The 137,786-nt window shown below is 48.3% G+C and overlaps 8 protein-coding genes, 2 long non-coding RNA genes and 3 other non-coding genes across 31 annotated transcripts; 3 read left to right on the top strand and 10 right to left on the bottom strand.

Moving 5' to 3' along the window:
* Positions 1-13,508: 13,508 nt before the first annotated feature.
* On the bottom strand, positions 13,509-22,239 carry CHRD (chordin). Its single transcript, XM_077117768.1, has 23 exons — positions 22,092-22,239; positions 21,781-21,884; positions 21,174-21,303; positions 20,903-21,031; positions 20,711-20,810; positions 20,500-20,587; positions 19,991-20,132; positions 19,735-19,875; positions 19,567-19,658; positions 19,342-19,489; positions 19,097-19,203; positions 18,866-18,985; positions 18,104-18,260; positions 17,551-17,771; positions 16,933-17,046; positions 16,385-16,654; positions 16,202-16,295; positions 16,021-16,077; positions 15,656-15,759; positions 15,083-15,185; positions 14,597-14,751; positions 14,290-14,467; positions 13,509-13,948 (listed from the first exon to the last, which is right to left on the bottom strand). The coding sequence occupies exons 1-23, from the start codon at positions 22,237-22,239 to the stop codon at positions 13,896-13,898; spliced, it is 2,955 nt and encodes a 984-aa protein (XP_076973883.1). The 3' UTR covers positions 13,509-13,895.
* Positions 22,240-24,303: 2,064 nt separating this feature from the next.
* On the top strand, positions 24,304-31,739 carry THPO (thrombopoietin). 5 transcript variants are annotated; one of them, XM_077117765.1, is made up of 8 exons: positions 24,304-24,493; positions 25,527-25,648; positions 25,738-25,901; positions 26,135-26,262; positions 26,605-26,691; positions 28,148-28,315; positions 28,556-28,636; positions 28,742-31,739. In XM_077117765.1, exons 3-8 carry the CDS (start codon positions 25,889-25,891, stop codon positions 29,228-29,230), a joined length of 966 nt encoding a protein of 321 aa, XP_076973880.1. In that variant the 5' UTR covers positions 24,304-24,493; positions 25,527-25,648; positions 25,738-25,888; the 3' UTR covers positions 29,231-31,739. The 5 variants fall into 5 exon arrangements, with proteins under 5 accessions (XP_076973880.1, XP_076973877.1, XP_076973878.1 ...); XM_077117762.1 differs by having other exon boundaries at positions 28,556-31,739; XM_077117766.1 differs by lacking the exon at positions 24,304-24,493 and having other exon boundaries at positions 24,687-25,648; positions 28,753-29,211.
* Positions 26,490-31,009, bottom strand: LOC143648154 (uncharacterized). Its single transcript, XR_013158418.1, has 3 exons — positions 30,525-31,009; positions 29,284-29,352; positions 26,490-28,382 (listed from the first exon to the last, which is right to left on the bottom strand). It is a non-coding gene; the product is annotated as an uncharacterized LOC143648154 (long non-coding RNA).
* Positions 31,740-32,714: 975 nt separating the features above from the next.
* Positions 32,715-36,901, bottom strand: POLR2H (RNA polymerase II, I and III subunit H). The gene is made up of 5 exons (XM_077117761.1): positions 36,427-36,901; positions 34,858-34,941; positions 34,681-34,774; positions 34,051-34,134; positions 32,715-33,146 (listed from the first exon to the last, which is right to left on the bottom strand). Exons 1-5 carry the CDS (start codon positions 36,497-36,499, stop codon positions 33,029-33,031), a joined length of 453 nt encoding a protein of 150 aa, XP_076973876.1. The 5' UTR covers positions 36,500-36,901; the 3' UTR covers positions 32,715-33,028.
* Positions 36,902-38,214: 1,313 nt separating this feature from the next.
* On the top strand, positions 38,215-52,336 carry CLCN2 (chloride voltage-gated channel 2). 2 transcript variants are annotated; one of them, XM_077117750.1, is made up of 24 exons: positions 38,215-38,451; positions 40,623-40,779; positions 40,929-41,060; positions 41,421-41,549; positions 41,635-41,768; positions 41,871-41,948; positions 42,033-42,111; positions 42,192-42,317; positions 42,436-42,520; positions 42,597-42,698; positions 43,596-43,680; positions 43,844-43,999; positions 44,362-44,431; positions 44,616-44,720; positions 44,906-45,119; positions 45,438-45,571; positions 45,794-45,966; positions 46,064-46,178; positions 46,419-46,492; positions 46,719-46,778; positions 46,909-46,947; positions 47,102-47,206; positions 51,536-51,622; positions 51,765-52,336. In XM_077117750.1, exons 1-24 carry the CDS (start codon positions 38,380-38,382, stop codon positions 51,957-51,959), a joined length of 2,706 nt encoding a protein of 901 aa, XP_076973865.1. In that variant the 5' UTR covers positions 38,215-38,379; the 3' UTR covers positions 51,960-52,336. The 2 variants fall into 2 exon arrangements, with proteins under 2 accessions (XP_076973865.1, XP_076973864.1); XM_077117749.1 differs by having other exon boundaries at positions 38,236-38,451; positions 44,610-44,720.
* On the bottom strand, positions 52,261-61,211 carry FAM131A (family with sequence similarity 131 member A). Of its 9 annotated transcripts, none has more exons than XM_077117755.1 (7): positions 61,008-61,120; positions 59,732-59,792; positions 58,634-58,776; positions 56,093-56,186; positions 55,675-55,857; positions 55,379-55,495; positions 52,261-53,998 (listed from the first exon to the last, which is right to left on the bottom strand). In XM_077117755.1, exons 4-7 carry the CDS (start codon positions 56,160-56,162, stop codon positions 53,523-53,525), a joined length of 846 nt encoding a protein of 281 aa, XP_076973870.1. In that variant the 5' UTR covers positions 56,163-56,186; positions 58,634-58,776; positions 59,732-59,792; positions 61,008-61,120; the 3' UTR covers positions 52,261-53,522. The 9 variants fall into 9 exon arrangements, with proteins under 9 accessions (XP_076973870.1, XP_076973872.1, XP_076973868.1 ...); XM_077117757.1 differs by lacking the exon at positions 61,008-61,120 and adding an exon at positions 60,543-60,860; XM_077117753.1 differs by lacking the exon at positions 59,732-59,792 and having other exon boundaries at positions 58,607-58,776; positions 61,008-61,168.
* Positions 61,212-61,786: 575 nt separating this feature from the next.
* Positions 61,787-80,542, bottom strand: EIF4G1 (eukaryotic translation initiation factor 4 gamma 1). 6 transcript variants are annotated; one of them, XM_077117742.1, is made up of 33 exons: positions 80,409-80,542; positions 79,572-79,628; positions 79,257-79,350; positions 78,878-78,964; positions 77,590-77,766; positions 77,277-77,376; positions 76,086-76,198; positions 75,180-75,272; positions 74,887-74,953; positions 73,698-74,603; positions 73,381-73,469; positions 73,100-73,286; positions 72,876-73,009; positions 72,571-72,729; positions 72,217-72,405; positions 71,819-72,016; positions 71,442-71,588; positions 70,965-71,201; positions 70,688-70,792; positions 70,410-70,569; positions 70,100-70,200; positions 69,362-69,464; positions 69,048-69,150; positions 68,604-68,836; positions 68,338-68,456; positions 68,076-68,248; positions 67,657-67,782; positions 67,429-67,510; positions 65,781-65,879; positions 65,523-65,657; positions 65,306-65,387; positions 65,045-65,185; positions 61,787-62,407 (listed from the first exon to the last, which is right to left on the bottom strand). In XM_077117742.1, the coding sequence occupies exons 3-33, from the start codon at positions 79,314-79,316 to the stop codon at positions 62,223-62,225; spliced, it is 4,890 nt and encodes a 1,629-aa protein (XP_076973857.1). In that variant the 5' UTR covers positions 79,317-79,350; positions 79,572-79,628; positions 80,409-80,542; the 3' UTR covers positions 61,787-62,222. The 6 variants fall into 6 exon arrangements, with proteins under 6 accessions (XP_076973857.1, XP_076973860.1, XP_076973861.1 ...); XM_077117745.1 differs by having other exon boundaries at positions 72,217-72,402; XM_077117746.1 differs by lacking the exon at positions 78,878-78,964.
* LOC143649001 (small nucleolar RNA SNORD66) lies at positions 70,280-70,355 on the bottom strand. Its single transcript, XR_013158883.1, has one exon. It is a non-coding gene; the product is annotated as a small nucleolar RNA SNORD66 (small nucleolar RNA).
* Positions 70,851-70,928, bottom strand: LOC143649003 (small nucleolar RNA SNORD66). Its single transcript, XR_013158885.1, has one exon. It is a non-coding gene; the product is annotated as a small nucleolar RNA SNORD66 (small nucleolar RNA).
* LOC143649002 (small nucleolar RNA SNORD66) lies at positions 73,559-73,642 on the bottom strand. Its single transcript, XR_013158884.1, has one exon. It is a non-coding gene; the product is annotated as a small nucleolar RNA SNORD66 (small nucleolar RNA).
* A 12,053-nt stretch (positions 80,543-92,595) lies between the features above and the next one.
* PSMD2 (proteasome 26S subunit ubiquitin receptor, non-ATPase 2) lies at positions 92,596-101,659 on the bottom strand. Its single transcript, XM_077117741.1, has 21 exons — positions 101,462-101,659; positions 101,001-101,057; positions 100,452-100,616; positions 99,058-99,179; positions 98,646-98,870; positions 98,182-98,340; positions 97,872-98,016; positions 97,632-97,692; positions 97,197-97,343; positions 96,911-97,017; positions 96,586-96,713; positions 96,273-96,360; positions 95,383-95,545; positions 95,157-95,258; positions 94,819-94,964; positions 94,528-94,611; positions 94,146-94,314; positions 93,962-94,056; positions 93,649-93,775; positions 93,068-93,186; positions 92,596-92,939 (listed from the first exon to the last, which is right to left on the bottom strand). Exons 1-21 carry the CDS (start codon positions 101,594-101,596, stop codon positions 92,757-92,759), a joined length of 2,727 nt encoding a protein of 908 aa, XP_076973856.1. The 5' UTR covers positions 101,597-101,659; the 3' UTR covers positions 92,596-92,756.
* Positions 101,660-101,794: 135 nt separating this feature from the next.
* LOC143648146 (uncharacterized) lies at positions 101,795-106,220 on the top strand. Its single transcript, XR_013158416.1, has 3 exons — positions 101,795-102,210; positions 104,153-104,275; positions 105,711-106,220. It is a non-coding gene; the product is annotated as an uncharacterized LOC143648146 (long non-coding RNA).
* A 1,874-nt stretch (positions 106,221-108,094) lies between these two features.
* ECE2 (endothelin converting enzyme 2) lies at positions 108,095-122,233 on the bottom strand. Its single transcript, XM_077117739.1, is given in 21 exon segments — positions 108,095-109,042; positions 109,785-109,880; positions 109,974-110,164; positions 110,303-110,370; positions 110,490-110,600; positions 110,805-110,908; positions 111,473-111,550; positions 111,652-111,750; positions 112,608-112,718; positions 113,990-114,104; positions 114,448-114,590; positions 115,243-115,431; positions 119,301-119,366; positions 119,502-119,648; positions 119,767-119,891; positions 120,304-120,519; positions 120,746-120,889; positions 121,061-121,120; positions 121,123-121,170; positions 121,173-121,269; positions 122,005-122,233. Coding segments are annotated over 20 exon segments (2,385 nt in total). The 5' UTR covers positions 122,005-122,233; the 3' UTR covers positions 108,095-108,865.
* Between the last annotated feature and the right edge of the window lie 15,553 nt (positions 122,234-137,786).

Below are 137,786 nucleotides of genomic sequence, written 5' to 3'. Positions count from 1 at the left end.
TCTCCCTCATCTGAGGCGCTCTCAGCCAAGTATCTGCTCAGCTGTTAGGCCCAGTTGGTTCCACCAGGAAGGCGCCCAGGACAGCGGGGTGTGGGCTGGTCCCCCAGCTCCGTGACTGGCTTCATCCCGATGTGGGAAGCACAGCCACCAACACTGCCTGTCTTAAACGTCACAGTCCACGGAACAAAGCATATGATACATTTGATAATAGGGCCTAGCGATGACAAGAGGGACATTAAACTACAAACACAGGGCAAATTCAACAAAACACACAGCAGGAAAAAAGTCCTCCAAACCTAAAAGGCACAGTCTCCTCACAGCCAGATGATGCGTGATTATATTCTCTACATTTTTCTTGTTTTGTTTTTTTAAACCAAATTTTCTAACTTAAGCAAACATTCTTTTTATCATTTAAAAAGATGGTTCACTAGAAATAACATCTGAATTTTTGAAGTAAAATGTGCTATGTTAATTTTCAGGGGGAAAAAAGGATTATTTCTGAGTTGGAGTTTTAATTTTATTGATTATCGTTACATTTTCTTCATTTTATACTGTCCTGTTTTCCGAAACTTCTCCAGTGAAGACTCATTACATTTTTCGTCAGTGAAAAATAAACGTTATTTATTTTCTCCCTCTCAGGAAGTCCCCTCGCTCATCTATCTCTTGAGGGGGGGAAAAAAGCTACTTCAGAGGGTCTTCCGTGGAAGTGGCACCATAAAGTGATGCCTCCGTTGGAACCCATGAGAAATAAGTTCCTTCATAATGATGTCAGCCTTGTTAAAAGAAAAAAAAAGCCTCTAAAACTCATGAAAAACACAGTTGATGTGAATCATATGTCTGAGTGGCCGAGTTCCTGCTAAGCTGGGTGAGTGCACAGATGTGTAGGACAGAAATTCCTCCCCACACAGCAACTCTTCGTCCCTGGCTGCTGAAGGTAAATAGTCCCCGGAAAACTGGCTGTGAAGTCCCCAGTTCTCCACCTCCTCACCTTTCTGTCATCCCTCCTCTACTCTCTCTCTAACTGTCCTTTTATCAAAAAGGAACAGGAGCTGACAATAATCACCTATAGTCGCTTACTAACAGACGATACTTTAACAGATGCCTTAATATCTTCACCAGTCATGAACATGTTTTAAACTCCCATCTCCCAGTTGTAGAAGGAAAAAACCTCTATTAAAGGAATTTCAGGCATCAGCCAGCAGATGCAGTAGTGTTTTAGCCAAGGGAAGGAGGGAAGCAGGTCCTGAAAGTAAATCTGATTTAGACCTCCTGGGGCCTCAGGGCGGCATCTCTCCGAAAGAGGGGTGCTGGGCCTCTTTCCAGCTTGGCTCCCTGCTTCCAGCTGCTGGAGCTGCTGGGGGGAAATGAAGCATTACTTGTCCTCCAACATCTGGAGTCTGCCCAGGCACAGGTGGTTTATCAGAACCTCTTCCCTTGCTCCCCTGCTTGCCCATTAATTTCCCCAGAGTTCCAGGAGCCTACCTGTGTCTGCTGGCAGGGGCTTCTTTAGGTGGTGTTCACTGGAATTTTCAAACTGCAGCCCACCAAGTCTGCCAACCTGGAAAAGTTTTTATATTTCGTGTGGCATTTTGGCCTTCGATGACACTTCTGACCACAAAATATGTGCTTGAATTGCAACCTCTTCCTTAGTAGAGTTTTTCCTATAAGGTCCTTCCTGATCTGTAAGTAGAACCTCCTCCCATCTCCCTCCTTTTCCAGACTCCTAAATGCCTGGGAAGGTTGTGCCTTGTGAGCAAACTCATGCAGGCATAACTGGCACATTAACCCAGAGGACCCGATTATACCAGATAGTAAATATATCTTTAAATCTTACTGTAGCCATATTTCCTTTTTATATAGTAGATCATTTAAATGTTAGATGAGGTTTCTTTGAGATTTAAGTGGAATTGAATTAAAACCTCATCTCCTCTTCTTTTTAAGGCTAGTTCTCTCTCCAGTATTCCTGAAAACTTTCTCCTAGTTCTTTTTCTCTAGTCCTGATGTCCATTAACTTATTGATTTCAATGCATCTCACAATTATGGTGGTTTTTCATTCCTTCCTGTCTCCTGATATAGAACTTAGCCCTATTCCTATTTTTTTTAAATCATTACAATCTCCATGGCTCATTCCTTCCTTTGACCCTCCTTTGAGTCTTTATTCCAACGTCACTTCATTCAAGCATCCTCTGAACATCATTTTTCTTTAATCACACTCACATTCTCTCTCCCCAGAGTTCCCAGTTTCCTCTCTCCCACTCTATTTTTTCCAAAGCACCATCCTCCTCTGGCACAGTGCACAACTGCCTTATGTATTATATTTATTGACTCCTTTTCCCCCACCAGAGTGTAAGCTCCATATGGGTAGGGATTTTTGCCAGTTTTATTTACTACTGAATCTCCTCTAGAACAGGGCCTGACACTGGTCAACAAATGCTCAATAAATATTATTTAAGTGAATTAAATTTACAGGAGGCCCCGTGGCATGGCCGATTTTTCTGAAAATGTGGAATGAGAGGCCATCTACATCCTTTCTACTGATTACGTGTTCCAGAATCAGCAGTATCTGGGAGCTTGACAGAAATGCAGGGTCTCAGGTTTCGCTCCATACCTTCTGAATCAGAATCTGCATTTAAATAAGGCACTAGACAATTCACACGCACATTAAAGTTTGGAAAGCATGGTCTGTATCATAATTCAAACCGCTTCAACCTGGGTCTTATGCTCTTAGAAGGCTTTTATATACTCAAAAACTTGGTGATAGTGGTATTCTAATTTGCTAGCTGCTGGAATGCAGTATGTCAGAAATGAAATGGCTTTTCAAAAGGGAAATTTAATAAGTTGCTAGTTTACAGTTCTAAGGTGGAGATAATGTCCCAATTATAGAAAGTCTATAGAAATTTCAATAAAGGTATCCAAGGAAATATACCTTGGTTCAAGAAGGCTGATGAAGTTCAGGGTTTCTCTCTCAAGTAAGAAGGCACATAGTGAACACAGTCAGGGCTTCTCTCTCAGCTGGAAGGGCACATGGCGAACACAGCCTTATCTGTTAGCTTTCTCTCCTGGCTTCCTGTTGCATGAAGCTCCCCGGGAGGTGTTTTCCTTCTTCATCTCCAAAGGTCGCTGGCTGGTGGACTCTGCTTTCTGGTGCTACAGCGTTTGCTGCTCTCTCCGAACCTCTCTCACGCTCCAAAATGTTTCCTCTTTTATAGAACTCCAGAAACTAATCAAGACTCACCCAAATGGGTGGAGACACGCCGCCACTTAATCCAGTTTAGCACCACTCTTGATTAGATCACATCTCAGGGGAGATGATCTAATTACAGTTTCAAACATACAATACTGAATACAGATCAGAAGAAATGACTGCCTTTACAAAATGGGATTAGGATTAAAGCATGGCTTTTTTAGGATACATAAGTCATTTCAAACCAGCACAAGTAGGAATCTCTCAGGAGGAGACCTGGTTTCTAAGGGAGCGGGGGCGGGGGTGGATAGGAAACTATTCCCTAGGTATCATTCTGTCTCTAACTGTGGTTTCAATTTCCATTTTCCTAGTGACTAATGATGTTGAACATCTCTTCATGGGTTTATTTGTGTTCTTGCCCTCATGTCCTCTGAGTGGATACCTAACGATGGTATTGCCGAATCATATGGCAATTTTATACTTAGCGTCCTGAGGAACCAAACTGCCTTCCACAGTGGTTGTACCATTTGACATTCCCACCAGCAATGGATAAGTGTGCCTCTTTCTCCACATCCACTCTAGCACTTGTCGTTTCTGTTTTATTGATAATGGCCATTCTGGTGGGTGTGATGATATCTCATTGTGGTTTTGATTTCGTGGGAATGTAAAATTGTACAAATGCTGTGGAAGGCAGTTTGGCAGTTCCTCAGGAAGCTAAGTATAGAATTGCCATATGACCCAGTAATAACATCACTAGGTACCCATTCAGAAGACATGAGGGCAAGAACACAATGAACATTTGCACACTAATGTTTATATCAGCATTATTTACAATTACGAAGAGATGGAAATAGCCCAAATGTCCATCAACAGATGAGTGACTAAAAAAGCTGTGGTATGTGCATACAATGGAATATTACACAGCTATAAAACAGAATAAAGTCATGAAGTATGTAACAACATGGATGGACCTTGAGGATATTATGCTGAGTGAGATTAGCCAGAAATAAAAGGACAAATTCTGTATGGTCTCACTGATATGAACTAACATTAATGAATGAACTTGGAGAACTTCAGTTAGGAACAGAGGCCATCAAGAGATAGAAATAGGGGAGATTTGGGGTAATTAGAGCTGAAGAGATACAGGTTGTACAACAGGACTGATTGTAAAAATACAGAAATGGATAGCAAAATACTACCTAATTGTAGCACAATAATGTTGGTACACTGAATGAATTTGAATGAGAGAATTATAAAAGGAGGAGGGCTGGCACACAAATGAAACCAGAAGGAAAGATAGGTGATAAAGAGTGAGATGGTGTAATCTAGGAATGCCTAGAATGTACAATGATAATGACTAAATGTACAATTAAAAAATGTTTTTCCATGAGGAAGAACAAAGGAATGTCAATATTGCAGGGTATTGAAAATAGATGGTGAATCATATTTTAAAACTTTAATATATGAGACTAAAGCAAAAAATGTTTATTTGGTACAAAATTTATATTTTGAATAGTGCATTTCCTAATATAACTTACATGGACAGCTTAATTGAACACCATAAACACCTGGAATCTTGAGTAGGGCAGGAGATTTTGTAGGTTTGTCCAGAGTGATGCCTCGATAAATCCCAGAAGGTTTGAACAGTGAATAAAAAAGTATTTGCAAAGTCCCCTTGGGGGAATGGCGAGAAAGGGGGAAAAGTTCAACTTCCCCATGTGGATAATTCCTCATATTCTCACAAGCTGTGCAGACAACCAAAGCAATGGCCTGAGCCCTCAATCTTGGAGTTTGTTCATATGAAACTTAATCCCGCAAAGGATAGGCTAAGCCTAACGGTCACCCCCAAGAGAACCTCTTGTGTTGCTCAGATGTGGACTCTCTCTCTCAGCCAACATGACAAGCAAACTCACTGCCCTCCCCCTCTCTACATGAGACATGACTCCCAGGGGTGTGAACCTTCCTGGCAATGTGGGACAGAAATCCTAGAATGAGCTGGGACTCAGCATCAAGGGATTGAGAAAATCTTCTAGATCAAAAGTGGGAAAAGAGAAATGAGACAAAATAAAGTGTCAATGGCTGAGAGATTCCAAAAGGAGTTGAGAGATTATCCTGGAGGTTATTCTAATGCATTATATAGATATCACCATTTTAGTTAACGTATACTGGAGAGGCTGGAGGGAAGTGCCTGAAAATGTAGAGCTGTGTTCCAGTAGTCATGTTTCTTGAAGACGATTATATAATGATATATCTTTCGCAATGCGACTGTGTGATTGTGAAAACTTGTGTCTAATGCTCCTTTTATCTACAGTATGGACAGATGAGTAAAACATGGAGGTTAAAAATAAATAAATAATAGGGGGAACGAATGTTAAAATAAATTTAGTAAATTGAAATGCTAGTGATCAATGAAAGGGAGTAGTAAGGGGTATAGGAAAATATAGGGGAAACAAAGGCTAAAATATATTGGGTACATGGAAATACGAGCAGTCAATAAGAAGGGCGGGAAAGGGGTATGGTATGTATGAGTTTTTTTTCTTTTTATTTCTTTTACTGAATTGATGCAAAGTTTCTAAGAAATTATCATGCTGATGAATATACAACTGCGTGATGATACTGTGAGTTATTGATTATACACCAAAAATGGAATGATCATATGGTAAGAATGTTCATGTTTGTTTGTTGGTATGTTTTTAAAAATTAAAAATTTTTTTAAGTATTTGCAAAGTCCCCTTGGGGAGATGGTGAGAAAGGGGGGAAATTCAACTTCCTTATGTGGAGAATTCCTGATATTCTTGCAAGCAGTGAGGACAACCAAATCAACAGACCAAGCCCTCAATCTTGGGGTTTGTTCATATGAAACCTATCCCCACAAAGGATAGACTAAGCCTACATAAAATTAGGACTAAGAGTAACCCCCAGAGAACCTCTTTTATTGCTCAGATGTAGCCTATCTCTACCAATACAGCAAACAAACTCACGCCCTCTTCCTCTCTATAAGGGACATGACTCCTGGGGTGTAAACCTCTCTGGCAGCATGGGACAGAAGTCCTAGAATGAGCTGGGACTCAGCATCAAGGGATTGAGAAAATCTTCTCATCCAAAGGGGAGGAGAGAAATGAGACGAAATAAAGTGTCAGTGGCTGAGAGATTTCAAACAGTGTTGAGAGGTTATCTTGAAGATCATTCTTACACATTATATAGATATTCCCTTTTTAGTTTAAGCTGTGTTAGAGAGACTAGGGGGAAGTGCCTGAAACTGTAGAGTTACGTTCCAGTAGCCATGTGTCTTAAAGATGAATGTATAATGATATAACTTTTGCAATGTGACTATGTGATTGTGAAAACCTTGGGGCTGATGCTCCTTTTATCTACCATGATATTGACAGATGAGTAAAAACTGTGGATTAAAAATAAATAAATAAGGGTGGGCCATGGTGGCTCAGCAGGCAGAGTGCTCGCCTGCCATGCCAGAGGACCCAGGTTCAATTCTCAGTACCTGCCCATGTAAAAATAAATAAATAATAGGGGGAACAAATGTTAAAAAAAATCAGTGTTTAGTAAATAGCAACTATCATTGTTGTTCTTGAAGGTATTTCTTGCTGTATTTATGTCATTATGAGAGAAAAAGGATTTTTTTTAAGAACCTCACAAAGAGTTCAGTGAGGTCTCAGTAAAAATACTTAAATTTAGCACAGAAAAAATACCAAAACAAAGTTAAAAGTCAAAGTAAAAAAAAAAAAAGCAACACATGATAAACCACAGGAGGTATGCAAACGTCCAATAAACCCATGAAAAGATGTTCAACATCATTACTCACTAGGGAAATGGAAATCAAAACCACAGTAAGATACCACTTCACACCCACTAGGTTGGCTAAGATAAACAGACAGGCAATAATGAATGTTGGTATCAGATAGTTCCATCTCCCTACCCCATATTAGTGAGAAACCCTTCCAATATGAAAAATTTAGAATCACCATAGCCTAGACACCCCTAAAGAAAAGGATGGAAAGATCAAAGGTGGAGTTATACAGAGAAGATAGGATTTAATAAATGAATATGAATGCTGAATCATTAAATTGATATCTGTTTTAGTCTCCAATATTTTAGAGCAGCTAGAAGTAAAAACCTAAAATTGTGGAACTGTAACCCATGTCAAACTCTGAAATATGTTCTACAACTAATTGTGGTGCTGTGCTTTGAAATTTATCTTTTTTTGTAGATCTATACAAAAAAAAGAAGGAAAAAAAGTCGATTGTGATGATAAAAAAAATATTTAAGCCCTCTAGCTTCCTATATTCTGCAGTAGCTAGAAGGAAAAATATGAGAGAATCATATGGTAACCCATGACAAATTCTGGGATCTGTTCTGTAACTACTTGTTGAAGAGTGCTTTGAAAATTACTGCTTTCTTATTTCTTTGCTTTGGACATATGCTATACTATACAATAAAAAAAAGTTAAAAAAATAATGAATGTTGGTGAAGATGTAGAAAAATCATGACACTCATATACCACTGGAGGCGTTTACTCAAAATGCTAAACATGAAGTTAATGTATGACTTAGGTACACGCCCAAGAGAAATGAAAACGTAAAACATCCCCACAAAAACGTGTGCATGAATGCATATGGCAGCATTGCTCAGAATAGTCGCAATGTGGAATCAGATGTCTACTAGCCAATGATTGGAGAAACAAATGTGTTATATCCATATAATGGAATATTATTCAGCCATATCAAGGAATGAAATGCTGATATGGGGTGTAGTATGGATGAACCTTGAAAACATAAAGCGAAGTAGAAGAAATCAGTGACAAAAAAGGCCACATTTCATATGATTCCATTTGTGTGGAATGTTCAGTATAGGCAAATCCATACAGAGAGAAAATACATTAGGGAGGGAGAAATGGGGAATGACTGCTAAGGATGTGGGGTTTCTACCTGGCATGTTTAAAATGTTCTGAAGTTAAATTAGATTATGGTGATGGTAAACAGCTCTGTGAATATACCAAAAACCACTGAATTGTAAACCTTAAATGGGTGGGTTTTATGGTATGCAAAATACACTGCAAAAGACAAAAGGAGGAGAGAAGTGAACTCAAGAAAGGGGAAAAACTGTGTAAAAATCTCTTACAAATTGCTAAGAAAAATAATAAATACCAAAATAGAAAAATGGAAAAAGGGCATGAAAAACCAATATACATTAGAAGTAATATAAAGAGAAGTTAAACTTCCCCGAGCAACAAAGAAATGTGAATTAAAATATTGAGACCTTTTTTCTGCAGGGGTTGGGGTAGGGTGAGGGGTGGAGGCTATAACGGTGTCTGAGAAAATAGGAAAACCATCACACTTGTATTCTGCTTAAAGGAGCATTAATTGCCACTTTTTTGGAAGGCAATTCAGCAACAAACAAAAAATTAAAGATAATTTCTTAATTACAATGAATTATAATTCTTCCTCTAACACTGTGGCCTAAGAAAATAATTGATAAATGTCCCAAAATGCACATACCAGGATGTTCACTCAAGTATTGTTTAAAATAGAAAAAAAAATTTTTTTGGAACTCCCTAAATGTCCATCAGTAGGAGACTTTTGAAAAAAGATGGTATATCCATACGAAAGAACACCTTACAAAAGTTAAAAATTATGATAGATTTACACATATTGATAAGGAAAGATGTACATCATAAATTGTTAAATGAAAAAAAATGTAGTTTATAAAACCACATTGTTAATTGCTGTGGTGGGCTTTGAAATTTATTGCTTTTTGGTGTATGTGTTCTTTTTCACAAGAAAAAAATTAAAAAAACAACAGCATTGTTGTGGGTTGAAGAATTGCTTAAATCCTATCCTGTGGCACCTTTGAATGTGACCTTGTTTGGAAATAGGGTCTTTACAGATGTGACTAGAAGGGCAGTGTGACAGTGTCTCAGCAGGCAGAGTTCTCGCCTACCATGCTGGAGACCCGGGTTCGAGTCCTGGTGCCTGCCCATGTAAAAAAAAAATAAGAATAAATTTTTTTTTGAAGTCTTGAAAAGACAGGTGTGATTAGTTCAGGTGAAGCTGGGCCCTAATCCGATATGACGGGTGTCCTTATGAGAAGCGGGTAGTTTGGGCACAGACACAGAGGACAGTGCCTCGTGAAGACAGGCAGAGACTGGAGTGAAGCATCCTACAAGCCCCCAAACGCCAAGGCTTGCCTAAACCACCAAAAGTGAGGAGGGAAGAAAACAGAGTCTTTCTCGAGCTGTCAGAGGGAGCATACTTCCTTGGCCTAGAACTTCTGACCTCCAGATCTCTGAGAGAACAAGTTTCCGTTGTTTTAAACCACATACTTTATGGTAATTTTTTACAGCAATCCTAGGAAACTAATACAGACATATTTCATATGATTTTATTCTTAGGGAAAAATAGATGTAAGCGCCCATAAATATGCATATGCACATTTTTGTTTGTTTGTTGTTGGGTTTTTTTGGCGTGGGCAGGCACTAGGAATCGAACCTGGGTCTCCGGCGTGGTAGGCGAGAACTCTGGAGCCACAGCGGCCCATACGCACATGTTTTTTAAAGTTTGAACACAAACGTGTAAAAGGTTAGTGGATATCCAAGGATTGGAGTAAAAGGTAAAATTTTCTTTCGTCCTCACACATTCCTTCGCAACTATTCACAATGATTTACTTTTATAGTGAGCAGAAGTGATGAAGGCAGCTCCCCTTTGTACACAGAAAACATATCAAAGACAAACAATGTTATAAAGGATAGCTCCTTTGCAGAGGGCTACAATTATACAACCCCTAATAATTCCCTCTGCTTTCGTCCCAATATGTTTCCAGTATTCCGTACATATTCTCTGTGGGGTTATTCCTTCCCCCGCTTCTCCTGACAACCTTAAATCCGACCAGCTAAGTGTGTCCCTTCCAGCACGCCCAGGGAACATTCATTCTTTGTCTCAATTTTATTATTTTATTACTTTCTGTCATTGGTGTCAGCACTTTTGTTTTTCTATTTCCCACTATTTTTATAAAAGACTAAAGGCAGAATGCAATAAAACAGTTGTTCTGAAACCTTTTCTAAAGCGACCAACTGTTGTTTGGAATGCCAACTTTCCCAGAAGCGGGGGTGGGGGGTGGGGGGGGTGCTCTCTGGGAAGCAGGGCTGGGACCTCCCAGTAGGACCCTGCACGGCTCCGCCCCCCACCCCAGCCCGTGCAGCACCTTCACAAATCTGTTTGAAAATGACCATTCTTAAATCACGGCCATAAATTCCTCAGACACCTGCACAGACACTGCTCTGGGAACTCAGGCCACAGGGAACTGGTGGCAGCAGGCATGGCTCCGAGCAGTTCTTCGTCACCGGACCTACCTAACCCTGGGTTTGGCAGTTAGAACACAGGAGAGGGGTGTCACTGGGGCACGCATAAAAGGAGGCTCACGAGTAAAGCGAGGCACAGAGGAGGACTGACTGTACCTGCGGAATTCTGTCTTTGAACAACAGCTGCATCGGAACTATTTCCCCAGACAAATGGGTCCCCCATCTTTTATCTTCTATTTCTTTCTGCCCAAACCCTCACAAATGTAGAATACCTGGTCTCCAGCGCTAGAAATCGAATTTTAACTCCTAATAGTGACTTTTTGAGGCACTGAAATAGTCCCCCTAGGAAAATGGGCCTCTGTTTTGCTTCGTTGTTGTTTTGTGTTTTGTGTGTCTTGGTTTCTGGGTGTTTTAGAAAGGGAAAGGGCTTCCTGACGGTTTTCAGCTGCCCACAGGGGAATGGATGGGGTGCCCTCTTGAGGTCTGCTGTGACGTCCAGCCCACCTCCAGGCAGGCCGTAGGGACCGGTCAGCTTAGGTCAGAGCGCAGGCTGTGTAGGAAAGGGTTTTCAAGGACTTTGTGTAAGGAGGACGCTGCCTTGCCTGGACCGGTTAGCTGTCCCACTCATGCGTTCGTGCGTCTGACGTCGCCTGGGGCCTGCTCTGAGGCCCTGCTGGGTACCTGGTGTTCCGGAGCCCTGAGATGAGCCCTTGCCTCCTGCAGCCCTCGAGTCCCACCCCAGGTGACACACCCAGCCCCCTGCTCACTGCCTTTACTTGTCTTCTAGGCTTGTGAGACATCAGTAACAAATTCATGTTACATTTTTTTGTATGCAGATGTTCATAGCATTATTCATAATAGCCAAAAGATGGAAACAAACAAATGTCTATCAATGCATGAGTGCGTAAACAGATGTGCTATATCCATACAATGTCATATTTTTCAGAATTAAAACGTATGAAATACTGATACATGCTACGACATGGATGAGCCTTGACTACACTATGCTGCATGAAGGAAGCCAGTCACAAAAGACCACGTTATGTGATTTCATGTAATATATAGGAATATGATTCCATATAATATGAAATGTCCAGAATAAGAAAATTTATAAAAACAGAAAGTAGATTCGTGGTTTCTTAGGGATAGGGGAGCTGGGGAGAAGGAAGGTGATAGCTAAAGAGTACAGGGTTTCTTTCTGAGAGATACGAATTTTCTAAAATTTATTTGTGATGGTTGCAAATATCTGTGACTATACTAAAAGCTACTTTAAATTGTATGCCATGTTAATTATGTATTAATAAAACTGTTTTGAAAAAAAACTGGAGTTCACCCCAATCAAGATGGCAGAGTAAGAAGTTTCAGGGCCCCATCCCCTCATGGAAAGGTTGAAAAAAACCAGCAAGAACTGGCAGAAATACCTTCACAAAGCTAGAGAAGACAATCAAAGCCCTGCAATAACAGGACAAGCACCAAATCAAGAAAAAGGCTGGTAGGACTGGAGTGACAGGTGGTTCAGTGGTAGAATGCTCACCTTTCATACAGGAGACCTGGGCTCGATTTCTGGACCATGCACCCCGCTCAGAAAAAAAAACAGTAGGACCTCTCGCCCCCTGGTTGCTACCCTCCACCCCCACCCCTCACCAGCCTGGCACAGGAATAGCCCGTGCTCCACGGCGGGTCCCTGGAACTAGTTCCAGAGGAAGCAGAGTGACCCTCATGCACAGGCTGGGAGCAAGTACATCTGACCCAAGCTGTTTGGTGATGGCCTGAGGGATTTGCTGGCCCAGAACTTGTCATATTAAATTTAAGAATCAGAATTTCCCTTCCCAATCCTTCTTCCTACCAAACTCCCTCGCCACGGAAGACAACGCTATCAGAGTGTCCATTGCTGGGCCCAAACATCCATCCTACTGCACCAGATGCTGTCCTTAGTTCCCTGCATTCAGCTCCGCGCTGAGTCCTGCCGCCTTTTCGTCCCCATCTGGACTTCATGCCCCCGCAGATCCAGTGATCCCCATCCTTGTCTTCTCCTCAGCCCACGCCCTGTCCCTTGTGCCCCCATGCCAGCAGAAAACTGTGTGAAACGTAACTGATGCCTGTTACCACTCATCTCCCCACATCTCTCCCTGACTTTCATTCCAAACCACCTCAGCTAGAGTGCCTTTTCCAACCAACACATATGCTGGGCACTGAGCTGCCTAATTCTCCTCTCTGAATCCTGTGAGTGAGATATTACGTTTTACAGATAAGGAGATAGAGGCTCATGGAAGTTAAATAACTCGGGTAACTACTTACCCACACACAGCTTGCCTAGCGCTAAATGAGAAAGCTATGATTTCTCTTCCCTCCTACCCTACCAGATCATAAAACTCCACTCATTTTACTCCATGACGTTTATACAAAAGATAGATCTGCGGCTCATTTACATGTTAGATCTCTGTTCCAAAACTCTTGTTTCCCTAATCCTATGAGGCCCACAGGATCACCCAGTTCCTGGTGGCAGAAATGGGGGGTCAGGGGGCTTATCTTATTCCGTACATCACTTGGTCCCAAGATAAGTCCAGCCAAGAGCTTGACCAGGGCTGATTCCAGTTCACTGTAATCTAAATTTGCCCCAGAACTGGTTGAGAACACAATCAGCTTCCAGAAAGGGAAAATAACAGGGAAGTGTTGGCTTCACTTTAGACAAAGAAGGTAGACCATTGTCACACTTTTCATTTCTCTCTTTGGAGCAACTTCAAGCAGGGGGCCAGCAAAAATGCCAACCATGTGACTACAAAAGTGGAAACAAAACTCAAACCTAAGTCCTGAGCTCTCAAGGACATCTCAAAGACAGTTCCATCCGGGGCTGAGGGGTCAGGCATGCGAGCCGACCATTCTACCACCCCACTCCTTGCAGGGCCTTGTTCACTTCCTATTCTCAGACCCTTCTCCACCAGGGACCACTCACCTCCCTCCCCACAAAGAGACAACCTCAAATCCAAAGACTGAAAAAAAAAAATTTTTTTTTTTTAATAAATACAAAAATCTCCAATAATGACTCTGCTCAGCTCAGGGGCAGCAGGAGTGGAGTGTGGGGACCCTTGGTGCTGAGTGAGGATAAATTAAAAACCCCAACAAGCCAGTGACATTATGTACGAAGGAAGGGTTGGGCCTTCCAGGGCAGGGGCTAGAAGGGACAGGCTGGAGAGCTGCGGGGCAGGAGTCGGAGTAGAGAGGGCCTTGGTCTGGCCGGGCTGGGACTGCCCCTCCCCCTTGCGGAGCTGCAGTTCCCAGAGGTAGTGGGGGAGGGAGAAGCGGCGAAGAGGAGGCTAAGGCAAATGCAGAGTCCTCGGCGCCACCCCGGCCCCCCAGCCCAGGCCCATCCCCTTGGTCCAGCGGCCTTCTGGCAGCTCCCTAGGAGCCTTTGGCTTCTTTCTTCACCTCTGGAACAGACCTGTCTGAGGCTGCTGAAGATCGAAGAAAGAGAAAGTAGGGGGAGAGAAGAAATGAGGTGGCACAGAGAAAGGCACAGGAAGGGCAGAGCAGAGCCTCTCTGTTACGGTCCCAGAATGATCAAAATGCACAAAGCAAGTCAGCAAACACCAGGTGTGTAACTTTAGTCTGGTCACTAAATGGCTCTGAGCTGCAGAAACTTCACAAGTAATAAATAATAACTTTGCAGGGTTGCTGGGAGGGTGGAGTGGGATGGCAATTGTGAAGCAGGCAGCACACTTTTGGGCACACAAGTAGAGCTCCCTTCCCCTCCTCCCTCCTACAGGCCGCCCCCGCAGCTGACTCCCTCACTTACGCTGCTGCTGCTGCTGCTGCTGCTGCTGCTGCTGCTGCTGCTGCTGCTGCTGCTGCTGCTGCTGCTGCTGCCGCCGCCGCCGCTGGGGTGTGCAGTGAGAGCAACATCGACTTTCCTTCCCCGAGCCGCAGGTCAGTGGCACTGAACAATCGTCCCGCTCACAGTGGGGCACCCCTGCCTAGTGCAGGACACAGCAGAGACTGGTGGTCCCCCAGGGGCACCGAGACAGAGCCTGCCCCCCACCCCAAAGGGTCACTCCACTCTGGGCCAAGCTTCCAATGCCCACTTCACACAAGCCCTCACTTACCCCACATCTGCAGGTGATACAGCTCATTTCCCCAAAGGGGGGCACCGATGGATGCCAGCTCTGGCTCTCTGGGAACCACTGCCCCGCAAATCGGCAGCCCCGGGGCCCATCAGCCTGCATAGGGTCCCCCAGTTGAGGTTGGGCCCCTGACCCCACTGTTAGAAGGGACATAGGGAGGGAATGAGGAAAGAGTCAGTAGACATGAGCTTTGCGAAGGTGGTCTGACTTTCATTGTCTTTGAAACCCCAACACCTAGCAGTTTCTGTACTCAACAGGGGAGATATTTGGATGGGTGGATGGATGGATGGATGGATGGATGGATGGATGGATGGGGACTCGGAACCTATCATACCATACTAGTACTTTCATATCCTTTCCACTGCATTTAGAGCCCTGGCTGCAGGCTAGGCACCTCCCCCCTACCCTCACTACGTGACCCCTCCCAGGCAAGGCCTGCCCCATGAGGTCTCACTGCCCATCCCTCACCTGGACACTGTTTGCAGCAGTCAGTGGGGTTGGCGCGGACAGGCTGGGTACAGGCCAGCCGAGGGCACTGTACCTTCTCACAATGCACTTCTCCAGTACCCCCCTGTAGGGACCCATTGAGCGAGAGGCTTTAGGAAAGTGGAGGGCACTATGCCTCGTGCTCCCTCCTGCTCCTTTCCCAAGCCTCAAGGGTAATACGTCTGTGGCCTTTTATTCAGAAGCCCTGAGCTAGTTCTTTAAACACCTGAACGCAAATCATTATTGTAGGTAGGTGCTATCTCTCCAATTACAGGAAAGGAAGGTAAGGCTCAGGGAGATTCAGAAACGAGCCCAGCGTCAGGAGGAGCTAGTCAGAATTCACACCCAGGTCAGTCCTTGTCCTCTTCCTACAGGAAGCTGACTCTCAAAGCTCAAGGGACTTTTATGGTGTTGCTTCAATCCTTGAGCCCTCAAGAAAGCCACCAAGGAGGGGCTGTCTTTACCTGGCAGACCCTCCCCACCTCTGCAGAGCTGATGGAGGGCGACATGGACCCAACCAGAGTTATGGCACTAGAGGAGATTGGATGGCCATACCTTACAGGTGCAGACAGCACACTTAATTAAGCCAAAGGGGGGCACGACGGGGTGCCACCGGGTACCTGCTGCCCTCCAGCTCCGGTCACCATCAAAATAGCAGCCTGGTAGGGGACAGGCCCAGCTGCGGTTAGTACTGAGCTCATCAGCTGGGCCCATAGCCAAGACTTGTGCCTCAGGCCTGCCCCACACCAGCCTCACCCTGGACCCACTCGTGAACCAGTAATACTAATGATGCCTGTCAGGTGTACCCCTCAGTCTTCAGTTCCCCTGCCCCCCCCCCCCACACACACACAGACTCTCACTTATCTAGCCCCTCCTGATCCCACACAACAGCCCCTCTGGATCCCCCACTCCTGGCTCACCCTCTCCGGGGTCCCGGCTCTTCTGCAGCCCTGGCCGTTCTCTGATATCTTGTTTCTCTGCAGAGCCAAAGGTGCAGCAAGAGTAGTGGGTGACCACCCTACTTTTCCTGTCTAGCGGTCCCCCACGCCCCACCACCAGCTGCCCCCTGCAGTATCCTCTCCTCCCTGACCAGGGACTCACCGGAGCACACGGGGCAGCACTGGTCGGGCGCCTGGACCGGATGCGAGCAGCTGGGAGGTGGGCATACCACGGGGTCACAAATCACTGTGCGTCTCTGCAGGAAGAGATGGAGGCACTGGCTGGAGTGCCTGAGCCCCGAGCCCCAGCCCCTGGCACCCCAGCATGCCCTCCCTGGCCTCCTACCTGACAGGTGCAGAGCGAACAGAGCGGGTCATAGTTGGGAGTCCAGCGAGCACCATGTGGGCGCTGCTGCCCCTCGAAGAAGCACATGTTAGGGTCTCGGGGCCGCCCGGGGCTGCCAGATTTGGTGGGCACATGGGCCTCAGGGCCCAGCACAGCAGGCAGTGCGGGCAGTGCTGCCACCACATCTGCAGAGCCGGGTACCTGTGCCTGCTCTGCCCCAGCTGCTGCCAGGCGCAGCCCACCCACCTCACAGTGGTTGGCGATGTGTACCTGGAAGGACAGGCTGGTGAAGGCAGCACCGGGGCACCCCCTCGCAACTCCCTCAGCCTCGGCCCCCCCACAGGAGGATGCTACTAGCCACGGCTATCGTCCCAGCTGCCAGCGACAGCAGTGAGCTCTTTAAGTATTTTGTCCAGCTTCATCTTCACAACCAGCCGTGGGTTTGATACTTCCGTTCCGAGGGCTCAGAGATAGCAAGTGACAGGCCCAAGGGCACACAGTGCTAGCCCAACTCTGCTCCATCCCCACCACCCCCTGTGCATACCCACCTGCCCTCGCAGCTCCCCCCGGGGGCTGCCTTTGGTGGAGATCAGCAGGGAGGCAGTGCCCTTAGCCAAGTGCCGCAGCAGCTCAGGCTCCAGGTCCTTCACCACACCCTGGGCCTGTGAGTAGACAGGAAGAAGAGACAGGAACAAGGCACTGCAGAGCTGAGCCTACCAACCCCAACTTACAGATAAAGAAACCAAGACCCAGGAAGGCTACAGAAGGTCTCTAGAATAGCAGCCCATTAGCAGTGGTGGACAGCTCAGAAGTCAGGTCTCCCAGACTCCAAATCCACAGCAACCCACCCCAACCATCTGGAGGTCCAGGATATTGCATACTACCCAGGGACTCCCAGCAGAGAAGACTCATGGAGGAGAGTAAATGATAAAAGCTGTGTTTTACTGTTAGTGTTTTATACAGAGTGCTCAGCCGTCTAAGTAACTTGCATAAGATCATACAGCTGTAAGTGGCTGAGTCAGATTCGTACTCAGGTATGGCTGACTACCAAGCCCATTCCAGCTCTGCCATGCCGGAGCTGCTATCTGCTCTCTGCTTCCCCCATACAGCCTTTCATGCTAACAAATATATGTTTCCCAAGCTGTCCCCCACCATCCCGTCCTCACCTCCGGACCATAGAAGCCCTTCAGCAGCCGCCGAGGCCCTGGCATCCTAGGAGGCCCAAGGAGGTGGGCAGTGACGGTGCCCTGTTCTGAGCCACCAAGCCCAGCCAACAGCACTTCATAGTGCAGGTGGCAGTGGGTGTCCAGGGAGAGCCAGGCGTGCCCTGCTGCCTGGCTCCGCACGGGGGGCAGCACCAGGGCGCCTGCCAGGGGCACAGGCAGGGCTGGGTCCAGACAAGGGAGAGGACAGATAAGAAGGTGGTCTAGAACAGCCCCTCAGTCCCGGCATTCCCCACCTCCCCCAACTCTGACTCCATGAGCCAGGTGACACTGTCCACAGGCCCAGAGCCTGGGGAACAGCAAGTTTTAGACCCCTGCACCATGGCAGTGGGGAGGGTCTGCTGGCAGGGCTACCTGCTCTGTCCATCCCCATCTTCTCCAGATGGCAAGGGGGAGGCTTGGGAGCACAGTGGGCTCTGGCCCTCCGGCACCACCCCCGACATGGAGACATGGGTTAAAGGATACCAAAGGGCAGGCAGAGCCTGAGGGCACTCACTGTCACGGCGGGCACTGTGCCCACTGTAAGGCAGGGAGGCCACATGCCCCCGCAGCTCTCCATCTGGGAAGTCCTTGGTGCCTACGTTCAGGAACAGCTCATTCTGCAGCAGCATGTGCACCCCTCGGGCACCCAGCCCAGGGCAGACACCCACGGCCTGGGGAGCAGAGAAGGGTGAGACCTCAGCGTAGCCTTCCAGGTCCCTGATGGACCCCTCTTTGGCTTTCACACACCTTGGGCTTTCAGAAGCCCAAGATTCTGAAGCCACTCCGTATTCATGCCCCCTTTAGATCCACACGGTTCACACTAGATACTGAACCTTATAGGCTCAGTTTCAAATCCCTCCTCTGCTACTTCCTGGCTGTATAATCTTGAGTAGTTACTTAACCTCTCTGATCCTTCATTTCCTTATCTATAGAACTGGTACTGTGAGGGCCAAAAATAATATAAGCAAGCAACCAGTGCAGTTCATTGGTTATTTTTAAGTGGTCTATGTCACTAGTGTCCCTGTCCAACTCCTCCCCCATTTGACTGCAAGCTTACTGAGGACAGAGGCCACATCTGATTTTCTTTGAACTCCAATACCTAACCTGGGGCTTACATTTATTCATATGTCAAATGAATAAATGAATCAATGCAAGAGCCTGTGCGTGAGTAAATGATGCCAAACATCTCTGCAACCCACAGCCCAAGCCCTGGCAGCCCTGGTACATGGACCCTGTACAGCCAGGTCCCACGGTCCAGCCTGCCTGGAGTCCTCACCGTGTGTCCTCCCGGCTGGAATCCAGCCATCTGGCATAGGACAGTGTGCTGGTTCCTCCTCTGAGGTTTGGTCTCCAGCGTCATGGCCACCACCTCGCTGCCTATACCTACCACTTGTACCTGGTGGGGAGGGTTGAGGAAGGGCAAACTGGAGTGGCAGAGGAGGCCTGGGACCTGAGCCATTGTCCTCCTGTCCTCCTGTCCTCCCTACCTGCAGTCCCTGACTCTTACCTGGTAAATCAGAGAGCCATTTCCTAACAATGTGAGGCTGGCTGAGCCTGCAGCACCTGTCTGGACTGGAACCAGGGCATCAGCCCCACAAAGGATGCTTTGCAGGACTGCAGAGAGATGGGGCAGGTGGCAGACTTGCTGCACAGCCATTCACAGCCCCAGTCCTCAGGGCCCCTCCCACACCCACCCCATCTGTGTCTCTCAGTTGTTCAGGCCCTGGGGTGCCAGGTTGCACCCTGCCTCACCATCACAACTTGGCCTGGCAGCAATGCGTCCACTGATGCGCAGCCCTGGCCCACCTGCCCTCTCCAGGGTCATCTGCATCTCCCCCAGCACCAGCCAGTCCATCTCCTCAGGGGTCAGGTTGGGCAGCACCTCAGCAAAGCCTGATTCCTATGGACAAATCTGACTGTGGTGGGCAGCAGGAAGAGGTCAGAGCAATAGGCAGCAAGAGATGTACCCTCACTTACCTGAGCTGAGGCATTGGCCTGAAATTCTCGCAGTAGCTGCCCCTGGTGTAGAATCTGGAGCCGCAAGGGAACCTGGGCTGGTCCTGCAATGGCTGCATATATGGGCACTTCTGAGATCTGGAGGTTGTTCCCTATCTCCCTCACATGCTTTGCCTCCATCCCACCTACCTCCACTTCCGGGTTCCAGAAACCCCCGGAAGAGCAGCAAAAAATGCAGGGAGTCCTCTGTATCACTGAGAGTGAGTAGGGTGATACCTCCCACACCTGGCTGTTGGGGACCTTCCAAGGTCAGGATGGCACTGAAGGTCTCTGGGGGAGGAAGGAGAATGAGAGCTCATCAGAACATCCCCTCCTCAGTCCACCTCGTTCCTAGGGATAGAGAAGACTCAGAACTTCACATCCAGGAGTTCTCTGCTCCCCTCACCTGCAGCCAGGGCCCGGTGCCGGATGAGAGGCCCCCAGACCTCCCCTGAAGAGTGAGTGGGTGTCACAAGGGCCACATACAGCTGCTCTGCCCTAAGGAGCCGCAGAGATAACCGAGGCACTGCCCGCCACACCCCACAGACCTGGAGCAGAGAGACAAGGAGGCCCTACTCAGACAGTATGCAGGACAGGCCAGCTGAAAGGTCCAGCCCTGGTGAGGAAAGAATATAGGAAGGAGCCCCCAATCCCTCCTAGGAAGCTTAAGAAGGGAGCTCTGGAGCCAGATGCTCCAGATTTGGGTTCAAATCCTGGCTCCACCACTTACTAGCTGTGTGACCTTGAGCAAATCACATTCTGCTACTGAGCCTCAGTTCCCTCATCTGTAAAATGGGCATCATGTCAGTGCCTTCCTCCCACTGGGCTGTTGTGAGGACCAAAGGAGGCAATGCATAGCAAGCCCTCAGCACAGTGCTCAGGCTGGATAAGGGCTCATAAATGGCATCATCTCACCAGGCCATCCTGGGTGGGAGCTGCAGGGTGTTCAAACAGGATGCTGCCAGTGGAGTCTGAGAAGCGGACCCGCGTGGGGCGGTCCAGCCTAGGAATGAGAGATCCATGAGGCTGGGTTCCAAGACTGGGCCAGAAGCAGTCCTTCCTGGGTCTCCCAATCCCCCCCCCCCACCCACCCACCAGCTGACCTCTCCCTCCTCCCCTTTCTCACCGCCGGTAGGAGATGGAGAAACGCAGGCTAGAGCGAAGCAGTGAGACTCGGGCCCGTGCCACGGCCTGCGACCTCGACCCCGTCAACAATGCCACGAAGTCTGCGATGGGAGGGACGAAGAGGTTCCGAGCACCGTCACTGGCCACGGCGGCCCGGCCCCGACCACGACCCTACTGCCCGGCCCCAGCCTACCCGTGTGGCCTTCGCCCCGTGCCCGTTCCTCAGGGCCTGACTCCCCGCGGTCGCTATAGCTGCGGTGCTCCGGATCTCGCGGATATTCGAAGGCCAGGCCCGACGGCTGCCGCTCCCGACCGCTGCGCTCTGAGCGGAGGGTTGTGGATCGCCGCGTCAGCGCGCCACAGGCCCAGCCAGTCGGCCGCCGGAACACGAATGGCCCGGGAGGTAGTGTCGCAGCGCTGCTGCCCTCCCGCCCACCCCCACCCCACGGCGGAGGCGGCCTTACCCTGCGGGCAAGTCTGGCAGCAGTGTCCGGGCAGCTGGCGCGGCTGCCCGCAGGACAAGGTTGGGCACTCAGGTTTGATGTTCTTGCAGCTGACCCTGCCGGGGCCCCTGGCGCGGCGACCCCACGGAGGCTGCTTGCAGAGAAAATAGAAAAGGGGAGAGTAAGTTCAAGATGCCAATCTGTGAGGCCCAAAGGCTAGGGGGAGGGCCCCGGGACCAATGGACAGTCGTCCAGCAGAGTCAGAACGCTCTGCGTGATGCTGGGCAAGTTACTTAACCTTTCTGGGCCTTAGGGTCTCTAGCTGAAAAAATTGAGGATAATAATAACAATATTTATTTAGCCAGGTAGTAGTGGTAATTAAGTGAGCGACAGATGTAATGGGGTCCGCACATCGCCTGACACCTAATGAGCGATCAACACCTGAGCCTGAGGAGGGACAGTCGCCCATACCTCCTTTGCCGGAAAAAAATATATATATCTCAAAACGTGCCCGTGTGTGGACTTGCCTCTTTCTCCTCTGCAATGCCAGGTCCACTCCGACGCCCCAGTGCCCCAGCGCTCTCCAAGCCCTGAAGCACCCGGTTGCCCCCGTCGCCGGTCCACTCACCGCCTCGCAGGCACACAGCACGCAGCGCATCACCCCGAAGGGCTCCCCCAGGTCCGGGTGCCACGTCTCGTCCAAGGCGTAGACCTTCCCGCCGAAGGAGCAGCCTGCGGGGACGGGCTTGGCTGGCGGCCGCTGCCCCACTCCTGTCGTGCGCTCGCCCTGGGCGCTGCCCGCCGCGTCCCACGACCCTCGCCCACCATCCAGGCCGCCCGCCGCGCAAAGCCACCTGTGCCCGGCGCACCTTCCGGACAGGCGCGGGCTTGTCCCAAGCCGGACTCTCCGCCCGCTCCTCCCCCGAGGCGCCCACCTACCTGCCGCTCCGCGAACTGGCAGCGGCTCCTTCTCCGGCCGGATGGGCAACGCGGGGGACTCGGCGCCGGCGCCACGGGCCGGCCCGGAGCTGAGCAGCAGCAGCCCGAGGAGCAGCAACGGGGTCGGCGGCGCCGGGAGGCTCGGCATGACGCGAACCGGACAGCTGGGGAGGCGGGAGGGAGGAGGGAGCGAGAGCCGGAGGAGGGAGGAGGGCCGGCCGGGGGCGGTGCGGCGGGAGGGGGCCGGGGCCCGGGCCGGGGCAGTGCCGTGGCTAGGGGCTCGTCCGGCCGCGGAGTCGGCGGCCGGCGAGGCGGGGCGGGAGGAGCGGCCGGGAGGAGCGCGGGCGGGCGGCCGCTGACCCGGGCCGTACTCGGCTCTAGTGCCCCGGGCGCCGGCTCTGGCCCGTTTTATGCCCCGCGCCCGGCGTCCCGGCCGGGGGCCTCCTCCTCAGCAAACCCGGCGGCGGCAGTGGCTCGGCGAGGGGCCGGGCTGAGCCCCGGGGGTCCGGCCCAGCCGCGGCGGCCCGGATCGCGAGTGGGGGAGGGGAGGGAGGGGCTGGGACCGGGCAGGGGAGGAGGGAGGGGCTGGAGGGGAAGGGGGAGTGGAGGGGGTAAGAGGAGGGGAGGGACCAGGGGGCGCGATGAGGGGAAGGAGAGGCGGGCCTGGAGCCCCCTGCTGCCGGCGGCCACAGGCTGCTGGACCAGGAGGTGTGTGTCCCGACCAGGACAGGAGCCCCAGGCCAGGGAGGGGCAGAACCTCGGCCTGAGGGCCTGGCGGCCGCTGGATGAGATCCCGGGTTCTGCTAAAGGATGAAAACTTATCCTTAAGGATGACAGAGTGCATGAAAGGCCTATCATCAGATCTCCCTCTGATTGGGCTCACAGCACCCCTCAGACCTTACTCCAGCCTCTCTCACTTCCTAGCCCATGTCCCTACGTTTCCCCTGAGGTCTCTCCTCATTCTACTGATTCCCTGGACAGGGACCTAGCTAGATGCAGGCAGTGTTCCCCCTTTCTGGCTGGTGATGGTGTTTCTCTTCCCACTGTAGCCTGTCCTCAAGCCCATTACACCACTACGGACCCAGCCTGAAGTGTTTTCTCACCCTCTTCCTTCACCCACGGGACCCTCTGCCGCTCCACCCCACTCTCCAACCTCCTTTGTTTTGGTTTCCTGGTCATGACTGCCTCCCTCTCCCTCCCACCTCCACACGCCCACCAGCCTCCCAGCCATCCCAGCACCCTCCTTCCTAATCTCGGGAGGCATCTCGTCTGGCTGAACTGGAGAATTCCGGGATCTAGGCCATACTCCTTAGCAGACAGCCCTGTCCTTAGGAGGAGGAGCAGGAGAGGGCCTGAGGAAGAATTGGGGGGTGAGGGGGGACGGGGAACAAGGTCAGGTCAGGAGGCCCTGAAGACAGAGACTGTGGGGAGACCAGGATTAAGGGAAAAGCAAAGGAAATAGAGCCAGGGCCAAAGGAAGAGGGAGCCAGTGGGGAGGCATTTGTTGGGGAGGTTCAGCAACTGTCTTTCCTAAGACAAGGACACATGGGCCTGGTTATTCTTCTCATCACGTGTGAAGTAGCAGAACAATGGAAGAGGGAGAGAGAAAGGGCAGGCAGGCGAGAGGGCACAGGCACAGAGACGCGTGGCCTTAGTAGTAAGAGCCGTTGGGTCCCAGCAGAGGAACCCTTGAGTCCAGGCTTGACGCAGCACTATATACCCTCAGTTTCCAGTCCTCTCAAATTGTCCAAACTCCTTCTCCCTAACAATGTCCATAACAGGATCATTCTCTAAAACAGTCAATACCTAGATTCCCACTTGGAAAGAGAGAACAAGACAGGAGCCCTAGGGAGTCATAGGAGAAAAAAGCAGGAAAGCAATAGCCCTATTGGATTTCAGCAGCAGGTGTGGTATCCAGGGAAAAGAAATTTGGACAGCCAGGAATTTTTAAATCCACCAATCTAAACAATACTTCTGTGCCTCTTCCCCAGAGACAAAAATGTCCTGCCAAATTCCTCCTGGAAAAAACTTCTGCTCCCCTCCCATCTCCCCCCACCCCCACCAGGTCCCAGGTTTCCCATCTCCTACAAAAAGATGGGAATCTGCTATTCAAATCCTCCCTGTGGTGTGGGTGGGTGGAGGAGCTGGGCTCCGTCAGTGGACCATGGTCCAGGGCAGGGGCTCCAGGTCCAGTGTGGGTGGGAGGAGAAGGCGTCACTTCCGGGGGCCCTCGCCAGTGTCTGGTGGCTCCCTGCTCTCTGATTGGGCAGAAGTGACCAGGGCAGGCGTGTGTCCCCACTGCCGTGGAGGGGCTGTGCCCCAACGCCACATGTCTTCCTACCCATCTGCTCCCCAGAGTGCTGCCCACTCTACACCTGTGTCCTTGAGCCCTTCTCTACCCGGTAAGTGGCAAGCAGGGTTTGGGGTTAAGTAAGGGTATGAAGCACAGGAAAGAGAAATTGGGCTCTCAGCTGGGGGAGGGGCAGGCACACTGAAACCTACAGGCACTGACCTTTGTCGAGAAGAGTGTAGCCTTCCCAGAATGGGAGGAGCAGGACAAAGCAGTGGTAGGGGGTGGGGTGCTGGTTTCGGAGGACTGATTCCAGAATGTAGTACAGTCCTGGCTGGCCCTCGGGCAAGGGGACAGGGCCCAGGGAGGAAATAAGAAAGGAGGTACATTGAAGACTTGGGGAGCACAGCACCAAGATGGACATAACCCCAATCCCCATTCCTTATTAGTGTAAGGCTCTGAGTCCTGGGGCTGGGGGAAGTGGGGTGAAGGAAGCCAAGGCGCAGGGAGAGCTTAGTGGGAGGAGGGTTCATGCATGTTGACAGACCTACAGGAAATCCCAATATTGAATCAGGTGCAGACCTCTTTGCACAACTTGTGAAAGTAGGAGGAAGCCATGTGGGGGGTCCCATGAAGGAAACGGAAGGGGTCTACAGAGGGGGCAGGGAGGAAGGTGTAGAGTATGGACAGATACGTTGGTGGGTATCTAAGGCAAGGTAAGCTATGTAAGGCAGGCATCACCTCACTCAGCAGGTCCCATTCTTGGGCAACCTGTCTCAGAAGGGATGTCTCAGGTCAGATAGCCCATCTCATTGCCTTGGTAACCAGGGACTTCAAAAACTTGGAGTACAAAAAAAGAAAAACTCCCAGAGGTTTTGTCAGGGGTCGGGGGAGTGGCAAATAGGGAAAGAATAAGTTAACTTCTCTCACACCACTTTCTCCTGATCTTTTACTAAATTGCCACTAATTTTCTCAGTTCTATTTTTGCCCAACTCCACGCCCCTCAGCTCCCACTCCCAAATCTGAAACTATCCCTCAATACACTGTAGATGTTTGTTAGCTCCTCACCCTGGGCCTATATCACATTTTCCACTGTCTTCTCCAAGCTTGTGCCACCATACTTCCATTCTCTATCCCCATCCCAGATTTTCTCCAACCAATCAACCAAGATTGCTCAGAATTTGAAGTGAGTTAAAGTGTGTGAGGAACCTTAACAAAGAGGAGACTCCATATGCTGCACAAGAAAACATGGGACCTGTTCAGGCTGGTCAGCATCTCAGCCCTCTAAGATTCTATTCCCCCTGCAGTCTTTTCCTTGAAATGTGATTTAATGTTCACTATTGCTATCCCTTTCAGGGTAGATTCCAGATCCTCCTCCTCGGCCCACCTGTGCCCCACCCCACTCTACCCAGAAGTGCAAGAGCCCAAGCCGCCTCCATGGCCCCAGGAAGGATTCAGGGGAGAGGCCCCACACAGGGAGCCACTCCAATTAGACACCCTGGCCAGAATGGAGCTGACTGGTGAGAGCACACTTGATGGGCCCTAGTGCCAGATCAGGACATGGGAGACAGCAAAAGAGAAAGGACGCATGCTACTGGGCGGGGGCTAGGGGAACCCAATCTTCCAGGAGTAAAGCATCTGAGTGTCAGATTACCTGAATTTCAGGCCTGGGTCCTAAATGGGAATTCCTGGACCACCCCACAATGATTTCTTCCTTATCCACCCCTTTCAACCTCACTTTTCTTCATCCAAGAATTGCTCCTCGTCGTCATGCTCCTCCTAACTGCAAGACTAACTCTGTCCGGCCCAGCTCCTCCTGCTTGTGACCCCCGACTTCTAAACAAACTGCTTCGTGACTCCCATGTCCTTCACAGCAGACTGGTGAGAATCCCAAATTTTATTCCTCTACCCACTTAACCGGTAAGATACCTCACTCCCATCACTTCCTCTCACTCCCTGATCCAATTGCTATACTTCCAATATTGTTTTTAGAAAGACCGCCACCTACCCGATCCCCACCCCTGACAAGGATTATGATTGGCAATACAACCCTCCTTCTTAAAAATTAATTTTATTTATGACACTCCATTTACAAAAGAATCCTATTTTAAAAAGCTCCCATCTGGACATATTACTCATGGAAGCCTATCCTGGTCACTGGGCCATCAAAACCCCCTCTATTTCAGCTCCTTCTTCCTCAGCATCGCCAATCTTTTTCAACAGAGCCAGTGCCCAGACGTTAACCCTTTGACCACACCTGTCCTGCTGCCTGCTGTGGACTTTAGCTTGGGAGAATGGAAAACCCAGACGGTAAGAACAGCTACCCGTTTTCTTGCTCTGCCTAAACCCTATCTGCCATCGATTCCTCCCACCAATCTTCTCCACAATTTCTGTTCTTCCATCAAGTTTTGAAGAATCCCATGGAGTCTTCCAAATTCCTGAGCACCCTAAAAACACCTCACCTTCAACTTAGTCACACTGACCCAATCTACATTCTCCTATCATGATACTTTGTGGACAGGATGACAGCTTGTAGGACCAATATGTTAAACAGATTTAGAGCCGGACACCATGAAAAGCTGGATAGAGGGCTCTCGTGGCCATGCCTTTGACTTAATCCTGGTCAAGCTCTTTAAGTTGGCTCAGATGACACAAAGCTGGGCAGCACAAGTAAAATAGGAAAAGACAGACTTGAGATTCAAATTGCTGAAAGGTTAGGACCAAAACAAAGTGAAATTATATATATATATATATAATTCTGCACGTGTAAATTAAGCAAAGCCATATTCTAGCTTTCAGGCCATAATGCCCCTGCTTTCCTTATATAAACTTCCAGCCCTCGAAATTCTTATGAAAAAGATCTGGAAGGGTTAAGTTGACCCCAAACTTTGCATGTAAACTACATTATTGAAGCAGCTATTTAAAAAGCTAGCAATTTTAGGTTGATTTAGGATATGTTTAGCATTCAGATTGTGGAACCATTCCTACAAAACTCTATTCTGATTGGACTACACTTAAAAGTACTGGATGGAAAACTGGACAACCTCTTCTGGACATAAGAGGGGCCATATTAAACTAGCATGGGTCCAGAAGGAAGCAACCTGAACAGTGAGAGATTAGAAAACATGTCATATGAGGAATAGTTTTAAAAACAAAACAAAACAAAACAAAATTCTGTCTGATTAGTTTGGAGAAAAGCGGTAGTCTTGTGGGCCAGGAAGAAGTACTTTAGATTGGGATTCTGGAAATCTTCTTGGAAGGAGCATTCCTTGGTAAGTCAACTCTTCTACCCTCAAGATCCCTAGAATTTCTTTCCATTCCCTCAGGTCTTTTAGGGGGACTGAGTCAGAGAAAAAGGGCAGTTTCTACAGCTCCCTTGTAATTCCAGTTCTCCCAATTATTAACAAGTTCCTCCCCTTCATCTAAAACTTGTATGATCCTAGGAGAAAGAGTAGATTTGCAGCACTGCAACCAAGAGGTAAAAGTTATAGTGGGGTAATTTCAGCATAATGTAAGGGGAGAAAACTTTTCTGAGTAAAATTAAGTGTAATACCAGGCTGGGTTACCGGACACTGGAGTTATTCAAGCAGAGGCTGATGACCAATTGTCGGGAAACTGTGAAGGAATTCCTGTGCTGGGTGGGACCTTGGTCCTGTCCAATTCTCAGCTCCTATGATTCATTCTCCTGGCTACTCCTACAACCTCCCCACCCGCTATTAGCATGCCTTTTGAAGCAGTCCACTTCTTTATTTCATCTCATTCCCAGGAGCAGACCAAGGCACTGGATGCTCTGGGAGCGGTAACCCTTTTGCTGGAGGGAGTGATGGCAGCACGGGGACAAGTGGGTCCCACCTGCCTGTCGTCCCTGCTAGGCCAGCTTTCTGGACAGGTCCGCCTCCTCCTTGGGGCCCTACAGGGTCTCCTTGGAACCCAGGTAAGTCCCCAGTCATAAGGATCTGTAAGTACTGCTCTTCTTCTCTGATCCAGTATCCTTAGAAGACCTGAGAGAAGAAAGGGAAATTTTAGGAATCTTGAGGGTATGAGTTGAGTTCCCAAGAAATGCTCCCTCCCAACTATAAAGCCTGGGTACTAGGGCCCTATCTTCTCCCAGTAGACAAGGGAGGCATGATATATGGCCCAAGTCTCTGGCCTCAGGCCCATCCTCTGCCTTCAGCTTCCCCCACAGGGCAGGATCACAGCTCACAGGGATCCCAACGCCATCTTCCTGAGCTTCCAACAACTGCTCCGAGGCAAGGTGCGTTTCCTGCTGCTTGTAGTAGGGCCCACCCTCTGTGCCAGGCGGGCCCTGCCCACCACAGCTGTCTCAAGCAGTACCCCTCTATTCCTCACCCCGAACAAGCTCCCAAACAGGACTTCCGGACTACTGGAGAGAAACCCCAGTGCCTCAGCCAGGACTACTGGCTCTGGACTTCTGAACAAGCTGCAGGGATTCACAACCAAGATTCCTGGTCTGCTGAGCCAAACCTCCAGGACCCTGAGCAGGACACATGGGCCCTTGAATGGAGCTCATGGAAGGACACCTGGGCCCTTGAATGGAACCCATGGACTCTTCCTTGGCCCCTCACCCAGAGCCCTGGCAGTCTCAGGCGTTCCTCCAGAAACTTCAGACCCAAGTTCCCTGCCACCCAACCCCTGGCCTGGATACTTTCCTTCCCCAACCCAGCCTCCTACTGGACAGTATACACATTTCTCTCCTTCACCCACCTTACCTAGCCCCATGACCCAGCCCCAACCTCCTCTTCCCGACTCCTCCATCACACCCAATCTTAGCAGCCCTCTACTAATCACGGCCCACCCTTACACCCAGAATCGGTCTCAGGAAGGGTAGGGTGCTTGGGGACTGCCTACTTCAGAATGGTCTCCTGTGTAGAATTCCCTTACCCAGAAGAGAGGCCCTGGGAGACAAATGCAGCTATACCAGATTTCCTGCTTTCACCTGAAACCAAAGCCCTGGTAAAAGGAGATACACAGGACAGAAAAAAGGATCATTTTTCACTGTATATTATAAAACCTCAGAAGCTATTTTTTTAAGCTATCAATAATAGTCATCAGAGCAGCTAATTATTTTTGGTCTATTTTTTTTCACAAAAGTTACAGCTTAATAATTCTCTATATGTTCTTTTTCATGCAATAATTCTGCAAAGGCCTGGACTAGCCTGGCCTCTGAACAGAAGTGTGAGCTAAACCTTCTATCAGAAAACAGAAAGGGTGGTTTATTTTGCTTCAAGCTTAAGGCCCCCCATCGCCCTCTCCCCTTTACCATTACTCCTAGTAGGATTCTGTTTGGTCCCCTGTTCTTAAGAGATACTTGCTTTTGAGAAATGAATGAGAAGTTGTTTCAGAATGGCTGACCCTACATAGTTAGACAAAACAGAACCTGTGTAGATGAAGAATAAATGACTGCACCCAAAAGCCAGCTGAAAAAGAGGGGAAAGATGTTCTTCTAGAGGGACGCAATAGATCCCTGCCCCCCACCCCCAAAGCTAACAGGAAGCCTTGGAGAGCCTCACACCCCAGGTAAGCCTGTGCAGACAACGCAGTCAAGAGGAGACTGGGATATGACAGCTGAGCAAACAGCCAGAGCTGCAGCCACTCAGCAGGAGGCTTCACCAGGCATGGGTTCCTGCCTCCCTCCTGTGGAGGCCAGGGGGAAATGCAGGAAGTGGCATGAGTCAGTCTCCTTGAGCCGGCACAGCAGGAGAGACAAGTACAAGTCAAGCACAAGTTTAAGGATCGTTTCCCAATTCCCAGCAGCTCACAGTATCTAAAAAGCAGCCCTGTGTGCACACCATAAACTCTGCTAGGGGATCTCTAGAAAAAGAAACCAGAGGCAGATTATGGGGCTTTGCAAATAATTGCTGGCTTGGTGCTCAGAAAGAGGTTTGCACTGTACAAAACAAAAACTCCATTGCAAAGATCAACCTGTTACTTCCAGAGGCTACTGCGGGAAGACTAGTGGAAGTTTTTCCCCCCCTTTTTTTTTTAAAGAAAGGAGGGTATCATGTAGGTAGAGGGGCTAAGACTCCAGAATCTCAAACTCTGCCACTAAACCCCAGGATCAGGAAAGGCATTCCAAAACAATAGAAATTAAGCCAATGTGCTGGGAACCTTATGTACATTACCTTTCTTAAAGCTCACACGCCTCTACAAGGTATTTACACGCCTCTATTTTGAGATGATGGCTCAGAGAAGCCAAGTGAGTTTCCAGTGGTTAGACAGACCATAGGCAAAAAAAAGAGTAAAAACTCAAATCTAACTCCCTCTGGAGTCCATAGTCTCTCCAGGCTGGTTCACTGTCCAATATATCATTCAGTGATTCTATTCACTCGAAAAGACTTGAAAGTCTTTAAGGAGTAAATGCATCAATAGTTAAACAGTTGAGTAGAAAACCAAGCTCTTAGTGGACTGACCAAGTCAGACCATCTCCAGGTGTTCCTATTTCCTTTCATGGACAGAACAGTTTCCATGGAGAAGGAATCAACAAATGCACAGAGCTCGAAAGTGCTGCCCAAATCTCGGATGGTGTCAGTTTCTGCATGGGAAGAATTAGTTCACTCACACTACAAATTCCAGAATGCAGTTAAGGAAATGCTAAGTGGAAATTGAAATTCACAGAAATACTCAAGTAGGTTAAATTTAATGATCAAATGAAACACTTCATGGCACATGAAAAAGCCAACACCCAGGGCAAGACAGGCCAAAGGTGCTAGAGACAAAGAATTACAGGTTCTCAGCACAGCCAAATGAGGCAGAGATGGCAAAACTGCAAGTTGTAGCCAGGAAGTTCCAGGCACCCGGTTTAGGCATTTGACTTGCTCCAGTTCAGGGCAAATGCAAATAATTTTCCGGCTTCTCCAGTGTGAATTAATCTTCCCCTACTGAGAATATAACACATTTCCAAAAATCATTCTGTCCCGCTGGTTCCATCCCTTCTTCCCTTTGACACAAAAGACAAAAATACTTTTACAAACAGAACAACACTCATGCCTATTCAAATGTATGCCAGTTCTCTTGCTTCTGCTACTCCCGGGGCAGCCAAGACATTCTGATATGATACTCCACAAAACTATTATTGGCAATTAGGTTCTCCCATTCTAACCTAAATCCATCCTTCCCACCCCCCCCAAAAAACATGATTCCATGGAAAAATTTTAAGATTTCCATAAAAATTCATCCCCACCCCCACTGTATCTATTTCCTCCCTTCCCCCTACAATGAAGCAAAAGAAACACCTTTTCCTCCCCCCTGCAGAGGCCATTCATTTTCAACCCATTTCCCTAAATACTATTTCTAACACCTCCTATAAAGACTTGAAAATGATGGGGGAAGGCATACCAGCGGGGGGGGGGGGGGGGGGGGGGCGGGCAGCAACCATGGCAAAACTAGATCAAAAGAGAAAACTGCTTCTTTCTGCATTGTTACTCTGAATTTTCCAGAGAAAAACCAAGCCCCACATGCCTTCTCAGAGACCTTTAGTGAAAGAGTCAGTTCATAGGTGGGCAACGGTGGCTCATTTGCAGAGTTCTCATCTGCCATGCCAGAGACCCGGGTTCGATTTCCGGTGCCTGACCGTGACAAAAAAAAAAGTCAGTTCATGTGCTGGAATCCTTGTGAGTGCCTTTTCTCATCTTTTTTCTTCCCCCACTTATAGGTTAGGGACCACAGTCAGGCTGCTGCATTGTCCCAGGCACTGGCACAGACAGGCCTGCCATCCTCATTGGTATTGCTGCCTTGTCCACTTCCCTGGTCTGGGCAGCAGTTCCCAGTTAAGTGTCACACGCAAGAACCACCATCACTCACGCTCCCTCCCAGGTCACTACTAGACGGTAGAGCAGAGAGTTCCCCCCACCTGCTTCTATAACCAAGGCCTCTCCTCCCTCACTGTTCACAGTTGTGCCCCATGCTGTGTCTAAAAGCCTCCACCCAAAAAGTCCATTAAAAAAATGCACATTTATAGGCTATTCAAGTGACTCATTCAAGTCAACGTGAACTGAATGTCTAAGAGACCAAAAGTGTTGGAAGGACACGGGCAGGGCTCCTTGCCAATTCAAAATTCTATGCCAAATGGGTGGTATCTCCGGGCCTGGGATGCCCTCAGGAGCCAAAAGCACAAGAATATTCTCTCTCAGAGAGAAAACCACATCAGAGGATAAATATTGGGACTAGTCCACTTGGAGACTGAGATAACCCTAAATTCAGATACCAACAGGCTGGGATAGATCTTACACAATCTGGCTGTGGGCCAGAAATACACCACAGACAAGTGGGTAAAAGGTGATTTTAACAGAAATGGAAGATTTAAAAAGGGCGAGTGAGTCTAGAAAAGTAAAGTTTAATTAAAAAAATCATACACACAAAACAACTTCTAATTCATTTTAAGCATCCCCACTGAGTGTTCCAAGTCAGTTTCTCAATGAGTCCAGGCCACCTAAAGGAGCGCCTGTGTGGAGAGAGAACCAGCCCCTCCTTAACAGGGGACACAGCAACTGCTACTTGGGCTTGAACGAAGTTGTCTAGATGGTGATGTCCTCAACAGGACAAGTCAGATGAGAGTTTAGGGCACAAAAAATGGACAATAAGTCCATGATCTGAGTGACTAAACAGTAAGGCTGGCTTCCTGGATGGCTCAAAAGGCCAGTTTCTTCATTAGCAGGTAAACTCTGGAATCCACCTCAAATCCATGCAGGTTGTTGGCATCACCCTGTAGCCTCATGAGTAGGCCTCCATAGGACACGTAGGCAGAGCTGAAACAGAAGGTCCCAATACCGTGAGTCTGAGCTCTGAAACAGCTACTACTCAGCAGCTCTCCATCCCAGAGTAGGAAAGAGAAGAGGCACCTCTCTAGTGTTCTGTCATTAGGAACCAGAATCCAGACAAAGATGATCACACAGACATGTGCAAGGCAATATTCTTTCCATTAGCAACAGTGGAAAATACCTACATAACTAAAATTAGGGAAACAGTCAAATGAATTAAAATATACCCATTTATGGAATGTTATACAGCTATTAAAATGTTTAGGAACAGTTTTAAATTGACATGAGGAAATGTGTTTTATATAACATTAAACAAAAGAAGCAGAGGAGAATACTGTAATAAAATGATCTCAAAGAAAAAAAAATACACAGGGGAGAAAACCTACAATAATCTATGTTTATGTAAAATGTTCCCTCCAAGTATGAAATTATAAGTGACTTCTTTTCCTTCTTTACATTATCCTTCTGTGCTTTTCAAATTTCTTACAATGGGCACATATTGTTTTAATAAGATTTCAAACAAAGGAAAAAATAGTTGAGTACAAAAACCAAAGAAGTAGGGAATGGAATGCAGAGTAGCAAAACATTCATGCACATAAACAAAACGAAAAAAGCCTAGCAGTTTAATTTCTTGATGCCACATTTACTTACTAGGGAAACAATTCTCCTTTGCACTTCACACAGAAAAATTACCAGTTTCTCATATGGACCATGGACCCATAGGTGCTGACAAAGGGCGAAGTGAGCAGCCTATATTTTAAACTTGGAACCTTTCCAGAACAGTTTCCTTCTGAGGTGCTTGTGGAAAAGGACCCAAAACAGGAAGCTCAGCATGGCTCAAATTTTCAGGACAGGGAGGGGAGAAAGGGTCTCACAAGACCACCAAACTTACAGACGTGTTGCTGCTTCAGTAGAAGTTTCATCTCCCTCAATCCTATACACTTTACCATACATTACATATTCAAATTGGTCAGCCCTGTGAAACAACAGTGACAAAGTTATCGTTTATAGTAATTAACAATAAGAAGAAGCCCTTTTAAAATGTTAACAAGTAACTAAATGCCAGAATTATAACAGGCACTTTACAGATACGCTATTATTTAATCTTCACAGCATCTCTGTAGGCTAGATATAACTGTCTCTATTTTAATGATGAGGGAGATACTGAGGCCAAAAGAGGTTAAGGATATTGAGCAAATAAGCAATAGAGCTGAGATTTGAACTCATGGAGCTCCAAAGCCTTTCCACCATACCAAGCTCTCTCCCAAAATCCAAACCTCATATCACCTATGTCACATAGTGGTCATTCTCTCAGCCATCAAAAAACTACAACTCACAAGCATGTAATCACTGCTTGATAAATACCTGTCTATCTCAATTCTTAAATGCAGCAATTTCCTTGAGGTTACTCAGATTCTGCTGATAATCATTTATTCCATGAATTAAATAAGGGTCTTTCTACGCCACTTTATCTACTCGTCCTCAGAGGGTATTTCAATTAGCCTCTTCTCAACTCCCTCACCTGGAAGGCCGGTCATCTGTGGGGTTGTATTCACCATCATCTAGTGTACCATCTTCATACAAGGTACTGGCTATGACCAATCGGAATTTGTCACCTGGAAATAACGCCAATATACGAGCATGAAAACAAGTTGTAACATCAAAAAGTCCCTTGCTATTATCTGTGTACAACACTTACCCAAATCTACAGGGTAAATCTGAATGTTTACATCTAAGATGAGGTCCATCTTGAAAGATTCGCTCTCACAATGCAGTCGAGACACTGGGGGGAGTGAAAAAAGAGGGCAGAAGTAACTGCCATGCCCAGAACAGACCCACTTTGGGGGTTATATGCGACAGAGCACAATCGAACCCAGCTGCTCTGCATTCACTGGCGTCTCCTCCACTCTCATAGAAGTACAGGCTCCACCAGAACCAGATATGCAAGAAGGAAAAGGGGATGAAAACTATGGCTAGGAAATGGAGTCCCCCGAAGAGAATCAAAGGTCCTCTGGCAGGGAATAATATCCAGGTTCTAGCCCTGTATAGGTAAGAAACTACCTGACTGGGCAACGTATTCATTCATCCACAGGTTTAGTCTTTCTGTGTTAGGCTATGTGCTGAGAGGATTGCCAGGATGTATAAGGACTGGTGTGCACCTGAAAGAACATTTTGGTCTCCAGGCAAAGGAAGAGACACCAAGGAGAAACAATTATTGATCAGTGACAGAACATTTATACCAAGTAGTTAACTAACTCAGAGAGGACTTCACAAACAGCTAAGGATTCTGAAGGCAATACAATATAAACTCAGAATTCAGATTATTTGCTGTGCACCCTAGGGTGGGTTATTTAACCTCTCCGGCAAAATACAGAAGTCACCACTTACCTCATGGGGGCTGTGGAATGAGTAAGATAAAGTGTGTGTGAGGTGCACAATGGAAAGCGTAGCAGAGCAGGGAGCGATTATTATTATTATTATTTTACTTTTTTATTTTTTTAAACATAACAACATGCAAAAACGAACATTCTTACCATACGATCATTCCATTCTTGATATATAATCAATAACTCACAATATCATCACATAGTTGTATATTCATCACCATGATCATTCCTTAGAACATTTGCATCAATTCAGAAAAAGAAAAAAATAAACTCATACATATCATACCCCTAACCGCCCCTCCCACTGACCGCCAGTATTTCCATCTACCCAATATATTTTAGCCTTTGTTTCCCCTATTTTTTTCTATACCCCTTATCACGCCCTTTCATTGATCACTAGCATTTCAATCTACTAAATTAATTTTAACATTTGTTCCCCCTATTATTTATTTTTAATCCCTATGTTTTACTCATCTGTCCATACCGTAGATAGGAGCATCAGACACAAGGTTTTCACAATCACACAGTCACACTGCAAAAGCTATATCATTATACAATCATCTTCAAGAAACATGGCTACTTGAACACAGAGGGAGCGATTATAATTACGAAAGATAACCAATCTGCACCGTGACAAAACGCCACCCAGGCACTGGGCACAGCATGTGTGAAGCCAGGGAGAACTCGCAATCTAAGTTTCCTCAACAATAAAAACAATAATGTTGTTGTTTCCAAACAACAATTTCCTAAGGGAGGTCCCCTACATCACGGCCTGCCGGTAAGGGCAGGCCACGCAAGTCAGGACGAGACGGGGGACCCGGGGGCGTGTCGCAGAGGAGGGCTATAGCCCCTTCCCCTCCAAGCGCGCCGGCAATCCTTACCTCGGTCAAACTTCTTGCCCTCCGGGTCAATGTCTTTCACATCGAAAATATCTTCAAACAGGATGCCCGCCATCGTGAAAAGGCCACGAGAGCAGCGGGGGTGCCGGATGCGCGACCACGACTGGGGGTCCGCACACCCCCTCGTGTGGATTTTAGAAGAGTGGAAGGAAAAGGATAGCGCCTAAACAGCGGGAGCCAGGGCGTCGCGCATGCGCAAAGCTGGCCATAGTGCCTCTACTTCCGTCGCGTTCCTCTCGGGGCTTCATAACTTCCGCTCCCAGTAATAGCATCCGAGAGATTCCAGGACTGGGGGGCGGGGCTCCGGTTGGCCCCGCCCCTGACCGAGGCAGAGGTGGTGCGAGTTCTCTAGCTGGCCTGGTCTCCACTGCGCCCTCTTCAGACTCTCGGTTGCGAAGGCGGGAAAGCGTGGAGGCATACCTCTGACTGGGACCTTGATCCTTGGCCCAGAGAAGCCCGGCCCTAGCCCTACCCTGCCGGTCCGCGTGTCTGCCGAGGGCACAGTCCGCCCCGAGGGCGGGCGGAGCAGAACCCCGCCTCGGGGGCACTGGCTAGGCAAGGCGCCGTGCCCAGGCCCTCCAGCTGGGATCGAGGTCCCCCGGGGCGGCCCGGACCGGCTTGCCCTGCTAGACGTCACCTGAGCCGGGTCCGTCCGGTTTGGGAATTTGCCGTGATGTCACCACAGGGAAAAGGAAAACCTGCACTGTCCCCTCCCCACCACTGCTCTCTTGTCCTGGGCCCTGCTCGCTTCCCCGGCCGCCCTCCCCGGAGAATTGCCCCTCAAGCCGGATGATGCCCATTCCCCCACCACTGCCCTCTCCCTCTGGACACTGATCTCCTGTATACCCCTGCATCTCGGCACAATCCTCTTCTTGGCTACCAGCTCTTTCCTCGCACTGCCCCTTCCTCCTGGGGCTGGCTCCCCTCCCCCTGCGCACCCTCTCTGCCTCTTTCATCCTGGTGCTGCTCCGTCCCGTATGCTACCCCTTTCCTAACTGCCCTCGCCCTCTCACTAACTTCGCTCTGGTATTGCCTATCCACCGTTGGGCTTCCCCAACTCTGTACCCTATCTTTCCCCGGACCCTGACAGGGGACACCAAGCCCCCGCAGGCCGTTCCCCTAGGGTGGCGAGACGTGAGCAGCTCCTCGAGCTTCTCTTAGGGCCCAGCGGGGGAGAAGCGACCTCTGCCCCCCACGCCCGCCAACCAGGAGTGGCCGCTCCGACACCCAGCTCTCCCTTCCCGCGGGCCTTACCCCTCTCCAATCCCTCCCTACCTCGTCAGCCACTCCACCCCCACCCCCAGGCCAGGTTCCTCCAAGTGCACCTCCGAGAGGCGGGGGTCCGGAGGAAGGGGAGGAGGACGGAGCCCCAGGGTCTCGGTACCAAGAAGCACCTCCCCTCCCCACCGCTCTTTTGTCCAAAATGCCCCCTTAGAGAGGTCTATCCAGGCCCAGCCGAGCCTTTAGGGCCACCCCCCACCCCCACCCCCACCCCCACCCCTGCCGGAGCAGAGAGGACGGCGCTCCTTAGGTTCCTTTAGACAGCTCCAACAGCCCCCGACTCCAGGCCAGTCGGCCTCACGGTCGCCGACTCCTCCACGTGCCAGCGGACCGGCCCCCGCCCCAGCCCCGGGTGCTCGCACGGCCCCGCGCCCTCGGCCGCCCCTCCCGAGCCAAGGAAGGCGGCCCCAAAGCAGACCCCGACTGCGCTGGGCCGGGCTCTAGCGGCGCACAGGACCCCGCCCCCGGCCCGCCCGCCCGGGAGGGGACGCGAGCGGGAGGCTCCGCCAGGGCGCCCGGTTGGGGCGCGCCGCACTCTCCACTCGGCCCGGGCTGCGGGGACAGGACGGGGGCCGGCGCAGGCTCTGCGTGCTTGGAGCTGAGTCCCGACCCGGGTCGGAGCTGCAGACGGAGGCGAAAGGGCCCCGCGCAGCGATGGCGGCGGCGGCTGCCGCGGCGGCGGAGGAAGGGATGGAGCCGCGGGCGCTGCAGTACGAGCAGACCCTGGTAAGTGAAGCCGAGCCGAGCCCTTAGGGTGCACTCCGGCACCGCGGCTCCAATTCACCCTTTGGAGGCGCCAGGAGTGGGCCTACGCTGAACCCACCCCAGCCTTCTGAGATGGGGAAACTGAGGCTAAGGGATCTGAAAGGCTGGAGGGTCAGAGGGGTCGAAAGCTACATGCAGGCTAGGGGCCTGCAGAGGACACCAGGTGCTTGTCCCAGGTATCTCTTCCTTTACCCGTCCCCACCACACACACACACACACATGCACACGTTTTCCTTTCTCCTCCCCCACACCACTTTGGTCCAATTCTTGCACCCCCACTACCCGTCCCACCACCACACACACACCAAGGACTTTCTCCTCACGCTCCACCATCGTGCATGATGCATGGCACTGTGCTAGACGTAGAAACAAGGTGTAGAAAGATAATCAGACCTAAACCCAGCCCCTACCCCTGGGGGCTGACAACCAGCCTTGCCTGGGCCCTTCAGTCAATTCGCTGAGAAAAGACATCCTGCTACCAGCCCTGGGGAACAGGAGCTTGGGGAGGACCGGTCAACAGGAATGGGTGTGGGAACTGGGACCTTTGTCCATGCTGACTCTGAATATCCAGTCCCCCACCCATTCCAGGGGTGTCCCTTGACCTCATTAAAAGCAGGGGTCTTGGGGCTCTGAGCTCACTCAAGGCCAGCACTGTTACTTAATTTTGAGAAGCCAAATGCCCCTCCTTTGGTCACTGGGGAAGGACCTTCAAGCTCCAGGGAAGAGAACGGATCCTGTGGCTCTTTTTCATTACCTTGAGCTAGAATTTGCCCAGAAAGGTGGCAAGGAGGGAACTTCTCTAGGAGGAAGGGCCCTGGGCTGTAACTGAGGCTGGGAAGTACCTAGTTACAAGAGAGATGGCAGGGGTGGAGTGGAGTGCGGTTAGCAGGGCAAGCATTAGGATAGGATAGAAGGTTTCCGTCAGTCTTACAGGCCGAGGATGGGACATTGGTCCCAAAATGGTATTTGTCTGTCTGTCGCACCAGCCACATCTCTATCTCCTTTGCCTCTGTCCCTATCTCTGGAATGAGCTCCCAGGGTCAAGCTGTCTCTCTGCACTCTCTGCTCCAGCCTCTCCCCTTTCCCTATCTGATCCCTTTGTCTTTCTCTCACCCACTCACCTCCCCCCTGCTACACTGTGTCTGCTTCTTTATACTCTGCTTTCCTTCTCTTTCATGCTCCCTACTTCTTCCCCTCTCCTGCCTCCTTCTTCTTGTCCCTTCCCCTTGCTTCTCTTTTCTGTTTTTCCCTCCTCCTCTTTCTACTTCTCTTCCCTCTCTCCTATCTCTCACCCTCTCTGTGTTTCTATCTTTCCCTCCCCCTCCCCACCCCCAGCCCCAACAGGAGCCCTTTGTGTCCCGAAGCTCTGCGGGTGGCAGCCGGAATCTCCTCCTCCCCACCCCCTAACACACGCCCAGCTTGGCAGGTCTGGCCATGGCGACTCTCCCCCATCCCATGGCGGGAGCATCCAGTCACAGGCCAACCGCTGGCAACCTCTGCTGTCCCCCAGCCCACCACTGGGCTCAGGGCAGCAGCATGGGACTAAGGCCACTGAGCACCCTCCACTCATCCTAGCTAGCTGGGCTGGCAAGCAGTTGGGGAGGGGCGGGGTGGGGAATGAGGACAAGGGGATTATGGTGGGTGGGAGGGGTTGCAGCTGAGTGGATCACAGGCCAGAGGCCCAGCAAGAACGTGATAAGGATTGGGGCCCCCGCCTGTGCCCGGGCCCAACTCTGAGCTGCCCCCAGCTGCCCTTGACCATCCCTTATTCTCTGACCTTCTTTCCTCCCACTTTCAGATTGTATTTTAGGCCTTTTCCTCCTCTGGGGCCTTCCTTCTCACTCCTCCTCAGTCCCCCCACCCCTACCCAGGCCTGTGAGAAGAGGACTGATTACTCAGCCACCCCCAGAGCTGAGTCCCTATACCTTGGCTGTCCCCATCACTCAGGCCAGTACAGCGCCCACAGTCTGCAATGTGTATTGTTCCCAAACCCGGAGTCAGAGGGGAACAGTGTGTTCCGAGGGGGGTCTGCAATGTGGGACTGGGAGAAAGGGAGCCGAGGCATCAGGGGCCCTCCCTGCATTCCCTCTTGGCCCACTTCTGCCAACACCCCATCTTCCCTATTGCTCCAGATGTATGGCCGGTATACTCAGGACCTTGGGGCCTTTGCCAAAGAGGAAGCTGCTCGGATCCGCCTGGGAGGGCCTGAGCCCTGGAGGAATCTCCCATCCCCTCGGACTCCCCCAGAGCTCCTGGAATATGGACAGAGTCGTTGTGCCCGATGTCGCAGTGAGACCTGGGTTGGGGCGAGGGACTTGCTGTGTTGTGCATTGCTGAGGGAGCCCGAGGCTGTCAGAGCCACCCATGGGCAGGGTAGGGTAGCAGGGGTGGGTCACCTTGGTGCCAGCCTCCCCATTCTTCCCGTCCTTGCTCCCCAGTCTGTTCTGTACACTGCCACAAGTTCCTCGTGTCCAGGATCGGGGAAGATTGGATCTTCCTTGTCCTGCTGGGGCTCCTCATGGCGTTGGTCAGCTGGGCCATGGACTATGCCATCGCTGCCTGTTTGCAGGGTGAGGACGGGTGTGGCGGGGTGGGGGCTGGGAAGAACTAATGTACTTCCTCCATGCCACACCTGTCCAGTTGTCTTTGACTCCTTGGCCATAGACCCCTTCCCCAGCCCACCAACCACCCCATCTTTGGGCATTGATCACTGCCACTCCCATATGCCACAAGTCCTTGTCTCCCCCTCCAATTGATCCTCTTACCTATAGTCGTCTTTGTCCCCCTGAATGCCTTCTAGGGCCCCTCCCCAGCCCCGTGCCCAGGCTCCATGCGACATTACCTGGGACAACGTGTCTCAGTGTGTCCTGATGGCCAGGCACGGAGGGGTCCTGCACCCCGGGGTCCAGCAGCTTGTCCTCTGTCCACAGCTCAGCACTGGATGTCCCGGGGCCTCAACACCAACCTCCTGCTGCAGTACCTGGCCTGGGTCACCTACCCCGTCGTCCTCATCACTTTCTCAGCGGGATTCACACAGATCCTCGCTCCTCAGGCTGTCGGTACGATAGGATAGGAAGGGAGAGCAGAGGTGGGACCTCCTGAAAAGGGCCATCAGCTGACTGTCCTGGAACGTGCCCTCCCCAGGGTCTGGCATCCCCGAGATGAAGACCATCTTGCGGGGAGTGGTGCTGAAGGAATACCTCACCCTTAAGACCTTTGTCGCCAAAGTCATCGGCCTGACCTGTGCCTTGGGTAGCGGGATGCCGCTTGGCAAAGAGGTTTCTACAGGCTGGAGGGGGGTGAAGGGGTGAAGGGGTGGAGGAAGAGGCCATCCAGGGCCAGAGCCCCTTCCCTACTTAACAGCTGCCCCCAACTCCCAGGGCCCTTTTGTGCATATCGCAAGCATGTGTGCCGCCCTGCTCAGCAAGTTCCTCTCCCTCTTTGGGGGCATCTATGAGGTAAAGGGAATGCTAGGGGAGACGTGAGAGGAGGGGTGCACTACTGAGCTGTGGCTGACCCCCACTTCCTGCCACTCTCCCCAGAATGAATCCCGGAACACAGAGATGCTGGCCGCGGCGTGCGCAGTGGGTGTGGGCTGCTGCTTTGCAGCGCCCATTGGAGGTAGGCAGGGCTCCCCTGTCACCAGCCCCTGAGTCCGTAGCCTGGCCCTGGCTAAGGGGGCTGCTCCCTGCCCCTCACAGGCGTCCTCTTCAGCATTGAGGTCACCTCCACCTTCTTTGCTGTGCGGAACTACTGGCGGGGCTTCTTTGCAGCCACCTTCAGTGCCTTCATCTTCCGCGTCTTGGCCGTCTGGAACCGTGATGAGGGTGTGTACGTGGGGGAGGGGGGGGCGCTGAGGGCGGCTTTGAGACGACGTGGGGGCAGGAGCTGGGGCAGGGGGTGAGGCCAGGCCTGTTTCCGTCAGCGTCTCCACTTTCCCTTCAGAGACCATCACCGCTCTCTTCAAAACCCGATTCCGGCTGGACTTCCCCTTTGACCTGCAGGAGCTGCCAGCCTTTGCTGTCATAGGGTGAGGACCCGAGTGGGATGGCATGAGGAGCTTCCACAAGAAGACCCCTTCCACCCTGGCGCTTCTTCCCCTACAGCATTGCCAGCGGCTTTGGTGGAGCCCTCTTTGTCTACCTGAACCGGAAAATTGTCCAGGTGATGCGGAAGCAGAAAACCATCAACCGCTTCCTCATGAAGAAGTGAGTGGGGTCTGAGTCCCTTTCCGGGTGGGGGAGGGCCACAGTGGGGCAGAAGGACAGTGACCGGTGATAGGGAAGAGAGTGGCCCACTCACAAACAGGCACCCCATCGAGAAAATCAGCCGGTGGTGTTTTCCGGGCTGACCAAGCATTTTGACTTTTACATAAATTATCTGAAAATTGAGACTTTTGAATTTTTAGGGAGCACTTTGGATCAAAGACTGAGACTTCCTCAGGCCCCCGAAACTGGCTCAGGAAGCAACGCTCTCTGAAGAGTGTTTGAGCCTCTGCCTCCCGTGAATGTGGGGATAGATGAGTTGGATTTTTATTTCTGGGGCCCCTTTCCAGCTCTGCCAGCTGTGACCCTGAGGATTGGGAGAGGAAGGCTTAAGATGTGACTTCCCTTGGGACTGATGCCCTTCAGGGAGAGGGCAGCTAGCTAAGCTTGCTTTTAGGACACCTTTAGTCAACTGTCCTGAGTGACCCCAGCATTGCCCAACACTGACCTTCAGTCTAAGTCACCACAGAGAAATAGAGGCAGAAACTTCTCCGCACCCTCACACCAAGTGCCCTTCAGTTGGAGCCTCTTGGGGCAGGGGGCGGGTCACAGCTTAGGGGGTCCTAGAGGAGATTAGGAGGCTCTCCATTTAGGGGGTCAAGAGCTGACAGAAAGGCCTTTGGGTCAGACCCCTCCCCCAGCTCTTATAATGACCCCAGTCTGCCATCCCCTTCGGAGCTATGGTCTCATGAGCAGCAGAGAGGACCTTCTCTCAGCACTGTGGGCTTCTGTGTGAGAGCTGTGACTTTAGCACTGAGTTACGTCAGGGCACCCCACCACCGCCAGTCCACAGTAGGTGCATCACCCCTGTTTGATGCTGTGAAACCCACACCTCTCTAGACGCCTGCTCTTCCCGGCTCTGGTGACTCTGCTCATCTCTACTCTGACCTTCCCTCCTGGTTTTGGACAGTTCATGGCTGGACAGGTAAGCCCCATAATAACAGGAACTTGCGCTTTCCCTTGGACTGTATCCCTTCTCAACCCAACAGACCCACAGGACTCTGGAGCCCACATTTTCCCTGGGCGCCGTGGACCCCTTCCCTTCATCCTGTCTATTCCCCAGCCTGAAGCACCCTGTTCACCTGCAGCTCTCACAGAAAGAGACGCTGGTCACCCTGTTTGACAACCGGACATGGGTCCACCAGGGCCTGGTGGAGGAGTTAGTGCCACCTGGCACTTCACAGGCCTGGAGCCCTCCACATGCCAACGTCTTCCTCACCCTGGTCATCTTCATTCTTATGAAGGTGGGGCTCTTACACATATACAGCTAATGTTTCCTTAGGCATGCCAGGCACCAGGCTCTGTTCTAAGTACTCTCCGTATTTGAGTTCCTTTAAGCCTCACAGCAAGGCCAGGAGAAAGATACTGTTAGTATCCCCACTTTAAAGAAGGAGGAAATCGAGGCACCAAAAGGTTAAGTCATTGGCCCACATAGCTGTCATATAGCTGGGTAGATTTGAACCCAGGCCACCCTGCTCCAGGGGCCTTCCCTTGCCTTCACCCACTGGGGACTGTGGCACAGCTGGGAAGTTTGTGGCTGCTGCTAAGCTAGGTAGTTCCCTCGGGTGGGTGGGACCTGCCTGTGGGAAACGCCTCCTGCCCACAGTTCTGGATGTCAGCGCTGGCCACCACCATCCCCGTGCCCTGTGGAGCCTTCATGCCTGTCTTTGTCATTGGTGAGTTCCGCCTCTTCTCCCAGCCTTGACCCTGCTCACCCCTCTCCACCCCCACAGGGCTGGCCCCTGCACTGAATGACCCACTGGCCCCTCCCCCACCCCGACCCTCTCTCTTCCTAGTGCCCCCGCCCTCCCCCTCCACTTCCTGTTTCTCTTCCCACCCCACCCCTCCCTGAAGGAGCAGCGTTTGGGCGTCTGGTGGGCGAAAGCATGGCCGCCTGGTTCCCAGATGGGATCCACACAGACAGCAGCACCTACCGGATCGTACCTGGGGGCTACGCTGTGGTGGGTGAGTGCCCAGGTCCACAGCTGCCCTGGAGGACCCCTTGCAAGCCTCTCACCACCCCCACTAGCAGACAACAAGTTTCCCTCCAATGCACAGGCCCCAGCCCCAAGAGCCTCCTAGCAGCTCCCTGGGTATGGAGGGCAACCTGGGGCCTGGGAGCCCTGGGGAGACAGAATGGCTGTCTCCAGGGGCAGCTGCACTGGCGGGGGCAGTAACACACACAGTGTCCACGGCCGTCATCGTGTTCGAGCTCACGGGGCAAATTGCCCACATCCTGCCCGTCATGATCGCCGTCATCCTGGCCAACGCTGTTGCCCAGAGCCTGCAGCCCTCACTCTACGACAGCATCATCCGCATCAAGAAGCTGCCCTACCTGCCTGAGCTGGGCTGGGGCCGCCATCAGTAGGCCAGCCGGGGCCCGGTGTGGGGGTGGGAGGGAGACACTGTGCCGGGTGCTCTCCCCTTGCACCTACCACCTTCAGGCTCCAAAGCCAGTGAGCCGTGAGGCCATCCGCCTTCCTGGCTCCCTGCTTAAGCTGCCCTTGTCCACATCCTGGAGAGCTGGGGCTGGCCTCTCCTCACTGGAAAGAAGGGTGGGGACGCTCCTTGGCCTTGGGCCTAAGCCCTGTGCCGATGGGCTCTGGGTCAGCCTGTGGCTGCGGGAGGGGCCATATGTACTCCCCATGCCTCCCACGAGCCAAGTGCCCATCTCCGCGACAGGCAGTACCGGGTGCGAGTGGAGGATATTATGGTGCGGGACGTTCCCCACGTGGCCCTCAGCTGTACCTTCCGGGACCTACGCTTGGCACTGCACAGGACCAAGGGCCGCGTACTGGCCCTCGTGGAGTCCCCCGGTGAGCTGGATGCTGGGATACTCCCAGGGGTTACTGCTCAGAAAGGAATGAGGTACAGGAATCCGCGACCACTTCCCTTGGTTCCAAAGGGAACTGGCTGGCGTTTGCCAGGCAGGAGTCTTCCTCTGGTGTGTGGCTTTTGTACGAGGCCCCTGAGTGTGCAAGAAGGCAGAGGTCCTCCTCCCAGACTCCTGAGTCCTCCCCGCCCATGCCTATATCCAGAGTCCATGATTCTACTGGGTTCCATCGAGCGCTCACAGGTGGTGGCACTGCTGGGAGCCCAGCTGAGCCCAGCCCGCCGGCGGCGATACATGCAGGAGCATCGTGCCACCCAGGCCTCTCTATCATCTGACCAGGAGAGTGCCCCCAGCCCCGAGAATTCTGTGCGCTTCCAGGTGAGGGCAAAAGTCCCCCACGTGTCTCCTGAAGGTCATTGTGTAGACTGATTGGGCGCGCAGTGCAGCAGGTGGTCTCCACAGTCTCTCTGTGCAGGTGAACACAGAGGACTCGGGCTTCCCTGCAGCCCATGGGGAGACTCACAAGCCCCTAAAGCCTGCTCTCAAGAGGGGGCCCAGCAACACCATGAGCCTCGGGGAGAGTCCCACAGGTGAGCTTGTCTTCCACCTGCATCTCCCTGCAATCCTCCCACAGATGCCAGAGCCAAGCCACTGAGTTCCATTAAAGTCCCTGCCCAACTTTTTCGCTAGAACACATCCCAGTGGAAGAGGCTACCCAGCAGGGCCAAGGACAGAACTGGGATGGCTTCTACCCTCTGCCTTCCTCACCTCCCCTACTCCTCTCCCCAAAAGATGACCTTGCCCCCTGGGGCCTTGTGTTTGGCCCACAGGGAACGTGGAGCCAGTGGGCATCGCACTGCGGAGCCTGTTCTGTGGGAGTCCACCTCCTGAGGCTGCTTCAGAGGTGAGTGGTGGGACCCTTGTCTTCTGGATTCTTTTCTCCCCAGCTCCCTCTCTGGCTCTGAGACTACCTCTCCGTGAACCACGCAGTGCCTGCCTGCCTTCCCCTGCCCTTCTGCACCCCAGCTCTGGCCCTGCAGTATACACTTCTCCTGGGCTCCACCACTTCCCTTACTGCTCCAAGCCCCATAACATCAACTCCTGTTCTCTTTGGTTTGGCTCTAACAAAGTTGGAGAAGTCAGAATCGTGTGACAAGCGCAAGCTGAAGCGGGTCCGAATCTCCCTGGCGGTAAGTGCTCCCTTTGTCCCTGTAACCCAGGAGCACTAGGCAGGGAGGGCCAGGGCCAGGGAACCCACCGAGCTAGAGATATACCACTGCCCCCAGCCCCTAGCTACCAACCTCCCTCCCTCTCTCCTAGAGCAACTCAGACCTGGAAGGCGAGATGACTCCTGAAGAGGTAAGATGCGCCAGGACTCTGGACCCTGCTTCTTCCTGGGTGTGTTTAGCCATAGGAGGCACCATGGGGTAGGAAAATGGGCAGGCCAGCTTTCAAGTTGGTGAGAACAGCTATTGTCACCATCTCCCTAACCCTCCTGGTTGCTTCCCCTCAGATTCTGGAGTGGGAGGAGCAGCAGTTGGATGAACCTGTCAACTTCAGTGACTGTAAAATCGACCCTGCCCCCTTTCAGCTGGTGGAGCGGACCTCTTTGCACAAGGTAGGGCCAGTGACTGGGGCCTAGCCTGGGTGCTTAGCAGGACAGGGTGGAGATCTAGGTCCCCACACAAGAGTGGACTTAAGCTAGTAGGGAAGGAAAGGGGAGCAGAAAGCGGGCTCTGTGCCGAGATGTTTTTCAGCCACCTTGCTTCACACATAGCTGTGATGAGGAGAGGCTGAGAGTTAGAGCACCTTAGCCCCTTCCTGCTCTATAGTAGAGCCAGGCATCATTTTTCTTCTGCTCAGCCCTGCCCCCAGGGACTCTGGACCAAAGCAGCAACAAAGACAGGGTTTGAGCTGGGTGGAAGCCAGAAGGACAGGCCAGGATCAGCACTAGGCGGGAGGCTGCCAGAGCCCAAGAAGGCTGATACACCCACGGTGCAAAAAATGGGTGAGAAATAGGCAGGATAAGAAAACGTAATAAACAAGCTGACCAACTCCCAAACAGGCGTGGGGACACTGCAGAGAAGAGATAAACAAAGATGAGAAACGCCCAGCGGGGGGCTCAGAATGTCAGACCCCAGAAAGGTTAACTTAATGTGGGCCAAAGGAAAACTGGTAAGGACACAGGAAGAGCTCAGCAGAAGAGGCAAATGACCTTTCAAACTGAGGCCACAGAAGTGGGGAGAGAAATTGAGTACTGACACGTTGGTGGTGTGTGAGGCAGATACCAGAGGAGGGAGGGTCTCTGTATAGACTGCTTTAGGGGCTCCTGAGGATTGCCTGACCAGCATCCTTGGGCGACTTCAGGCTTCCAAGCAAAGGCAAGGTGTGCAGGCATGCCCAGAAGGCTGGCAGGACAGTTCCTGGGACCAGCAAAAGCAAAAAGCTGTATTACCTAAATGTAAGCCTCTAGGGCATGGGGTGGGGAGAGGGTGTGGGAGGGAGCAGTGGGAGAACACTCCAAAGCCTGCACCTTGGGCTTCTAGCTTCTGCCACATGTCAGACATAAGCTGTGCCTAAGAGCCAGAAGAGCAAGAGGCCAAGGCAGGAAGGACAGGGAACAAAAGAGCAACAAAAAGCAAAAGGTAATAAAGGAACTTGTAAGGCTTTGGGTAAAGACCTACGGATCAAAGACCTGGTCACTGCAGTGCAGTTGTAAGAAAAAAGGAGACAGGCCTAAGAAGAATACATAAGGCCTTCACGTCAAGCCTTTCTTCCTAGGACCTCTAAAACTTTGCACAATGATCATTTTACTTAATCCTGAAATATCTATAAGGAAGAAAAGGATGGCAATGCTGCTACTACTAACATTTTTTTGAGTGCTTGCTGTGTGCCAGGCACTATACTAAGCTCTTCACATGTTTAATTGAATCTTCACACTCTACTGTAAGACATTCCAGTTTTCACAGAAGAAATTGAGTGTGATTCAGAAAAGTTAAGCAAACTGCCCAAGATCACACAGATAATAAGTGGTAGAACTAAGTCTGAAATCCAAGATGATCTGACTCCAAAGCCTCTGATCCTAACCATGAGTGCATGGGGAAACTGAGGCATGTGGTGAGGAGGTCAGTTGCCCACATCAGTACAACAGAGTTAGGCTCACAGCCTAGATTTCCTGGCCCTGATCCCAGGGTTCTCTCAGAAGGCCACGTTGTCCCTCTCCTTGTCAATTCACTGTTCCCAAGCCCAAAAAAGAGGCTCATCAGTGGCTCCCTGATGTCTAATTAAATTAAAAGGAAAAAGAACAGTAGGTGTTTGTTACAAACTTAAAAACCAGGGGAAGAGAAGAAGCCTTTGAAGAACTGAGTAACAAAAATAAAACTGGAAGTGATAAGAATATAAAAGATTAGGATTCAAAATGTCCTTGAGGAGGAATCAATAAGTATTAGACCAATTAAGTTCAGGAGAGGAACGAACATTCAGAGAGAAGAGGGAATACATTAAAGACTGTTTAGGAACATGTGCAACTGGAAGAGCTCACCATACCAGCCAGGTACTCATTCATTTAGAAGCCGCCTATGGAGATTTTGTGGGTTGGTGGGTACTAAGAGTGCCAGTGCTAGAGCCAGACTGGCTGAGCCTGAATCCTAACTCGGTCCAGTTAGCCAGCTGTGTAACCTTGGCAAACTTCTTAGCCTCTCTGTGCTTCACTTTCTTTATCTGTAATGTAGGGATAATAGTCTCTACCTCACAGAGTTTTCTGAGAATTAAAGGAGTTGATACACATTAAACCACTTAGAACAGGGTCTGGCCCATAAGTTAGGACTTACTATTCCTACTACTACCACTGCTTCCTACACTGAAGGAACAATGAGGGGTTACAAATAAGAAACTATCCCAGCCCTCAAGGGTTAGTACCTTAAGGAAAACAGACATGTAAACCAACAATTATATTCGATTGTGACCACCACCCTCTAGTACAGACAACTGCACAACACAGAGGGAGCAGAGAGGAGAAGGTAACTCTCAGCTTGGAGGACTAAAAAAGGCTCCCAAGATATGATGACTTGAATGAAGGGCTTCTAGGATTAGTGGGGCTTTAAAAGATGGTGACATCTTTTTTGAAGGGGGACGGGCTGAAGGTATAGAAGCAATGGATGTTTTCAGAAAAGGATGATTGCTTATGTGAAGCTGGAAGCTGTTATGCATGGCGGAAGCTAAGGTTGAGCTCAGGGGAAGGCCCTCAGGTCATTTGAGGGATCTGGGCTCTAACTCATATTTGAGAAAGAGCAGTAGGCTAGCAGAGCCAAGCTAGAGGGAAGGGAGGCAGAAAGCAGGAGAAACCCTTAGGATGTTGCAGAGCCTGGTCCTGATGAGTGAGGCTGGGAGCTGGGGGAAATGGAGAGGATATTCAGGAAGATTTGTAAGTCGTGGTGACTGCTGGGTCAGTGGTGTGCAAATGTACAAGGCTGATATAACCAGCCAGATCACTCTGATTAAAGATGCAGGGAGAAAAAAAAAAAGAAAATCCAGAGGAACTACTTAATAGGATCTTTAGAATAAGATAAGAGAGGGATTATGTGACTATAAGAAGACAAGGTTAAGGGATTATTAAGATGGAAATCTTATAATAAACATATTTCCCTCTGAAGTCAGACAAATGAATTAAAACTAACTTGTAGCAAGTAGGAGTCAAGTTAGATATGAGGAAGAACTTGTTAGTCACATGATAATTATGTTATTGGAGCATAGAATAATTTATTCTAAAACAGTCTGAACTTCTAGTCCTTTAATAAGTACTGTCATGCCTTATATGGGGAAAGGTAGGAAAGTTCTGGAAGTTTCTTTCCTAAAGCTAAAATTTAGCAACCATATAAAAAACTAGTTAAAAAGTGTTAAGACAATTGAGTTCTGAGTAATTTGATACCCAAGAAGCTGGGTTATCAATGCCCATTTTGATTCAAACATCAAGCCACGAGGCTTACAAGTAAATTCAGAACAGTGAGATAAATGATAGGCCAAAAATTCCAGGAACTGCTGAGTCAGGAGAGTGCTTTTCAAGACATCTGGCTCAAGAAAATCTACTTACAGCACAAGAACTGGCTGACAGTTTCTGGACTCTTGGTGATTACATTGGAAAGCTTGGGGGTGGGCCCAAAGCAGGAAAAACACAGGCTGGCCTGGTGGGGGTGGTGGGGAGCAATGGGGAAGACTGTTGCCTTCCTGGACTGCATACTGAGGCCAACAGGACCTGGGATGCTGCTTGAGCCCCAGAAAAGGCAAACTGTATGAGAGATGTACAGTGCTTCAGTGGAATGTTGGAGCCAGGGTAAAGATATACTAAAAGTGGCCAGCTAGCTAAAGAGAACAGATCATCTACTACAAAATAGAGGCATAAAATTCAGGACCCAGTGGCCCTGGTGGGGAGTGGGGGTGGAGTAGAGGAAGAGGGGGGTGGAACCTCCCCCCCAACCAGGTATGTCTATGACTAATCAGACATCCACATAAAGGGATTGGGCTGTGCTTCCTCACTCAACCTAGAGTGTTCTGGTGACCTGGAGCAAGTCACTTCACTGCTGAGCCTCATGCTCCTGCTTCTGTAGAATGAGTACAATACCTATTCTCAGGACAGTATTGAAATTAAGCAATGTAAGAAACACCTAACATGGTGCCTGGCTGATCACTGGATGTTATATTTGAACGGTTCTTCTCACGTGGCACTAAGAATTCTTCCTATTTCCCCATTCCCTATCAGTATAAGCAGCATCAGGATTTTGACTATCACGTTTCTGAGGTCTGATCACAGTAATATTATTTTCCCTCCCATGGTCCTGTCCCTTCCCCCCAGCATCTGCACACCTCTTCTACCCCTCCTGCTTGCTTTAGCCTGTAGTTTAGATCTGTCCCCTCTTACTTGAGCCCAGTGTGTCTTCTCCACACCCTGCAGACTCACACCATCTTCTCTCTGCTGGGAGTGGACCATGCTTACGTCACTAGTATTGGCAGACTCATTGGAATCGTCACCCTAAAGGAGGTGAGAGGACATTGGCCACCAAAGCCAGTTCTACTTCCAAAAAGGCAGGAATGCCTATATCCAGCTCACCTGGGGGAAGTGATGGGGAAGAGTCTAAGCAGGGTCCTCTGAGCCCAGACCTCTGACCTTCTCACCTTTCCAGCTCCGGAAGGCTATCGAGGGCTCTGTCACAGCGCAGGGCGTGAAAGTCCGGCCACCGCTCGCCAGTTTCCGTGACAGTGCCACCAGCAGCAGTGACACAGAGACCACCGAGGTGCATGCACTCTGGGGACCCCGCTCCCGCCATGGCCTCCCCCGGGAGGGTAGCCCTTCTGACAGCGACGACAAGTGCCAGTGAATTCCTCAATAGGTGGCCTGGGCTGGTGGCAGCCATGGCTGCCAGCCCAGATCCTGCAGTTCTCAGTTCCTTCAGCCTTGGGAAAGCAGGAGGCAGCTACAGCCCGAGCCGGCTTCTCCCAAGCCTCTTCCTAGAATTTGAACCAGCACCCACCTGCCGCAAGCTTTCCAAGGGCCAGAAGATCAGCACTGCCCTAGCAGGATGGGGCTAGGGTCATTTGATCCCTGATCCCCCTTTGAGGGGAAAAGTGTTCTAAGATGGATTTATACTGGAATCTCCAATGACCAGATGTATATAGAGATTTACAAAGATTTTTATATTAATTTAATAAAACAAATTCTTTAATAGAACAAAATAAACACCTAATGAGCCACTTATATAGAGAATGCCTGTGCCCGCCAGCTCTTTTTCTTAACTTGAGCCCTCTCACCTCCCACATTCTCCACAGCTATAAAAACCTCGAGTTCAGTGTCCTGGGAAGGCGGGATTTGCCAGAGGCCTTCATGGCTTGCTCTTTTAGACACTGGCTGGGACAGCGCCCCCTATAACCGTAGCTTTGGCTTCCTGTTGGCCAAGGCATTACCCTCTTTCCTCCCCAAGGAGCGGCACTTCCTCATGACTGCTTCTTGGCACAACTCCTGCCCTGCACAAAGCATCAGCTGATGGCAGCCCAACCACCTTGGTGGCCCCCTTGTGGCCCTCTCTGGTAGAACAACCAGAGTTCATCCCTTCTTCCTATTCCACCCTAAAGGATTCAGGTGAAGGCGGCAGTCCAGCTCAGTGGTAAGCTGCTCGGAGCCTGCCCAAGCATCCTACGCCCCACCCCCACCCCCCAGGGCCAAAGTCGAGGCTGGGAAAGGGCCCAGGCCCCATTAGGGGGAGGCCAGGAAAGGGGCAGAGGGTACGTGCTTTAATCAATCGGTCCAGTGCCTCCCAGAGAAGACCCAACTGAAAGAACAGACCAAAAGCCCTCTTTCTTTAGGAAAAGATTTAGAGACCATGGAGAGGTGAAACACAGCACAAGGCCAGCTGGGCAAGGGGCCCTTGGGAACGGCTTGATCCGTAGGCTCTGAGAGGGCAGGAGCCAGCCCCCCTGGATAGGGGTGACTCTGTCAAGCACTGAACATGGATCTGGAGGTGAGGAGAGAAGCAAGGAACACAGGGGCATGGGGAGGATGGAGAGGGAGGCCAGGCTCCCTCCCCCTCTACCCAGTCACAACCACCCCCTTAGGGGTTCACGTCATCCGAGGAAGAAACGTGTGTGTGGCTTTTTGATTTAAGAACATGAATGTCACTGTCTGTCACAGCTGTAGCCATGCCCCAGGGGCCCCGGGCAACCCCCGGCAAACCCCAGGAGTGTGGGGGCAGGACATGCGCCCCCAAGCCCGGGCCCTGCCTCCTCTCCAAACACTTTCATGCAAACACACGACAGAGGAGTGAGTGCCCCCAGGAGCCTGTGAGGCTGCGGAGTTCTGCTGGAAGCCAGGTGCCCACACTTGGGCACGGAGGCTCTGCCCCCAGCAGTGGCCAAGGAATGCATGCCACCGCCAGGCATGATTCGAATCACTGTTCCTCTGGCTCCGCCTCGTCCTCATCTAAGGACACCACCCCAGAAGAGGCCACGTAGGACGCTTGCCGCTGCCGTTCCCAGTTGCCCATTGGTGGTGGGCAGAGTGGCTGGCAGTCCTTGCAGGGGTCTGGCTCCTCCTCAGCAGGAGAAAGGCAGGACTCCATGAGGGGCGAATTGTAGAGCGAGTCCTGGGCCTCCAATGGGCCCAGGCTGCGGAAGGCACTTTCCCGGCTGGGGGGCAGTTTGGCAAGGAGCAGCTCGTCACCCAGCAGCTGGGAGGCCAGCCGGGCCGGAGAGCCCAGCAACCCATCCTCCAGGCTGCAAAGACTAGAGCACAGGGTCTCTGGGGACACGGTTTGTGAGCAGTCGCTCTCAGGCTCCACAGAGCCCTGACGCATAGGCCGGGAGAAGCGCCGGCCAGTGAAGAGGTCCTGGAGGTGGGGCCCGAGGGATAGCTGCCCAGCCATGTCTGTGAGGGAAGAGAAAAGAAGACAGCCCCACTAATGCCATTTCTACTGGTCAACATAGAAGACATCATCTCTTCCCCCTGCCCTCTCCCCAGCCCCAGCACAGCCCTGGGCAGGTGCAGTAGATAGGAGCATGAGTTGGGTATTTGGCAAGTCACTTAACCTCTCAGTGCCTCAGTTTCTTTAATGGTGGATTGTGGATTCTAACAATATCTACCTTATGGGGTTGTTGCAACGAACAAGAGTCTGGCACAGTTCGCAAGCAATAAATGCAGGGCCATCATGTACAGTCGTGCAGGTCATTCACTGCACAGGGGGAACTTGTCCAAGGCAATGAGGGAGAGCTGAAATCCAGCCCACCCTCTGCTCACAAAGCAGCAATGCCCTGACATGGGGTTACACCTACCCAGAGAAAGGAAAATTTGCATAATGATTCCACATGGGCTAGGAGCAGTCCTGGGTACATGTTGGTTGTTACTGTTATCCCAGGGGTCGAAGCGGGCAGGGAACTCAAACAAAATCGCTTGTGGTTTAGGGCTATGTCTTGGCATCAGGCATCCACATCAGTTCCCTCTGGACCAGAGCAGCAGTCTCCGAGCTGCTACATTGTATTGTCCACCTTGGGAGAGCCTGTTAATTAACTGGAGGGGTGGGTACACGTAGAGGCAAACTTCAAAGGCAATGGAGGCATGTGAGGCTTGAACCAAGAAGCTACAGAGAGGCAGCCATGTAGCCTGGGGAATGGAGGATGAAAGGAGGACTGCACAGCTGCACAGCCCTGCAGGGTCCTCTGCGAGTACAAGCCCAGAGAAAGACCCACAGGCAGGTCTCGGCTGGAATGTAAGGATGCTGAGCTGGAGCCAGCTCTTTGGCCCTGTGGGTGTTCCAGACGCAGCAGGCTTTCCTGTTTGCCTGGGGCCTGGGGCCCCTGTGGGATGTTTTGCTGCTGCACTGTGGCTTATCTGTTCTGCCATAGCCAGCCAGCAGGCTGTCTCCAGGAGGGATAGGCAAGGGCACAAGCATACCCTCCCAGAGAGAGACATGGCTGCACAGAAGGTATCAGTGAGGTCTCTGGGCTTTGTGTTGTTTTGTTTATTTGTTTGTTGTTTGTTTTTTGAGGTCTGCAAGGCCCAATTGCACAGACAGCAAGAAGACTCAGCACCTGGGGAAAAGGGAACTACTGCGTTTCCAACTACTGTTTCCCCCTCTATGAGTGTGTATAGCCTTTCTGCCCTTGGAATGTCTACAAGTGCCTGGACAGAGTCTGCTTCTCTGCTCCCTGCTTCCAAAGGCTGAGTGTGCTCTGGATGCAGGTGGGAATCATGAGGCCCATCGGGCAGTTCCACCCCAGTTGGCAGCACGAGCAAGGGATGTCCTCTCACCTGTGTCAGTTCCCCCAGCAGAGTCCTCATCATAGGAGTCATCAGTGGAGTCTTCACCATCCACTGAAGACCATGCCCGGAGCTTGGCTTCTGCAATGGCAAACTGCTCAGCCACTCCTATGGGGACACAGGATTCATTAGCAGAGAAGGTGAGCAAAGACTAAGGCTCAGGTTGGAGACAGAAGAGGGAAGAGACAGAAGTGTGGAAAGATGTCAAGCCCCACATCAGGCCTGGGAAATGAGAGAACATCCATCCCTACCACAAGTGGGGAACCCATCCTGTTCCTGCCACCCACCTGCTGCAAAGCGAGCCTCTTGTTCACCCTCACTGAGATCCGAATAGGAGGAAAAGGCTGACTCCAGAGCAGCAGGTGAGTCACTTGGCTTGCTCCAGCCCTTCCACTCGATAAGGTGAGCCACTCGCCCCTGAGCCATGGCAGTGGGCTTGGTCACGTGGTCCTTTACCACCTGGGAAATACCTAGACGTGGGCAGAATGAAGAAGCCTGGTAAGGGTAATGGCCAGGGAGCCCTTGGGCAGGGAAGTAGAAGGGTGTCTGTGTGCCTTTTACAGGGAGAAGGGGGGATAGGATTCATCTGAGAAAAAGAGGAAAAAGGAGATCCCAGCCAGAGCTCACAGGACACAATCCCCAAGGGCACATGTGAAAGGCTAGAGAAAGGATGAAGTGTCCTGAGGCCTGGAAGGGGTTGCATACCATGCAGGGAGGATCTGGCCAGCGCAGCGATCTCCTGGATGGTTAGGGCTCTCCGGGACTTGGGCAGCATTGCGACTGTGTCTCCCACATTCACCTAGGATGCAACACCAGGTCAGGGCCCTCTGACAGCAGTGAGCTTCCCTGACCATGCCCATCCCTTACTCCTGGCATCACGAGGAACTAGGAGGTGGGAAGGGCTTCCAGGGCAGCACATACGAACCAGTGGCTGCCAGGAAATGTACAAGGGTAGGCTAGGACCAGGGAATGATATCCTCCCAGGGAGCAGAACCACTTCTAAGTCTCTACCTTCCCAGCTCCCAGAGTGAGAGCAGGCAGAGTAAGAAGTGAAGGACCATGGAATGGGGCCTCTAAGAAGAGGAGAGAAGAACAGAGAAGGGTATGGCATCCAGGACTTGCTTGAAGGCCTCTCCCCTTCATTCCTCTCCTCCTCTCTCTCAGTCTTCAGACCTACATTCTAGCTGTTTCTAGACTGCCTACCAGGGCCCCAAACTCAGCATGACCAAGGTCAAACCATACACCTCCCCACATCTGGCCCTGTTTTCTGCCCTTAGTGCATCACCCACCATCCTGCCATTCACCCTGTCTCCAAACCTTAAATTACCATCAACTCTCCCTCAAGCTTTGCTGGCCCATATCTGGTGTTAAAGACCTAACAATTTCACCTCCAAACTGCTTCTGATACTGCTCTCATCCTTTCTACTCCCACTGCCCATCCTCAAGCCCTCCATGTCCCCTGCCCAGATCAGTACAAGTGATCCCAGTCTCCTCCACTCCCATTCTACTTTCTCAGCTAGAATGTCACAAATGTTGTGTGAACGAATACATTTACCACCACTGAACTATATACTTGAAAGTGGCTAAATGATTAAGTCTAAGTTGAATATGTTACCAGAATAAAAACTAAAATAAAGAGAAACAGAATGGTGAAACAAAAAGCATAATGTAAACTATGGACTATAGTTAATAATAATAAAAGAATGTTCCAGTGTAAATGATTGTGTATACACACACTCTCTCTCTTTTCCCATCACTGGCTGGCTCCTTCTCATCCTTCAGGTCTTGCCTACAATATCCTGCCCTCAGAGAAACCCCTTTGGCCCCCCTATCAGCAGTCCATCCACCATCTGTAAATCACTCCCCTCTATCAATATACCCTTAATCATGGTGTGTAATAATTATAGGTCTACTTTGTGTGTGTGTTCAATTTCTTGTTAGTCTCCCCTTGCTGATCCTTAACTCTTTGAAGAACCGGGTCTGTTTAGGTCCCTGCTGCACCCCAATGTGAACCAGGCACAGTGCCTGGTTCAGAGGAACCTCTCCAAACGCATAGGCTGAATGAATGAGGTCAGGTATAATGTAAACAATTTTCCTGGAGTGCAACTGGTCACAGCAGGTCCCAATTTAAAATCCTTTCTGGGTACCCCACTATCCATTGAAGTGGGCACTGAAGGCCCTTACTCTGTGAGACCTCTGCCTCCTTCCCAGCTTTCGTGACACTGCCTCATTTCCTCTGTTCGACAAAACCCCTCTCTCTCCATTCTCCCTGACCTCGAGCAGGCCTGCTGCATCCAGGCTAAGACCCAGCTTTCCTCTAGCTAGGAATGCCTGACAAAATGTCCTCCACTATTTAAGGCCTGGTTTAAGTCCCACCACCTAATAATGGTTTCAGCCCAGTTTTCTCTCACACTTTTTGATTCCCCCTCTAGCCCCCCACAGCACTGCCCTTGTATCTCTCTTGAGGAAGCTCCCCATGCAGAATCAGAGTCTGATTTATGTGGGTTTTTAACCTCCACCTTCACCTGGCTCACTGCTCCATGGGAGCCCAGTGAATGAATGAAGTCTGAGGCACATGCCCCCATCCCTGCCCTTACATGCCTAGCGCTCCTTGATCACATACCCACCCCCACCCTCACCCCCACCAGTCTGTCCTCTACCTGCCCCTTGACCTCAGGCCCACCTTCTTTCCTTCCCCTTTAGTACCTGGCTGGCAGGGCCCCAGGGCGGCACTGGTAGCTTTCAGCCAGGCCTGGGGGAAGGAGCACCTGCTGGGTATTTCCTGGCTCTGTTCTCCCTCCCTCCACCCACCCCTCCACCCCCCCCCACCCCATCCCCCACCTCCCCACCCCACCCCCCACCCCCCCACCCCCCCCCACCCCCCCCCCCCGCCGCTGCCATCAGTGCCTGGTGCTTCGCGAAGCTGCGGCCTAAACCCAGCGAAAAGGTGTATGTCTCCCTGGCAACCTATCACCATGCAACAGGGTCTCCCGGGATACAGCCCGGGATGCGCTGACGTCAGCGCCTAAGGCGCAAGCCGGTGCTCCGCCCACTGGCACAGGGCCCAGCGGAACAGACCGGAGCGGGGGCGGTCTTGCCGCCCCGCCGCCGGATAGCTCCTCCGCTTGCAGGAAAAGGGAGTCAGAAACAGGCTGGTGAAGCGAAGGTGGGGGCATGCAGTCAGATCCCTTTTATATGAATGCGATCCCCTCTCCTTACCCCTCCCCAACACCAGGGACCCAGCACCTCTGGCAAGTCCTGGCTGTCCACGGAGGAAGGGCGCGAGGACCGGCTCCAGCCTCGAAGGGTCCGGGTAGATCCCAACGAGGTCAGAGAGAGGCCCCGAGGAAGTTCAATCCACTCCACAGCCCACGCAGGGTCCGAGGCCACTGAGGGGTGGGGGGAAAGGCTGTTTAGCTGGGCCTCCAGTCTGCCAGGATCCCCAGTTTCATCCAGGGTTGCCATGTGATTGCTCCTCATTCCTTTCCCTACCTGTCAATGACCACCTGGTGACCCTCAGGCCCCTGGGGCCATTCTGGCAATCTTCGTCCTTCGGATATATTTTACCATCACAGCCCCAAGGATGAAACCCAAACTTTGATAAATTCTGAGTCTTCTGTTTTCTCAGCCTACCCATTCCCATTGTAAAGCACGCAGAATTCCTACACGGCCCTCACTGACCCCTCCCCACCACCACTTTCAACCCTTGGCAGGCTTGCTGCCTTCGTTCATTCCCCTGGCTGCCTCAGTTTTTCCTTTTCACCAACTTCAGCTTGTGTGCACCTCTTTACTCTAATTTTCTGACAAAACCATGTTTTTTTCTGATTTCACCCTGTCCCCTATAGCCTTTTCCTGATGCCCTTTCTGTCCCCAGGTCCTCTCCCGGCCTCAGCCTGGTTCCCAACATCCAAGCCAAAGTAATTTTCCTCTTGCCAGCTCAACACCTTTCTCCTCAGCTTCCCATCACCTCCCAGATCACATCTATGGTCCCTGGTCTCACCTTTGCGACTTGTCTGACAAGTCCATCGTCCTCCAGGCCCTTCACGCTGCCAGAGAAACATTTTGCCCAGCACAGAAATCATAGGCATACTGGCTGTGTTGATGCCGAGAACCAAAAGCCCAGAACTGCTCCAGGCTCTGCTCCCAGTTCTATTCCTGTTTTGGCTCCGGATGCTGAGCCAGTCCCCTCCCCACTTGGAACCTGTGCCTAGTCACATAAGAACACTCCTGCCTCATGGCTTTGAGTGGGTGGGGGTGCAAAGGCCCAGACAAGCTCTCTGGGGCTCAAGGAGCTTAGGCCCATGCCCTAGACAGTGCCAACAGGCAGTGCACATCAAAACTGACCTTTAGCTGGAGCAGCCGTCTCTGTCCCTGAGCCTCAGCCAGCTGGTGGTCCCCAGAAATGCTACCAACCAGAAGGAAGACACAAGATTACAGGCCATCCCTGGCCCCCAGATAGCACCTAACCAGGGTCCTTAGGGCCTGTCCTAAGGGCAGGCAAACTCTCCCCCTGACTGCAGGGGGAGATGACTTCCTGTTCCAAGCCTAAGCAGAGGCAGGGCCAAAGGGACCAGAGCAGCCTGCTGCTTCTCAGCTTCAAAAGCCATAAGGTTATTTCAGGACTACAAATCCCAGAATTCCTCACGGGAACCTAAGGGAAGTACAAATCTCAGCCAAAGTCTGGAAAACCTCAAATACCAACCACACTAAGGCCTTTGTGACTGACCACCTGCCCTGAAGGTCCAGGATCCATTCCCAACCCAGCCCTCAACATAATGAAGTCCCTGCCTGGCCTTAGGCCTGGAGATATCCATGACACTGAAATGATCTAAGCAGGCAGACCTGAGGCACAAGACTAAGCCAGGCCTAGCATCTGTCACCACTCATTGGAACCAAGGTACAAGCAGGGGTCAGCAGGTGCGGGCAGGAAGACCGATGGCCTCTCTCTCTGGGGTCCACTTTCCCTCCACGGAGTAAGGTGGTTTTTGTTGACGGTAGGGGAAGAGAAACAGTTTTAAGATGTGACAGGTGATCAGGTGCTCACAGGTGTCCCAAATGGGCCTCTGGTCCCCTTCATCAACCAGCTAACCCTGAAAGCTGGAGTCAGCTTTTGATGAATTCTGTAGTAGAGTGCTGGCCAGCATTTGCTTCCTACCTCCTTAAGGGAAGAGGAACACAGCTAGAAGAAACAGGTTCTCAGCACAGGGCCACTCCCAGGACGAGAGAGAAGAGGCATACGCACAGAGGGGTGAGTGTGTGGGCGTGCAAGGCCAGACGCCATGGGCTGAGAAGAGTGGGGGCATCACAATGACTAGCCCATCCCAAGGCTGTGCGCCTCCTCCACCTTCGGCGGTGGGAACACAGGCGGAAAGCGACGGGGACACAAATCTGCCCTGCAAAGCCCTGAAGCAGGCAGGCCCTGGGAGCGAACCAGAGTCAGTTTAGCCCCCTCCGGATCATTCCCGCCCCCTCCACTTGCCTGGCCCGCCCCCCACCTCCGGTGCAGGCTCCTCCCTCTCCCAACACCGGCCCCCTCCTCAAAGCCCCCACCCGCCTTCCGCCCCCGCACCAAACGGCCGCTGCCCGTCCCCCTGACCTACGCCCGGCCTCCGCCTCTTACCCTGACCCGCAGGGCTCCGAAAGCCGATACAGCCCATGGCCAGACACCCAGGCACGCTAGCCCGCGCTGGGAGCACCGGCCATCGCCTCGCTGAGGGTCGGGCCGCGGCCGTTCCCGGGCAAGGGAAAGGCCGTGAGAGGGGAGGGGGTGGGAGCTGCGCATCCGCCGCCGCTCCCGGGAGAGGGAACCGGGCGGGTGACGTAAATGCGGGGGCGGGGCCACCGCGTCACTGCCCAGCGCGGGCGGGATGCAGCCGACGTCACCGCCACGCAGGGCGATCTAGGGGCCCAGACCACAAAACGCCCTTCTCCTCCCGGGGTTGGGGAAGGCGGGGGAGAGGCCCCACCGGATCGAACCAGACAACCCAATCACAATGCACGGGAGTTAAAAAACCTTGCTGTAGCCAAGCTTCCTCACTTTACAGCTGAGACCTTAAAGCTATTGAAGAGCTTCTCCAGCTATGGCCAGGCTGAAACCCAGGGCCTTCAAACATAGGCCTCAGCTCACATTCTGGGAAAGAGAGTAGCAAGCATGTTCTCATTAGCCGACCATAGCTATTTCCCTCCTAAGCAAGAAGGCACCCTATCATGCCCACCTCGAGGACCGAAACCTGCGGTAAAATGGTTCGCCACCCCCTGCAATCATGGACAGAGGAAGAGGTAGGAGGGGTGCCACGCTACCGGGTGTAGTGTCACAGTGCCAGCTCTGGTAAGGAGGCTGCCCACCTATCATACCCCTTCTCCAGAGGGGGCAAGCCATAAAGCAGAGAGGCAGCAAGCTTAATTGAATTCATGTTTAATAATTACAGGCACCGTGCCCCCCTTCCCCCTGCCCAGGCAGCAGCAGGGGTGGTGCGGGGGCTGGGGCATAGGCCCCCAGCAGCGAGGACAGCCGTCCCAAGAGTGATTTTCAGAAAATAAAAAAAGGACCCCAAGGGCAGGCGGTAGTGTCCCCCCCAAGACACACCAAATTTCAAGACTTTATATATAATATATCTCTGTGTCCCAAGGGGAGGAGAGGGCACCTGGCAGCATCCTGGAGGGGGCCCCAGGCAGCCCCAAGCCATCCTGCCTCTTCAGCCACTTTATTAGCTCAGACACACCGCACTACAGGCTCCCACTGCCGCCGCCTCTGCTGCCGCCCCCCTGCAGTCCAGGCGGCTGGCCGGGCCATCCGCGTGTCCATGGGGCTCCAAGTCCCCGGCCCCACCCGCCCTCAGTTGTGGTCGGACTCCTCCTCCTCAGCCTCACGAAGCCACTTGAAGAAGGCTGTGACAGATTTAAGGGCCACGCCCTTGCCCTGCTGCTCAGCAGGGTCCTTGCTACTCTCCCAGCTGTAGAAGGTGTCCTCCTTCACCACGTCTTCATCATATAACGCATCAAAGAACATCCGAAGCAGGTCTGCAAACAGGCAACAGTTAGATGCAGCTAGCCACAGTAACCTAACCCAACCCAGCCCCAGGGGTCTCTCCCAAGGAAAAGCTCCACTGTTACACAAGGCCCTGACATTTATGGGTATGACCATTCTAAAGTGACCAGGCCTCTGACAGAACGATAACCTCATGACCTAAAAGACTGGTACGTAGTAATGAGTCACTTGGCCACAGAACAAACCTTACTTACCCACTGGGCCTTATCTCTGAAGCTCCGACCATCTCCACTCACAATACATTTAATAGGAAAAACTATATAAACTCAGGTACTCCTGAATGTGGGGAACCACAAAAGTCCCAGATGTATCACAAACATCAAGGTATAACCTGGAACATCTACTGGTCCTCAGACAGAGCGACTAAGCCCTAACAAACTCTTAACCCCACTTTTCACTCACTCCCCACACATGCTGAGTACATACATTCTTCTCCGGCCCTCATGCTTCCGCACCTCTTCTCTAGTCACCTTCCTAGTGAACTCCTTCACGATGCTGGCTCAGGAGGATCATCTGCTCTGACCTCTTTTCTCCTCCACCTCTGCCTGCTAGGTAGCCTCCTAGCACTTGCCCAGAAACCGCCGAACACAACCTATTCCATCCATCACATGCCCTGTTTTTAACTTTATACTTCTAAAAGCAAAACAAGGGAGAGTAGTGACATGACTAACATATAGAAAGTGCTAGATTAAACCACAGGCTAGGTCATTCATCAAGGCATGCCCAGCCACCCTCAAATCCACACCCTGCTTGTGGATACTGCTGCCACCCTACACCCCCCCCCCCCCCCCCCCCGCCACACACAAAAGCAATGGCAGCAGCAGATCCTTAGCTTAGCCCAAACCTGTGCTCCAAATCCCATACCCATTCACCCAAGGGCCCCCTATACAAGCAATTACCCACATTGTCCTGTATTTTCAAACCCAAGTTTCTCTCATCTAAACATAAAAGGCTCCCTTTTCAATTACATCTCTTACAGCCAAACAAAAGGTTTTGCCAACATTTTTTTTCCCTTTCCATCTCACTTGAGGATTTCTGTCCTTCCCCACCTACATTCTGCCCCCCTTTTCACCAAACTGCTGTTCAGTCAGAATCACCTACATGTTTCTGTACTTGAATTTAGGGCCCTTGATTTTAGGGACTGCTACAAGGAATGCTCAGCATCATCTAGCATCACTATTTCCCTCTCCTAAAATTACTTTGTCCCTTTTAACAGGGTCCTCTCCCTCCTTTGGTCCCTCCCCCTGGGGTCCTTCCACCTCCTCTGGGTTCTATCTCAGGCTCTCATCACTCTCCCTAAGGCAGTCACCCATATACTCATGTGACTTGCACATACCACATGCCAGCAACTCACAAATCTACTTCCCCATCTCCAAATGGATCCAGGTGTATACATGACATCTCTGGATCATTCCCTACCCCCAACCAGGAACCATAAATTCAGTATGATCCAACTTGACTTGATCCAGTGTTCCCCTACCCTTGGTGAATGGCACCACCATATCATCTCATCTCCTAAAAACCATCCTGGGAGTCATCTTCATTTCTAACACTTCACCACACTCCTCCCTCCCTAGGCCAGTGTGACGAAAACAAAATGCTGTCAAGCTGCCGGCTCTTACATCATGCCCCTCCTTTCCCCATCTCCAGTATCATCATGAGACTGAGTCACTACCAGCAAGCACAGCATGCTCCTGCTGAATGTGCTGCTACATTCACTCTCACCCCAATCCAAATCACCCTTTCCAGTAATGGCCAGCACAATCTTAAAACTATAATCTAAAATATTAATTTCTTCCTGCTTAAAATCCCACAAAGGCTTCCTACAGCCCATCCCAAGGCTGATACGCCCCTGGCATGACTAGACTTGTGCCCGCTTCTTCAGTCCCATCTTGCCTCAACTACAACTAGTAGATATATGCTCCCTGTTACCCATATTCCTTACCTTGTGTCAAGTTCTTTCTACCCCTGGGCTTCCCTTCACACACTTACTTGTTTAAAGTGTTCCCCTCCCATTTGTCATTTAGCTTGTTCCACTCATCACCCCTCAGACTAGTTATACTCTCCCAGAGGGCACCGCAGGCCCCATCTCCCAACACTCATCGCACTGTTATGGACTCCAGGCCAGTCTCTGCCAGTAAGGGCAGGAACTGAACTTAATTCACTGCTAACATCCCAGTACCTGACGCATATCTAACCTCAGGCACTAGTCTCCCAATCTGGAGAATGCCATTTACTCTCAATGATAGTTTAAAGGATTAAATGAGGCAAGGTAAGCAAAGCATCGCACCCCTATGCAGGCAGATATCTGGAAGATGTTATCTATCACCTCTGCAATCCTGGCATCTAGGAGATAGCTAAGCACAAGACAGGTAGTTTGTTAACCTTTCAAGGCTGAGTTCAACTTCTTCCAATTATAGGCAAATAAAGGAAGGTTGAAGGGGGAAGAAAGGAATCAAACCACCAGGGCATTTTTCTCTTCAAAGACTACCCATTGTTCCTTGTTGAAGACCCTTTCACAACTACCTCTTCCATTCTGGCAGTCCAGTCCAGTCCACCCTACCCCACCCTACAGACCTCACCACCCCTCCAGGCAACCTAGCTCTTACTGGCAGGCTGTTCTAAGGTCACTACAAGGGCCTGGAGGGCATAGAGTGCCTGCAGCTCTTTCTGCTCATCACATAGGTATTTCTGCAGCAGTTTCGCTCGTGCTTTCAACACTGCAACATCCACACGGAAAGGAGTCTCAACTATAGGAAAAAAGACAGGGATAAATGAAATAATTCACTTTCAGTGTAATATATAATAAAATTCTCCCACCATTTGTTTTGAGCGACCCTCACTCCCTCTAACTTCCCAGCCCCTCTTACAGATAACTGCAGAATAGCAGACAGTTGTCATGAGGGCTCGAACTAATGTGTTAGATGCTACCTGCTGCTCACTCAGGTTGGCCTGGACAGGAAAAACAAATGTCTCATGAGTTCCAAATATTGCCCTTCAGTCTCCATCCTTGTCACCCCACCCCACCCCAAAATATACCTCTCCTTCCTTTCCCTCTCTCCAAGTCAGTATCTAGGAAAAACATACCTCTATCCAGTCAGACACACGCTGGTTACTGCTACCCTCCTTAATCAGCTTCTCCAACTGCCTGCTCAGCTCCTCAGAGGGGAGTGCCCTCTGGCCAAGAGCCTCTGACTCTTCTCCCAGGGTATACTGCACCTTCTGCAACCAAAAAAGCCCAGCCATAGTCAAGGGGCTTATAAAGTATCCCATGTGAAAGAAACATGGCAGCACAGGAAGAATGCCCAGCCCCAAATGCTAGAATTAACCTAACCAGCATCAAACCTGTTCAGCGACGAATGCAACAACATCTTGGTCTTCAGGCAGAAATTCCTTCCAGCTGAGCCCAGCCTCTCGCCATAGCATCCCCACCTTTTTGGAACCCTGGAAAACAAGACTTACTCAGCAAACCCAACCCCCACCCAGACTCTCCAAATACCTGGCAGCTCCACAACAGTCATCTGAACAAATATGTACTGAAAGTCCACTAGGTGCCTGCTAAGGAATAAGGATACTATACTGGTACCAAATAGACACAGCAGTCCTCCATGCCAACAGTCTGGTAGGTAGGGCACAGACATCGGTCAAGTGACCATCCAAATAAACAAGAACACATCTACCACAATACCATGAGATTAGGGCAGGGAAAATGGTCCAAGTCTCTAGGAAGAATGTCAAATACCTTTCCCAGGATTGTCAAAGAATTACTGGTCCTCAAAAAGGTAAACAATCAAATCCAAATACCTCATCCTTGTCTCCCAATCTCAACTACACTTTTTTTTCTGAAACAGCTTAGTTTTTCATTATTCCAGTCAACAAATGCTTTTGAAAGGGGAAGACTTGTAAGAAGTATGTTGACTTGGTTCCTAAGTTGAAGTCAACAGAATTTTAGAAGCAGATACTCCTCTCCCCCATCCCAAACACAAATCACAAAGACTGACCCCATTTTTTTAAAGACCGAGAGATCCTGAAAGCATCACTTTTTTATACCAATAGATATTCAGAATGAGGCCATCAGCCCTTAACAGAAGACTACAGTTCACAGATTTTAAAGACGGTCATTTTTTCACACACTAACACTATTAAAATCGAGTTGTCTTACATTCTAAAAAAAAAAGTATGGTAAGTCTTTTCTTTCTTAACAATGTGTAAATAGAGCCTATAGCAACTTATAGTCAACGACATGCATAAGTAATTCATTATGTTTTTCTTGAAAAAGGTATTATCCTGGTACATATTTTTATCTAAAAGGATGAAAAGAGAAAATATGTCACTGAAAGAACAATTCTTTTCAATCCAAAGTCTCATTGCTCCAGGTTCCAGAGAGCTGAGCTTTTATGAAACCTACACATCCCAACTTCTCACCACCACTAAGTACAACACCCAACTTGCCTTTTCTCATCCTTACGCCTTTACACTTGCCAGTCACCAATTAACTTTCACAAAGCAACTTTAGCGCCCTTCCAAGAAAACCTGTGTCAACGTTACCAAACGGAAACTCCTTTGCAACCTCACAGTAAGACACTCCACTTCAACTATTTTATTTCACGCTTTACTTCACACTGTTGTTTTTATGTTAAGCTGTAGTCTCTTACTTTTTGCCTCTGCCAACTTGTTTTATTCACTGCTGTATCCTCAGTATCTAGCATATAATAAATGTACAAAAAAACACCAGTTGAATGAATGAATAAATAAGTCTATCAATCTTAGTCCTGGAGTCTTTTCCCCTCTAGCCTTGGCCAGAACTCAGGAGAGGAACCCATGAGAGGAAGACTGTCATCCTCAAGATTTCCTCTCCAGGTTCCAACATAGTCCTATCATCACCATAACCCACTCCAAAGGTTCAGGAGGCCCCAAGACCATGCAAGCAGCCCAAACTCCACAGCGGGAAAGGAGTCCTTTACACCTCACCCTCAGAAAGGCCCTCACTCACCATGCTTTTGCACAGGAGCCTCAAGATTTCCAGCAACAGAGAAGCAGCTTTGCCCAAGGGTTTTAAAGGCTTTGTAATCTCCCTACAAGAGAAGAAAATCCCAGTGTTGATGGCTTCCACAAGCCCTCTCAACATTACCCCATTCCTCCCCAAACTCAGATATCCAACCTTCCATACCTCCCTCCCTCTCTTCTTTACCTGCCCTGAATTACATCAAGTAGGGCTTACCTGAACAGCTCCCCCATGGACACCCCACCTTCCTGCAGAACGGGGGTTACCAGTTCTGCTAGGTAAAGCCACACATGGGGGATGTCAATTTCCATGTCCTCAGCCAATTCCAGGATTTCATACAGCCTACAAAGGGAATTCAAAGGCAGGACATTCTAGAGAAGATAAGCTAGACCCCCACCATCCTGGGACAACCTGGCATGGTTAAAGAATAACTGCGAGTCTCCAAGGAATGCTTTCCAAGCATGGGGCAATTATCTCAAGCTAAGATGCCTGTCCTTAGATGGTTCACACCCCACCCCAAAGGAGTGGTGACGGGGGCAGTTGAGGAGACTGCACTCCAAGTATGAAGGGTCCCACAATGGAGAAAGAAATGTGTGGATAAACAGAAGTGGGATGTCCATGGAAGTCAATCATACCCTTGGAAGTACTGAGCAGTGGAGAGGTGTCCAGCACAGAGCAGCTGGTGCAACAGCCGCCCCATATGCTCACGAGCAACGGTGGTACGCTCCAGTGTGGACTCAATGCCATGTCGCACAAAGACGAAGAGCAAAGAGGGTGAGGCCAGCTCTTGCACACACTGCACTGCCTCCTGTAGGGGGGGGGGGTGCACCGGAGGGAAAGATTGGTCAGTCAGATTCAGACCCACACTCCAGGCTTGCCCACCCTCCCACTGCCTACCTTCATGTCATTGAGGTGGAGATATTCCTCAATGATGGCCTTGGATTTCTTCTCCAGCTCCTCCTCAGAGAGGGAGGCCTTTGGAGGACTCATTGGGGGAAGGGTGGCTTCCCGCTTCACTGAGGGAACAGAAAATACAACAAAGACACTCTTGGGCTTCAGTCTTCCTGGCAGACAGGGTACGGAAGTCAAGACTGTCTAGGGACCAGCTAGCCTCCAACTAGCCAATACCCTTCTCCCTTCCGTTCCTTTCCCAGGGTGCGCACCAGCATCCCGCCCGCGGTCCCGATCCTCCGTGAGACTAGATGCCTTGCGCAGTCCTTCAGACTGGGTGGGCCGCTCTCGGCTCCGTTCCTCCACTTCCTTGCTGAAGCTCCGTTTGGTGGCAGGGGTCCGTGCACGATCGAGCCGATCCCCACGGTCACCGCCCCGTTCACTCCGCTCTAAGCGGTCTCCCCGGTCCCCAGCTTTCTCTCCTCGTTCTCGGCTCAGGCTACTCCTGGAAGAAAACCAGGCAAACTGTCCCCCACCAGCTCTACTCAGGCACTCCCCTGTGTAATTATACAATATACTGAGCAACTGCTGTGCCATGTTCTTTGCATTAGGAAATACTTCTAACTTCAGCCAGGCTCCAAACACTACAGGTGTGAGGAACCTAAATCCAATCACAGTACTCTGCGTGGGAAGGACAGACACTTAGGAAACCTCACCTCTGTACAACACGTCTGTTATCTGTGCTCTCTGTGGGTACTGCTTGTTGAAGAGCTGAGAAGCGATTCAAGGTACTAGTAGCTGGACGGGCAGCTTCTGATGCTAGGGAGGCAGAAAACTCGGATGAAAACCCCTTGTCTTCCGCATTCTTTTCCTTACGTCCCAGTTTAAGAAACCTGGTCCCAATTCCAACACTAAAACAGTTAATTCCTAAACCCTCCCCACACTACCTAACAGCCATGTATTAAAAACCTCCCTTATAGATGAAGCTCAGCCCTCAAGAGCTCAAACTCTTTAACACTGGCCTCCATACCTGCATCTGAGGGTTTGGCCCCTGAGCCTCCACTGCTGCCCTTGCCCCAGCTCAGTCGCCCTCCAGGTGCAAAGAGCTGGTTGTTAGAATCAATGGAGCCAGGCTGAGAAAGTAAAGGGAGAGTCATAAGTCTGTCCAGGCCACATCTCTGGCCCGCACCACTGTGTACAGTCACACAGATTGTGACTGTCCTAGATCAGGGATCCAAAAACTTTTTCTGCAAGGGACAGGTAGCTTTGTAGGTCATACAGCCTCTGCTGCAACTATTCAACTCTGCCACTGTGATGCAAAAGCAGCCAGAGGACTCAGCATGGCTGTGTTCCAGCTAACTTTATTTATGGACCCTGGAATTTGCATTTCATATCATTTTCACATGATACGAAGTACTTAGGTTTTTTTTAAACCTAAAAATATAGGTTTTAAAACCTATACAGATATAAAAACCATTCTTAGTTCATGAGGGTACAGATTTATGTGTACCATAGGGAAGGACAAAACGTATGCATGTCAGCTTGACTTAGACCAGTGTGAATAGACTCTAGAGTTGAGCAACACGGTAGCCCTGTCCCGAAGCAACCTAACCAGTCAGTCTAAGAGGACAACTTCACCTGTCACATTCTCAATTCCAGAAAAATGAGGGAAGGAGCCAAGAGCCAAATCTCTGCTGGCTGGCTGAGGCTTCTTCACCCTCCCTGACACCCTCATCACACCCAAAACATGCACCCCACCCCCCCCCACCTTTGTGATCTTGGTGAGGCGGGAGGTGTCAATGGGGCGGCTGCCCTTGCTGATGGGGACTGTGTTCCAACCTCCATCATCCACAAGTGGAAGCCCACGGCCTAGGACAGAAAGGAGGACACAATAGGATGATAAATAAATTCCAAGAGCCCCTTCTCCTTAGTCCATCCCCTCCTTTTCTTCCTCAGATCCTCAGTTCCATCATGGAGTCTCAGTGGCCCAGACACGTGGCACTAACAGGAAGTCATCATGGAAAGCACAACCTTTCAGTCCCTTACTGCCCTTTTCTCCACCTGAGCCTCAAACTCACTGATAGGCGGGCCTGGAGGGCCACCCCGACGCTTGTCACTGCCCTTGGCCATGAGTTGCTGCACTTTGATGTGCTCCCGATGCTCCTCCATCTCAGCCTCCTTGTGGATCTGATCAATGGTCTTGGGACCCTGGTCCCCTCGGCGTGGCACCCAATTGTTCTGTGGGAACAGGAAGCCAGATGCACTGTAATTACCTCAGGGAAGGTCAGACGAGACAGTGTCAGGACTGTGGGCTGTGGGGTCAAAGGCAGCAGACTAGCTGTGGGAAGACACATACCCGTCGCAAATCCAACACATCCTGCAGCATGAAGCGGATACGGGATGACGTCTTCTTTTCCTTAATGATTTTTTCCATCTGGTTGAAATACTGATCCATTCGGGGCTAGGGACAAGCAAATGGATCAGATCAGGAACTTCAAATACCTCACACCTCCCTGCTCCTCCTTAGACCCTCCACTTCATCAAGGTAGCTCAGTGGTCCAGACACAGTAGTCTAACGAGAAGGTCACCAAGTGGACAGCAGGCCCACATACTTCAGCCTCCAGGTCCCCTACCTTGGCTTTCTCGAAGTCCAGGTCTTTGCCAATGGTAGTGAGCAGACGGCAAAGGCATTCAAGGGACTCTTCATCATGGTTCTTAAGTAGTTTGACCACGCAGTCATGCATTATTGCCTCTGTTAACATCTTCAGCTTAAACAACTCCCCAATAAACTTGATATTCCCTAGAGAACGTCGCCGGGCTATGTCCCGAGCCTCTTCTAATTCTTCCTTTAGGCGTCCCCGTTCCTCTGCCTGCCAGTCAAGGGACAGGGTCACGTCAAGATACTCAGCCACTCTGCTAAAGCCCTTCTCCACTTTCTAGATGTCTAGAGCCAGCAGCAAGACTCATGTAATGAGAAAATCCCCCAAAACATCAATGCCCGCACCACTTATCCCCTTCCCACATTCTACAGCTAAGTAAGATCAAAATGTTTAAGTTGGGGAGAGCAGCGAGCAGATGGTGGCACTGGTGGTGGATGGGTCTTCTCTCACCGTAGCCGCTTCATCCATCTCTTTCTGCTTCTTCTCAAAAACTTCATCATCATCTTTGTCTTTCTCAAACTCCTTCTGACATCGATTCAACAGTAGTTTTCGGAAGTTCACAGTTACTGTCGGCTTTTCTGTCGTGGGCACTTTCAGCTGTAGGTCAAAGAGAATGTTATACTCACTTAGACTAGTCTGGGTCAATGAAAGCCCTCTAGGGTTCTTCAACTACCTGACTCAACAAGACCAACTCCGCCTCCTCCTGGCTGTCATCAACAGCATGGGCTAGGGATGAACAAAGAAGTTCGACTCAAGGGGACTTGGGAATAGAGTGGGATGCAAGACCATGAGATTTAGAAACTGTGGGTTAAACAATGGAAACTAACCGCCATGAGGCAGCGACACATATTGGCATAGGCCACAGAGAAGTTGGGCTCTGAGATGGCCTTCTCGAAGATGAGGTCAATGACTCCTTTGAGGCGTTCCTCAGTGTCAATGGCCAGCTGTGTCACCTGCTTCATCAACTGCTGGAACATCTGGGGCGTCAGCTTATTTAGGATGGAGCGCACCCTGCGGAACAGGTCCTGGGGGAAAGAGAGACAAAGAATCCACATGGGATCTAGTGAAGTTCTCCAGAAGAATAGAAGCTACTGGGAAGCACAAGAGAGGGTGATAGGGACTTTGGCAAGTGCTAGTAAAAAGAATGGACAGAAACAAAAAGGGAAAAACTGGCTTAGAGGGCAGAGCTTGAGAAGGAATGGAGACCAAAGGCTGGACTTGGTACCTGGGTTTTGTTACCATCAGCATCTTCCTCCCCTCGGTCTTTATCAGCTGCCGTCCGCTTGCTGCTAGGTTTCCAGGCCTTCTCCGCTTTGTTCAGTTTTATATCTTCGGTCATTAACACGGTGGCAATGATCTTACGAGGTTCCTTTCGGAGTCCCTGCTGAGAGCGCCGGGGTCCCATGCCAGCCTGCTAAACAAGGAATAAGGACATGAGAAGAAACAGAGCTAGTCAGCTCAACACATGACACCGTTACCTCACATCTCTAGGGCAGACTGCTCAATGACTTCCACCAAGCAGACACAAGGGGCCACTCCCACACCCATGCCCATCTGCCCCTCTACCAGTCCCACTCACCGGCCCTCGGGGCAGCTCCCCACCTGGCCCACCCCTTGGGGGCCCACGGTTGCTAAGTGCTGGTCGACCAAGGTTGGCAAAGGATGGAGTGAAGTCTGGGCCACAATTTATGCCTTGTAGTCTGGAGGGATCAAGCGGTCGCAGTGGTGTTTTATTGGCCTGCAAAAAGAAGAGAGAAGGCCTCAAATGTAGGCTGTGGCTACTGACTACTCCTTCAGGATCTCAGGCTCCTCTTCCCCAATGCAGCCAGTCTATTTAGCCCAAAATTACCTCCCCCCACCACACATACACTTATGTCTACCAACCTTGTCCAGTACCACATCACTGATATGGGGTAATCCCTCTGGTTTCTGCATACTGGCAAAGATGAACTGAAAGCCAAGCAGGAACTCACGGTCATAACGCTTTTTCTCCTCAAGGTTTAGAGGCTTCCACTGATCTGCAAGGAAAAGATAGGCCTATCATACTCTTGTCTTCTGGGGCTCTGACAAGAGGACTCAATCATTCTCAAACCCTTCCTTCAGCATACCTGACTTATATTCATACTTCTGCTCCCCAGGCTGGATGTTCTCGGCATTGTGAATTTTGTCTTCCTTAGAGTCCCAGGTCTCATCTGTCTCCTCAGGCCTTGGGGACATGCTGCTGCCCTCAGACTCTGGGCCTGGATTATTGCCAGCAGGAGGCTGATTTTCCACCTCTGGTACTCCTGGGTTCACCTGTAACCAGGGAACACCAAATTTTGGTGTAGGATGATCACTATTCTATACCCAAACACTGCCCTCTCCCCTCAGCTACCTTCTGTTCCCTTACCTCCTTGAAGGCATCTAGAAGGTCTCCTACAGCCTCCTTCTTATTGAGCTCCTTAATTTTCCGTCTTCTCTTTGGCACAGATACCGCCACTATTAAAGAAAAAAAATAGGTGGGAGCACTTCAAAAGAAGTCACAGTACAGTATCTCTACTTCCATCACACTCACTTTAGGCTCACAATTCCTTATTCTAGCTCTCTTAGGTTCCATCACAGGGTTTCTGTGATCCAGACACAATGGCACAAATGGGAGATCATCAATGGAGAGAAGAAACCACACACTCCAACCTGCCCCACCTCCACTATCCAGCCACAAGTTACCTTGGTGGGCTGCTGCTGCTGCCTCCAAATTCTGGGGCAGGTGGGCTGGGGCCTGGGTGTTCTCTGAGGGGAGCACTTCCTCTCCTCCCTTCTCACCCTCGGCTTCTCCTGCTTCACCTGCTTCTCCATCTTCTTCTCCTTCTTCTTCCTCTTCCTCTTCCTCTTCTTCTCCTTCTCCTTCTTCTCCTTCTCCTTCTTCCTCTTCTTCCTCTTCCTCGATTTCCTCCTCCTGAGCAGGGGAAGTAGTCGGAGGAGCCATAGCTGGAGTGGGAGAGGGGACGGTGGGGGGATCCACTGATGCTGTCACCTCCTTGGCCTGCTCCTCGGGCTCACTCACTGGGCTTAAGTCCACAGCTGGTGGCGAGGGGGCTCCATTGAGCAGTTCCTCAGGTTGGGCAGTTGGAGCAATGGGTATAGAAGGTTCAGAAGGGCAAGCCAGGGGAGAAAGAGGGTCAAGTTCTGGGCTTGGCTCCACCTCTGATTCCAGATCCTCAGATGCAATCACACCATTAGGCTCATGAGGAATTTCCACCTTGTGAGATGTAAGGGGCATGGGAACCTGGAAAGGACTGGAAGAGAACTCAGATTCTGGAACTGGTTTGCTAAGTGTCACTTCTACCTCCAGTATGGGTTCAGCGAGGGCGGGAGGTTCTGGAGAGAGGCAATATGGCTCCCCAGTTTCATGGGGCACAGGGGTTGATTCTTCTACAGACATCTGTATCATCCCCGTTGTCATAGTGTCCCCAGGAATAGAGAGGACTGCAAGATTAGGCTCAGACCCCGGTTCCAAGATTGGGGGTGGTGATGGGGTCGGAGAAGGTGATGAAGGCTGGGATTCTGAAGGGCTGTGCTCTGGGCCAGGCAGCCCTGGCCGACCCCCAATGATTGCTCCTTGCGACCGGTCATCTGTACCACAGGAAGGAAGAGTGAGTAATTAAAGGCCAGTCCTTCACTGCTGTTGTTCCTCCTCCTCCCAACTAAGACATTCCAACTTAACACTCTCCTCCATCGTCTCTCTTCTAAGCTTATTTTTTCCTTCTCACCCAAAATCTCATTCACCCTCAAAATCTCACTACCTGAAATATAAAAGTCAATCTTCTCTGGTACCCAGTTCCATTGTTCCACCTACTTGATACCATAAATTGTACTCCCTTTCCCCATAAAAGCTCTGTTCCACCAACTTACTTACCTGGCCGGACAATGACAGCAACCTGGGGCGTCTCTCCATTAGCCTGTGGCTCCATACCGCCCCCCACCTGCAAAACAAAAAAATTACCAAATTTGCCCTGAAGAATCCCACAATCTTTCTTTCCTATTTAGCTATGCCATTTCTATTCAGCTATGCTTAGAAATCCAGGAAAGCAGGGAAATAAATCCCTTAGCTGAAGGAGGTGAAAGAAAGGATGAAGGGACTCTGGAAGTTCTGAGCAAAACAGCCAAATCCATAGCCAGGCAGGCACCCAGAGAGCAGACACACCATACCTGGGGAGGGGTGGGAGTGGAGGTGGTACGTGCCCCAGACATGATCTCCTCTGTGATATCCTTCCCTCCTTGGTTTGGATCGCGAATTCGGATCTGAGGAAAAAAGTTACGGGATGAGTGGTAAGCAGGGCGGACCCACCTTTCCACCCTGACCCCACTCCTGAGACTCCAGGCCACCCCCCCACCCCCCACTGGGAAGCAGGTGGGTGAGTGCCAGAAACTCCATGAGTTCTACTGTCGACCCATCCACCTGCTCTTTTAGTGCCTGACCTGGCCCTCACCCCAGGAGACCCCTGACCTCACAGAGCAGCCCAGAACATCACAATGCCCCTCCCACCCTTACCCCAGCCCCACCAGCAGTCCCCAAGCCAGTGGCTACACCCACTGGGGCTCAGGACCCCCATCTAACACCCATGTGGCTCACTTGCGGCTAGTCTGCCTGATCTCTGGGGGCAGGGCCCAGATCCAGTAGGTGGAGCCAGGGTGACTCAGCGGCTTCCCCAGCCCTGGCACCCTATTCTGGGCACCACGCCCAGGGCTTGAGGACTGAGCAGAGGCGGAGGCCCAGAGAGCTACCAGAACTAAGCGGGGGAGGAGGGCACCGAAAACAAACCATTTCCAAGGCAAGCCACCAGAAACCCAAAACCAAGCATAGTTCTTATGGACCCCCAAAGTCCAGGTCTCTCAGGAATTTTCCCAGTAGCACTTCACAGTCTTTCCATGAAAGTGATTTCTACACTGAAATCTGGGTACTCCACAAGGAACTTGAGCACTCCACAGACCCCCATTCTCTGCCCACTTCAGCTGACCCTCTCCTTCCTCACTCCCTGGCCCACAATGCCCCAGCAGCTCCTAACCTTGATTCTCCCCTTCCCAAATGTCCCAGGGCCACTTGCTCCTACTCACCGTCTTACGCTCCCTCTTGGGAGCAATCTGGGGTGGCTGGTTCATCAAAACCTGGGCGGGGGCCACGCCAGTGGGAAACTGCTGCACGCCTTGGGCTGGGTAGTAGGCGCCAGCTGGGGAGTGAGGGGGGCAGACAGGAAGAAGGGTAGCAGCGTCAGGGCCCAACCACACACGAATGCCTACTTGAACCTCTCATCACCCACAGCCAGCCCCCTGCCCTGCCCCGCCCTCCTCCCCCAGGGAAGTAGGTGTCTATCAAAGCTGGGGAACCAGTCTGAACTGCGTTTACAAGAATTCCTGACACTATACCTGCACACCTTGTAGGCAGGCAGGCCCTCCTTCTGCACCACACCAGCCACCAGAAAGACTTATATCTGTTTCTCTCTACCCCGTAAGTTACTGCATAGGCACCAACCCCAAACACACACATACAAACTCTGTAAATGTCACAACTACTTTTGAAACAGAACCGTATCTTGGCCCAGAAATGAGAAAAACAGATTTGCCAACCCATTCCACTCAACCTGAGTCCAGCATGAATCTCTAGCCCTTTGCTAAGAAGCAAGGAAACAAAAAGTAACATTATGAACTGAACTCAGGATGAGGAAAATTAATACCTTAAAACAAAGGTCTCCAAAGTGGGGTGTATTTTTTAATCTCATCCTAATTTTTACTTGTTTTTATCAACAGAGACACAAGTGTTTTATTTGTTTAAATTATGTATGTGTATAAACAAATAAAAATATATACATTTTAGAGGTATATACTCAAAATTAATCCTGATAGTTGATCAAAGTTTTGGAAACAACTGCCATAAAAGACAAACTAATCCTTCCCCTAGAATATAAATGAAAAATAGCTAGAAAACCCGACCAAGCCCATGTGACAGTGGCTCTCCCAAATCATGGAAGGCGTGTCACAAAGAATGCTTACTGACAGGTCCTTAAGCTGGCGCCTGAGCCTACATTCTTTGAGCTGAGGAGGGTTCTAACTCTCTTGGTGATAGGACCAAATCTTCTCCCCCACAACACCGCCAGTTAAATATTAAGCACCAATCCCTACACCTATTAACCCTCTCATTTTTAGACCCAAAGCCAGGCCTGGGAAGGGTCCTAATGCTTTAGAATACACTGTATCAGTTTAGACGCTCCCAAGGGCTCACTCTCACCTCTGATTCCCTCCCCAGCTTACCGTAGGTCCCAAACTCTGTAGGGCTTGCACCCGGATAGAAGCTGGGGGCTCCTGGCTGCACAGGGTACTGCTGTGTTGGGACAACATAAGTGGACCGCCCCTGGTGGGGGGAAGGGGGAGGGAAGGAGAGAAGGGATTAAGGGAGCTATGAGCACCACCTCAGACGACAAAGAGAATGTAGGGCAGAACAGAGCAAGCCAACTCTGGGCAATGACCAGAAGGAAACCCCACCTCCAGAGAAGAAATGGCACTGGAGGGTCAGAGTGGGAGAGGTGAGGGTTGGGGGGCAAGGTCCTGTGGCTTCCAGCCTCACCTGTCCAGGGATGTAGTAGGCCCCCTGGGAGGCTGGGTAGGAGATCTGGGAAGGGATCATCATTACTTGGGATCCAGCAGGGTAGACATGGGCAGCTGGGCCAGGGCGGGCGGGGGCTGCACTCTGCACTCGGGAGGCTGCACTGCTCGGGGGCTGGGCCCGGCTAGGGTAGAAGTGCTGTCAGGAAGGAGGAAGGCAGTTGGCATCGGGAAGGGGAGGAAGGTGACAGCAAAACAGCCAATCCACAAAGTTGCTGCAGTCTGGAGAGAAGTACTGGGGGCTTTGGAGTCTTGGGGACCAATTCTTCCAAGACCCAGTTTTCCAACTAACGGCCTTGTTTTCACTTGTACTCACACACTGCCTCCAAACTCAGGGTACACACTGCACTGCATTCTGCATATATTCACTCCTCACTGCCATGCATACATAGTCACGTCACCTCTACCAGGCGACCCCTCTGTGGGGGCTTCCTAACACCCAGATGCATCACGCCTAAGTCGGCCCTTTCAGGCAACATACTCCCCAACATGCACTGTTCCACCCTAAGGTAATGAAGAAGAGCTAGCCTCTAACATGCAACAATTCCCCAATTCCCAGTTACACTCGCTGCAAAATTTAGCCCCTAACATGCAGCAGTCAGCCTCAGACTGAGGACCTATACGGCAAACAAGTCCCCACCCTGAAGACTCCCAGTCTCTGGTGTAGTCTCTGACTAGGGTGGAAGGGAAGGGTAAAATCAGGAGAGGGTCAAGGATTAGGAAAGGGATTTTACCTGCAAAGACCTGAATCCTCCCTGAGAGCACATGGGGACAGGAAAAAAAAAGAATTACCCCCAAGGTGATGGGGTAAAGGACAATGAGGCAGGACAAGAATCCTTCCACTCAATAAGGAAGAACGTGGGGAATGAGAGAAAGGCACAAACAAGCTGGACTGTCTCTCTCACCACAGTCCAAGAAAAAAGCAGGGACCGGAGCAACGACAACCTCCAAGTAAAAGAGGGAAATAGGAAAGCAGGAGTTGGCATTAAGGTCCAAAGCACTGCCCCCAATTTTCAGAGGCACCAGAATTCCAATAATGCCATCCCACCAACTACATACCCCCCAAGGGGCCAGCCACCATAAGTCATTAAAAACATGTAGTGTAAAGCTGCATGAAAGAACGCAGAGCAACTGTCAGAAAATTGAGGCCAGGTACAGGGCCTCCAAAGTTTCCATCCTAGGCCCAATCTGGCCTAAATTTTCCATGGCTCCCACCCAGGCCCCCTACTCCCTCCCCCAGAGCCCCTCACCTGGCGGGGCTGAGAAGGCGTGTTCATTTGTGTCGCTTGTGGCGTACTGAACACCACCGGCGCTGTCTGCCCCGGGGGAAACGCTGGCTGAAGGGGGAGATCAGAGTTCAGCGAGGGGGAAACCCGGGTGGGGCAGAAACCCAAGCTGGTAAAGTAAGGGGAGATCTCATGGCAAGAGCCTCAGCAGTTCACATACCCCCACCCCAAGACAGCCCCTAGAGAAGTTCGGGCCCTGTCTGAATTTGGCAGCAAGCAGATGCACTTTGCACTGACACAGATGGGGGTGGAAAAATCCAGAAGTTGGAACCTGTTCCTGAACTGGTCTCCCCCACCCCCCCACCCCAGACCCTGATATTCCTCTGTCCTCATCCCTAATTACCTGTGGGAGTCCAGGGGATGGGGCGGGCGGGGGGCCTGTGGGCTGTGAAGCTTTGTTCATTTCATTTGGTGCCACATCAGGGTCCCCCCAACACCTGTTGGGAAAGAGTGGAGCTCGGAAAGGGGAAGGGACCCAAGCTTAAGGCAAACAGAATGGGGAAGGGACTGATGCAAGGGCTGGATTCAAATCAGGAGCCCCTGAGGTGCCAAGGGGGTAAGGAGCAGAAACGTTCCGGCCTGAGTTCCCACCAGCACCGTATAAAACCCGCATCACCTCCAACCACCCCAGACCTGATGAAAGAGCCCCCTCACTCACCCCCTCGGTTAAGAATAAGTCCACGGTGCGGGCTACAGGTTCTGAGCATCCGAGGGCCTGGGGTTGGGAGGTGAGGGGTATCAACCCGGCTCCGCGGGGCCCAAGACCAACCAGACCGGAAATTCCAGGTCTCGCTGGCACCAGGCTCCCGGATCACAAATGGCACTAGCTGCTTCGGCCGTGGCCTCCCCACCCCCCACCCGGGAACACCGGGTACGGGGCCTGGCCCAGGGGCACACAAGGCATGCTTGCCGCGGGGGCACTCGCGCAGGGCTGAAGGTGAGGCCTGCTGCCGCCCAGGAGAGGCCAGAAAGAGCGGGCGGCGGCCGAAGATGAGTCGGTTTCAAGCAAGTGAGGGTCTGCCCGGAGGGCGGGCGGGGCCGGGGGCTCCTCCCTGCCCGCCGCCGCCGCCTCCCTCCGCTGCACCCTCCCAGCGCAGCGCCGGCCAGTGCCAAAGAACAACGTGTCACTTCCCGGCGGCCCGGACGAGAAGGGGGGAGGGGGCGAGGGGCCGGCAGCCGCGCCGTCTGCGGCCGCTGGGCCTCCTCGGGTCGGGCCGAGGCGGCACTACCCGGCAGGCGAATTCGGCGCCCTCCCAGCCCGCGAGGCCCGCACATTCCGGGCCTGCGCACCCCACCCCCACCTAGCAGCCAGGCCGGGCCGAGCCGGGCACACGTGGGCCGGGGATCGGGCCCTGGCGGGCCGGGGCCCTGGCTCCGGCCGCGGGGCTAGGGCGCCGGGGCGGCGGCGCAGGGTGGCCGGTCCCGGCCCGGATGGCGGCGGATGCGGGGGGAGGGGGTGGGGGGGCCGGGTCGGGCCCGGACATGGCGGCTTTACCTTCAGTCTCCTTCAGTCCGCGCGGCCGAGCCCCACGCAGCCGCACAGACGTAGTCCACAACCATTTCCGGCTCCCCGCACAGGTCCCGCTCGGCGGCCACCGCTTCTCCGCAGGCGCAGCCGGCGCCCACACGTGACCGGCGCGCAGGGCGGAGCCGCGCCGGGCCGCCGGGCGCCGCGGAGCACATGGGCTGTGCCCCGCCCCGTCACGTGACAGTCACTGCCCGTCCCGGCACCCCTCCCGAACTTTGGAACTCCCAGACTGACCCCCTTCTGCGTCTCTGTTCGGTGGTTCTTTAGTTCATTCATGCATAAATTCAGCAACATTTGTTGCGTGCATGCTAATTGAGGCAAAGCACTGTCCGAGGACTGAGAAGACTGAAACCGAAGACTCAGTTCCTATTTCATGGCACAAATACGAAAAGAAATAAGAATTATGCAGCCACTGAAAATAGTGTTGATTTGGTCGTTGAAAGACCTGTTAACAAAGGGATTAAGTGTTACACCAAAAGGATTGAAACATTCTAACCAAGGGAGTAGAATGAGAAGATTTTTCTTTGACAAAAGATCACTCCCAGGGAGTGGCAAAAGTCAACCCTAGGAATCAGTCACAAAATCAGTCACTGCCCGGCAGCCAAAAGGGACCGTCCTGGGACCCAATTTGCCTACTCAGAGTCAGATAGCCTGGATTTTAATCCAAGGCTACTTAACGATATGACGACCTTGGACAATGTGTAATGGAAAGATTTGAAATCACCGTATTTTCTCTCTCTCTCTTTCTCTCAATTTGGACATTTTCCATCGTATTCTCTCTCTCTCTCTCTCTCTCTCTCGCTTTCAATTTGGACATTTTCGTAACCTCAAAACTGTAAACTATACGGATTGTGTGGTATGTGAATTTATCTCAATAAAACTGCTTAAAAAAAAAACTATCAGCCAATAAATTCCGTTTTTTTAAGCCAACCCATTTAACGGTATTTGCTGGAGCAAATAGCCAATCTGAAAACCTGGTATTCAACCTACGTTTTTTTCCGTCCACGTGCTACATTTAATCAAACACCAAGTCTTACTGATCTTAACTTTAAAAAAAATCTTTCTTCTACCCTTCCTCACTTTTCCACTTCTAATGCCATGGCTCAGACATTCATTTCCCTTGCCTGGTCTCCTGACATCCAGGGTAAGAGAGCTTTTTCCCTCAAAGATCTGGTCATGTCACTTTCCTGCTCTTATTCAATGGTCCCCTTTAAAAGATACTGTTGGCCCTCACCCCCCCTCAAGATGGCGAAGTGAAATGTTGCAGAAATCCATCCCCCCACAGAAGATTTGACCAGCAAGAACTGGCAGAAACATCTTTCTCAAAGCTCCAGAAAACAAAGGACTATAGCAACAGGACAAGCAGTCAAATCAAGAAAAAGGTTACTTTAAAAAAGTAGATTCTTGTATAACAAAGAAGAAAGGATTCAACAAATGAATATGACTGTTGAATCAATATATTGATATTGTTGTGGGTCTCCAGTGTCTTAGAGCAGCTAGAAGAAAAAAATGAAAAATTGTGGAAACGTAACCCATACCAAATTTTAAAATTTGTTGTATAAACTACTTGTTAAAATGTACTTGGAAATTTATTGCTTTTTTGTATGTATGTTTTTCACAATTAAAAAAAAGTAAAAAAAGAGGTGGGCTCTCATGGCATCCTGGCTGGCCTCTTTCCCCACCCCTCACCAAATCAGGGCTGACCTGACCCATGCTACCAGTGCAGATTCTGTTCCTGGCTCCAGGGGAAACAGAGTAAACCTCATGCATATACTGTGAGCATGTATGGCTGGCCCAGTTTGTCTGGTGAGAGCATGAGGAATGTGCATCCCAGAAATTGCATGTGTGTAGAAGGCTGATCACAGAACTCTTCTGCAGAATGCTGTGGGAAAGTAGTCAAGTGGCTGCCTGGGGCAAGAGATTGCTGGCTGTAAGGCATACAGTGCAATGGCCAGGACTTGTAGTATGAGGAAACTGTTTCCCGGGTAGGAGGGGACACTCATATCCATGTAAACAGGGGGTAGGGTAGGGAGTAGTTTCCAGGGCCACAAGCACATGGCCAAGACAAGGTAGCTGCACAGAAAAGGTCAGGGAGGCCCCTAGGCTTTGGCCTCAAGCTAGTCTCCAAACTTATATATGAATAAGCCCTGATGGAGACCTCTCACACAAGTCACTCTGCAAGGACTAGGGAAAGGTTTAATGACTGAAAACTCCCCAAATTTGACAAAAGACATTAAAATACACAATCAAACAGGATAAACCCAAACAGACCCACTCCACATCATATTATAATCAATCTGTCAAATACCAAAGGAAAAGAGAATTCTGAAACCCATAAAGAGAGAAGAAACATATCACATACAAAGGATCCTCTGTACGAATAAGTGCTGATTTCTCTTTGGAAACCATGGAGGCAAGAAGGCAGTGGCATGACATAAAGTACTGAAAACAAAAAATTGCCAACCAAGAATTATGTATCTGACAAAATTGTCTTTCAAAAATGAGAGAGACTTGGGGGAATGGTGACAAAGAGAGAAAATTCAACTTCCTAAAGTTGAATTCTTGATATTCTTACAAGCAGTGCAGACAACCAAAGCTATAGGCTGAGCCCCCAATCTTGGGGTTAGTTTGTATGAAACTTAACCCCACAAAGGATAAGTCAAGCCTACTTAAAATTAGGCCTAAGAGTCACCCACAAGAGAACCTCTTTTGTTGCTCAGTTGTGGCCTCTCTCTCTCCAGCCAACAAAACAAGCAAACTCACTGCCCTCCCCCTGTCTACATGGGACATGACTCCCAGGGGCGTGGACCTTCCTGGCAACGTGGGACAGAAATCCTAGAACAAGCTGAGACTCAGCATCAAGGGATTGAGAAAACCCCTAGAATGAGCTGAGACTCAGCATTAAGGGATTGAGAAAATCTTCTCAACCAAAAGGGGGAAGAGTGAAATGAGACAAAATAAAGTGTCAATGGCTGAGAGATTCCCAACAGAGTCGAGAAGTTATCCTGGAGGTTACTCTTATGCATTAAATAGATATCACCTTGTTAGTCAAGATGTAATGGAAAGGCTGGAGGTAACTGCCTGAAATTGTAGAGCTGTGTTTCAGTAGCCATGTTTCTTGAAGATGATTGTATAATGACATAACTTTCACATTGAGACTGTGTGATTGTGAAAACCTTGTATCTGATGCTCCTTTTATCTACCTTGTCAACAGATGAGTAAAATATATGAATAATAATAAATAATAGGGGGGACAAATGTTAAAATAAACTTAGATTGAAATGCCAGTGATCACTGAAAGGGAGAGGTAAGGAGTATGGTATGTATGAATTTTTTTCTGTTGTCTTTTATTTCTTTTTCTGAATTGATGCAAATGTTCTAAGAAATGATCATGATGATGAATATGCAACTATGTGATGATGTGAATTACTGATTATATATGTAGAATGGAACAATCAAATGTTAAGGATGTTTGCATTTGTTTTTTATCTTTAAAATTTTTTTAATTAATTTAAAATAAATAAATAAATAATTTTTTTAAATGAGGGAGAGTGGGTTCATGGGTGGTTTAGTGGTAGAATACTTGCCTTCCATGCAGGAGGCACAGGTTTGATTCCGGACCATACACCTCCCCCACCCGCCAAAGAAAAACTAAACTAAAAATCACAAAAAATGAGAGAGTGGGTGCACAGGACAGGTAGTTCGGTGGTAGAATTTTTACCTGCCATGACAGAGACCCAGTTTAATTCCCAGCCATTGTGTTCCAAAGAGAAAGAAAAGAAATGAAATGAAGGAGAGCTTAAGGTATTTCTAGAGAAACAAGGGCTGAGGAAGTTTGTCAGCACTAGATCAGCCCTACAAGAGATGTTAAAGAGAGTTCTGGGGTAGGCCATAGTGGCTTAGCAGGCAGAGTTCTTATCTGTCATGCCGGAGACCTGGGTTCGTTTCCTGGTACCTGCCCATGTAAAAAAAAAAAAGAGAGAGAGTTCTGAGGTTGAGAGGAATGCGGCAATAGAGAAGATAGGATGTAACAAATGAGTACGAATACTGAATCATTATATTGATTATTTCTTTTTACTCTCCAGTGTATTAGAGCAGCCAGAAGGAAATACATGAAAATGTGGAACTGTAACTGACACCATACTTAGAAATTTTTTCTGTTAAAATGTGCTTTGAATTTTATCTCTTTTTTGCATGTATTTCACAATAAAAAATGCTTAAAAAAAGAAGAAGGAATAGGACAACAAATAGTTCAAAGCTGCACGAAAAAATAATGATCTCTGGTAACGGTAGCAACAGGAAAGATATAAATGCCTCTATTATTGTACTCTTGGTTTGTAACTCTACTTTTTACTTCATACGGGATCTAAAAGGCAAATGCAGAACATGTAATCAGTCAATGGTTTTTGACACATAATGTATGAACCTGTATTTGTGACAAGAACTCCCTAAAGGCGAGGGGGACAAAGGGGTATAAAAGCAGAATTTGTGTATTCTACTGAAGTTAGGTTGGTATCAGAGCAATCAGAATTGTTACTGGTTTAGGATGTTAAATTTATGCCCCATGGTAACTATACAAAGAAAACATCAGAGAATATACAAGCTCATAGAGATAGAAATTAGAGTACAGGTTGCTGGGGGCAGGAGGAATGGGGAGTTCATGCAAAGTGGGTGTAGGGTTTGCGTTTGGGGCGATAGGAGGGTTTAGTGATAAAAGGTGTTGAGAGTAGCACAGCCTAGTGAATATGATTAATCTTACTGAATGGTGTGCTTGGGAGCGGTTGAGATGGGAAAATTACATTATATCCATATTCCCACAGTGAAAATTTAAAAAAGAAAGAGCAACAAGAGACAATGACAATTAAAGGCAATACATGATCCTGGAAAGAAGGCTCAGAAGGACATTATTGGGACATATGAGAAAATTGGGATATAAATCATAAGATTATATATCAATTTTTAATTTCTTGAACTGGTTAACTATGTGTAAGGTGGTTACATAGTGAACATCCTTGGTTTGGGAAATGTACACGGCAGTATTTATTAAGTGTTCAAGGAGCATGCACAAGCAAGTGTTCATAAATGAAACCAGCAGACAGATAGATGGAAAAATAGATAGATGGACTGATAGACTGATGAATAGAGTGGTACAGCAAATGTGGTGAAATGTTGAAATTGGTGGATCTGGGTATCTGGGGGTACAGGGGTACTTTGGCATTCTCTCTATGGTGTTTGTATTATTTTTGTAATAGTCCTGTATGTTTGAAAGTATTTCAAAATAAGAAGTTTAAAATTAAAAAGAAAGAAAGAAAGGAAAAAAAGGGATACTGTCTATTTCTTGACACAGCAAAGCCCATCTAAACTGGTATGAACCGTGTCTCCAGCTGTATATTTTACCACACTTTTCCCTGTACCTATTACACACAGCCAAACCAAACCATCCATGATTTCTGAAAACACAGAGATTTTTCCTCCTTCTTGCCTTTGATAGTCCCTTTCCTAAAATACCCTATCCTCTTTTTCTAAATATGTTTATTGAGATCTCTGCACATGCCATACAGTCCATCCAAAGTATACAATCACTGGCTCAAAATATCATCACATTGCTGTATATTCATCACCATGATCACTTTTAGAACATTTTAGAACATTTGCATCACTCTAGAAAAAGAAATAAAAAGAAAAAACCCATACATCCCGTACCTTTACCCCTCCTCATTGACCACTAGTATTGCAATCTACCCAATTTTTTTTTACCCCTTATCCCCTCCCTATTATTTATTGTCCTTATTTTTTTACTCATCTGTCCATAGGATGGATAAAGGGGGTGTCATTCACAAGGCTTTCACAATCACATGGTCACACTGTAAAAACTATACAGTTATACAATCATCTTCAAGGATCAAGGTTACTGGAACACAGTTCAACAGTTTCGGGTATTTCCTTCTAGCTATTCTAATACACTAAAAATCTAAAAAGGGGTATCCAAATAATGCATAAGAATAATCCAGAATAGCCTCCCAACTCTATTTGAAATCTTTTAGCCATTAAAACTTTGTCTCATTTCTCTCTTCTCCCTTTTAGTCAAGAAGGCTTTCTCAATCCCATGATGCTGGGTCCTGGCTCATCCCCAGAAGTCATGTCTCAAGTTGCCAGGAGATTTATATCCCTACTACCCTATATTTCTCTGGACACATTCATCATCCTCCAAGTCTCAACTTCCTCCAAGAAGTTCCCCTGACTCACGCTGGCACTTAGATCCTTTCTCAACGATCCCAGGAAACCTTGTTCACACCCCAATATAATATATAAACAATTGTTTTCATATAATTATTTGTCTTCTTTTCCATTATGTAAACTTCTTTTGTAATATAATTTTTTAAATTAGAGAAGCTGTAGGTTTGTAGATATGTAAGTTTCTTGAGGACAGGATTTTTTTCCTATCTTTGCACTCCTTCCCCCAAACTAGAATAATGTCCAATGCAGAGTAGGGCTCCAGTGACATTTGTTGTTGAATGAATGACTGAATGTAAAGGGCTAAGAAATGTAAAAGGCTAGGAAAATTACTTAAAGCACTGATTTGGGAAAGAATTGTCCTTTTATTTATATTGCTTTATGTTTATAAATCATTTTTGCTCTATAGTTTACAAATTATAAATTGCTTATTTCATTTTGTAAATTAAGACTATTGTTTAGAGCAACTATAGGCTTACATAAAAACTGAGCAGAAAGTAGAGTTCTCCTATACCCACTCTATTCCTACATGCAGTTTCCCCAACTATTAACATCTTGCATTAGTGTGGTACATTACAATTGACGAACCAATATTGATACATTATTATTCACTAAAGTCCATAGTTTACATTAGGGTTCATTCTTTGTGTCATACAGAGTAGTTTTTTTGTCATGTATCAGTCATTATGATATACAAAATAGTTTCACTGCCCTAATAATCCCCCTATTCATCCCTCCTTCCTCCCAGCACTGAACCCCTGGGAACCACTACTTTTTTTTACTGTCTCTGTAGTTTTGCCTTCTCCAGAATGTCATATAGTTGGAATTACATAGTATGTAGTTATTTCAAACTGGCTTCTTCAACTTAGCAGTACGCATTTAAGATTTCCTAGATTATACCATCTCAATCTTTAACATCTATCTTTCTTTCTGATTTCATTTGTCTCCAGCCCTCCTCCCTCTATCATTCTCACATGCAGCTTCGTTCAGTGTTTTAACATAATTGCATTACAGTTAGATAGTATTGTGCTGTTCATTTCTGAGTTTTTGTATTCAGTCCTGTTGCACAATCTGTATCCCTTCGGCTCCAATTGCCCAATATCTTACCCTGTTTTTATCTCCTGATGGTCTCTTTACCAACGAAATATTCCAAGTTTATTCACTAATGTCAGTTCATATCAGTGGGACCATACAGTATTTGTCCTTTTGTTTTTGGCTAGTCTCACTTAGCATAATGTTCTCAGGGTCCATCCATGTTGCTACATACTTCATAAATTTATTCTGTCTTAAAGCTGTATAATATTCCATCGTATGTATATACCACAGTTTGTTTAGCCACTTGTCTGTTGATGGACATTTTGGATATTTCCATCTCTTTGCAACTGTAAATAATGCTGCTATAAACATTGGTGTGCAAATGTCTGTTTGTGTCCTTGCCCTCATGCCCTCCGAGTAGATGCCTAGCAATGGTATTGCCGGGTCATATGACAATTCTATATTTAGCTTTTTGAGGAACTGCCAAACTGCCTTCCACAGCGGTTGTACCATTTGACATTCCCACCAACAGTGGATAAGTGTGCCTCTTTCTCCACATCCTCTCCAGCACTTGTCATTTTCTGTTTTGTTGATAATGGCCATTCTGGTGGGTGTGAGATGATATCTCATTGAGGTTTTGATTTGCATTTCTCTAATAGCCAGGGAAGTTGAGCATCTCTTCATGTGCCTTTTGGCCATTTGTATTTCCTCTTCTGAGAAGTGTCTGTGCCTTTTGCCCATTTTGTAATTGGGTTGGTTGTCTTTTTGTTGTTGATTTGAACAATCTCTTTATAAATTCTGGATACTAGACCTTTATCTGATATGTCATTTCCAAATATTGTCTCCCATTATGTAGGCTGTCTTTTTACTTCTTGATGAAGTTCTTTGATGCACAAAAGTGTTTAATTTTGAGGAGTTCCCATTTCTTTCTTTCTTTCTTCCATGCTCTTGCTTTGGGTGTAAGGTCTAGAAAACCGCCTCCAAGTATAAGATTTACAAGATATTTTCCTACATTTCCCTCTAACAGTTTTATGGTCTTAGATCTAATGTTTAGGTCTTTGATCCATTTTGAGTTAATTTTTGCATAGGGTGTGAGATATAGGTTCTCTTTCATTCTTTTGCATATGGATATCCAGTTCTCTAGGCACCATTTATTGAAGAGACTGTTCTGTCCCAGGTGAGTTGGCTTGACTGCCTTATCAAAGACCAATTGTCCAAAGATGAGAGGGTCTATATCTGAACACTTTATTAGATTCCATTGGTCAATATATCTATCTTTATGCCAGTACCATGCTGTTTCGATCACTGTAGCTTCATAATACGCCTTAGAGTCAGGTAGCGTGAGACCTCCGACTTCATTTTTTTTCCTCAGGATACTTTTGGCTATTTGGGGCACCCTGCCCTTCCAGATAAATTTGGTTATTGGTTTTTCTATTTCTGAAAAGTAAGTCATTTGGATTTTTTTTTTATTTATTTTTATTTTTTACATGGGCAGGCACCGGGAATCGAACCCAGGTCCTCTGGCATAGCAGGCAAGCGTTCTTGCCGCTGAGCCACCGTGGCCCAGTCATTTGGATTTTAATTGGTATTGCATTGAATCTGTAAATCAATTTCAAAACATTTTTTTAATTGTCAAGTGTAACATATATACAAAGAAAAGGAAAAAAAAGCAATGTATTCCAAAGTATCCTTCAATTGGTAGATACAGAACAGATTTTAAAGTTTGTTATGGGTTACCATTTCACTATTTCAGATTATTCTTTCTAGCTGCTCCAAAACACCAGAGGCTAGAAGAAAATCTTTTTTCTTTTTTTTGTGAAAAATAGCATATATACAAAAAAAAAAGCAATAAATTTCAAAGCACATCACAATAATAAATTGTAGAACAGATTTCTGATTTTTGTATGGGTTACAATTCCACCATCTTACATTTTTACTTCCAGCTGCCCACAGATACTGGAGTCTAAACGGAATACCAATACAATGATTCGGCAATCATATTCATTTGTTAAACCCTAGTTTCTCTGTATAACTCCACCATCACCTTTGCTCTTTCTCCCACTCTTTAGGGATATTTGAGCTATGTCCATTCTAACTTTTTCATGTTGGAAGGGGCTGTCGATAATAACGAATAGGGGATGAAACTAGTTGATGTCCTGGACAGGCTGGCCCCTCTGCATTTCAGGACTTATCCTGTCCAGTGACCATCTGGGGGTTGTATGTTTCTGGAAAGTCACCCTAGTGCATGGAACCTTTTTAGAATCTTATATAATGCCCTAGGTATTCTTTAGGATTGGCAGGATTGGTTTTGGTTGGAGTTTGGCAAGTTATGATAGGTAGCGATGTCTAACTGAAGTTTGTGTCGAGTGACCTCTATTTGAGCTCTCTCAGCCACTGATACCTTGTTTTATTTCTTTACCCCCTTTTGGTGAGGATGGCATTGTTGATCCCATGGTGGCAGGGCCAGACTCATTTCTGGGAGCCCTAGGTATTCTTCAGGGTTGACAAGAATGGTTTTGGTTGGGGTTGGCAAACCCTGGTAATTACCTAGTTCTAGCTGTAGCTCACTGCAATCTATTTGAACTCTCTGATACTCTATTTTGTTACATACTCTCCGATACCTTGTTTTGTTATATACTCTGATACCTTATTTCATTACATTTCTTTTCCTCCTTTTGATCAGGAAGGCACTGTCGATCCCATGGTGCCAGGGCCAAGGTCATTCCTGGGAATCATGTCCCACATTGCCAGGGAGACTTTCACCCCTGAATGTCCTACGTAGCAGGGATGTGATGGTTTTCCTTGCAGAGTTGGGCTTAGAAAGGCCACATCTGAGCAACAAAAGAGGTTTACTGGAAGTAACTCTTAGGTTCATTTATGTCTTTTTGTGGTTTGATAGCTCATTTCTTTTTATTGCTGTTTAATATTCCATTATATGATGTACCCTTCCATTTACCTATTGAAGGTGAAAATCTTGGTTGCTTCCAGTTTTCGCAATGATGAATTAAGTTGATATAAACATTCATTTTTTTGTGGACGTAAGTTTTCAACTCCTTTAGGTTGCACTCCAAGGAGTGCATTGCTGGATCATGTAGTTAAGACTATGGTTAACACTATAAGAAATGTCTTCTAAAGTTGCTGTAACCATTTTGCGTTCCCACTGGCATTGAAACAGAGTTCCTATTGCTGCACGTTCTCACCAGCAATTGCCAATGTTTTGGATTTTAGCAATTCTAATAGGTGTGTCATGAGTAGCATTTCACTGTTGTTTAACTGCAACTCCCTAATAACATAATATGGAATAATTTATCATTTTGTACCCTCATCACCACTGGAAATCAGGTAAGGCAATTAGTGTATCATTTCACAAATGAAAGTAGAGGTTCATCAAACATTGATTTTCTCAAGATTAACAGGCAACATACAAGGGGTTCAACAGGTCTACTGATTTTCGAGTTCAGTGCTTCAGCCTTTCATATCAGGACTGCTTAGTGAGAGCAGAAAAAGACAATGGAGTTGCTGGTTTTCCAGCTAGCTAAGATCTTGGGCTAGAAGGGGGTTCACAAGCCTCCCGTTACAGAGACAAGATTAATATAGTGAGTAAACGCATTAGTTTAGCAATCAGATGTACTGTTTCCAAACCTGATTTCACCACTATGTGACCTTTAGCACCAGGGGATTGACAGTGCCTTCCTGATCAAAAGGAGGAAAAGAAATTAACAAAATAAAGTATCAGAGAGTATGTAACAAACAAAACAAGGTATCAGAGAGTATGTAACAAAATAAGGTATCAGAGAGTTCAAATAGATAGCAGAGAGCTACAGCTAGAAATAGCTGATTACCAGGGTTTGCCAACCCCAACCAAAACCATTCTTGTCAACCCTGAAGAATACCTAGGGCTCCCGGGACGAGTCTGGCCCTTCCCAAACCTCACATTTCTCACCAAAACATGGGAATAATACTTACCTGTTAAAGTCATTGTTAAGGTCTCAAATAATCCTGTAAAGCATGTAGAAGTTATTCTTTCAACATTTATAGATCTATTAAATGCCAGTTACTGTTTCAGAGTTAAACTCACCTGACTGAGTGGTGGATGTTAGCTATGATTATCTGGCAAGGCCACGTCTTCCCCCACTGCATGCACAGGAGTCCAGGCCCCAGGCAGCAGTTGTAAGTATACTTATACCAGCCCTACCAGGAAGGAGTACTGCAGATGAAAAGTGGTTACATTTCAGGAAGGAGGTCCAGAATTAAACAAGCAGGCCACTCCTCTTTCCTACTGCCACACTAAGTTGAGAGAAAAGTTAGTCACACTTACACCCAGTTTTTACAAAAAGATAGCCTAGAAATAGATGTTAACTTTATCAAATCTCTCAAATAGCAGATGCCCAAAAGGGATCACAAAAGGAAAACATGTCCCTTCCCTTCAGCAGCACAGAAGTTGGGGCAGAAAAGCGTGGGGCTGGATATCTTGCTTCTAAGAGTAGGTATCTTTAGCCTAAGGTCAGGGGATGATGGGCCTGAAGTGGGTGTGTTGGTCAGGGAAGAGAAGGGGAGAGAAGAGTGTGGCATGGAATCCACTGGCCCCTGGGATAGTTATATGTAAGTTTGTGTATATGCATCTCCTAGAAAGAAGATCCACTGCATTTAACAGATTCTCAAGAGTACATGTCTCTAAAATGAATTATTGTTTTAAGATAAAAACGTAAGATAATTCAGAAGGAGGGGAAGAGGGTAAAGGGAGCTTAGTTCATTCCATTCAGGGCCAGACTGCCCAGCTAGCCTAGGCTCAAAGTTGCTCCAAACAATGCCCCCTTATGCCCACTCCCCACATTAATCTAGCCTCCAACCATAATACCCCAGAAAACAGACACAGAGGGAAATCTTGGGGATAAATGTCTTTCTTTATTCAACAAAGTTTATCTCACTCAGTAATAAAAGAACAGGAGGTAACAACTGCTCCAAAGGTCTAGACCAGTGCCTACCCCTGGTAGCAGGAAGCATGGCCCTCCAACATAGCTGCAGGCTGGGGCCCCTGCTGGCCACTTAGAGGTCATAGTTGGGGTTCTTCCGAAGAATAACAAAACCTTCCAGAATGGGTGTGACAGGAAGAAACTCCTCAGTGGCCAATTCTGCTCTCTCCCCATGGGCCAACAGCACTGGGGTCGTGTGTGTCTGGAACCCTGTGATGGTCTTAGGCTTACCAGCCTGGCCCACCACATCCACTGCCTGTAGGGTGAGAAAACTGAAATGAAGGGACTTCAGGTGGGAAACTGGCTGCAACCCACTGTCCATACTTGTTTTGAAGAACCAGATATATGGACTATACCCTGAGCCCTCCCCTCTCAAATCCTCACCTGGCCGACACGGACAGATACTGGTAACGGCCGCAGCTCCTCATCAAATGTAACCAGCATTCGGGGCTGCATGGCAGCCACCAGCCCATATAATACGTAGTGGGATTTGCCTAGGATGACTGAGGGAAGCACAGGACAAGCAGAGTTAGAGGCAGTGTGTCAGGCCTGGCCTAAACTTTTGGACCCCCCCCACTTACAATCCTGACTTTTTAACCCCGTCATAGAGCCAAATCCACACTCCTCTCATAAATGCTACTACTATCCAGAGATGCCCCTACTTTATTCATGTGAGATGCCCACAGCCCTCACATGTGAAACTCGCTTTTCCCTAGTCCTTAGGAGTAGACACAGGGCTCAGATCTTCATCCTCAAAAGAAAATCTCTCTTTGGGTCATATCAAAAGTGTGGGAGATGAAAGTTTCATGCAGCCTAATGTCCATTCATTTCATCATAGGCCCAAAGAATCCCAGGAGTAGTATGGAGCGAACTCCGGGTCCTGGTCCTGAACTACCAAGGTGGCCCTGGTAGGTGTGAAGATAAGGCACCACAGGTCAGAATATAAGATTCCTGACAGAACTCACTGTTGCGGACATCCAGGAAAGAGACAAGAACAGTGAGCAGCCCAGCCACGGCCACTTGACTCATGAGCTGCCGGTCACTGTGATAGGGGCAGAGGGTGAGTGTACCCTTCCCTAAATGTGTCAGGCCCTGAAAAAAACAGAGGGAGGTTAAGTGGAGTTGGAGAGTCACATCCGAGGAAACCTCACAACTCATCCCCACCGTCCTTGCCCAAGCCCAGAATTAAAGTCTCCTTCATGTCACTGCACTTCCCCTTCCATCTCTCACAGAAGCTTCCCTTTGCACATTCTAAGGAGAAGAGTTCTATTTTTTTACCTGTGCCAAGCGCACCATGAAGAGGTTGTTAGGGTCCTTGGCATGGTACTGGGCTAACTGACGCAGCATCGCAGCCAGACGGGCATTATTGGTACCTGGAAATGTTGAGTATGACAGAAGCTTAAAAAAGGGGCCTCAAACCTTCTCCCATTCTGCTTATGATCTTTTTCTGACCGATACTCACCACTGCCCACCATGCCCATGGCAAAGATGGAGTTATAGGAAACTTCTGGATCAGCATCATGAGAGAATTTGCTTAGGGTATCCAGGATATTGAGTCGTGGATTTGAAACAGAGATGAGGGCCAATGCTAAAGGCACAGCCCGTCGGAGTGTTGGCTCCCCATATCTCAGCTGATGACAGAAGAAAACATCAAGGGTATCAGGGAAAGCAGTAAAAACAAGAGGCTTAGTTAAATAAACAGACTACAAATGGGAGTCTTAATTAAATCTGTAGAAAAAGTACTGCAAAAAGTCCATTTTCTAATACCCTACCAAGAAATCCTACCAAGAAAGTCTCCTTTGGGGAACCTTGAGCCATCAAAACTAGTATCATCCCACACTCACCAAGTGGCCAAAGGTTCGGAGTGCCATCTCAGCACCAATCTCCTCCCCCATAGCAATAAGAGCAATGCCCAGCACAGCTACTCCCTGCAATGGAAGAGGCAGCAGAACCCAGTAAGCTCAAGGAATAAAAACCTGGACTCAAATCTTGTCTAAGGAAAAAAAAAAGCCTTCTCATGCTATTTCAATGTACAGTGATAACCAAAAAATAAAACCAAATCCAACTCTCCTGTTTTCCTATAAGCTTATCTTTTCTCAGAGCCTCACTCTAAGGTCCTCAGCTGCCTACATAACCTGATGTGCTCCCATGTCAGCAGGAGCTTCCTTTTTTTCCTTGTCCTTCTTTTCCTTCTTGTCTTTGTCTTCCTCCTTTTCCTTGGAGTCAAAGTGTTCACTACAGATGTGGAGCAGCTGCTGTACTTTCAGTACATTCCCAGAGCCTGTAGCAGGGTTGTAAAGGAGAACGGGTAAAAATGAGAAGGCACTACAGAAAAGCTTACTCTGGGAACAGGAAAAACCTAAAGAATATAATACAGATCAGAATGAATGAGAAAAGAGAAACACGCTAAAAAAAGGAAAAAGAGAGAAGTGAGGACTCACTGCATTATAGACAAAGGTACAAAGACACAGACCTGCATAGGCACACACATCCACCAGTGTGTTAGCAAAACTGCGGAACGGCTCTGATACAACCTCCAACGCAGCCAGGATTGCCTCAATGGCCTCACCCTTCCCTACAGGACAAATTCAAGAGGTCAGAGGATGCCTGCTCCCTATCTAGCACAGCTTGACACATAAACCCCTTGTTACTCCCAGTTACTGTCAGCCCTTTGCCCAAATAGAGATACATCCCCTCACCGAGGTGGTTGAGGCCCAGTCCAAGAGGAAGCCAACGTGCGTAAGTGTCTTTGAGCTCAGTCTCTGACTTCTCCATGATGGTCTGAAGGATAGTAGAAGTGACATCTCCATTGCAGGATCCCACTGCTATCATTCCACAGGCCAGAGCTGTCACACCTGCCACCTGGAAATAGGGAAATCATTATCAGACACATAGTAAGGTATTAAAGTACTTATTTACCTGTCTTGATTCAAGATAGCTAATTCCTATAGTCCACTGTAATGCATCATCCCTAACCACACCAAATAATAATCTCTTTCTGATGGTAGGTCAAAATAACAATAGTAACAACCATTCATTAAGTTCTTATTATGTGCCAGACACTATGCCAAGTGCTTTGCACACTATTTGCATCTAATCCTCACAAAAATCTCATGAAACAGTTCCTGCCATCATTTCCCTTTTATTGATGAGAAAAATGAGGTCTATAGAGATCAAGTTACTTGCTCAAGATGAAACTGTTTATAAGCACGGTGGCAGGATTTGAACTCAGGTGTTTCTGACTCTAAAACCTTTTAGTCACCATTATACATCCAGCTCTAAAACCACTGGACAACTCGGAAAATTAAGGTTGGCCCATGACTAAAACCAAGAATAAGAATCACCCATTCCAAGCTGGGTAAGTTACTCCCCACTCTGACTGGCATACTTTCTCATAGATCCCAGGAGCTGAAACTCAATGCAAGAATATTAACTTTTGCCTCAATACCACCTGAGGATTAGAATCCCAGTTCCAAGTGGTACCACTGAGGTGATACCCCCCCCACCCCACCCCTCCCTATTTATCAGAGCGTTACAGGATACAGAGCACCTTTCCTGCCTACCCTAAATGACCAACACCCCTACCCACCTCCATGCTGGATTTGGAATCTCCCATTACAGGTAGCAGTAGTGTCAGAACATCTTCACGATTTGAGCCAGCATAGGCCAAGCCTAACCTGCAAAAAGCCAGGGAGAGGCAGTCCCCCAAAACACACCCAAGGACAGATAGGAAAGGAACAAGAAAAGGAACTGGTTACTCATTCATTTCAACAAACATTTGCTAAGAACCAAACATCTGAGTCATGATGGCAGTCCTCTGGCAATATAAAGGCAAAAAAGGCCTAGTTCCTGCTCTCAGAACTTACAGGCTGAGTGCTACCAGGAGAACTTAGAGGCCTTACCCAAAGATGGAACCAAGTCTCATGGTGTTGCTGTTATGGAGAACATAGTCTGAGAGCAAAGCCAGAGCAGGGTCACACTCATTCCGGACCCCAGAGTTCACAATGCCACAGGCCAGAAGAGCTCCTGACTGCAAAGAGAGAACAGATCCCATTCTGAGGCTATTCTACCTTCCACACCACAAAAGCAGCATCATGGACCTCAGTGTAGTACCCCACCTTAACTGGAGTTAAAAACTGGGTAGACCTCACCAGTGAAAGAGAGGCACTGCTGGGCTCTGGAGCACAGGAGGGAGAAAACTCCATTAGTGAGCTGTGCCAAACCAACCTTGATGTAATCCTCAGAGGAGTACAGGTACTTGTCAATTTGGGTGAGGCCACCATCCACATCCCACAACAGAATCATGCCAAGGGATGCAGCTGCACTCAACATTCCTATACCAAGGAAAAAAAAAATCTATCAGTCTTAAAATGGCCCCACCCTGAGACAACTGTTACAAAGGGCTCTCTCTATAGAACTGCCCTGGGGATCCCTTATCACCTAATGTATTAACCTAGAAGGACAACAAGAGTGACCAAAGCAACGTAAAGATGAAGTAGGAACAGAATTTTACCATGGTCCTTGTTCTTATAAAGCCATTTGTTGCCGTCATCAGTCAGCAGCTTGTCCTGGCCAAAAGCGGCATTCACAAAGCCATTCACAAAAGAGGAGGCCAGGTTCATGCGGGCAGAATCCACCTGAGAGCCACTGCCCCCAAACCCTGCACAGGAGGCAGAGGAAAGGAAAAAAAAGGAAGGAAGGCTTAGAATAGGGCAAAAAAAAAAAAAAAAGAAAACAGCATGGTGACAAAGACAAAGTCTCTGGTCTTGAGCTGGTCCTTCAGTATTCTCTATCTATGACCCCAAGCAGTAACCCGGAGAATAGGTACATGGGAATTCTGAGCTTTATAGGCTAATCATGTTGGGCCAAAAAATCATCAGTCCCTGCACAAAAGGGACATAATTAATAATCCATCAATCCCCCCCCACACACAGAGATGGCTACTCACTGTTATTCTCTAGATGGGTTTTGTAGATGTCATCAGGTACCTTAGGCTCCATGATGTCCAGCTGAAGAGAATACAGAGGGTCACAACTACTCCCCTAGTATTCTCCCAGCTACACCCTCTGCTATCCCAGTGAATGGCAATTCTAACCAAAGAGTCTAGTCAAAGGGATAGACAGAGAAGTAAAAAACCAGGTATAATTACAACCAAAAAGCCTTGGTAGAAAAGGACAAAGAGTCTCACCTCCCGAGCTAAGGCCAAGAAGTTGCTGTTGAGCTGCACATTGGACATGATTTCTGTCAGGTCTTCATACTCCTCTACATCTTCACTCAGCTCCAGGAACACCCCGTGCCGGCCTAGCATAAATGCCATCTGCTTTTGCACTACCCTGCGGAAGAGAACCATCACATCTGCTCAGCCCCCACCCATACAGGAAAGACCCTCAAGTAATAACCTGAATCAGAAAACTGCGGGTTCCAGTTCTTCATGCAAATGCCTCATCCATGAACTTATCTTTTCTTTTACCAATTTCCCCCCAAATGTGTACACTTACACATCTTTGCAGGAGGTGAAGATGTCCTCTACAAGCTCCATGTCATTGAGCATCAATGCCAATCTCAGAGCTTCAGGGAAGCGGCTGAACTTTCGGAACACACCCAAGGCACACCGCAGCAGAGCAGAGTTTTCAGGTTCGGGCACATAATTTACACAACTACAAAGGCAAGAGCAACAAAGGGATCAGAAAGTACCAGATACTTGTTCACTCCATTTAATTCACCTATCCAAAATACATACCAAATGACTACTACGTACCAAGCACTGTACTAGATGCTGGGCCTACAAAGGAGACACAAGTCTCTGTCATCAAGAAGCTGATGGACATCAACACATTAACTACAGCCTGATGCTACCCTTGAAGCAGAGAATAGAGGGTGCTCTGGGAGAACAGAGGGGCACAATCGAGGGAGGCATGCTGAGAAGACAGGCCTGAAACTCAACCCTACAGTGTTCACTCACCTGGTGAGATACAGGCAGACCTTTGCATATGCATTCTCGTCAATGTCCTTCTCCAGCATATCTACCTGCTCAATTTCCATGAGCAGGTCACAAGCTTCATGCTCTGCATTGTGGGCCATATTGTAGGGGACGATCTCCTTCACCAGGGTCAGCAGTGGCTCCCGCTGTGCCTTCTCCGCCTCATCCAGCTCCTGCCACTCCTTAGCCACTTCTCCTGCCAGATGCCTATGGATAGGCCCAGACCATTAAGGGAACCCAACTTCACAGGAAGCTCTTCCCTATAGGTCAAGGAATTCAGTTTCTGAGAAACTCGATACACTGCTACACTAAGACAGGTGGTAAGTAATCCAAGCCAGATGTCAGAATTATACTTCAGACTTCCCCCTCAGATTCCCAAGAAGAAAGGCCTTACCTGACGTACTCATGACCCCATGATGCCAATTCCTCCTGGGAGCCCACCAGCCGATACTTGAGGCACTCACGCTCCCCACTCATGGTCATGGCCAAAACAGAGATAATGTCAGCTGCAAAACGCTATAAAAAGAACAGACCTTTGAAGTCAAATCCTACAGTCCAGATTAAGGGGAGCCTGACATTATGGAATAAAGATCAATGTCACTTGTTCCCCAAATTAAGTGTGAACCATATACCAGACTCTGCGCTAGAAACTTACTTATGTTATCTAAGCTAAGCTTCACAATAACCCTTTTAAACCAACTTGACTGAAAGGTGGTAAACCAAAGGGAGTGGAGAAAGAAACTCTGGATTTTATCCTCATTGTAATAGTAAGCTTTTAGAAAGTTTTAAGCAGAAGAGACACACAATCTAGAAGATAGCTATAATAGTAGTATGAAGAAAAGACTATGTAGGAGGTCAAGGACAAAGGCAAGGCCAGTTGGGAGGCTGCTGCAGTGGTTCAGGAAACTAAGGCTGTACCAACAGATGGAGAAGTGACTCAACTAGGAGGAGCATATTTTTGAGATAGAACAAGAGAAATGAAAACATGTCCACACAGAAACTTGTACATTAATGTTTACAGCAGCAAATAGCAAAAGGTGGAAACAACCCAAACGTTCATCAGCCGACAGATGGATAAACAAAATGTGGTATAGCCATACAAGGGAACATTATTCAATCACAAAAAGGACTGAAGTGCAGATACACGCTACAACATAGATGAACCCTGAAAACATGCTAAGTGAAAGAAGTCAATCACAAAAAGGACTGAAGTGCAGATACATGCTACAACATAGATGAACCCTGAAAACATGCTAAGTGAAAGAAGTCAATCACAAAAAGACCACATGTTATGTGATTCCATTCATACAAAATGTCCAGATTAGGTAAATCTACAGAGACAGAAAGTAGATTAGCAGATGCCTAAATCTGGAGGGGAAGGGGATGGAGAATAAGGGGCTAACTGTTAAAGCATATGGGGTTTCTTTTGGGGATGATGAAAATGTTACAAAATTGACTTTGGTGATAGCTGCATATATCTATCAACATAGTGGAAAGCATTGAATTGTACTGCAAATGGATGAAATGTAACCTATTTCAATAAAGCTGTTTTTTGTTGTTGCTGTTAAAAAAAAAAAGATCACGCTAAAGGTCCAACATGAAGGACAGAAACAACGTTTACTGAGAAGTTAATTCTTTCAGTTCTCATGTGGGTATTTTTACTGTGATGAGCTCTATTCAACCAGCTCAGGTCTCAGGTCTATCCGGCTTCCAAGAACTCACCATAAGACCAATGGCCTGAATGAGAAGAACTTCCTAAACTAGAGCTTCTACCAATTTCTGAAATACCTTATTCTCTCCTGGGGCCATGTTTTCATAGATTTCCTTCAGTTTGCCATAGTGTGGTCGAAGAAATTTGAGAGGTTTGGGTACTGAAGTCATGGAAGTTGTAGAAGAACGAATCTGCCTCCGCAGTTCCTCCAGGGCTGGTCGGTACAGCGATGTGTCCTTTTCCTGATCAGAAGATGTTAGGATTCAGACAAAAAGGTGTCGTAATCCTGCCAACTCATAATACAGAGGTGTTAAAACCCTGATTCCGCTAGGTAAGTAACTGTGTCTCATTTATCTATGATTCCCCAACTCCCTGCACACTGACTGGCCCCCAAAAAACTGACGCCAGGTAGAGTTCAAGAACTCTGCTTCTCCCATAAGAGAAAGCTACAAATTCTTTCAATATCCTTTGCAACTCTACTCCCTCATAAAATCATAACACTGACCCTAAAATACAGTCCCTCTTTCTCCATACTTCACACAGGGTTCCTTGTCTAAAAATGGAATAAGGCAAACAAGTGGGAAAGATCCAAATATGCATCCGCTCAGGTTAACATCATGACTCACCCCTAGTCGTTCCACGAGCATCTCCAGTTCATCCTGTAGTTGTCTGTCCTCCTCAGACTGGAGGATTGAGGGAAGAAGCTCATTAAGACAAGGAATCTCAAACACATCCTCCTCATATTCACCCTGGGGCTGGTGGAGCGAGCCTGCCTCTTTAGGAGGAACCAGGGGGACAAGGAAACAGAGTGGGAATGGGAAGCCGTGCTGGGAAGGGGGCCTGGTTCTGGGCCAGGCTCTGCCTGAATGCCGTTCTTTGAAGGTGGGTGACAATGTCGACCCTTTCTCGCGAGGCGGTCGTGAGCGCTGGTGGGAAGTACGGAGGTACCAGCGCGGCGTGCAGAAGGGGCTGAGAGGTAGGGTGCCGGGAGCCCCAGCGGGGCCGTTGGGAATCGGGACGGAGGCCTGCGGAGCCGCCGTGACTCAGCCCGCGGCCTTGTCCGCTGGCTCCCCGGGCCGTGCCTCACCAGTTCCTGCTCTTTGTCCTTTTCCCCAGCATCCCGCCGCTCCTTGCCGCTCGGCTTCTCATCCGCGCCACCCGGGGCTGTGGCTGGGGGCTGCTGGGACTGCACCGGCAACTTGTCACGGCCTCCGTCCTCCATCGCTCAGCAGCCGGAGCGCGCCACTTGCGCGCGCACCCACCCAGACCGCCGCGTTTCCCAGGCGGCCTCGCGCTCGTCGCGCACGGCGCCCGCCTGCGACCGGAAACGCCCGGCGAGCCGGCAGCTGGCGTTGGCCCGCCCCCCCCCCCCCCCGCCTGAGAGCACCGAGCGCGGAGGCTGCTGGGAAACGACCTTTCCCAGCACCCCCGAGCGCGGAGGCTGCTGGGAAACGTCACAGACACCGCCCGGGTGCCTGCCTGCGACGGGAAGCCCCCGGCTCATCGGGGGCGCGTCGGTTCGCAGCTCCTCCCTACGCCTGAGAGCCCCGGGCGCAGAGGCTACGTGGAAACGACCTTTCCCAGCTCCCCGCGCGTCCGGGAAGCAGTCCTGGCGCCGTCTCGAGTTCCCCGGCGTGGTAGGACTGTGCGCTGGAGTTTGGGTGCGCTTTGCTGCTGTCGCCGAATGAGCTGCAAGCTGAGATGCCGAGCTTCCTTTGCCCACATTTCCTCATAACAATGTGACTGGTAACTATAGTGAAACCACGGCTGGCTGCGTGGTGCCGCACACGGACAAGACTCTTGAAATCCGGGGCGCTTGATTGTCATGCACATAAGGTCTGCGCAATATATATCTAGCCCGACACTACTGTGGAATCTTAACCTGTAACATCTCCCTCCTTTTCCTCTCCCTTCCCCAGATGAAGGAAGTGCACTACTAGTACCTTGACGATGTAGCTGCCAGTTTAAATGCTTTGGGAAACTAGGTGGAGTGGAACTTAATAAAAAATAAAGTTCTATATTCCAGCGTTAATACTGGAGCTAAAAGCGGAATAGGCAGTCTTTGCTCTCAGGCTGCCTTTTGGCCTGCCTCCTCCCTGTTGAGTTAGGACGGGTGTGACCGACACTCTTGTCTGGACGGCTTTCAAATGAGCACGTGTAGGTAGTTAGTCTCGCAATCTTTTTTGGGGGGGCAGGGGTGCGTGGGTGGAAGTGCATGGGCTGGGAATCCAGCCCTGCTCTCCCGCATGGAAAGTGAGAATTCAACCACTGAGCAACCCTTGCACCCCGCCTCTGACAATCCTTTGAAATTGATATAGGTGTGTCCTCTTTGCAGAGGAAAGTAAGGCTCAGAAATGAAATAACTCAGACATCACAAAGAAAGTAGTAGAATCAGGATCTGAACCTCCATCTTGCAGCGTTTTAGTTCCTTAATAGTTCTAGACAAACGATAAAGAGTCTTCTTTGGCCTGGGCCTCGTGTGTGTGTGTGTGTGTGTGTCCCCTTCATCTAGTAGGAACACTTACATTTTGGCCTCAAGACTTATGGGTTCTGATGCATTAAAGAATGCAGAAAATGTCTGTAAGAAGACATCTAGCCCGGCATAGTTAGCACTGAATGAATGAATGTATAGTTATAAATGTAAAGGTCTGAAGCCCACTGGAAAAACCCATTGTTCTTTTCCACTCGGTGCTTGGATTCTAGGAATGTTCTTCCATTTCCATTGCCAGTGGCTCCCGCAGCATTGCTCTGTTCACAGAAGTTGGGTAGTTTATAGCTGTTCTGCTTATTCCGTCTCTGTCTTCAGGATATCCACACATTTTTATGTAGAGGGATTCTCCCACATCTTTTTCCAAGGTTTCCTTCTGTTGGTTTTTAAATTTTTCCTATAAACCAGTCATATCCCAACCAGTATCTTAGAGAAGATGGAGTGATCTGTCAAAAAGCACAGGCTGTACTTAAAATTAGGCCTAAGAGAACCTCTTGTTGCTCAGATGTGGCCTCTCTCTTTCTCAGCCAACGCAAGCAAACTCACTGCCCTCCCTCCTCTACATGAGATATGACTCCCAGGGATGTGGACCTTCCTGGCAACGTGGGACAGAAATCCTAGAATGAGCTGGGACTCAGCGCAAGGGATTGAGAAAAACTTCTTGACCAAAAGGGGGAAGAGAGAAATGAGACAAAATAAAGTGTCAATGGCTGAGAGTTTCCAAATAGAGTTGAGAGGTTATCCTGGAGATTATTCTTACACATTAGATAGATACCACCTTTTTAGTTAAGGCATAACGGAGAGGTTGGAGGGAACTCCCTGAAAATGTAGAGCTGTGATCCAGTAGCCATGTTTCTTGAAGATGATTGTATAATGCTGTAGCTTTTGCAGTGTGACTGTGTGATTGTGAAAACCTTGTGTCTGATGCTTCTTTTATCTACCTTATGGACAGATGAGTAAAACATATGGATTAAAAATAAACAAATAATAGGGGGAACAAATGTTAAATTTAGTAGATTGAAATGCTAGTGATAATGAAAGGGAGGGGTAAGGGGTATGGTATGTATGAATTTTTTTTCTGTTTTCTTTTTATTTTTTCTGAATTGATGCAAATGTTCTAAGAAATGATAATTATGATAAATACACAACTATGTGATAAAGAATGTTCATATTGTAAGTTGACTGGTTTTATTAATAAAAATTTTAAAAAGGCACAGGCTGTTAACAGTCAGTGAATCTGTATAAAGAGTATATGAATGTTCTTTTTACCATGTTTTAACTTTTCTGTAGGTTTGGAATGTTTCAAAATTAAAAAAAAAAAGGCAGGGGGGACGACTGGGAGAACAAAAGCTTTAGAGACAGTTGCACTTGGTGTCTAAAACCAAATTCCACCATTAACCAGTTGTAAAACAGGTAAGATACCTAACATTTCTCTACCTGGTTTCTGCCTCTGTAAACATGGATAATAAACTATCTTCCTCATAGGTTGCTATGAGAATGAAATGATACAATGTATACAAAGTGCCTTTCTGGGTTTCTGACATTCAGGAATGAGACAGTTGTCATTTTATTTTGCAACATCCTCAAATCTGTAGGGCTGGGGTAAATGTTCTTGTCCCCTGCTCCCCACCTCCAAGCACTCAATCCCCTAGCTTCTCTAGCCAAATGCAAATGCTTGACAGTTATTTTCAGGGCTCCATGATACGTGTAGGTCTTCTCTCGCTTCCCATTGAGGTCCTGCTTTAAGCTGCATTTCTGCCAAACTCCCAGCCTTCTGGCCAAACTGCTGTCCTCCAATCATGAGCCAGCCCATCACTGGCCCCTTCCTACTGCTTTCTTTTAAATTGCATCCACAAGCCTTCCATGCGTCCCCCAAATTCATGGCCTCAGTTGTACAGTTACACATCTTTTGGATAGCTCTACTCATATCTGAGAACCATTTAACTAAGTCGTAGCCACATCACACCAGAAATGCTCCTGGCAGGGCACAGCATTTCGCTGTTTCTACTGGGTTGCTGCTTTCTTTGTTATATTATTCAAACAACCAGATTGCATTGTGGCCCTTATATTAATTTCCATGACTAACAGCAGATTCTGCAATCCCCCCTTTTTCATACCTGCCATAAGTACTACACTTCTCTGAATGCTTATCTCTTACCATGCCCCTTTCACCCACCCACCTCTGATCATGCCAAACATTTTACCGTCTTTGGGCATGCACTGCCTGTTCAAGCTGATCAGTTTTTTCATGTTGCTGTTCCTTCTGTGTGAAATGCCCTTTGTTGTTTTCAGCTAGCCAGCTCTCCTATTCTTTAAACTTCAGCACAATGCCATCTATCTAGATGTCATCTGGCCTTACCAGACAAAGTTAGTCATTTCCTCTCTATTATTCCACCATGCTTGGTACATACCTCTCCCAGCCTAGCCTGAGCTCCTGCAGGACAGGCACTGTGTCTTATTTATCTTTGTGTCCCCAGCACCGAAACTAATGCCAAATATTTGTTAAATGAATGAATGAATGGTTTGGTATTCATCTTCAGATCATCTTTGTGTATAATAATAGTAGCCTACTGGTAGCTCTCTTTGGAGCTTAGAGCTGGGCACTGGGAAATTGTTTTCAGGATTCTCCACTTGTGAGTCATCATTGAAACTGTGCTTATTTTATGGGGGGGGGGGGGGGGGGGGCGACTCTCTTCCAGTCTGATATTTCCATAGTGCTCCCAAGCATGAAATCACACTGTTTGGTCTATGTTACCTTATTGTGCTTGGGAATTAGTCAAACTTCCCAGTGGGCCAGCACAGGATATGGTATAGAACTTCACCAATAATTGCTCTCGTGTCTACCCAGGAGCATCATCCTTTACTTCTTCTGCCTCGACACACTGGAGCTTATCACAGATACGTACTTGCCAGACTGTCAAGGCTGCTGAGGGTGAAGGTTACATCTGTCACCTGATGTTCACCTTACCTTGCCCCTGGAACTAAGCAACTTCAGAGTGCTCAGTAAATAGGAGCTACCTGGCTTACTTTCAGCCCAACATGTGCTGACTGCAGCTGCCTGGTTGTCACACATTCCAAGGCCAAGGGGAACTGTGTGGCACAGAAATTGACCTGCTGGTGGTGTTCCCACCCCAACGCATGGCGAAATTGCCCAGAAGACAGATATCTATGCTTGAGTCTAAACTCTTTCATGACTTAGAAGACAAAATGGTGGTGAGTAACCCAAGTTCCAAATTTGACTTTAATGCAATCTCTTCTGTCTGACATTGGAAGTTCTGTAATCTTTTTTCTTTTGTTTCTCCACTTACAAAGTGGGGATAATGGTAGAACCTAATTAAAAGTTGTTATGGGAATTTAATGAGATGGTGTTTTTAAAGTGTTTGGCATAGCCTTAAGCAAAATAGAGAGTCAGTAACTGAAAGCTGATGATTACTATATTATTTGGCACTTTGATATTTTTGCAAATATGGAGTTTGAATGCCACATTGGCGTCCAATTGCTGGTCAGGACTCTAAGCTGGCCTTTGAAATCAGATGGCAAAGGATGGGCATAAGCCCCTCTCCTCAGTCTTAATGCTGGCATTAACACCCAAATTTCAGAAGTCTTATTTCTTAACATCTCTTCAGATTCTGAAATTTGCTGGGCCCATGAACATACTTCCTAAAACATTAAAGCTGGAATGGTCCTTTGAGATCATCTCATCCAACCCAATTATTTTACGGATTGCTGAGGACACTGAGACCTGAGGAGGGGATGAGCCATGGCTACTGTCACATAGCTGGAGGGTGGCAGAGCTAGAGCCAAAACCAGGTCTCCAGAATGTGATGGTCCTGGCTCTTTCCAATGCATTTTATGGCCTCTCCTGGAGTCATACTCTCCAAGGCTGTGCTGTCCCTTGGTCTTGCAGTACCAAAGCCTACTTTGCTCCTGAATGAATAGTCACCTATTTCCTTCCCTTAGTGAGCAGTCAGCACTTCCAGGGAACGTGACAGAGGCCCACATGCAGCTCTTTATGAGAACAGTCCAATGCCCTGAAGAGCTGGGGCAGGATACAGGCTATAGGACACATGCTGGTGCCATCACAAAAAGGCTACAGACTCCAGCAGATCACTGCCAAAACTTCACTCTTCCTCTTCCAGACTCAACAAACCCATTCCTTCCTATACTTTGCAGAACACTGAGTCTTAAAGAAAATTTAGACTGGACTCTTCACTGTTTTGCTCTATTTGTCATTTTACAGATGAAGGAACAGGCTCAGGGAGGTCAGATAACAGACTTGAGCTCCTACAGCTAGAAGAGCTTCAATTTCAATCCAGCTCTCTTTGATTGCAATAATTTGGCTAATTTTAGATCTGAAAAATGGAAACTAGAGTACTCACAAAATATGGCTGCTATGAGAAATAAATGAGTTCATGAGGTTAAAGTGCCAGAAGATGAAATGTTCCCTGAGGGTAGGAACCATATTATTCATCTGTGACTGGCACATCACTGGTAATCAATACACTTAAAATAAAACTATGAGTGCATGAATTAATTCATGAATGAATGAGTAAAGAAATTAGTCACCTAGCACAGGTGCCTGAAATACAAGAGATATTCAATAAATGCTCCTTTCCTTCCCTCCCTCTGAAAGATGGTAGCCATATTTGTAGTCTCTATGGCTGGCACCTGTTGGGCCTCAATGGGTATGCGTTGGTGGAAGCATCTGTCAGGAGCTCTGAGCCTGTGAGGCCATGGGGAAATGCTTGATTTCTCAGCCAGGAGCAGAGGCAGGTGCTCCAGGCTCTAAGGCACTGGCATGCTACTTTGGCCAGGGCTTTCCTATACTGCAAGGTAGGAACCACTCATCTTCCAGGCCCACCCTGGTTCAGTAGTTAGCCAGACTCAGCACCAGGCTTGGCTGCATGCACCAGTGGAGGGGAGTAGCAAATCCTTCTGGCTGTAGGACAACCAGCGATGGGGAAATGACCACAGCAAGCAGGGGATAGTCTCTTCCTGGCCAAACTCGTTTATTCCATTCCTCCATCCCGCCTCTCTCTGTATGCTCTGAGCTGCAACTCTCAGTGCCCTGTGTCTGGTGCATGTGTAAATGAGTGTCTAGAGGAGTGCCCAGCCTATAGTAGATGATCAATAAATACTGGTAGAATGAGAGAATGAATAAATTGAAGGACTGAAGGAAGAGACAGACTGACTCATGTGCATCTATTTATTGGCATAGGGTCCCACAGGGCCAAGACCACTCCCTCCCACCCTCTTTCCTGTAAAAATAAATCTGTCCTTCCCTCTCCCTGTTCTATCCACTTTCCTCCTTGGTCCAGGGAGATTCAGTCACCCCCTAAGAAACAGGTACCAGCACCCCCTACATGTATGCACTTCCCCTCTCAGTCCAGGGACACAGGGAGGCAGAAAAAAGGCTGCAAAGGTCATCAGGCTTCCACTGAGAGCTGAACATAGCTGGCCAGTCAGTAAGGGGTGGCAGCAGTGCTGAGGGCAGCAGGAGCATGGGGGAGGGGAGCAGCCCCTGAGGGTGGGGCTGAAGGGAGGTGAGTCCATTCCCAAGTGGGCACAGAGAGGGCCTTGGGGAAAAGGTGGGAGGCACACCACCAGGGCCTGTGTGGTCAGAGGAGTGCAGGCCCAGCATGCCCATGGCTACCAAACTGAGTGAGCCTGGGGCCAGAAGAGGTGGACTCCCCCTATGGGAACTTATAGGTTTCCCCCATCCCAGGCCTCCTTCATGTCAGTGCCTGGGGATGACGACACCAAAGATGTCACAGTGAATGGTGAGGGCTCTGCTGGAGGCAGGGGCACCCCCAGAGCAGAGGCACAACGTGGTGGTTGGGGGCAGCTGGGATTCATGTCACCTGGGTGTGGAGGGCTGGATGGACCCAGCTCAGGTTACATCTGCCTTCTCCTAACTGGAGCTAACAGCCTCACCAGGAGCTTTAGTAGGAGGCTCCAGGCCACGGTGATGGTGGACACCTCTCCCCCCACCCCCACTCAGGCCTACCACACCTCACACAGCTGCCCTGGGTTCATGGGGGCACCGACAGGGCAGCCGAAGTGCTGCAGGAAGTCTCGGGAGTTGGAGAGCGTGCCCAGCACGCGGAAGCGGGCAGGGCTGTGGGGGTCGGTCACCAGCCCCTCGTGAGCACTCTCTGGCGTGCGGACTGAGCACCACACCTGTGGGCCAGGACAGACACGGGGACAAATGGTGCCCAGTGTAGGGCAGGGCCATAGACTCCACTGCAGCACAGCTGCATGGCGGGCAAAGCCACCAGCGCTGCTCCAGTCCCTTGGCTTAGGAGGACTCGAGCCCTGCTTTCTCCAGGCCTCGGGAAGACTGGACAGGCTGGGCCAGAATCTCAGTCCCAACCCCTCTGCTATCAGCCTCAAGGGAGAGGAACATGCCCTCCCTCTCAAACTCCTTGAAGGCTTCTCAAAGCTTCCCTGAACAATGGGTTGCCCAGGATGGACCCATCTGAGGAAAGAAAGCAGAGCTCCCAGAGGCTCCCTGCCATGGCAAAGTGCCTAGAGGAGACCTTGCCTGGGTCCAGCTCCTCCACTTTACTCCTGTAAAGCCGCTTTGCCTTCCCAAGCTTTAGTTTCCTCCTCCTTACCTATCTCACAGGAACAGCTTGAGGATGGATGCCCGTTGCCCAGCCCTGCCCCCTCCAGGGGATGGCCCTGCCATCTGAGGTCTGCAAAATCCTATTTGAAGCGATCGCCCTCCCCTGGCTTCCTCAGACAGCTTTCATGGCCCTCAGTTGAGAGGCTCTGGCAGAAGCCCCCCTGCCCACCTTCTACACCCAACTTTGGCCCTACTTCCCTCCCCCTCTCCCGCATGCCCCAGAATTCTTCCTGTGGCACACTCAGAAGTAAGTGGGAAAGAAGGGTGGACGACGGGCCTCCATGAGCGCAATACCTGGGCAAATCCCACAAAGAAGAGCTGGTGGTTGGTGAGGCCCACGGCTGGCAGCCGCTGCTCCTCCCCGTGCTTCCTCAGCCACGCTTTGTAAGCCTGGGGTCGGGTGGAAGGGACACGGAGTCTATCAGGGCCTGTGCAGCTCCCGGTAGTGCCCTTTCCCCCGGGAGGGCTGGCTGGGCCACTCACGTTGTAGGCAGCCTTAAGTCCCCCGTTGTCAGCAATGTTCTCCCCCAGCGTCTGGCGGCCGTTGAGCCTCTCCCCATTCACCTGGTATTGGCTGTACTGCTCCTCCATGCAGGCCGTGTGGTTCCGGAAGGCTGCGAGAGACTCATTCTGCCACCAGGGTCGCAGGTTCCCTTCCTTGTCATATTCACGGCCTGAGGAGAACTCACCTTTGCACCTCACCAGCCCTGCACCACAGACTCCAGAGGCCCTGGGGCCCAGCCCCCAACATCCTAAGGCCTGCAGGACCCATGGGGAACTCTAGACAGGAAGGACAATTCCTGGGCCCCTACCTTGGTCATCAAAGGCGTGTGTCAACTCATGGCCCATCACCACACCGATGCCACCAAAGTTCAGGGCCCTGGTGGGTGAGGAACGCCGAGTGAGGACGCAAGGGGGGGGCGGGTTTCTGACTCACCTGTGGCCTTGCTCCCAGCTTTCCCAGGCCCCAGCACTCAGCCCCTTCCACCTCAGACGCACTTGGGGTGGCTGCGGGCATAGAAGGGAGCCTGCAGGATGCCGGCAGGGAAGACAATTTCGTTCTTGGTAGGAAGGTAGTAGGCATTCACTGTCTGGGGGGTCATGCTCCACCTGGGGGAGAGGGAGGCTGAGCCCCAGGTGGTTTTCACCTTCCTGGTGCCCGTCCCAGCCCAGCAGCCCTGACCTACCTCCTAAAAGGGCCTTGCACCTCTGGTCCGGGATCAGTCTTGCACCCCCTTTCCCCAGTCTTGGAAACCTCCTCCCCCACCTCTCCTGCTGTCCCAAGTGCCTGAAGCCTCCCCGCCCGATTCTCACTGGTCCCGGCTGGGAGGTTTGCGGAGCTGGTCGGCCATCACCTTAGCAGAAAAGTTGTACAGATTCAACATATTCTGGAAGAAGGAATCTTCAGAAACTTCATACTGTGGCAATGGTAGGAGGGAGAAAGCAAGCTAGAGAACATGTTGGAGAGCATAACAGCCCCAGTTGGGTGGCTAATTAGCTCCTCTGGGCCTGTTGCCTCAACTATAAAATGGGAGTAAAAAAAATACTTCACAATATTATAATGTAGATTACATGAGATTATAAGTAAAAATAAATAATAGTTGCCAATATTTAAAGAGTCCCTCTCATGTTGCAGGTGCTGTCATTTGTTTTCACCTACTGCCTCCTTGTATTCTCACAACCCTATGAGATAGGCACTGGTAGGTCCTCCCATTTGACAGATGAAGGAACAGAGGCTCAGAGAGGTTACATGACACTTTCAAGGTTACATAATTACTTCGGGGTAGAAACAGGATTTAACTCAAGTCTAATTCCAAATCCCTGTTTGTAAGCACAATATTTTATTGCTGTCTGGCACAGAGCTGGTACTTGAGAAAGCTTGCATCTGCCTCCTTCCCTCCCAGTGCTTGAGTTCCAATCCTGAGTCCAGAGAACAGTGCTCCCCAAGGGGCTGCAGTTCTGTTAGGAACAGAGACACTCACCCCATCATAGACATCATCCAGCTCTTTGGGGTCCAGGATGAAGTCCGGGAAACCAATCATGTCGTAGATGGCGTCTGCCTGAGAAGAAAAGGTCACGGGTTTCTCTCTCCAGGCTCGCAACCAAACTGTATCCTCTGCTCCCACCTCCAGGTGGCGTCCCTACGCTAGCCTCAGCTCACTTTCTCCTTGGCTGCCCGGCGGGTCTTCTCATCCATCCAGACCAGCTGGTCCAGGGCCTCCTCAAAGGCTGTCCGGATCTCACCGATCATGCCTTCTGCCTGGGAGGGAAGGGCACAGTCAGTCTCCCGCCCACACTTACTGCCTCCCCCTCCCCGCCTGTCTTAGCGCCCTTATCCCATCCCTCCAGAGAGGCATGGGGCACGGAGGAGTGCCTGGACTCATGAAATAAGGCAATCTGGGGGGAATGGGGAGGAAACATGATTTGGGAAGGTACTGGGAGTGTGGGTGGCTTTTTTCCCCCCCCAATCAATTAACCATTACGGTTGATAGTACACTGGTTAAATTAATGTAATAATTACAAAATACAGTGTATTAGTTTTTATCTGATTACAAAAGGAAAGCATTAAAAGGAAATTGAGAACTAAGAGAAGAAAATAGTGATCATTTTTAATCCCATCACTCATCCCATAACTTCTTTTAACATTTTGAGGATCTACATCTAGTATTTTCCGCTGCTCAGATATAAATATATAATGCAGAATTATGCTGCACAATAGATGTATTTTTTGTAATCTGCTTCTTCATTTTAACTTAAAAATAGAGCATCAGTTTTAAGCCTGCCTCATGACCCATCCCAATCACAACTGGACATGTAAGCTCTTTTCATTTTCCCCTATTATAATTAACACTGCCATAAACATCCTTATAGATAATACTTTAAGTCATACATTATCATTTCCTAATAAAGAAATATTACTTTTTCTAATTATACAGGTAAATAGGTTCATTGTAGAAAATTTGGAAAATACAGAAAACTTTAAAAGACAAAAGACCCTCATAATCCCATTACTGTAAATTTGCTGAATTTCCTTCCAGTTTTTTTCTATACACACACATATATGAACAGTGAGTTAAAAAAAAAAGTAGTAGTATTGGAAGAAGCTTGGAGACTCACAATTTCCTTGCTTTGACGGTCAAATGTGGCCTTCACAAAGAGGGACCCCAAAGCAAAGCCAAGGGCGTCGTCCGTGTTGGAGATACAGGTCTGCCACCTTGGTGTACAGGACTGTCAAGGGACAAAGAGCCAGGTCTCCCACAGCCGGCTCTCTCCCCTCTGTCTCTGGGGCTAGGCCCTTTCAGCTCTGGACAACCATGGCCTGGGTTTGGGGTGTCATCTTTCCCTTGGACTCCAGGGAAAATGAAGGGCAACATCTCAAAGTATGCAACGTCAGGAGGAACCGTGCGCTGCCCACTCTATTCTCAAGGCTCTCCTCTTCAGTGTCTAAGAGGCCCATTGGCACTCAGAAGTTTCTTTGTTCAGTTCCATTATCTAGTCCCCCGTGTCAGAAAGCCGACCTCCCTAATCCCCACATTCATTCAATCCACCATCAATTTCCACTAATCTTACTTCTAATTCATCTTTCCTTGTCCACTTCATTGCTACTGCCCTGACTGAGGACACTATCATCTCTCGCCTGAAGATTGAAGTTGCCTCTTCACTAGACATCCTGGTTGCATTCTCACCCTACCCCTACCCCGGCCAACTCTCCTCCGTCTCTCATTTAGTTGCCAGAGATTTCATCTAATACGTAAACCTGACCATTTTCCATTGCTTAAAACCATCACATGGCTCCCCGTCCCTGAGAGAATCAAAGCAAAACTTCTTAACACAGCATTCAGATCCCTTCACAGATTGGTCCCTGCCCACCTCACCAACCTCAGGCTCTCTGTTGCCCTGTTTTCAAGCTCACGCCAGAACACATGCAAACCCACCATGCTCTTTCACACTGTTCCTCCAGCTTGGAATGCCCTTTCCACCCTGCTTTCTTGGTGAACTCATTCTTCAAATGTCATCTCCTCAGAGAAGCCTTTCTGATGCTCTCACCACCATCCCCCCTGGTAAAATGTGCTGTCACTACCTCTTTCCTATAGCAAAAATAGCTTTCTTTCAAAATATCAGCACACATCCATTTCTCATACTTAACAGGGCATCTAGAAACTGAGAACTGTATTCATTCATCATTGTCTTCATTATCATCAACACCATGCTGTACTGAGTAGGTGCTTTATTTACATAAACTCAGTTAGTCCTCATCACAACCCTAAAAGGTATTCCTGCTTTACAGTCTAGGAAACGGAGAGTCAGAAAGGCTGGGTGACATGGCCAAGGTCCCATAAACTAAAAATTGGAAGAGCTGAGATTAGAACCCAAGCCTGCTTGATTTCAAATCTTGTGTTCTGTACTTTCCTATGAGGAAAAAAAAAGTGCCCGACACAGTAGGTGCGAAGCATCAGCTAGAATGGATCAGAAGGTGGGGGAAGAGCCAGAGAGCCCACCTTCTTGGTGCCATACAGGGTCTCCAGCAGCTTCTCTTGTGCAGACTCAAAGCGCCAGTCCAGGCTGGAGGTTGTCTTCTGCACCAGGTTCCAGATCAGATAATTATTCAGGACACTGGTATCCAGACCAGAACATAAGGAAGGAGGATGTGGGGTTCCATTTCCACCCCAAAGCAGCCCCAGGAACGTGCAGGCAGAAGGAGTCCTGACAGGCATGCACAGGGGCTGTCCCAGAATCCCTCTCTCTCACCCTGCACAAGTCAGGCTGGAGCAAGGTGTGGGAGCAGAGATCACAGGCAGTGCCCTAAAGCCCCGGCCTGGGGGAGAAGAGCCTGCAGATATTCTTTTTTGATGTTTGTAAGGCCCAGCAGTAGTCAAATACTGCTCTGTGTCTGACTGTGCCAGTCCTATATGCCCCGTTCCTGCCTAAGAGCCCCACAGAGCCCTGAGTGCCCCACCTTGGCTCCGTGCGGCTGATGAGCTCTGACACCTGCTGCAAATAATCTGTCCCATACACCACCACAGGCTCTGAGTCCCCCAGCTCCAGCGGTGACAGCAAGAAAGACAGGAACTCAAGCCAGTCCATGGAGGGTGCCAGGGCCTGGGAACAAACAGGTCTCAAGCCTCCCTGCCTACCCACCTGGCTTCCAGTAGCCCCCCACCCCCACTGATAGGCTGTAGCCTAGGAGCTTTCCCATTGCCATAGCAACAGCTACTCACTGCTTGGTGATCCCCTCCTGTAATAAAACCTTTCCCCTCAGTCTGGGAGCCCAGACACTTACCAGACAAGGAGAACCCTCTATGTCTTATATGCAACTGGGGTACAGATGTTTAAATGTTTCCATAGCAGAGGATAAAATACCATGCACCTGTGACCTCCCCAGGGTTCCTGCATACCAGGCCCTTCCCTCAGGCCTCCCCGAACTTATCTGTAATCCAGCAACCAAAGGACTGATGGCTGGCACAGTAAGAGACTTCCAGGAGCCTACTTCGGTATCTATTCTGATTGTTCCAGGGACATCTTGTACAAGTTGCTATAGATTTTTAAATCACACCCCCCTGCATTCTCAGGCCACAGGAAAGGGACCACCCAATGAGAAGTGGCCTAAAATGGACACCACTTTTCTTTCGAGAAGAGCAGAGGTGCAGCTGGGACGCTCAGAAAAGCGAGGAAACAAAGGGACGGGGTGCTGCAGGAAGATGGCACGGAGGCCAGGGGCTGGCCTTAGCCAGCTCTCTCTAGCCTGCCCCACCTGCAGCTCAGCGATGTTCATCTTGTGATAGATCTTCTCCTCATCACGGCGCTGGTCCTGGGGCACTGTGATGTTGGCCAGCTGTATCTCCAGCTCCAGCACCTGCTGCATCTGCTCCCGTGTGGAGACCGGCCGTCCACCCAGCAGCATCCCCAGCTCCTCCATGTAGTCCAGGTAGGCAGTGAGCACCTGTCAAGGCCCAGAGAAGCCCTCAGAACCCAGCAACAAGTTCCGTCTGAGGCTGAGAGGATCTGTTCTGGCCACCACTACTGCCCATTATCTCTGCTGCTCACCTTCCTTATAGAAGCCTTGTTGGACCACCTGGTTTCATTTACTATCATAGTGTTTATTAACACCTACTATTATCTTATTTGTGCACTTGTTATCTGTTTCCTCAAGGAGAAGGGAAGTTCCAGGAGAGCAGGGTCCCTGTCTAGCTCATCCAGCACTGTATCTCTAGGTCTGGAACAGTCCCAGGCACAGGACAGGTGCTCTGTAAATAACTGTCCAGTGGAGAGAACTGCTTCTCACACTGCTCTGTCTTCTCATTTCCTGTAGCCCTTCTGGTTTGCCCAGCCCATCAGTGACCATGAGCTGAGTGGACTCCATCGGAGTTTGGTCCACAGTAGCTACAACTCCCTTCTACCTTCCATCTTGCCAGGCCTCAATTTTCTGCTTTCTCCATGCCCCTCTGAGCACCAAGGGTGAAAAAAGCACAGAGAAGAAATATTCAGTGAGCACATATGTACATACTTATCTGACTCTCTGCTAGGGGCTTTACCTGTAATGTATCTTTTCTCCCCTCATAGCAACTCCACAAAGCAGATATTATTAGTCATATTTTATAAATCAGGAAACCACCTTGGGGAGGTTACATGACGTAACTCATAAGAAAACTAGCAGGGAGCCGAGTCCTAATGTCAACCAAGCCTGATGACTCCAGGGTCCAGCCCTTAGTATACCACCCAGGCTGGGAACAGATGCATGCTGCCTCCCCTGCTGCTGCACTTGAGCTCCAAGAGGGCAGAGGCTGTTTACTTTGTTTGCTGTTATCCTCTAAGGCTCTAGCAGGGTGACTGGCACATAGTGCTCAGTAAACATTTATTGAATGAAGGGATGAAAACGTGCAAACAGACCCTCCACACTGCTCGGCAATGACCCTCTAAGGCTTTCTTCCCAGGAACCAGTCCACCCTCCTACCATGAAGCCCCATCCTTGGCTCCCTTAACTGCCAACGGCATCTCTTACTTCACTGAGATGCTTTAGATCCCTTAATATCTATCCTCTGTACATCAAAATTTCTCCTTTTCCCCACCCCTACTCTTCCTTGCTGCTGGTATCAGTGGAAGAACAATCATCCCAGCTCCCAAAGTGTGGGGAGTTTAGATCAACCAGTGACTTTGGCCCTGCCACCTGCCCACATTACCCCTTTCTCTCCCCACCTCCTTACTCTCAGCTTAAGACTTCCATTACTATTATCCTCAGCTTGAGACGTCCTTGAACGCTGCTTTACTCTTACGTTTTTATCTTGTCTTTAAACGGGATGGGAGAAAAGTTGGTCCCTTCCTTACCACCTGCTTTTTAACCTTTTGCACTGCAGCTTCCCCCAGATCCTGGCACAGGAGACGTCCTGCCAAGGCAATCATTGACACACTGAATGCCAAATCCAAGGCATTCTCCTCAACTCTCTGAAGTGCTGGATGATGTGGTTCCTTCCTGCTTTTTCAAAAGCCTTTCCAACCCTGACTCAGGTGATGTGATTCTTTTTAAAACTCCCATCCACAAATCTGTTCAAACCACGCTCGCATTTTTGAGTTTTCCCTTCCATTTCCTTTTGGATAGATCCCAAATCCTGAGCTTGACTCACATGGTCCTGCACAAGGTCCTCTATACAGCTATGACCTGTTCAGAACGATTTGGCCCATCCTCATTTCCTGTTCCCCTCTCTGGTCCTTCAGTGCACCATTCCCCTTCCCTACTCTGAGCCTTTGCACGAGCTGTTCCTTTTGCCTGGATCCACCTTTCTTTGCTGAAGCCCACCCTCACCCTCGGTCTAGGGTGGTTCCATGTTATACTCAGGCTCAGAACCCCATATTTATTTTCAAGAATAGTCCAAACAACTGTAAGTAAGATACATGTATAATTGCTTCACATTTTCTCCCCCATTTAGAGGTTTCAGTGACAAAGTCTCATTCACCACTGTGCCAAGTAATGTTCAGTAAACATCTTTGAATGAATGAAAGAAGGACAAATGACTTTTTCCCACTCTATGGCAGTCTACTTCATACAAGGGCCTCTTTCTTTTCTCTGTTCTTTCCCTCAGCTCATCCACTCAAGTCATTTTCTAGGTTTCTAAGGACTCCTCAAGTCCCTGGCTTTCTCTAGGCCTGTCCCCTCTCTAGAATTCCACGTTTTCACAGTTGCCTGCTGACCTCTCCATATATATGGCACCCACACCCTTCAAATTCATATGTATAAAACGAGGGGTTCGCACTTCCTGAGTGTCTGCCATATGAAGGAGCTTTAGCTTGCACCTCTCCCAAATACCATGGGAGATACATGCTGTGAACCCCATTCTGTGAATGAAGGAAATTCAACCTCAGAAAGATTAATAAACTTTTACCAAGTAGCAGAGCTGGGATTGAAATCCAGGTCTGACTCCAAAGTCTTCCCTTTTCCTATGACATCACACTGTCTCCTCTTCCCCAACATGCCCTCAAGCACCCCTGATTCTCCAAGAATCCCTCCATTACACCATCACTCAGCCTTAGAGCCTCAACCACTTTTGCCTCTTTCCTCCCCTTCCTCTTCTCTTCTCTTCTGCCACCACCAACTTGTGATTCTGCCGTAATTCTTTCATCCTTTCCTTCCTAACATTCTCTCTGCCACCTATCAAATTTGAGCCCCGGGGTGGCAGAAAAACATGTTCTTAAACTTAATCCATGACTGTAGGTGTGAACTCTTGTAAATAGGACTTTTGAAGAGTTTACTTCAGTTAAGGTGTGGCCCAGTTGAATCAAGATGGATCTTAATCCTATTACTGATGGCCTCCTAGGGAAGGCCACAGAGAGAGAAAGCCAGAGGGAGCAGTCAGAAGCTGAAAGTCAGTGGAACCCGGAAGAGAAAGGAGAAACTAGGCAAGGCTGCCACATGCACTGTCATGTGACAGGAAAGCCAAGGTCCAAGGATTATTGGCAGCCATCCACAGAATGCCACAGTTTTGAGGGAGAAAGCATCACTTTGATAATACCTTGATATGGACTTTTCCTAACTTCAAAACCATGAGCCAATAGATTCCCATTGTTTAAGCCAACTTAATGCTTAGAGTACTGTAAAGACTCTTAAATCATCTCTAGGCTCCATCTCTCACATCTAATTCTCATAACCCAGCCAAAGAGCTCATTGGGTTACTACCTCTCTGCTCAAGAGTCTACAATAGTTCCTTGAAGCCAACAGAATAAACTCCTCAGTGTGGCATGCAAAATCCCCTCCATAAATGGTCCCAGCTCACCTTTCCAGTCTCTTGTGTGCATTGAGCTCTACATTTTGCCAAACTGAACCCCTTCCCATAGCTCAAACACACCTTAGCCTTTTCCTCCTTTATGCTTTTGTTTAAAATGTTCTATGTACCCAGCATGCTCTCATCTGCTTCTACATATTCTACCAGGGCCCAGCTCAACTGTAATCTCTTCAGGAAACCTTCTCTGGCTAGCTGAGTCTCTCTTCTTCTAAGTCCTAGACACTCTCTTTTGAGCCTTGTCCTTAGCTATCTGGGCCCTTAAACCCACCTACACTGAAAGCTTCCTGTGACAAGGGATCTGAAGCTTGCATCTCCGAATTCCCTCACTGTACCTCGCACACAGTAGGTACCCAAGATATGTTCTCTGGATGACTAATAGGAAGGAAGGGAGGAAGGGAAGGAGGGAGGACAGAGTTGGCCACTAGACAAAGGGATAGGTTCACCTTCCCCCATCTGACCCTGGGTAAAGGGAAAAGTAAAGAGGGATCAACCCAGCTCAGCTGATTGGGAGTGGGGAGAGCACGAGGATGCTCCTTACTTTCTCATTGGCGGTCTTGTTTAGGTAGTAATCACGAGAGGGCAGAAAGAGCCCAGACTGATCCACCTGCAACAGGAAGAAAAGGGGGTAAGACACTCCTCCCTCTCCCCTTCCAGAGCCTGGAAGGAGGCACCCAGCCCAGCCCACCTGTTTCAGGGGAGAGGACTCTAAGTTCCTCCCTGCCCATCCCCAGCCCAGCACCTGGATAATATTGCTATTGGAGCTCTTAGAGTCGGCACTGATGTAAACAGTAAAGAAGGGGGTGGCCCTATAGGTCCCAGCCACTGCCTTCAGCACCTCCATGAAGTTGTCCTGTTCCCAGGGCCCCGTAATGTTCCAGCCGCCAATCTGAAGAGAGATCATCAGTGGAACCCATTGGTGCAGAGGCCCCCACTGCTTCCTCGGGCTGCATCCTCTCTCGAGGCACCTTCTGCTCGCTTGCCCACAGGCCACCCAGGGACCCCACCTTGTCAATAAGGTCTCTCAGCGGCTGGGCTCCCAGCTCCTCAATGCGCTCCATATGCAGGCAGGACAGGTAGAAGCGCTGTGTCTTCCGTTCAGCTTCACTGCTGGAATTGAAGGGAGGGTTTTCTGTGGGGCAGAGCACAGTGTCCAGGCAGCTATGAGGTTAACTGCTGAGGAGGAATCCCTAGATCACAGTCCCTCTCCGTGCCTTATCAATGAGCATTCCTCCTATCATAGACTCAGGAAGACTGTCTGAACCTTATTGTGGCTTCCTCTCCTCTCCCCCTGGAGACCCTCAAAGATATCTAAGCATAACAGACTCCCTGGTGCCTCCCATGCCTCAATAACGCAGACAGGAGCCCTTCCACTATACCCAGAGGCTCCCGACTCCCCTGAACCCAGCTCCACTTCTCAGTGCCCCCTGCTCTCTGCATCTTCTACTTCAGGGACGTTCTCGGTTCTCAGAGGCATCCACTTTTTCATTCGTCCATGCAGGAGGCATGTACTTGGCACGATGCTCCCTGACAGGCCCACTCACCGAGCAGGTGCTTCAGAATGGCCTGGTTCTGATCCCAGAGGCTGTTGAATGTGTTCCAGCGAGAACGCCCATCAGGCAAGGGGTTCCTGCGGATCCAGCCTCCGCAGGAGAACTGGTAAAAATCCTCACAGGGGCTCACCCCACGGTCCAGGGACTCCAGGATTTTCCCAGCCACTCGAATGCAGGCCTCTGTGAGGCAGATGCTGTGGGATGGGTCTGTGGCAGGGGACATGGCCAGGGGTGTAGGGGACTGTCAGTCTGGGAGAGGCAAATGCTTTGGGAGGGGCCGTGACAGCAGAAAGGTTACAAGGAGAGAGAAAAGCCAAGGGTGGGAGGATATGGGGAAGCCTGGCTCCCGACCTGAGAAAAATCTTAAAAAGATCTTCCAGGGTCTAGAGCCCCTACAGCTAAGAGGGCTGGTGAAAGTTGTGGGCTCACCTACCTCTGTGGTACTGGATCCCCAGGGCCACAAAGCAGCCCAGAAGCAGTACAGCCAGTAGTAGAGAGACAGCTGCCAAGGCCAGCTCCAGCTGTGTGTGTGAGCCTAGGAGTCGTCTTGTCCTCTTCCGGAATCCAACCTAAGTAGCTCAGGATGACAGAAGAGAGAGAAAGAGAAAGAGAGCTGCAGAGCAGGGGACCAGAGATCACAGGAGGTCTCCCTGAGGGGAAGGCACAAGCAGGTTCCAGAGCCATGCAGCAAAGACGTTAACTGGGTTGACTTGGGCCCAGCGGCCATGAGGCTGAGCCCTGGGCCTGCTTGTGCAACGTCATGGCCTAGAGGTGGGGGCAGGTGACCTCCAGGACAGCCCAGAGTGCTGGGTGTGCCAGGTGTCCTGCCAGGGAAGGGGGCTGGTGAGAAAGGGGACTCCCCTTGCCCACCTCCTCCGCGTCCAGGGGGACCCCGCCCTCTACGGGGGTCTCAGGGGCTTCTTCATCCCGAAGTGTGGCCCGTTTGTACTCCACCATCTGCGGGACAATCCGGGCGCCAACAGAGGTCAGGCGGAGAGAGCCTATGGCCCTGCCCCGAGGCCCCTCACCCGGCCCGGCCCCATTCCGCCCTGCAGCGAAGGCCCTTTCCCACCTGCTGGGCCCTCTGGCCTGGGGGTCTGCCGTCCCCCACCCCGACCCACCCCGACCCCGCTCAAGTATGCAACCCCCTCCCGGCGAGCCAGAGCCCCCGCCCGCCGTTGCCAGCTCCCTCGAGGTCTCCCGGATCGGCCTCAGCCCCCACTCCACCCGGGTGCTCGCCCCTGGGGCCCGGGGCCCAACTCACGCCGCCGCCCCCCAGCTCCTGCAGCGCGACGCTCATGGTGCATTCGGGGCGGGTGGCGCCCTAGGGCTCCCAGCGGCTGGCCCCCGCCCCGGGCCGGCCCCCGCGCTGGCCCCGCCGCCGCCCGCCATCACCGTCGCTGCCGCAGCCCCTAGCTGGGCCGCCGCAGCCCCCGCCTGCCCGAGTCCCCCTCCCCCAGCGGAGCCGCGCCCGGGGATCGGGGTGGTGGGGGAAGGGTGGAGCGCGCCCGCGGCTCCCAGCCACCTGCCAGGCGCCCAGACCTTGGCTCTCGCCGCGCGCGGTCCGCCCTGCTGAGCTGCGCTGGACCTGCCACCCCGGAGCTGGGAGCCCTCCAGGAACGCCGGAAGCCCCTTCCCCTTTTCACGGCCAGCACCGCCCCCCCCCGCCCCCCACTCCCATCCCGGCAGCACCTTCTTGCAAGGCACCCATAGTTTTTGTTCCTGTGACCAAGGCTCAGTTCCTTGGCTCCCAAATTGCAGGCTCTCCCATCCCCGTTAAACACCATTGAGAAATGATGTCCTTGGGAGGGAAATCTTCCCCCAGCGTTCCACACAGCCCCTCTTCAGCCACAGGGCACAGAGCACATAGGAAGTGTCCATCTGCCCACAAGAGGTCCCCAGGATATTCACACAGAGACCATGTAAACCCTACACAGGTGGGCACCACAATAAATAGTCCACACACACACTTAAGACATTCACAGAATGTGCACACTGCACACTCATACACAGTGTAGACATACACACACCCAGTACGTAGTTGTGTATACCACAGCACACACACGAAGTGCACAGGCCACATACACAACACATACACACACAGCCTACACTCTGACTCCACTTTTACATGTTGCTTCAGACCGCCACTTTTACTTTCCAAGATGATTGTTGTCATCAGATCATCTCACAAAGGGAGGGTTACAGATGGTGGCAAATTGGCAGGGAAAAAAACAGCCATGCACAGATATTTAAAGAAAAGACGTGCTAACACTTCTAACTTGGAGAAAGCAAATCATTTTATTTGGGAGGTTTACAAGGGGAAGAAAAAAATAACAGCAAGCAATGTTTAACTGAAAGGCAGTAGTGTGGCACCCACACATCTGTCTTCCATATTGTCGCTCTTTAATCAGCCTGGTGCTGTTGCATTCTGCTGCAGGGAAGAGGTCTTGGTTTTTAATCCCCACCCACCCACCCTGACCCCTAGACAGGCTACAAGAATTTTTTCTTTCTTTTTCTTTTATTTTTTTAAATACCAAAAACACCTAACAAACGCAAACATTCCCATTTTGATCATTCCGTTCTACATATATAATCGGTAATTCACAATATCATCATAGTTGCATATTCATCATCATAATCATTTCTTGGAACATTTGCATCTATTCAGAAAAAGAAATAAAACTCAAACAAAAAAAATTTATACATACCATACCCGTTACCCTTCCCTTTCATTGATCACTAGCGTTTCAAACTATTTATTTTAACATTTGTTTCCCCTATTATTTATTTTTATTCCATATGTTCTACTCGTCTGTTGACAAGGCAGATAAAAGGAGCATCAGACACAAGGTTTTCACAATCACACAGTCACATTGTGAAAGCTGTATCATTATTCAGTTATCATCAAGAAACATGGCTACTGGAACACAGCTCTGCATTTTCAGGCAGTTCCCTCCAGCCTCTCCATTACATCTTGAATAACAGGGTGATATCTACTTAATGCGTAAGAATAACCTCCAGGATAAGCTCTGGACTCTGTTTGGAATCTCTCAGTCATTGACACTTTGTTTCATTTCACTCTTCCCCCTTTTGGTTAAGATGGTTTTCTCAATCCCTTGATGCTGAGTCTCAGCTTATTTTAGGAGTTCTGTCCCACGTTGCCAGGAAGGTCCGCACCCCTGGAGTCATGTCCCATGTAGACAGGGGGAGGGTGGTGAGTTTGCTTGTTGTGTTGGCTGGAGAGGGAGGCCACATCTGAGCAACAAAAGAGGCTCTCTTGGGGGGTGACTCTTAGGCCTAATTTTAAGTAGGCTTGACTTATCCTTTGTGGAGTTAAGTTTCATATGAACAACCCCAAGGCTGGGGGCTCAGGCTACAAGAATTTGACCTGAAAAGTCTTGGAGTGCTGGCAAATACATAATCTAATCACTGGCTCCCACTTCAGTTCTAAGCCATCTTGCTGCTAGTGGTTCTAACATGGAATCCTCTTGTAAATGAGGAAGGGTTGATGATGAATGTATCAGGCTAAGAAATTAAGAGTTTGCTTCCTTTGGTATTTCAGGATGTGGCCAAACTTGCATATCCTGAAACAGGTGCAAGTACAGTATCACAACTAGGATGAAATATGCTGGCTTCAGGCCACTGTGTGCAGACTCAATTTCCCCAATTGTAAAGTGGAAATACCTACTTCAAAGGATTGCTGTGAGGATAAAATGAAAGAATACTTGTAAAGTGCTTAGGACATTGGGCACTTAGTGGGCACTTATGTTATTTTTTATTTTTACTGTTGTTGTTATTCAAAACCTATGAGTGCAAATGAGAAGTGTAAGGCTGGAGGAAGCCGATTCTTTTTCCCAGATGGTAGGGTAGGCAGATCCAGTCCCAGATTAGTCAGGAGTCCTCTGAGCAAAGAGCATTCGGTCCAGCCATTCTGAGGTCTGCAACAGCAAGGCCCTGGGAAATCCACTTGTAACATGTCTCTGGAGTTATTCGAGTTCACTGTGGAGGCATTGTGGCATCACAGCATTCACCCTGCTCTAATCCAGCCCCCCAAGGCCAGAGGAAGGAAAAACACGACACCAGAATTGGTCCTGTCCAAGAGAAGTCCCACCATAACAGTATAGCCAAAGCTACTGAAAAGGGGTCGATTTCCTAAATCGACTGTAGATTGAGAGTGAATGGATGGGTTGGATAATGGTTTACTTGTGAAATTTACAAGAACAATGTAGTCATGTAAACAAGAAGAAAAAGCAATGCCCACTGTTGACAAAGGCAAGGTAAACAGGTCCTCTCATATATTGCTGATGGCTTATAAATGGATGCAACCTTCTTTGGCAATATGAAACAAGAAGTATAAAAGTGTACACAATCTTTGACCCACAAAGTCTACTTCTAGGACACTTTTTCTGAGAAATAATCATTATCCATAGGATGGTCATATCAATTAGCTTTTTTAAAAAAAATTGTGCCTACCATAGTTGCTGATATAGTTTAGGAGTCAATTCATTCCCAATAATGAAAACTTGCCTTATCCTAAGATGAGAAAAGAATAGAAAATGAGATACTATTTTCCCTTAAACCTGTGCAAATGACACATTGGAAAACTAGACCCCTGAAAATCAAGAGATCCTTGACGACAAGCTCTGTGATTTCTCTAGCTATTGTTCCATTGTATTACACAGTATTTGCTAAAATAAAATAAATAAATTTGATGTTGATAAGATTTCTTGGCCTAATCCTAAAGAACACCTAGGGCAATATATAAGATTCCACAAGGGTTCCAGGCACTGGAGTACCTTCCAGAAACCTACAACCTCCAGATGGGTCCCTGGCCCATATAAGTCCTGAAACCTAGCCCAGCCTCTCCCGAACGTCAGATAGTTCCATCTCCCTACCCCATATTAGTGACAGACCCTTCCAATATAAAAAATTTAGAATTGCCATGCCCAAACAACCCCGAAGAGAGGTATGGAAAGATCAAAGATGATGGTGGAATTATACGTAGAAGATAGGACTTAACAAATGAATATGAATGCTGAATCATTAAATTCATATCTCTCCAATATTTTAGAGCAGCTAGAAGTAAAAACCTAAAATTGTGAAATTGTAACTCATGTCAAAGACTGAAATATGTTCTACAACTAATTGTGGTGCTGTGCTTTGAAATTTATAGGTTTTTTGTATATATATGTTATTGTTCACAAAAAAAGAAGGAAAAAAAAGTCAATTATGATGATAAAAAAAGTATTTAAGCCCTCTAGCCTCCTGTGTTCTGGAACACCTAGAAGGAAAAACATGAGAGGATCATATGGTAGCCCATGACTAACTCTGGGATCTGTCTTGTAACCACTTGTTGAAGAGTGCTTTAAAAACTATTTCTTTTTATTTCTTTGCTTTGTATATATGTTACACTATACAATAAAAAAGTTTTTAAAAAAAGAAAGAAAAGAAAAGACAGGAGGATAAATTAAAAAAAAAAAGATTTCTTGGCTTCCGTCATGGTCAGTTTCATGTGTCAACTTGGCCAAGTGGTGGTTGGGCAAGTGCTGGCCTGTCTGTTGCAATGAGGACATTTCATAGAATTGAATCATGATCATGTGGCTGCATCCACAGCTGACTCCATTTGTAATCAGCCGAAAGGGAGTGCCTTCTGCAATGAGTGATGCTTAATCTAATCACTGACAGCCTTATAAGGAGGATTCAGAAGAGACAGTCTCTTCCTGTTTCGGCTAGTCAGCCTCTGCTGTGGAGTTCATCCAGACCCTCCATCGGAATTGTCAGCTTCACAGCCCACTCTGCAGATTTTGGACTCTGCGTTCCCGCGGTCACGTGAGACACTTTTATAAATTTTATAGTTGCGAGTGTTCCCTGTTGATTCTGTTTCTCTAGAGAACCCTAACTAATACAGCTTCCTAAAGCACATTAGAAGCTTTCTTTTCTGAACTACAAAATGTTATATGCTAGGATAGCAATCCAACTTCTTAGCTATTGCTTTGAACTGTATTTGTAATATATATATATACATAGCTATGGTTATATGCATACATAATGAGGCATATCTCATCATCCTTTCCAAAAATGTCATAGGAACAACAGCAATTAGCTTTGCCATGTAACAAATCACCACAAACTTAGTGGCTTAAAATAACAGACATTTATTATTTATCATGTTCTGTTGATTGATTGGGTGGTTCTTTAAGTCTGGGCCAGTGTAACAGGGGCTGTATGTTCTAGGATGGCTTAGGATGACCTCACTTATATGTCTGAGCCTCAGCCAGGATGGCTGGTGCTTTCTTTATGTGCTCTCTTTTGCCCCAGTAGGCTAGCCCAGGCTTCTTCATATGATGGTCTCATATGAAGCAAAAGAAAAGGCAAATGAAGAACTACAAGAGCCCATGCTGCCAGAGACCTTTGGAGATGAAGAAGGAAAACGCCTCTGGGGGAGCTTCATGAAACAAGAAGCCTGTAGAGAAAGCCAGCAGAGGTCATCATGTTCACCATGTGCCTTTCATGTTGAGAGAGAAACCCTGAACTTCATCGGCCTTTCTTGACTGAAGGTAACCTCTTGAGTATTGGTGCCTTAATTTGGGCACTTCTATAGCCTTGCTTTAATTGGGACATTTTCACAGTCATAGAACTGTAAACTTGCAACTTAATAAATTCCCCCCTTTAAAAGCACACAAACAAACAAACAACAACAAAAAGAGAGGCAAACCCTAGTACTTGAACACTTTTCAAGCCTCTGCTTGCATCCCATTTGTTAATGTCCCCATTTGCCGTAGCTAGTCACATGGCCAAGCCCAGAGTCAGGGATGGAGAAATAGGTTACTTCTTGATTGGAAGAGCTACAAAATATTGTGGAGTTTTGAAAAAAAAATCTATGGACATTTTGCTCATTATAGTACAATTTATAAGCCAAAAATTGGAAGAAAATTCAAAGTCCAAGAATGGAGGATGTATTGACTAAATCATTCCTATAGTGTGATACCATGCCACATTCACATCAGATGGAAAAGCAAAGCTAATGCAATGGGGAAATATTCTCCATATAGAGTTAAGTGAGTGGTGGTTGCAACACTTCATTTTTGTGAAGCCAAGAGTATAAAGCACATGTAAAGAAAAGAGATTGGAAAAATATATGACAAAAGTTCATATGAATATATGTAATGATAAGATTACTTTAAATTTCTTCATTATGCTTTTTTGTATAATTTTAGCTATTTCTATTGTCAAGAATTTATCTAAGCACTTAACATGTTAACTTACTTAACCCTCACAATGATCCATTAGATAGATCTACTAGTATCATAGTATCCATTTTAACGATGAGAAACTTGAGACACAGATAATCCTAATAACTTGCCCAAAGTCACACAGAGTTTGATTTGAATCTAAACTCTATTTTCTTTATCATTACACTATTGTCCTTTTGAAGTCAACTGATTTGTCTTAGACCAGAGTGGGATGTATGATGAAAGGTCTATATTACTGGTTTCAAACTTTTTTTTATCACTACAACTTTTTCATCATTGATTGTAAACCATGTATGGACAGTATGTGTGTGAAGATTTGTCAATAAAACTAGTTTTAAAAAAACTCTTTATATTGCTAATGTAATATACTTACATTATATACTTACATCTTTTACACGGAGTAAAAGATGAAATCATTCTTGTGGGGTCTCAAAACAATCTCCAGAGGTAACCACTAATGGTGGTTTGTATGTATTTTTCCAGATCTTTCTTTTATATGCATTTGCACATATAAACACACTGTGTGTGTGTGTATTTCACATAAATATAATCATATTCTATACTTCTTGTTTGATGGCATGTTAGCAGGCCTAGGCATTCTTATCAGGTCAGTCCATACAGATCACATTCTTTTTGTGATTTATCAGTGTGCTGGTTTGAAAGTATTATGTACACCAGAACAGCCATGTTTTAATCCTGATTCCATCTTGCGGAGGCAGCCATTTATTTTAATCCTGATTTAATGATGTAGATTGGAATATATATATTTTTTTATTAACGGAAAAAAAAAAGAAATTAACACAACATTTAGAAATCATACCATTCTACATATGCACTCAGTAATTCTTAACATCATCACATAGATGCATGATCATCGTTTCTTAGTACATTTGCATCGGTTTAGAGGAACTAGCAACACAACAGAAAAAGATATAAAATGTTAATACAGAGAAAAGAAATAAAAGTAGTAATAATAGTTAAAAAAAAAAAAACCCTATAGCTCAGATGCAGCTTCATTCAGTGTTTTAACATGATTACTTTACAATTAGGTATTATTGTGCTGTCCATTTTTGAGTTTTTGTATCTAGTCCTGTTGCAGTCTGTATCCCTTCAGCTTCAATTACCCATTGTCTTACCCTGTTTCTAACTCCTGCTGAACTCTGTTACCAATGACATATTTCAAGTTTATTCTCGAATGTCCGTTCACATCAGTGGGACCATACAGTATTTGTCCTTTAGTTTTTGGCTGGATTCACTCAGCATAATATTCTCTAGGTCCATCCATGTTATTACATGGTTCATAAGTTTATCTTGTCTTAAAGCTGCATAATATTCCATCGTATGTATATACCACAGTTTGTTTAGCCACTCTTCTGTTGATGGAGATTTTGGCTGTTTCCATCTCTTTGCAATTGTAAATAATGCTGCTATAAACATTGGTGTGCAAATGTCCGTTTGTGTCTTTGCCCTTAAGTCCTTTGAGTAGATACCTAGCAATGGTATTGCTGGGTCGTATGGCAGTTCTATATTCAGCTTTTTGAGGAACCGCCAAACTGCCTTCCACAGTGGTTGCACCCTTTGACATTCCCACCAACAGTGGATAAGTGTGCCTCTTTCTCCGCATCCTCTCCAGCACTTGTCATTTTCTGTTTTGTTGATAATGGCCATTCTGGCGGGTGTGAGATGATATCTTATTGTGGTTTTGATTTGCATTTCTCTAATGGCCAGGGACATTGAGCATCTCTTCATGTGCCTCTTGGCCATCCGTATTTCCTCTTCTGAGAGGTGTCTGTTCAAGTCTTTTTCCCATTTTGTAATTGGGTTGGCTGTCTTTTTGTTGTTGAGATGAACAATCTCTTTATAAATTCTGGATACTAGACCTTTATCTGATATATCATTTCCAAATATTGTCTCCCATTGTGAAGGCTGTCTTTCTACTTTCTTGATGAAGTTCTTTGATGCACAAAAGTGTTTAATTTTGAGGAGTTCCCATTTATTTATTTCCTTCTTCAGTGCTCTTGCTTTAGGTTTAAGGTCCATAAAACCGCCTCCAGTTGTAAGATCCATAAGATATCTCCCAACATTTTCCTCTAACTGTTTTATGGTCTTAGACCTAATGTTTAGATCTTTGATCCATTTTGAGTTAACTTTTGTATAGGGTGTGAGAGATGGGTCTTCTTTCATTCTTTTGCATATGGATATCCAGTTCTCTAGGCACCATTTATTGAAGAGACTGCTCTGTCCCAGGTGAGTTGGCTTGACTGCCTTATCAAAGATCAAATGTCCATAGATGAGAGGGTCTATATCTGAGCACTCTATTCGATTCCATTGGTCGATATATCTATCTTTATGCCAATACCATGCTGTTTTGACCACTGTGGCTTCATAATATGCCTTAAAGTCAGGCAGCGCGAGACCTCCAGCTTCGTTTTTTTTCCTCAAGATGTTTTTAGCAATTCGGGGCACCCTGCCCTTCCAGATAAATTTGCTTATTGGTTTTTCTATTTCTGAAAAATAAGTTGTTGGGATTTTGATTGGTATTGCATTGAATCTGTAAATCAATTTAGGTAGGATTGACATCTTAACTATATTTAGTCTTCCAATCCATGAACACGGTATGCCCTTCCATCTATTTAGGTCTTCTGTGATTTCTTTTAGCAGTTTTTTGTAGTTTTCTTTATATAGGTTTTTTGTCTCTTTAGTTAAATTTATTCCTAGGTATTTTATTCTTTTAGTTGCAATTGTAAATGGGATTCGTTTCTTGATTTCCCCCTCAGCTTGTTCATTACTAGTGTATAGAAATGCTACAGATTTTTGAATGTTGATCTTGTAACCTGCTACTTTGCTGTACTCATTTATTAGCTCTAGTAGTTTTGTTGTGGATTTTTCCGGGTTTTCGACGTATAGTATCATATCGTCTGCAAACAGTGATAGTTTTACTTCTTCCTTTCCAATTTTGATGCCTTGTATTTCTTTTTCTTGTCTAATTGCTCTGGCTAGAACCTCCAACACAATGTTGAATAATAGTGGTGATAGTGGACATCCTTGTCTTGTTCCTGATCTTAGGGGGAAAGTTTTCAATTTTTCCCCATTGAGGATGATATTAGCTGTGGGTTTTTCATATATTCCCTCTATCATTTTAAGGAAGTTCCCTTGTATTCCTATCTTTTGAAGTGTTTTCAACAGGAAAGGATGTTGAATCTTGTCGAATGCCTTCTCTGCATCAATTGAGATGATCATGTGATTTTTCTGCTTTGATTTGTTGATATGGTGTATTACATTAATTGATTTTCTTATGTTGAACCATCCTTGCATACCTGGGATGAATCCTACTTGGTCATGATGTATAATTCTTTTAATGTGCTGTTGGATACGATTTGCTAGAATTTTATTGAGGATTTTTGCATCTGTATTCATTAGAGAGATTGGTCTGTAGTTTTCTTTTTTTGTAATATCTTTGCCTGGTTTTGGTATGAGGGTGATGTTGGCTTCATAGAATGAATTAGGTAGCTTTCCCTCCATTTTGATTTTTTTGAAGAGTTTGAAGAGAATTGGTACTAATTCTTTCTGGAACGTTTGGTAGAATTCACATGTGAAGCCATCTGGTCCTGGACTTTTCTTTTTAGGAAGCTTTTGAATGACTAATTCAATTTCTTTACTTGTGATTGGTTTTTTGAGGTCATCTATGTCTTCTTGAGTCAAAGTTGGTTGTTCATGTCTTTCCAGGAACCCGTCCATTTCCTCTAAATTGTTGTATTTATTAGCGTAAAGTTGTTCATAGTATCCTGTTATTACCTCCTTTATTTCTGTGAGGTCAGTAGTTATGTCTCCTCTTCCATTTCTGATCTTATTTATTTGCATCCTCTCTCTTCTTCTTTTTGTCAATCTTGCTAAGGGCCCATCAATCTTATTGATTTTCTCATAGAACCAACTTCTGGCCTTATTGATACTCTCTATTGTTTTCATGTTTTCAATTTCATTTATTTGTGCTCTAATCTTTGTTATTTCTTTCCTTTTGCTTGCTTTGGGGTTAGCTTGCTGTTCTTTCTCCAATTCTTCCAAATGGATAGTTAATTCCTGAATTTTTGCCTTTTCTTCTTTTCTGATATAGGCATTTAGAGCAATAAATTTCCCTCTTAGCACTGCGTTTGCTGCGTCCCATAAGTTTTGATATGTTGTGTTTTCATTTTCATTCGCCTCGAGGTATTTGCTAATTTCCCTTGCAATTTCTTCTTTGACCCAGTCGTTGTTTAGGAGTGTGTTGTTGAGCCTCCACGTATTTGTGAATTTTCTGGCACTCTGCCTATTATTGATTTCCAACATCATTCCTTTATGGTCCGAGAAAGTGTTGTGTAAGATTTCAATCTTTTTAAATTTGTTAAGACTTGCTTTGTGACCCAGCACATGGTCTATCTTTGAGAATGATCCATGAGCACTTGAGAAAAAGGTGTATCCTGCTGTTGTGGGATGTAATGTCCTATAAATGTCTATTAAGTCTAGTTCATTTATAGTAATATTCAGATTCTCTATTTCTTTGTTGATCCTCTGTCTAGATGTTCTGTCCCTTGGTGAGAGTGGTGAGTTGAAGTCTCCCACTATTATGGTATATGAGTCTATTTCCCTTTTCAATGTTTGCAGTATATTCCTCACGTATTTTGAGGCATTCTGATTCGGTGCGTAAATATTTATGATTGTTATGTCTTCTTGTTTAATTGTTCCTTTTATTAGTAGATAGTGTCCTTCTTTGTCTCTTTTAACTGTTTTACATTTGAAGTCTAATTTGTTGGATATTAGTATAGCCACTCCTGCTCTTTTCTGGTTGTTATTTGCATGAAATATCTTTTCCCAACCTTTCACTTTCAACCTATGTTTATCTTTGGGTCTAAGATGTGTTTCCTGTAGACAGCATATAGAAGGATCCTGTTTTTTAATCCATTCTGCCAATCTATGTCTTTTGATTGGGGAATTCAGTCCATTGACATTTAGTGTTATTACTGTTTGGATAATATTTTCCTCTACCATTTTGCCTTTTGTATTATATATATCATATCTGATTTTCCTTCTTTCTACACTCTTTTCCATATCTCTCTCTTCTGTCTTTTTGTATCTGACTCTAGTGCTCCCTTTAGTATTTCTTGCAGAGCTGGTCTCTTGGTCACAAATTCTTTCAGTGACTTTTTGTCTGAGAATGTTTTAATTTCTCCCTCATTTTTGAAGGATAATTTTGCTGGATATAGGAGTCTTGGTTGGCAGTTTTTCTCTTTTAGTATTTTAAATATATCATCCCACTGTCTTCTAGCTTCCATGGTTTCTGCTGAGAAATCTACACAAAGTCTTATTGGGTTTCCCTTGTATGTAATGGATTGTTTTTCTCTTGCTGCTTTCAAGATCTTCTCTTTCTCTTTGACCTCTGACATTCTAACTAGTAAGTGTCTTGGAGAACGCCTATTTGGGTCTAATCTCTTTGGGGTGCGCTGCACTTCTTGGATCTGTAATTTTAGGTCTTTCATAAGAGTTGGGAAATTTTCAGTGATAATTTCTTCCATTAGTTTTTCTCCTCCTTTTCCCTTCTCTTCTCCTTCTGGGACACCCACAACACGTATATTTGTGCGGTTCATATTGTCCTTGAGTTCCCTGATACCCTGTTCAAATTTTTCCATTCTTTTCCCTATAGTTTCTGTTTCTTTTTGGAATTCAGATGTTCCATCCTCCAAATCACTAATTCTATCTTCTGTCTCTTTAAATCTATCATTGTAGCTATCCATTATTTTTTCTATGTTTGCTACTTTATCCTTCACTTCCATAAGTTCTGCGATTTGTTTTTTCAGTTTTTCTATTTCTTCTTTATGTTCAGCCCATGTCCTCTTCATGTCCTCCCTCAATTTATCGATTTCATTTTTGAAGAGGTTTTCCATTTCTGTTCGTATATTCAGCATTAGTTGTCTCAGCTCTTGTGTCTCATTTGAGCTATTGGTTTGTTCCTTTGACTGAGCCATATTCTCAATCTTTTGAGCGTGGACAGTTATCTTCTGCTGCTGGCGTCTGGGCATTTATTCAGATTTCTCTTGGTGTTGGACCCAGCAAGGTTGTAATATTTTTCTGTGAAATCTCTGGGTTCTGTTTTTCTTATCCTGCCCAGTAGGTGGCGCTCGTGGCACCCGTTTGTCTGCGGGTCCCACCAGTAAAAGGTGCTGTGGGACTTAAACTTTGGAAAACTCTCGCCGTCCTGGGGTTCGCTAGCCGAAAAGGCTTGAGCCGGCCCGGGGTCCGAACGCAGGGAGGGTTGCTGGTCGCCGCAGCCAGGGAAAGAGCCCGTCCGAATTTCCTAGTCGGCCCTGGGCAACAGGCGTGGCGGGAGGGCGCCAGCGGCAGCGGCCCGCCCGAGAGAGTGCACGTTCCCCAGGAGTCACGGGGTCACCGTTCTCCGCGGCCTGGGGGTTTCCGATCCAATTCTCTCAGTTGGTCCGGGGGCTGCGCGTGGTGTGGGCGCCAGCCGTCTTTGTTTCAGGGGACCGCCTCTCCAATTCTCCCAGCCGGCCCGGGAAGGGGGAAGGGAGTAACTCCGGCCGCTTGCCACCCCGCCCGGTAAGGCCCGCGCGCCTCGGCGATCTCACCCGAGCTGCTTCTCTCAGCCAGCCAGCCGTTCCAGGATGGGGTACGCTGTCTTTTTTATCTCTGTTGTGGCTTTGGGCGCTTTCTGTATCGTTTCTACTCCCCTAGTAGGTGTCCTGGAGAAGAAACTAAGATCCGCGCGTCTTACTAAGCCGCCATCTTCCAGGAAGTCTCGGCTGTACAGTCTTTGATGGAGAAACATGGTCATGAGAGATAATAGTAAAAAGATGACCCAAAACATTTGTAACGGGTCTACAACTTCCACTTGAATAAAAGTCCCATTATCAAAAGGCATATTACTCTATTTAAAATATATGAATCGAGTACAGTACGTTTTGAGGGACTTTCAATTGAGAAATTCATTTCACTGACATGAAACTCCAAATAAAGTATTGCATTTTAGCTATGAAAATGAATTTTTCCTCTCATGGGCAGAGAACAGGACATCAGACTTTTTTTTTTTTTTGCTATTTATTTATTAATTGGTAATGCATTCACATTTCACAATTCCTAAGCATGAGAGTGTATAGTAATAAGTTCTCTTCAACTCCTATCCAGACATCTAGTTCAATTCCTCAGAGGCAAATAATATTAACAGTATTTAATACATCCTTCAATACATATATGAGGAAATATGTACATGCAGTTTTTCCTTCCATTTACATGAATGGTAACATATTTTATAAACAGTGAAGCCAGTGTTTTCACTTAACACTGTATCTTGTGGGGGGCATGGACAGAATTCTCACTTGCCATATGGGAGACCTGGGCTCAATTCCCGGTCCATGCACTCAAAAAACAAAATGAAAAAAAATCAACAAATGATGCTGCAATAATGGAATAGTCACATGGAAAAGAATGAAATGTGACCCCCACTGCACAGCATATGAAAAAAAAACTGTATCTTGGAAATCATTTCCTATCAGTCATAAATTTATCCTTCTTTTTTCAGCAATATAGCATTTCATTGAGTGGATGCATCAGAACATAATTTGACCAGCTCCATCTTGATGAATATTTAGCTTATTTTCAGTCTTTTGCTATTACAAATAATGCTGCAATGACTTATACTGCACATATATCATTTATGCATATGTAAATAATCTCAGGAAAAATTCCTAGAAGTAGAATAACTGATTCAAAGAATGTATGATTGCAATTAAAAAAAATTTTTATTAATAAAACCAATCAACATACAATATGAACATTCTTTTTTATCACATAGTTGTATATTCATCATCATGATCATTTCTTAGAACATTTGCATCAATTCAGAAAAAGAAAACAGAAAAAAATTCATACATACCATACACCTTGCCCCTCCCTTCCATTGACCACCAGCATTTCAATATACTAAATTTATTTTAACATTTGTTCCCCCTATTACCTATCTATTTTAATCCATATGTTTTATTCATCTGTCCATAAGGTAGATAAAAGAAGCATCAGACATACAGTTTTCACAATCACACAGTCACACTGTGAAAGCTATATCATTATACAATCATCTTCAAGAAACATGGCTACTGGAACACAGCTCTACATTTTCAGGCAGTTCCCTCCAGCCTCTCTGTTACACCTTAACTAAAAAGGTGATATCTATTTAATGCATAAGAATAACTTCCAGGATAACCTCTCGACTCTGTTTGGAATCTCTCAGCTATTGACACTTCATTTTGTCTCATTTCTCTCTTCCCCCTTTGGGTTGAGAAGATTTTCTCAATCCCTTCGTGCTGAGTCCCAGCTCATTCTAGGATTTTTGTCCCACGTTGCCAGGAAGGTCCACACCTCTGGGAGTCATGACCCACATAGAGAGGGGGAGAGCAGTGAGTTTGCTTGTCGTGTTGACTGAGAGAGAGAGGCTACATCTGAGCAACAAAAGAGGTTCTCTGGGTGGTGATTCTTAGGCCTAATTTTAAGTAGGCTTAGCTTATCTTTTGCGGGGTTAAATTTCATATGAACAAACCCCAAGATCAGGGGCTCAGCCTATTGTTTTGGTTGTCCACACTGCTTGTGAGAATATCAAGAAAATCTTCACTTGGGGAAGTTGAATTTTCCCCCTTTCTCACCATTCTCCCAAGGGGACTTTGCAAATACTTTTTTATTCACTGTTCATATCTTTTTGGGATTTATCGAGGCATCACTCTGGACAAACCTGCAAAATCTCATGCCCTACCCAAGGTTCCATGTACTTATGGTGTTCAATTAAGCTATCCACATAAGTTACATTAGGAAATGCACTAGTCAAAATATAAATTTTGTACCAAATAAACATTTTTTGCTTTAGTCTCACTCATAAGTTGAAGTTTTAAAATATTAATTACTATCTATTTTCAACATCCTACATTATTGACATTCCTTTGTTCTTCCTCATGCAAAACATTTTAAAATTTGTACATTTAGTCGCTATCGTTGTATACTCTAGGCATTCCTAGATTATACCATCTCAGTCTTTATCGTATATATTTCCTTCTGATTTCATTTGTGCCCCCAGGCCTCCTCCCTCTATCATTCTCATATTCAGCTTCATTCAGTAGAACATCAGACTTCTTAGCAGAGGATCAAAATTTAAAGAACTTTCCCTATATTTTTACAACATAGCTAAACTTCTATATTGCTATATCTTTTACATTTTTGACCTTAGGTCTTTTGCTTTAGCCATGATCCAGCATGCACATCAGGGACAGGTATAAGATTATTTAAGGAACTGAACAAATGAATTCAAGGTTAAATGGTTATTGTTCCACTTCCTCTCATTGTGAAAGAAGAAGAGAGACTGTTTCTATTCCCCATGGAGTACTATCATCCCTTTCTTGGCTTCAGGAACCCTCATGGCCTCTGCTTTAACACTTTCAGTGAGGGGTAGCCCATTACCTCCGGAGACAACTCAATTTACCCCAAGATAGCTCCAATCTTTTGCCTCCCTATACCTCCTTCCCCTAATTCTAGATGCACCCTTCCTGGTCTCTTAGAACAAGTCAGCTTCCTTGATCACTTGATGGTTCAGTTAATCTTTGTAACAATCCTGGAATGTATTCCCAGGACTTTTGTTCTACAGATAAGAATCCATTATGTTACCAAAGTAAGTACACAGCAGGTGCCACCTGGGGAACCAAGTCACTGAGCATCCAGCAGGAGTCAAACAGTGTCACGAATATTGCCCTTATTATTTCAATTCAGCAACAAAACAGTATTTATGTAAGTTCTATCATCTCCTTGCTTCAGACAGGATATGGAGGCTCAGAGACATATGTATATTATGCAAATGCACAGGAAAAAGACTGGGAAGGATGTATTGCTTAGGTTTTCTGTGATTTCCCACATTTTCCTAAAATTCTACAAGTACAAATGAATTGATATTTTACAACCATAATTATGGGATCTTTAGTTGAAGGTCACACAGAAAGCCAGGAAGTCAAGTTTGGAACCCTTTGCTGGACCACCTCCAGTGGAGGTGGGATTTTCTGGATTGTCTCCTAGTGGCCCTGAGCTCAGGCCTCTCTTGTCCTTCCAGGTATCTGGTTCTTCTCACTCCAGGGTGGATCTCCACGTCCAGCTTAAGTCCTCATCCAGAGACCGGGACAGAGCAGGGGAGGGGTGTTAGGCGTG

The sequence above is a fragment of the Tamandua tetradactyla genome, chromosome 10 (assembly GCF_023851605.1).
Source record: "Tamandua tetradactyla isolate mTamTet1 chromosome 10, mTamTet1.pri, whole genome shotgun sequence".
Taxonomy (NCBI): Eukaryota; Metazoa; Chordata; class Mammalia; order Pilosa; family Myrmecophagidae; genus Tamandua; species Tamandua tetradactyla.
This window is presented reverse-complemented; position numbering and strand designations above follow the sequence as displayed.

Excerpts from the sequence above, each read along its gene's own strand:
- CHRD (XM_077117768.1), bottom strand. The coding sequence starts at position 22,239 with ATGCCGAGCCTCCCGGCGCCGCCGACCCCGTTGCTGCTCCTCGGGCTG. Across the intron at positions 18,986-19,096 it reads ATGGCTCTCTGATTTACCAG|GTACAAGTGGTAGGTATAGG; the intron begins GTAAGAGTCAGG and ends CCTCCCCACCAG. Across the intron at positions 17,047-17,550 it reads AGGGCTTCTATGGTCCGGAG|GCCCAGGGTGTGGTGAAGGA; the intron begins GTGAGGACGGGA and ends GTCTACTCACAG.
- THPO (XM_077117763.1), top strand. Across the intron at positions 26,692-28,147 it reads GAGAATGGAAAACCCAGACG|GAGCAGACCAAGGCACTGGA; the intron begins GTAAGAACAGCT and ends TCTCATTCCCAG. Across the intron at positions 28,316-28,555 it reads AGGGTCTCCTTGGAACCCAG|CTTCCCCCACAGGGCAGGAT; the intron begins GTAAGTCCCCAG and ends CTCTGCCTTCAG.
- POLR2H (XM_077117761.1), bottom strand. The coding sequence starts at position 36,499 with ATGGCGGGCATCCTGTTTGAAGATATTTTCGATGTGAAAGACATTGAC. Across the intron at positions 34,775-34,857 it reads GATTTACCCTGTAGATTTGG|GTGACAAATTCCGATTGGTC; the intron begins GTAAGTGTTGTA and ends CGTTATTTCCAG. Across the intron at positions 33,147-34,050 it reads ACTGAAGCAGCAACACGTCT|CTCTGCCTACGTGTCCTATG; the intron begins GTAAGTTTGGTG and ends CTTCTGTTTCAG.
- CLCN2 (XM_077117749.1), top strand. The coding sequence starts at position 38,380 with ATGGCGGCGGCGGCTGCCGCGGCGGCGGAGGAAGGGATGGAGCCGCGG. Across the intron at positions 43,681-43,843 it reads GACAGTTCATGGCTGGACAG|CTCTCACAGAAAGAGACGCT; the intron begins GTAAGCCCCATA and ends GTTCACCTGCAG. Across the intron at positions 45,120-45,437 it reads CTGGGCTGGGGCCGCCATCA|GCAGTACCGGGTGCGAGTGG; the intron begins GTAGGCCAGCCG and ends TCTCCGCGACAG.
- FAM131A (XM_077117751.1), bottom strand. The coding sequence starts at position 59,475 with ATGCCTATGATTTCTGTGCTGGGCAAAATGTTTCTCTGGCAGCGTGAA. Across the intron at positions 56,187-58,606 it reads GTCCCTGGTGTTGGGGAGGG|GTGAATGTGGGAGACACAGT; the intron begins GTAAGGAGAGGG and ends GTTGCATCCTAG. Across the intron at positions 55,496-55,674 it reads AGAGGCTCGCTTTGCAGCAG|GAGTGGCTGAGCAGTTTGCC; the intron begins GTGGGTGGCAGG and ends GTGTCCCCATAG.
- EIF4G1 (XM_077117742.1), bottom strand. The coding sequence starts at position 79,316 with ATGAACAAAGCTTCACAGCCCACAGGCCCCCCGCCCGCCCCATCCCCT. Across the intron at positions 77,377-77,589 it reads CCTACTACATCCCTGGACAG|GGGCGGTCCACTTATGTTGT; the intron begins GTGAGGCTGGAA and ends TCCCCCCACCAG. Across the intron at positions 68,249-68,337 it reads TCCACCTCAATGACATGAAG|GAGGCAGTGCAGTGTGTGCA; the intron begins GTAGGCAGTGGG and ends CCCCCCCTACAG.
- PSMD2 (XM_077117741.1), bottom strand. The coding sequence starts at position 101,596 with ATGGAGGACGGAGGCCGTGACAAGTTGCCGGTGCAGTCCCAGCAGCCC. Across the intron at positions 97,018-97,196 it reads TTATAAGAACAAGGACCATG|GAATGTTGAGTGCAGCTGCA; the intron begins GTAAAATTCTGT and ends TCCTTGGTATAG. Across the intron at positions 95,259-95,382 it reads ACTGGGCCTCAACCACCTCG|GGAAGGGTGAGGCCATTGAG; the intron begins GTGAGGGGATGT and ends TTTGTCCTGTAG.